Source organism: Periplaneta americana, unplaced genomic scaffold (assembly GCF_040183065.1).
Source record: "Periplaneta americana isolate PAMFEO1 unplaced genomic scaffold, P.americana_PAMFEO1_priV1 scaffold_23, whole genome shotgun sequence".
In the NCBI taxonomy this organism is placed as follows: domain Eukaryota; kingdom Metazoa; phylum Arthropoda; class Insecta; order Blattodea; family Blattidae; genus Periplaneta; species Periplaneta americana.
This window is the reverse complement of record NW_027185504.1, coordinates 725,173-869,351: the sequence shown is the minus strand read 5'-3', so window position 1 is coordinate 869,351 and position 144,179 is coordinate 725,173. Positions and strand designations below refer to the sequence as shown.

General features: G+C 36.0%; 1 protein-coding gene across 4 annotated transcripts; it reads right to left on the bottom strand.

Annotated features, from left to right (window-relative positions):
• Positions 1 to 33,079: 33,079 nt before the first annotated feature.
• Positions 33,080 to 95,719, bottom strand: LOC138693847 (zinc finger protein 664-like). Of its 4 annotated transcripts, XM_069817671.1 has the most exons (7): positions 95,390 to 95,716; positions 71,467 to 71,512; positions 66,112 to 66,206; positions 57,022 to 57,095; positions 50,331 to 50,465; positions 48,624 to 48,706; positions 33,080 to 34,326 (listed from the first exon to the last, which is right to left on the bottom strand). In XM_069817671.1, exons 4-7 carry the CDS (start codon positions 57,088 to 57,090, stop codon positions 33,711 to 33,713), a joined length of 903 nt encoding a protein of 300 aa, XP_069673772.1. In that variant the 5' UTR covers positions 57,091 to 57,095; positions 66,112 to 66,206; positions 71,467 to 71,512; positions 95,390 to 95,716; the 3' UTR covers positions 33,080 to 33,710. The 4 variants fall into 4 exon arrangements, with proteins under 4 accessions (XP_069673772.1, XP_069673771.1, XP_069673773.1 ...); XM_069817670.1 differs by lacking the exon at positions 71,467 to 71,512; XM_069817673.1 differs by lacking the exons at positions 33,080 to 34,326; positions 71,467 to 71,512 and adding an exon at positions 39,285 to 40,821 and having other exon boundaries at positions 95,390 to 95,719.
• Positions 95,720 to 144,179: the final 48,460 nt, after the last annotated feature.

The window sequence follows — 144,179 nt, the reverse complement described above, 5'->3', positions numbered from 1 at the left end:
GATAACCTATTGAGAGTATAGAAGCCTTGGTACTGTTTCACATTGTAGGCCTATGTGATGAGGCGACAGTAGCGATCCTGGTGGTTAGTAACTATCTATGGATGCATATTTCCTACGTATTGAGCTTCGTGACTGTATATACTACAGTAGACAGTGATAATTAGGGAACGGAATTTGGAGTAGTAAAAGCTAGTATTGGCATCTACACAGTCATTTGTTTACAACCCTTTATACCAAGTCCTCCCCTCCATGACATACTCGCAGATCTCTGCACGTCAACAGCAGGTGGACGGGACAGTTGTCGCATAAGGTCCAATTGTATAAAACTCCCTGACTAAAGATCAACTTTGATCGAAGATCGAAAAGTAAACCGAGTTCAGACACTTCTTCTATTGTATAAAACTTTTCTGCGATCAAATTACCTTGGTTAAAATGCAATCTAAGTTCACGTGAAATGGATTTGGCAACATCGCATAAACAGGTGAAATACGTGATGCGCGGACCATGTTATACTGGTTTGTTCAGTGTTGCCAATCTAGCGATTTTAACTCTTTTTCAACAAAAATTTCTTTTAACTTTTATATTACTTAAATAGGGATTTAGTGACCTTTTTAGCACACCATAGTGACAAAATTTAATCTTTCTTTGTTGATAATGAGAAATCTAGCGACTTTACAACTACTTTTTCGCGACTTTCCGTATTACACTCTGTTAGAAACACTGTTTTTTTTTTTTGCAATGTAAATAATGGCGGACAATAAGAAGAAGGTTGACTGTTCTCCAAGTTGTTATTATGTTATGGTGTTTGATACTGCTAAACATAATAAAGCTTTATAAAACGACAATTTTCGTTTAATAATACAGTTAATTGAACATTTATGAATGTACCTATCATATCCATTACTAATTAATGGTTGTTATGAACATAATATAATTATAGGTTATGTTATTTGATACTGCTGAACACGATAGAGCCTTATAAAAATATAAGAATGTTTGTTTATTAAGGCAAGAAATTGAAAGAAATATATATATATATATATATATATATATATATATATATATATATATATATATGTACCTAACATATCTATTAATATTAATAATAATGGATATTTTATTTGCACAATCTGTCACTCGTATATTTCAAATAGAAAAGAAATAACTGAATTTGGATCATCTAACTTAATCGGAGAAATTTCTTCAGTCAAAGTTGACTTTAGTTTGAGACAAATTAATCTCAGATTAGACTTTATGCAACACAAAATTCCAAGTTCAGCTGAAACAAGGATCAATTTAACCTCTGATCTAAGATTAAATGGTTCATACAATCGGGCTTCAACATGCAGGCTTGGAGTTCAGAGTAGTGAAGGGCAGGTACAATGCCGAAAGTGAAACCAACTAACAATACAAAATTGAAAGACTAGCCTATATTTGTAAAAGCTCCAGATCGAGTATCAAAATTCAGGAAACAATTCCCTAAATTGTCGCTTCCCCCATGTCCAGTTCTTAAGAGCTGGGGGTCATGGTTAGAAGTTTGCAATTATTACGCACATCACCTCAAATCTGTGAAGAAAGTGGTCCAGTCTTTCGATTTCGATGACGCCGCTGCGATTCAAATACGCCAGGAACTGCTTAATGATAGAAAAATCGAGAAAGAAGTCACGGATATTAAGACAAATTTTGGATATTTACCGGATGCCATTATTCAATTAGAAAAGTCAGGAGTGGAACCAGTTGAGCAAATAAATATGATGAGGACTATTGTAAATAAACTGAGTGCAGGAGAAGGTGAAATAGGAAAACGTGTTGGTGAAAAAATGAACAGAAGTTTGATTAAAAATGATGGGTACGGTATTCTTAGTCGGATTTCAGATGTACTAACAAGGACGTGTCCCAATGACATCATTCAACATGTGAATTTAATTGACGTATCTTGTTTCAAGTACTTTCCAATTGTCCCTCCTAGATGTAGAGCGGAGTTTTTCCATGCTAAAAAATTTCCTTCCTTGCAACAGAGCAAAGTTGTATTTTGAAAATTTGAAAATAATATTTACAATTTATTATAATAAGGCACTGCAGGAATAATTGTTTCATCAACAAAACATAGCATTAATTGAAAATGCCATTTCGTTTGGTTCTACATTTTGTTCAATATTTAATGATACTGTATTAGGCTATATTGTAAATATTGTAGTATATTGCATATATTTTAAATACTGTAGTATACGTTGTATACATATTATCATATTTCATGATATTGTAAATAAAGGTTTTAATAACACGCTCCTGACAGAAAAACATACATATTCAGAGTCGAGTTCCATACAGAAGACAACCGTGTATCAGCCATCAATATGTCCACTGACACGCGAGGACGCAAAGGTTGATATTTAATTATGTATATTTGTAATGTTGTTTATTGGTGTCTTGTGCGTTGTCAAGAAAAGCACATGTAGTTAAAAAAGGAATGCAGATTATGTATGTAGGTCACTATACGTCATTAAACTATTCCATTTGTTTATTCTGAAATACGTTTATAGGACGTTGCGTGTAAGTTTGTATGAAGTGTACTGTACTCGTCCATGCAGCTCGCTTGACAGTCACTGAGCTACGAATATCTACACTACGTTTCAGCATTCGTTATAATGCTCCAAATCCCTTTCCCTGGTGATAATATTATATACGTTATAAAATACGCAAATAACTTATTTTAGTTATATTACAAAGAAGAGGGTGTCCGCTAAGGAGACACCTATATACCCAATAGTATTTCCTAAACTTCGAACTCTCTGCAGCTCTATGTTATTTAACAACGCTGTATCAGCTACCGGGTTATTTAGCGCCGATGAAATTGGTGGTAGCTAGATGGTACGTAGTGAGGTGAGGCCGAGGATTCACCATAGATTAACTGACATTCATTTACAGTTGGGGAAAACTTCGGAAAAATTCCAAGTAGTGATGAGCCCAAGCGGAAATCGAACCCAGGTGCGATCGCAGGTCCGGAACAGCAGGTAAACGCACCTGTCGTCTGAGCTACGCTAGTGACAATACGTATTTTGTCCGGAGTTGTCTGCCCAAAATTATTCACTAACATCACTCAATTATGTTGAAAAGCAGGCGTGTACTGTATATTTTTCTAAGGTCCAATTGTATAAAACTCCCTGACTAAAGATCAACTTTGATCGAAGATCGAAAGTAAACCGAGTTCAGACACTTCTTCTAATGTATAAAACTTTTCTGCGATCAAATTACCTTGGTTCAAATGCAATCTAAGTTGACGTGAAAAGGATTTGGCAACATCGCATAAACAGGTGAAATATGTGATGCGCGGATCATGTTGTACAAGTTTGTTCAGTGTTGCCAATCTAGTGACTTTAACTCTTTTTCAATAACAATTATTTATTTTAACTTTTATATTGCTTAAATGGGGATTTAACGAACTTTTTAGCACTCCACAGTGACAAAATTTAATCTTTCTTTGTTGATAATGAGAAATGTAGCGAATTTACAACTACTTTTTGGCGACTTTCCGTACATTCTGTTGGAGACACTGGTTTGTTTTGTGCAATGTAAATAATGGCGGACAATAAGAAGAAGGTTGATTGTTCTCCAAATTGTTATCATGTTATGGTGTTTGATACTGCTAAACATAATAAAGCTTTATAAAACGACAAATTGAAAATTTATTAATGTACTGTACCTACCTATCATATCCATTACTAATTAATGGTTGTTAGAAACATAATATAATTATAGGTTATGTTATTTGATTCTGCTGAACACGATAGAGCCTTATAAAATATGAGACTATTTGTGTATTAAGGCAAGAAATTTAGATATATATATATATATATATATATATATATATATATATATATGTAACTACCATATCTAATAATATTAATAATAATGGATATTTTATTTGCACAATCTGCCATTCGTATATTTCAAACAGAAAAGAAATAACTGAACTTGGATCATCTAACTTAATCGGAGAAATTTCTTCAGTCAAAGTTGACTTTAGTTTGAGACAAATTAATCTGAGATTAGACTTTATACAATACAAAATTCCAAGTTCAGGTAGAACGAGGATCAATTTAACCTCTGTTCTAAGATTAAATGGTTTATACAATTGGCCCTAAAACTACACTCTTTGGTTTAAGGCAGCGGTAATACAAACTACACTAGGAATGTTAATGTTTTATTTTAAAGCTGTCACCGAATCATTCATTACAAACAAGAGATGGATCTGGTCAATTTTTGCAACAATACTTAGGAATTGTGTCAACAGAGACGTGCCTTACTTACTTACTTACTGGCTTTTAAGGAACCCGGAGGTCATTGCCGCCCTCACATAAGCCCGCCATCGGTCCCAATCCTGAGCAAGATTAATCCAGTCTCTACCATCGTATCCCACCTCCCTCAAATCCATTTTAATATTATCTTCCCATCTACGTCTCGGCTTCCCTAAAGGTCTTTTTCCCTCCGGCCTCCCAACTAACACTCTATATGCATTTCTGGATTCGCCCATACGTGCTACATGCCCTGCCCATCTCAAACGTCTGGATTGAATGTTCCTAATTATGTCAGGTGAATAGTACAATGCGTGCAGTTCTGTGTTGTGTAAGTTTCTCCATTCTCCTGTAACTTCATCCCTCTTAGCCCCAAATATTTTCCTAAGAACCTTATTCTCAAACACCCTTAACCTATGTTCCTCTCTCAAAGTTAGAGTCCAAGTTTCACAACCATAAAGAACAACCGGTATTATAACTGTTTTATAAATTATAACTTTCAGACTTTTTGACAGCAGACTGGATGATAAAAGCTTCTCAGCCGAATAATAAGAGGCATTTCCCACATTTATTCTGTGTTTAATTTCCTCCCGAGTGTCATTTATATTTGTTACTGTTGCTCCCAGATATTTGAATTTTTCCACCTCTTCAAAAGATAAATTTCCATTTCGTACAATATTCTCGTCACGAGACATAATCATATACTTTGTCTTTTCGGGATTTACTTCCAAATCTATCTCTTTACTTGCTTCAAGTAAAATTCCCGTATTTTCCCTAATCGTTTTTACATCTATTTCATTGTTAAAATATTGACATTTTTATTTTAACTGGATGTACCATGTGCAGATATATTTGAAGTGTTACACGTAACAAATGGTAGGCCTATATGTTATGTTAGGTTGTAACGCAGGTTCTTTTTCAATGAAATGCAAGAATACAGACTAAAGGGAGCCCACCTGTACTTTAGACAGTTAATATTAATTTTGAGCATTCTGAACTATCACGAATCCCGGTTCATAATTTTATCATATTTCAGTTTTGTCTAAATTATCATATACAGTACGATCAGGGGCGGCCCGTCCTTATGTGCTACACTGCTACAGCACAATGATAATTTTTGCTCAAATAATGTATTTGCAATACCACCATAGTATCTCATCTGCCATTTGACAATTTTCCGTGGTTATGTTCATGACGCGTTATAGAGTGTTTAGTCTTCGCTCTTAGCTCTTTGGTGCCTCAGGGGGTACAATGTGCTACTCAGAACTCTAAATGAGAATGTAGACAACTAATGCGCATGTGCGAAGCTGAAATCACTGCCCTGATTGGCTATTTTTACGCGGGGAAGTGCTGTAGTCAGCTTCAGCACAACACAGCTTGCAGATTGCAAAAGTAAAGCGTAACGAGAGAATGCTTGTTTGTGGAAGAACTCGGAACTATTTACAATGTAGGCCTATTTGGTAATTCAAGTGTCCGACTGCTGCTGCCGTCTACCTGGTTTTTGAGGTTCCTCCTGAACCAGTCAGCAAACGACGGAGAATGGAATCCCAGAAAACTGAAGCCAAGGAAGTATGTGACCGTATAATTCAGAAAACTACTCACCGTTTCCAATCTTTATGCTATCTAGATGCAACAAAATTGTTAAGCAGCAAATTGTCTGGCAATTTTTGGATAGCCTAATTTTCCTGAACGCGAACTTGAAGTTGCTGTCAACAGCTATACTGTACTAAACAAAAGAGTGTTAAAGACATATCTTTGAGTTCTATACGGAACACCTGCCTTCCGGAATATAGATGGAGCTGTTCAATTGTTACGATACATAGCCTCCAACAATTCACAGGATCCATTCTGTGAAGTAACATTGTCAATAGAAAAGAGTATGATATCCAAGTTGAAGGGTTTAACACCAGGGTAATTGACAGGTTCTGCAGTAGGAAGGAACGTCGTATGGATTTCATATTTCGTCACTAGGCGAGTCTCAAATTAAGATAAATACATATAAGTGTATACAGTAGGCAGATATAGAAATTGTAGCACACTCATTATTTTGACCACCAGCCGCTACTGAGTACGATCAACATCTCGATGTGGAAATGCGAACTAATTTCTACCGCGTACATCAGTAGAGAACACTTAGGCCTATGATTTGATATAGCTCGCGCAAGAAACGATTACCGAAAAGCAATGGTGGCGTTGCTGTCTGTTTTGACGTGAGCATGTAGGCACGGCAAGGGGGCGAGAGATGCGAGCCGATGGAAGTACTGTCTCTTCCAAAAAGATGAACAAATGAGGACATCGCTGTGGAAATAAAGAACGTAGCATGAGAAAAATTCCAAGCTAATTAAACTTACTTACTGGCTTTTAAGGAACCCGGAGGTTCATTGCCGCCCTCACATAAGCCCGCCATTGGTCCCTATCCTGAGCAAGATTAATCCAGTCTCTATCATCATATCCCACCTCCCTCAAATCCATTTTAATATTATCTTCCCATCTACGTCTCGGCTTCCCTAAAGGTCTTTTTCCCTCCGGCCTCCCAACTAACACTCTATATGCATTTCTGGATTCGCCCATATGTGCTACATGCCCTGCCTATTTCAAACGTCTGGATTTAATGTTCCTAATTATGTCAGGTGAAGAATACAATGCGTGCAGTTTTGTGTTCACGGAGAAAAACAGCCGTCAGTCACCGATGTTAATCGTCACACTATCAGACTGTGAAGCCCTGCGCCGTGGCGTAGTGGTCTAAGGCATCCTGCCTAGGACTCGAGTTACACAATGTGCGCTGATTCGAGTCCTCATGCGGGAATAAATTTTCTCAAGAAATTTCGGCCAGTGTATGGGACTGGTGCTCACCCAGCATCGTGATGCACTTGGGGAGCTACGATAGCTAACGAAGTCCGGTTGCGAAAGCCAGGTATAACAGCTGGGGGAATCACCGTGCTAACCACACGACACCTCCATTCTGGTTGGATGGTCTTCCACCGCTGTTTCGGCATGTGAGCATGAGGCCAGCAGCAGGCTAGTCGGTCTGAGCTTTCACGGATTATTATTATATTATGTAAACATAAATAATTAAATTTAAAAATGAACAAAGATAAGGGCATGAAGAATTACGATTGCTATTAATGCGGCACCATGTGATTAATCAGGATTTGACGGGATTTTTTTAACACTGCTATCATGTCTTCTCTCAGATATGTTGGCAGAGCAAATAGCCGTCGAAATTCTTCGAAATAAGCTGGTATAGTCCCTCGAGCACCTATGAGCAAGCCGAATATAATTATATTATAACGTAATTCAGGGTGTTTCAAAAATACGAGGCATAATTTCAGGTATGTATTTCCCACATGTAGACAATCAAAATAGTTCATTACAACATGTGTCCGGAAATGCTTCATTTCCGAGTTATGGCCTTCACAACATTGAAATTCACCGGAACATTTTTATTTCCGCAGGCCGTTGTCATTACAGAAGATGTTCAAAATGTCCACCTCCTGCTTGAATACAGACCTCACATCGATGTCTCATTGACCTGCCACCACGATCCCAAACTCCAGGAGTATTGTGTATGTCCTCAGAACATGCCACAATTCGATTCCGAAGGGATTCCAAATCAGGCACCGGAGACGAATAAACCAATGATTTTAAATGACCCCACAAGTAGAAATCGAGAGGGTTCAGATCAGGTGAGCGTGGAGGCCAAGCAACTGGGCCACCTCTACCTATCCATCGATCAGGAAACCTTCGATCCAAGTACCGGCGAGCCGTACGACTGAACTGTGCAGGAGCGCCATCATGCAAGAAGTGAATGTGTTGATGATTGATCAGTGGAGTGTCTTCTAAAACATGAGGTATGGTGTTTTCCAGGAAGTTTATGTACGCCTGCCCCGTAAGTCTGTTTACAAGTACATGGGGTCCAACTAATCGATCACCAATGATACCGGCCCACATGTTGAGGGAGAACCGCACCTGGTGATGAGATGGAACAGTTGCACGTGGGTTTTCATACGCCCATACATGCTGATACATTGTGGAAATTTGTTATGCCATCTCGTGTGAACTGTGCTTCATCTGTAAATAATACTAAGGCAGGAAAATTCGGATTTACACCACACTGCTGCAAAAACCACTGACAGAACCTAACTCGTGCAGGGTAATCTGCTGGTGACAGGGCCTGTACACGTTGCAAATGATAAGGATACAATTGATACTCTTTCAACAGTCTCCAGACAGTCGTATGAGGAACATTGACTTGCAACGCTACCCTTCGTGTGCTGATAGAAGGAGTCATGTTCACAGCCTCCAGAATCTCCTCCTGTACTTCTGGAGTTGTAGATCTTGGTCGTCCCCTTCCCAAACCAGGAGAGTTAAATTTTCCATACTCGCACAGTCGGTAATGGAGACGTACAAATGTCTTCCGATCTGGACATTGTCGCTGTGGATACCTCTCCTGGTACAAACGACGAGCCAGCGCAGCATTGCCGTCCGCCTTACCGTACATGAAGTGTATCTCTGCCGGCTCTTGATTTGAATACATGTCGCACAGTCTAACGCCTACTCAACACTGAATGTAACCTTCGCCTCGGAATGAACTGTCAGAGTGCCCTCTTAATATCTCCTTTGACGGCAACGACCCGCGGAAAGAAAAACGTTCCTGTGAATTTCAATGTTGTGAAGGCCATAACTCGGAAATAAAGCATTTCCGGACACATGTTGTAATGAACTATTTTGATTGTCTACATGTGGGAAATACATACCTGAAATTATGCCCCGTATTTTTGAAACACCCTGTATATATAATATATTACGAGTATATATATATATATATATATATATATTACGAGTATATATATATATATATATATATATATATATATATATATATATATACACAGGGACATCATTTTATTTTTACTTCAATTTTTATTGTACCTGAGTTTTGGAATGTACTTCACTCCCACCCCCCCCTACTAGTAAACTTCCAATCGTTCACGACACAGAGCCGAGGGCGCGTAAGCAGTACTGAGTTACTGAGTGTAGTACGTTTCAGAAATATGTTAGCGTTTTCCAGTGACGAAAGAGCTTTCAATATTGAATCATATTTTCGTACGGGTACTGTCGTCCGTTTCCCTACGTCGCATCCCGGTTTCCCCCACCTGCTTCTGTTCGCCCCTTTGTAAAGTCTAGTAGCTGGGCTATCTTAGCTCTTTTCTGAAAACATTAATTACTGTTAGGAATTGGACGTCTACGTAATATTATTCAAGTGTTTAAAATAACTTAAATAAAAGGGCCTCCTTAAGTAATTAACTGTCACGTGATTTCCCCCCCCCCTTTCTACAACCCTGCGACATAACCACTTGAACGGACAGTAGATAGCATTTCTGAGTGATTTTATCTTTTCGGATCGGGCAGAAGTGAAGATTCAATTTACAGTACGTAAGGTACTCTTTTATAGGGTAGGTACAGAATTATTTGAACATGAGTTACTCGTACGAAGGACGAAACTGGTAATTGGGATTAGGTACAATAGTCTATAGTGCGATAATATGCACAAAAGAACTGAAGCCTGTATCGAAATGAACGGCCACCATTTTCAAAAATGTGTTTAAATATCCATATTATGATTATTTTTCAATTTAACTTCATTCTCTATATCGTACGCTTATGTGCTGTAGACAGTATAATATACACTGCGTAATGAATACGTCCGAATGGATAGCTCAATTCGTGAGTAAAAACACTAAGTGTTAATACAGTACTGTATTTTGATTAAACAAAAACCTAATGAAAATTATCAAACTCAAAATTGCGATATTTCCTAGTTTACATAAATGGATGAACTACTTTTCTTCCCTCCTATACCTAGTAAAGTGATTTGTATTTTACGCCAGTATCATCGAACTCCGTCGTGGAAAGGGTAGCAAACTGTGTTTCCTGTTTCAATCGTTAATATCATTGTATTACAACCTGCTTATCGGATAAATCATACAACATGAAATTAGTTAATAGAAAGGTATAGCCAGGTTAATATTAAAAATGTTAGTAAAAATAAAATGATGTCCCTGTACATTCATAGCGTTCTGTCCAAGGGTAGGTCTTTCAATGCACACCCATCATTCTACAGTCTTTCCTATTTTCTGCTTTCCTCTTTGTCTCCTCTTATGATCCATATAATATATAACTTTCAAGAATGTAATAAATGGCATTTAACTGCTAATTCACACAATACTCAACTTGGATAGTCTGTGTCTATATTCGTAATTTACATATCCTCAACGTTCAAGAACGTCGTAAGGAATGAGTGCAGTACACAACACTTGGGAATGAGCTTATTATCATAAATAAAAACTTGCTACTACATCCATACAGTGAAATCTTGTTCTCCTTATCGGAATTATAATATAACTTGTGCTGCTTATGTATATAGAGCAAATGTTTTTTGTACGCTAGTACCAGCTTTTGTAGATGTTAATATAGCTCGCTTATCGCGATTACGTCATAATCAGGACTACGGAGTCCAGCTCGCTACTAAACGCGGCCCTACACGAGGTACTTTACAGGTGCACACAAATATGCTGCAGTATCTGTACCGCAGGCCACAATACAAAACTATGCCTTTCTAAGCGAGGGGAAAGTTATGTACAGTGAAAAGGTAAAGGTATCCCCGTAACATGCCATGAAGGCACTTGGGGGGGGGGGGCATGGAGGGAGAGCCACATGCTTTCCATGACCTCGGCACTAGAATGAAGTGGTGTGGTCGGCACCACGCTCTGACCACCTTTTACCCCACCTTTTAGGAGGCTGAGTGAAACTCGGGGCCGTTCTGAAAGTTTGGCAACGAGAAATAATTCTGTCACCACCTGGGATCGAATCCCGGACTTTCCAGTCCGTTGTCAGCTACTCTACCAACTGAGCTACATACAGAAATATTACATTGATAAGTGATATATATTGAAAGCAGTGTGCCGTAAAAAGTAGGGACTGCTCATATTAGAAACTCAATATTTAAAAAATCATTATAATGTCCAATAAATATAATGCATCATATTGAGTTCGTGTAAAATTAAATGATGAACGTGGTACGTAGACTGTAAAGTATGAGTTCGTGTAAAATTAAATGATGAACGTGGTACGTAGATTGTAGAGTATGAGTTCGTGTAAAATTAAATGATGAACGTGGTACGTAGACTGTAAAGTATGAGTTCGTGTAAAATTAAATGATGAACGTGGTACGTAGATTGTAAAGTATAAGTTCGTGTAAAATTAAATGATGAACGTGATACGTAGACTGTAAAGTATGAGTTCGTGTAAAATTAAATGATGAACGTGGTACGTAGATTGTAAAGTATAAGTTGGTGTAAAATTAAATGATGAACGTGGTACGTAGACTGTAAAGTATGAGTTCGTGTAAAATTAAATTATGAACGTGGTACGTAGACTGTAAAGTATGAGTTCGTGTAAAATTAAATGATGAACGTGGTACGTAGACTGTAAAGTATAAGTTCGTGTAAAATTAAATGATGAACGTGGTACGTAGACTGTAAAGTATGAGTTCGTGTAAAATTAAATGATGAACGTGGTACGTAGACTGTAAAGTATGAGTTCGTGTAAAATTAAATGATAAACGTGGTACGTAGACTGTAAAGTATAAGTTCGTGTAAAATTAAATGATGAACGTGGTACGTAGACTGTAAAGTATGAGTTCGTGTAAAATTAAATGATGAACGTGGTACGTAGACTGTAAAGTATGAGTTCGTGTGAAATTAAATGATGAACGTGGTACGTAGACTGTAAAGTATAAGTTCGTGTAAAATTAAATGATAAACGTGGTACGTAGACTGTAAAGTATAAGTTCGTGTAAAATTAAATGATGAACGTGGTACGTAGACTGTAAAGTATGAATTCGTGTAAAATTAAATGATGAACGTGGTACGTAGACTGTAAAGTATGAGTTCGTGTAAAATTAAATGATGAACGTGGTACGTAGACTGTAAAGTATAAGTTCGTGTAAAATTAAATGATGAACGTGGTACGTAGACTGTAAAGTATAAGTTCGTGTAAAATTAAAGGATGAACGTGGTACGTAGACTGTAAAGTATGAGTTCGTGTAAAATTAAATGATGAACGTGGCACGTAGACTGTAAAGTATGAGTGTAGTGATCATTGACTAATCACCCAAACATAACTTCGACCTTGTTGAGGCACGACACTGCACAGCCACGCAGAGCTTTCAATTACGTCAGGCTCAACAGTATGCAATATGTTGACTTACTGCAGCCTCCTCATATAAGAGACGCAGTGCAGATGGGGAAGCACCTTCAATTGCCCACGTGCAGGTGTTATACTATGGTTCAACATAGGTACAGTACTGATGCACGAAGGTCTCACTTATCGTATAGGCAAGGGTATTATAAGAAATCATTGATTTAGACATCGAAGCCCATGTCACGCCAAATAAAAACGGTAAGAAAACCGAAAGAAAAAGATAGGTTTGTTCCTACGTTAGGCAATTATATGGAAATACCCTCCTTTACAGTTTATGCTATTTCTTTATTTTTAATGTTTATATTGGTGTTGTAAAATAATTGTATTTGCACGTGTGCCGTAAAAATGTAGGGACACCCTCTGTACTCATATTCCACTCTCTGAACTCTCCGTCAACTCTATGACCTCACAGTCCACTGTCTGGCCTCTCAGTCCACTCTCTGTCCTCTGAGTCCACTCTCTGAATTCTCAGTCCTCTCTCTGTCATCTCAGTCCACTCTCTGTTCTCTCAGTCCACTCTATGTACTCTCAGTACACTCTATGTGCTCTCAGTCCACTCTATGTGCCCTTAGTTCAATCTCGGTCCTCTCAGTTCACTCTATGTGCACTTAGTCCACTCTCGGTCCTCTCAGACCACTCTATGTCCTCTCAGTCCACTCTATGTGCCCTTAGTCCACTCTCGGTCCTCTCAGTCCACTCTATGTGCTCTCAGTCCACTCTATGTCCTCTTAGTCCACTCTATGTCCTCTTAGTCAAATCTATGTGCTCTCAGAACAATCTATGTGCTTTCAGTCTACTCTATGTGCTCTCAGTCCACTCTATGTGCTCTCAGTCCACTCTATGTCCTCTTAGTCCACTCTATGTCCTCTTAGTCAAATCTATGTGCTCTCAGAACAATCTATGTGCTTTCAGTCCACTCTATGTGCTCTCAGTCCACTCTATGTGCTCTCAGTCCACTCTAAGTGCTCTCAGTCCACTCTATGTCCTCTCAGTCCACTCCATGTACTCTGAGTCCACTATCTGTCCTCTGAGTCCACTCTCTGAACTTTCAGTCCACTCTCTGTCCTCTGAGTCCACTCTCTGTCCACTGACTCCAGTCTCTGATCTCTCAGTCCACTCTCTGAACTCTCAGTCCAGTCTCTGACCTCTTAGTCCACTCTCTGTTCTTCCAGTCCACTCCCTCCTCTCAGTTCAATCTCTATCTTCTGAGACCAATCTCTGACCTCTCAGACCACTCTCTCTCCTCTGAGTCCACTCTCTGTACTCTGAGTCCTATCTCTGACCTCTCAGTCCACTCTACGTGCACCGAGTCCATTCTCTGTCCTCTAAGTCCACTCTCTGACCTCTCAGTCCACTCTATGTCTTGTCAGTACACTCTACGTTCTCTCAGTCCACTCTCTGTCCTCTCAGTCCACTCTATGTGCTCTCAGTCCACTCTCTGTCCTCTCAGTCCACTCTATGTCCTCACAGTCCACTCTATGAGCTCTCAGTTCACTCTATGTGCCCTCAGTCCACTCTATGTCCTCTCAGTCCACTCCGTGTGCTTTCATTCCACTCTGTGTGCTTTCAGTCCACTCTATGTGCTCTCAGTTCACTCTCTGTCCTCTCAGTCCACTCTGTGTGCTTTCATTCCACTCTGTGTGCTTTCAGTCCACTCTATGTCCTCTCAGTCCATTCTATGTCCTCACAGTCCACTCTATGAGCTCTCAGTTCACTCTATGTGCTCTCAGTCCACTCTCTGTCCTCTCAGTCCACTCCGTGTGCTTTCATTCCACTCTGTGTGCTTTCAGTTCACTCTATGTCCTCTTAGTCCACTCTATGTCCTCTGAGTCCACTCTATGTGCTCTCAGTACATTCTCTGTCCTCTTAGTCCACTCTATGTGCTCTCAGTCCACACTATGTCCTCTTAGTCCACTCTATGTCCTCTGAGTCCACTCTATGTCCTCTCAGTACATTCTCTGTCCTCTTAGTCCACTCTATGTGCTCTCAGTCCACACTATGTCCTCTTAGTCCACTCTATGTCCTCTGAGTCCACTCTATGTCCTCTCAGTACATTCTCTGTCCTCTTAGTCCACTCTATGTGCTCTCAGTCCACACTATGTCCTCTCAGTCCACTCTATGTCCTCTTAGTCCACTGTATGTTCTCTTATTCCATTGTCTGTCCTCTCAGTCCACTCTCTGTCCCCTCAGTCCACTCTATGTCCTCTTAGTCCACTCTATGTCCTCTCAGTCCATTCTATGTGCTCTCAGTCCACTCTGTGTCCTGTCAGTCCACTCTATGTTCTCTTACTCCACTTTATGTCCTCTTAGTCCATTCTCAGTCCACTCTCTGACCTCTCAGTCCACTCTATGTACTCTGTGTTTACTATCTGTCCTCTGAGTCCACTCTCTGACCTTTCAGTCCACTCTCTGTCCACTGAGTCCCGTCTCTGATCTCTCAGTCCACTCTCTGAACTCTCAGTCCAGTCTCTGACCTCTCAGTACACTCTCTGTTCTCTCAGTCCACTCTCTGTTCTCTCAGTCCACTCTCCGTCCTCTGAGTCCAATCTCTGACATCTCAGTCCACTCTATCTGCTCTGAGTCCACTATCTGATCTCTGAGTCCACTCTGTTTCCTCTGAGTCCAGTCCCTGATCTCTCAGTCCACTCTCTGAACTCTGAGTCCACTCTCTGACCTCTCAGTCTACTCTCTGTCCTCTCAGTCCACTCTCTGTCCTCTGAGTCCACTCTATGTCCTCTCAGTTCATTCTATGTGCTCTCAGTCCACTCTATGTCCTCTCAGTCCTCTCTCTGTCCTCTCAGTCTACTCTATGTCCTTTCAGTCCACTCTATGTCCTCTCAGTCAACTCCATGTGCTCTCAATCCACTGTATGTGCTCTCAGTCCACTCTATTTGCTCTCAGTCCACTCTATGTCCTCTCAGTCCACCCTCTGTCATCTCAGTCCACTCTATGTGCTCTCAGTCCTCTCTCTGTCCTCTCAGTCCACTCTATGTCCTCTGAGTCCCCTCTCTGACCTCTCAGTGCATTACCTGTCCTGTCATTGGGGATTAAATATTCTGGTTTTGCGACTATTTGCATATCTGTCGTACTGATACATGTTTGATGCAATTGCATTTATACGGGGCTCGAACCCGGGTAATAATTTGTTTGCTGTACAGTTTCTTTGCCGTACCGATATCTTGAGCTGGAAGCTTAGTGTCAATAAGACTCTGGTGTTCTGTCTGTAAACTACGTCCACGATTTCATACAGTTACAACATATTAGCTTTTCAAATACATGATCGCAGCTTTTCTCTCATCGCAAAGGAGTTTAATGTTGGCTCCCATGCATACATGCTTATTTTGATTTACGTAGTAGCCTTGCGCGCATCCGCCATGACAGTTCGCCTTGGCAACATAAAATTGGATTATACCATAATATTTTTTGCAAGCATTATTTAATGTACGTCTGGACATCCCTCACCCCATGAACACACCTTTTCCCATTGTCACAAATGTGAATTACTATTTATTGTTGACAGTGTATCATCAGTGTTGCCACTTGCCAATGTAGCGGTTTTCCCGCTAGGTCTGGCATTTTTCTCTGTTAGTTTAGCGGAAAATTTGTATTGCTGATGTAAGGATTTAGCAGGTATTTTTAGCACTTACAGCGGGAAAATAATCTCATTATACATTGACAATATAGAAATTTAGCGGTTTCTGCACTGTATGTTAGCGGGTTTTTTAAAACTTAGCTGGCAACACTGTGTACCATTGTTGTTTGTTTTAATGCATCTAGTTAGAAGTTAGTTATTTGTAGCAGTGGTTCTCATGCTTGTGTGTTGTCATGAAATTTTAGGTAGTTCTTTTTGCCTTTCTGAAGTTAAATAAAATTGATATAAGTTTTGAATCTGACTAGTGGCATTGGTATGAGAAGGGTTCTTACCAACGAGTTAGATACTATAGAGAGGCTGAAGACGCCAACAGTACTATGGATCGTTCCCTAAAAAACATGGCGGTCTATAGTACCGCCAGCCTCCGCAAGGAGTGCTTATCAAAGGTACACTGTAACGAGTTGGTACATGTATTATATTTTTCGGATACATCAATATTTAATTTAAACATTTCGCTATAGGTTTTGTAAAATGCTGATTTATAAATGAAAAAGTAATAATTAAGACTTCAAAATTTCCAAAAATGTCTCATTCCCTCGGATTTAAATGAAATGTGCCCTAAATCATAATATTCGTTGCTGGATAATTAAACCCTCTCAATACAGGTACCATTGCCTTAGAGAATTATAAGATAAGACGGACTGAGCATAAGCGGAATATCTGTATTAATAAGTTTGTACCATCAAGAGTTTAGTATTTATTGTGTTTATAGGGCCTACTCCAATTTTCTTTTTATTAATGCGTAGGGCTCTTTTTGTTAACAAAGAGGAAAGTTAGCACTTGCATCACACACAACTTGTCATTATTGTTCAAAATAATGTAAGAACAGTTTTATTCTGCAAAAGCCTCTACTCAGTTGCGAGACACGTGTGACATGAATGCTTGTTTCAAATTATATTAGACTACACGATGTCTCCATCACGCGAAAAGAAGTGTAGCTAGCTGTGGCTCCTGTTGTTTCTGATAACAATGTTAATCGTAAATATCTTATCGTTTCAATAAATGTGGTGAGTTATGATCATGAGTAACTTTCTATTAGTGTCATTCTTTAATTATTATGTTGCATGCTAAGAGGTTATTTGTAGTTTTAATAATTGCAGTTTTCAAAAGTTCTCTGTGTTAATTCCAATTTCAAATGAATTTTTCTCAATAACTTAATTACTGGATATTTTTTTAAAATTTCGCCACTACCTTTCCTATATGTTACTCCTATTAGTTACATACGTCGTCTCTCTTGAAATCACCTGGTGAGCACTGAATTACATAATTTCATATTAGGTTAGATTAGCTGTAAGGTAATTAAATTTGTGACGAAGTCAAAAAATTATTTATTTTTCTTCTGCCGATTAAATTCATCCGTCTTTAGGCGCTTTGCTTTGGTTGCATCGAGTATAGCTTGTCATTTAATATCTGGGCTATATTTAGTGAAACTAATAAAACTAGGCCTACAGCTGTTATAAAACGTAAAGTTTTGTGTGTATTTTACTTTTTACTTATTAACATAGTCTTAATATGTAACTCAATTCACAATAATACCAACTTCATCACAGTCATTTCCTACAACATCCGAGCCACGCCCCTTTGTTTTGACTAACCGAAACATGGCGGACCAATGTTCAATTGTCTTCAACTTTCTGAGGTCTTTGTCCTCTCTATAGTATCTAACTCGTTGGTTCTTACCATTCTGAAGTCCCCACCCCCCATTTACAAGAAATATTGTTAAAAATTATATTATAATATGTATAAACCATAAAGAAACAATCCGCCATTGACACTGGGAGTGCGATACTGAAAGAAAAACACTGTTTGACTCTTCCTACTGGCAATGGGCAATATTTATAGAATAACAAATCCTTTACACTTCTACTGATGGATTGTTAAAAAGGCACCTATGATTTTCGAAGAAATTATGGAACTAAATACGCCTAATTATATTTATTTATAATCGGGATCTTCTTATTCATTGTGCAATGACAAAGAATGGATTATGCTGTATAAAACCTATTTGAGAGTCTACTTAAATTGATATAAAATTTCATAGTATTACACATTAATTTTATGATTATTTTCGGCTAATCTTCGACATCGACACCTGTTGAGTAACGGTCAGTGCGTCTGGGCGCGAAACCAGGTGGCCCGGGTTCGATTCCCGGTCGGGGAAAGTTACCTGGTTGAGGTTTTTTCCGGGGTATTTCCTCAACCCAATATGAGCAAATGCTGGGTAACTTTCGGTGCTGGACCCCGGACTCATTTCACCGGCATTATCACCTTCATCTCATTCAGACGCTAAATAACCTAAGATGTCGATAAAACGTCATAAAATAACCCTCTAAAATAAAAAAAAAAAACATCTTCGACATCGTCGCACACCACACACGGGACTGACAACTGATTTAAATTTCTTTATGCTCGATCTTGCCGAAATGTACTAATTATACACCTGGTAGCAGTCCTTTAATGCATGTCATTAAAGCACACATAATCATTAAAGGTCAGGTCTTTCAGCCAATGACGACTCAGGTTACAACTGTTCAGCCAATGACAGGTCAGCTTTGTACCGTTATAAAACCGCAAGTATCGATTATTCTCGGATATGCAATCGAAAGAGAATTAGCGAAAAGTCACGGAGGCTGGAAATCCAATACTGTCGCAGAAGGTTATGTTCTGTTACTATAACAATTGTAAATAATATTCAAATAAACTCAATTTGTCATCTCGTTTTTCAATGTCGAATTCAATAATCAAGGTTATAATATTATAATATTATCAAGTTTAACGGGACTATGTCAAGGTCAATGACATTATTGTTCCTCGGAAAAAATCAATACTTTCGCGTCTGCGCACATCTCACAATTCACGACCTAGAACAAGGTCACTTCCGATCTTGCCAGATACAAATAAAATGTATACATCTGAATACCGGTAATTTCAAGTTAGAAATATGCTCGAGCATAAAAAGTCGTATGAAACTCGCCTATAATGGTAATTAAGAAGCTCGTATGAAAATTATGAAACTCGCTTGCACTCGTTTCATAAATATCCATACTCGATTCTTAATTACTATCATTATAGGCTCGTTGCATAATGTACTATTACAGTGTAGGTCACTAATTAAATTAATATTTATGATTTTCTCAGAGATAATTTAAATTAATGAGATATAAAATATATAATTACTAAAAAATGATTAATATATTATACGCATATTAATCCAGCAAAACAACCGCTCAATTTCGACACATATTATTAGTGACCATTCTGGTCATAAAGTCTAGTCTAGGCTACTTTAGTCCCTATTTACACTTGCTATTTGTCGCGCAACATCAAGCGCTTTCTGTCGGCTAAATGTAGCATCACCGTTCACTCTTGGCAGATTTCTCGTCTGCTACTCGAGGCTAGTTGTAGAGCTCGAGCAACGTGTGAATGATGTGGTGAGCCTTTTAAATGAACAGAATGGATTTTAACAATTAAAAGCAGCTGTTTTAGCTTCTGCAGCTTCAAGTGTTTTGTTAGCTTGCACTAATGAGGAGCAAGAAAAAAAAAAAAAAGAGAGAGAGACTGGGAAAGGAGATGGAGGTCCAGAAGGCAGGAGAAAGGGTTATCCCATGTTCTCAGTAAAGATTTAAAACTGGAACAAAATTGTCCAATAGATATTTATTATATTAAAATGAATTGAAAGTTTAATTTTTTTTTCTTGCATATTGACTTCTGATGTTCTTTATTTTTGTTTTGATGTCGGAGGGAATAGTAGTGGGACGAACAGACTCCAAATTTTTACAAATAAACTCCAGTGCATTTTCCCTCCGAATCCTATTGTGATAGTCCTTACTTCTGACTAGCCGTACCTGTGCGCTCCGCTGCACCCGTTAGAAATAAATATAAAGTAATTACATAATTAAAATAGGACATTTGATCCAGGGAACATTCGTGTTTGATAGAAGGATAAATCGTTTAATATGTTACTTAATTTAAATTGTATTTAAAATATTAAAATGCAATCATTTTGATCCAGAGACCACTCATTTGGCGCAATGACAATTCCTTTAACATGTTTCTTAATTGTTATTACCAATTATTTTTGGAAAAGCGAAAATTAACAGAAAAATTTTGGCTACAGATTTATTATTATGTTTATATTATATTATATTATGAATTAGAAAGTTTTTAATTTGTTGTGGGAGCTCTTGAATCTCAGGAGGAACAACTTTTACAACAGCGCAACATAATCTGCTCGGCTCATTACCCAAATTTTTTACATTGCATTTATTGCATATGTATTTTAACACGATTCAATTGAGCATAGTTAAAATTTGAATTATAAAATAATGGATTGCTAAGCTAACGTACTATTACTGCATACTAAATCAATACACTCTCGTTGTTCGTTAATTCTCTGAGATAAAAATGAATATTTTCATAAACATTATTATAAGAAATACAAGAAATGAATATACAGAATAACCTATCAAGTTTTCTGTTCATAAGAAGCTATTTTAATCTTACCTGTTCTCAATTCACTCACAAGTTACTGTAATAACATTATAGCATTAGCTTCTGATATTACTTCATACAAGCACAGAAACATTGTCTGTAGGCTATGTTTCATAGCTGTCGATTGTTGTGTCCAAGGCCCCTTATAGGCGAAGTCATTTGTTTTTTATTTCAATACACCGCCTTAGATGGCAGTTATTTTAATTTTAAAACTCATTTATCTCATTAAATATCAGTCCTATCAAAATTTTTCAGAGAATAAAACTTATCAGAAATCATTTTTAAAGAAGCTTTTGTTATGTAACATATTTCACAAAAATCAATAATAAGCGAGATGTTTCGATTTAATTCAGGCCCCCTTATAACCCCCTTTTAAATAACGTATTTTGAATGCCATGTAGCCTATAATCTAAGTTACAACGAACTTAATTTATATTCCAATTTTCATCGAAATCGGTTCAGCCATTATCGCGTGAAAAGGTAACAAACATACAGACAAACAGACAGACATACAAACAAAAATTTCAAAAAAGCGATTTTCGGTTTCAGGGTGGTTAATTATATATGTTAGGACCAATTATTTTTGGAAAATCGAAAATTACCAGAAAAATTTCGGCTACAGATTTATTATTAGTATAGATGTCATGGAAATTCCTCGTAAAGCTCGATTAATTTCATTACTTGGTTTTTGTTCCACTCTGACATGATGCTACAAAGCCCGCGGGAAGAGAGAAACAGCTGATTAAAAGTTGTCTGCTACTGCTTTTCCGAACCATGTTCGGGTCCTGCCGCGTCAATTCGGCTGGCCCACCTAGGAAATGTCGCACAGAAATAGAAACAGCTTCTACTCAGCAGATGTCGAAAGGAAAGAAATACGTACTGCGCATGCGCCCGCGCTGTAAGTCGAACGACAAATAGGGACTTAGCCTAATATATTGTGACGGCCACGTGAGGTTCGATCTCACGACGACACCAGTGTAAGTTTATTTCAACTCAACAATGTAAATTTTATTATCTCAACAATAATTATCACTCTCTACAATTTAATTTCACTCCCGTCAACAATGGGATTTGCTCTCCGCATAGCAACACAGCGTTCATTATTGCACTCCACAAACGACAATAACAATTTACTTGGACTATTACGAACAACAATGAACTGTTGCAGCCATACAGATGTCTGACAAGGACTTGTTTCAGTATATTTTAGTCTCATTGTTATAATATTTTCAACTGGCTAATAATAAAATTAACGAATGTTGGTTTGAATGTTGGGGAGCCACACAATGCAGATTGTCCCAGTGTAGCAACTAGCGGTGGAGAAAACATTTATCTTTTTGCCCTGAATGGTTTGAGATTTGTTTTCTTCCTTACAGTTTACTTCGTAGTGTTTTGTGAATATCGGTATAGGAAATAGTGTACATAGTGTAGTGTTAATTTCTTATATAAGTACATAGTTTTTTTTATTTAGGCTTAGGACTGTATTTTATCGTAGTTTGTAAATTATTTAACGAACATTATGGCTTCCAGCAGTGTTATAAAACATAAAAAAGGTAAACCAATGCGAAGTGGTCAGCAGAGATGTGTGTTGAATTTATTTCAAACGTTATGTGCTGAGAATCCAACTTACAGTTTACAAAAGGTGGCTGAGATGACGGAGAAACTGACGAGAGTGGGAAAAGCAAGTTTTTATCGCATCAGAAGAGAGGCGAAGAAGAATGACAATAAATTAAAGAGTCCGGTGAAATTTCGCAAAACTGTTCCACTATTAGAAAAATACGACGAATTCACAAAATCAGCAATAAGATCCAAAGTTCACCAATTCTTTTTTCGTCAAGAACTGCAAACTTTAGACAAAATATTACCTGCGGTGAACGGTGATGAAGATAATAGTGATAATAATGATATGATAAGACGTGAAGAGGTTAATTTAAATTAATTCTTAATTTCCGCACAAAACAGATTCTGAAAGTCTACAAAAATATTTCTAGTTCTAATTTTATTATAATGCATGTCATAATACAGGCTTTGTAATAAAAATAGAATTGACTTCTTGGTGTAGACTTTCGAAATATAGATTTTGACACTTTGTGTTGTAAGTCAATTAGTCGAACGTTTTTACGACGGACTGTAGCACCTTCCCCTTCACTGGCGGTAGAGAGTGTGAGTAGAGGGGAAAGCCTCTCAACCAAACTGAAATGGGGATTAATATTCACAAAGCACTATTTACAACACAGAACTGTCAGTTCTCAGTTCACAGCTCGTTTGTCTTGGCTAGTCATTCAGTCAGTCAGAGAGTAAGTCAGTGGACAGCAAGCCAGTCTTGTGTAGCAGTGAAGCCAGCTTCGAGACCAGAGCTCGACTTGAGTTGTGTCCGTAACTGTGGAGCCTGAAGCCCGGAGTTCGAACGTCAAGACGCCGAAGTTCGACGGAACGACGTCTTGGGCGATATTCCGTCGCCAGTTCGAGGCCATCGCAGAGCACAATGAGTGGACTGCAGCAGAGAAAACCACTCAGCTGCTGGCCGCGCTTCAGGAACAGGCGTCGGAGATTCTTCACAGCGTTCCAGAAGATGGGACAGCCGCTGAGATAATGGCGGCCCTGGAGGGACGTTATGGTGACCATCAACTTGCGGCAGCATTTAGGACCCAACTAAAAACGAGGATCCAACAGTCAGGCGAGACCCTGCAAGAATTTGCAATGGCGGTGGAACAACTGGCCCATAAGGCCCTCAGGGGCCTACCTACTGACTTCATCGCTGGAGAGGCGGCCTACACCTTCGGCAGCGGAGTTCGAGACCCCGAAATCAGACAACAGCTACTCTTGGCAGAGCATCGCACCATCAACGCAGCTCTGACGGCGGCCCTCAGGATGGAGGCAGCAAAGTTGACGGCGAACGTCTCGACGTCGCACCGGATTAGGAGCATCAACCGAAATCAGCCGAGCGACGAAGACGAGGAGCCCTTCCTCCGTCGGTCGTGAGATCGAACCTCACGTGACCGTCACATTATTCTTTCCCACTCAAATTTTACAAAGAGGAAGGACCCAAAGGCTTACACTACAGCCAGAGGCTTATTGTGCTTACTTCTGTGAATTATATTTGTTGTCCAATGGCTGCACTCTTGTACGAATACAGCACGCTGCAATGTGAACTTAACCAGGCAATGGTAGTGATGACAGTGACATGTAAATAGATGATGGTGAAATGAGCCGAATGTTACCAACAAGATAGACGAAAAGGTAGGCAGATAGGACGAAAATTGGACAATGTTTGGATCAAAGTTAAGGCAGAAAACTATGAATAAATGAATGTTCTTCTTTGTTTTTAAGGGAACTAGGTAGTGATTAGGAGTAAAAAATCCGATCTTTTATTTTGTGTTTAAAAAAGTTCAAAACATGCTCATTTAAACAATACTGTATAGTATATATTGTGGAGGTATCTCTGCAGGTAAGCTCATTGAATGTCCTCTTTAAATTTGGCGGCTCATGTAATTCACACATTCCTCTTTTTTTTTTAATGCAGTTTTCAGTAAGTTGATATATTTCAAACTTCAGTGCATTTTTCTCTGAAACTACTAAATCTATTTATATGAAATTTTTACAGTATTTTCTACAGCCTTTGTTGTACAAAGTAGACCTGCTGGTTTATGAATATCATGCACAGAACATGAGAAAAAAATTATATGCTTTGAAATAAATTACAAAAATTGTTAATCAAAGTTCAATATTTTTTTTTTGTTTCACTGAGGGTAAAATATTTCACTAAATTTTGCTTTATAATTTACTATATACATCACTTGATAACTTTAAAAAATACAAGGTATATAAGTGAAGATTGTAGCAAGTAATGTGCACCTGAAGATACAAGTACATTTAGCAAAACTGGAAAACATGTTATCAGTTAGGCCTTTCTTTCGCACTTATATCCGAAACTAATTAGTTCTATTTCGTACCACTGAATTCAGAATGATTTATTGTTTAATCATGGAAGTTTTTATTCTAATCTGAACACTAAAATCCTATAAATATTCAACTAAACTTCTATACTGAAATTCTTTATTCGTATTGGCATCACTACTCACTATCCTTAATTGTATGACTCAAGAATAAATATTATAAATTTGAAGATATGTCTGTCACTTAGGATATAGGCTATAAATTCTTTTACACATAAACACACTCGTAAGCAAGCGCTGCAGTTTGATGTCTGTGGGGCTTGTCTCACACAACAAAGTCACCCCAAATTTTAAGCACTGCTCCACTTAAGTGGAAGGACCTACACGAATAGCCAAATATGTGTCAAAATTAAGTTTTTATTTTTTGCCTAAAAATATTTCATAGTATTGACATAATTTGAGCGAAATTTCAAGATTGTTAAGAAGGAAATCATTTCTTATACTCCATTTTCAAATAGCCGCTACAGGCCAACCTTTTACTCTGCTTTAACTTCTCCGTTAATATCCGCAGTTTGATTACTTTACATTTTCCAACATTCAATATGTAATATCTCAGACTATAATTGAGATAATTGAATAAAATTTTCAGGGCATATTCTCGCGCTATACATGAATAATTCTATAAGAGGAAATTGTCAAATTGCAAATTAAAGAATAAGTTGGAATTAGACGTGCAATTTTTCTATCTCTTCTTAAAAATTTAAAATAAACACAGACATGGAAATACTGCACATCCAACCAAAAAGCCAGAAACTCAACACACTAGAACAATACGAAATATACAGACACACAAAAACACACCCCAACGATATTCTCAACACACAACTCAATTTCAAAACACATACACTCTTTGACTCTACACTACGAATGCACCCACACAGGAAACAACAAGAGGCGCCAAGACCAACAACGACTAGTTCTGAAGATGACCCATAAATAGGTCGAAACATGTAAACAAGGTACTGTACGTTAAAGTTTAACACAAGAAAGCCCTATCATACATATTCCGAAGTGATACAGTGTTAAAAGTTGTGTAATCAAGATGTATAAAATTTCTAAACATCATCAAACAAAATAGACTAGCAGTGTTTTAGCTTTCATTTAAGACAAAATTTGTGATCCTGTGATATTCTTGAGAACCGACATATAATTATCTTTATAATATCGCATCTTTTATGTTTGTGACTGTACAATAAAGGGGAAAAGTAAGATTGTTGTATTTAAAAGGCTTCATACATTGATATCAAACTATTTTAGGTAAATAGATGCTCTACTGAAAATAATATGAGAAAAGATTTTTGTTTTCCTGTAGGTCCTTCCCCTTAAGCGACAAAAAAGTGAGTTACAAAATACTGCATGTTTACATAATATTAATCGAATTCTTAAAGGCTACGCACGCCAGAATTCCGTTAAGCCATTCTGTCCCGATGTATATGGGAAATCATTTTGAAACTAATGAAATACTAACGTTCTAGCAAACTATTTTACATTGACTGCAAATAATGCAATTCAATGTGTGATGAGTACACCATGACCCTAATGAGACGATGTGTGCTCAGGAGGTCAGTATGACGTAAACCCTCACCTCTCGCTCTATTAGAGTACTGACAAGGGAACCTTGTAGCATGGTGAATTGAAAAGGCGGTAATGCCGTATATTTTTGGAAAGAGGAGGCAAAAGTAAGTCAGCAGGTGAAATTTTTCCGCCTGTAAATTTAACATGAAAGTCTGTGGGAAGTGACTCAATGTGCATACTTAAAGGTTAAAGTGAAGTTGTTTTTTAAGTCACTGCATTGCAAACGAGATATTACAGCTGTTGTGCGTTTTAACCCTCGGTCTATATCTGCTATGGAAAAACGTACTCTATACCTGGGGTCTTTTTTGACCCCGGATAGATTTCTTTCAACTAACTTGAAAATAGGAAGTTGTAAGGATAATTATTGGATAATTTATGTATTTTGGTATTTATTCAACTGTTTCCACATCAGACTATGGCATTATAGAGGAGTATTACTTCTCATTTTCTGTGTTCACATTCACTTATGTCAAAAGAATTATGCAGTGTTGACAACAACAAGACGGCTTTGAATCTTTTCAGAACGTAAGCGGCCACAAGAGTATTTTGTGTATAGCCAATATTTCTAGGAGTTGCTTACGCTGTGGTGATGGCTGAGTAGCATAGTTCAGTTGTCCATTTCTTGATGTAAGTAAATGTGTCACTAATGCATTGACGTTATCATCTGCATCAATAGAATCAATATCTATTTCGTCTTCAACTTGAATATCTTCCTGTCACATCTACTTCCGCAACACCGCTGTCGCTTTCGAATATGAAAACATTGTCACATTCACTATCACTGTGGTCTGCGTCTTTTAGAGCATGATTAAGGCTGTAACCTTTCTGAAAATCAATATTATAAATCATTATTTATAATAAAGAGAGAGACAAACCGACTTACTTCATCAGAAATCTACTGCAAACTGAAAACAGTTAATTAAAAATTTTCAAATATCTCACAACAGTGCATCCCAGTTCAAGAAATATCAATATTTGATCTGTATTTGTCCCACTGTAGTCATAAAATACACCAAGAGCGAGACCAAGTAACTAATTCATTATAAAAATTAGTATAGCGTACTCTATACCTGGGGTCTTTGCTGACCCCATGTGATAAAAATGAAAAATAATATTATACCGCTTATACTAGGATCATGACAATGTAACATAATTGTAGCCAAATGCTCACAAATAGCATATCTGGAACATGAAAGAGTTATGTCAACATTTGACATATGCATTTGTAAAAAATAAAGGAGTGGGGTCACAAAAGACCCCAGGTATAGACCGAGGGTTAAATAATACTGGGTATTATCGCTAGGATGCGATCACCTACTTTTATTATGGGAAGGTAAGTTTTCTCGAGCTAATTCTGGTGTTACAGTTACTCTTACGTTTCATTTGTGCCATATACAGAATGGATCCGAAAGTTGTGGTTCAGATGCTGGTGCGAGAGTTTGGCACCAGTCAGTCGTATTCATCCGGATGTTTCATCAGTTGAAGAATGAGTTAAAAGACGAACAGGAAGCCATGGAAACGTACACGTCGCTCTTATTGATGAGACACCAGATTTGGACGTCGAAGATGGGCAGAAAGATTATGGTGACATAGAAGACGAACTAATGACGAGACGCCAAAAAGACTGCCAGAAAGCGGAGGACGTTGAAGAGACGGAGACATCTCGTCGTCGAAAATCAGCACGTCTTCTTACGTCCCTCTCCTAAAAGAATTAGAACGTAGTGGACAACGATTACATGCAGAAATCGCTCGACTATACGAACGATACAGTCAGCGGAAAGAGACGATCCTTCACCTCTGTAAAAAAATTGATTCCTTCTCATGACACGGAAGACGTTTTACGATTACGATGCAAAAGTTAAGGAGAAGAAGAAGAAGAAGAAGAAGAAGAAGAAACCTGGAATGGCAGATATTAATGCCATGGTTCTGCAACATTTCAAAGAAATGTCAAGTACGAACGCTATCATACATGACGGAACTATCAGGCTTTGGGGCATACAAGTGAAGGCTCAAATTGATCTTGACGACCGTCTTAACTTCAGAGCTTCTGACTCGTGGGTATGGAGATTCAAGCAGCGGAATCGTACGGTTTCTCGTTCCGTGACGCATAAAGTGAGTAAGAACTTCGCATCAAAGAGACAGGGGTGAAGCAGAAATCAGACAGCTTCGTGTCGAAGATGAAGCAGTTGTTCGTCGATCGTGGCTTCACTCCTCGCTAGATCCTCAACACTGATCAAAGTCGATTTGAAAAAAAAAAGAGATTCACTCCAGACGAAACCAGCATTTCAAAAGGAGGGGGGGGGGGAGAAATTTTATGCCACAGTAGGATCAGAAGCTGCGGCGACGTACTCCTACGTGATTATGCCAGTCATTTCCATGGACGGACAAATCTCCTCTCCAATGTATTTTCTGTCAGCCGATTCACAGAAAATGTTCCCTAAAAATAAACCTGCTGACTCATAGAACATCAAATCGTATGCTTCTGATTCCGCGAATATGCGGAAGGCAGATATGAAGGATATGCTTTCGCAAATATTTTCGCCCAGAATTTCTTCATTGCATGAAGATCGATATTCATGTTTGCAATTAAGATGCACAACTTCTGAATATCTCGTTTGCAATGCAGTGACTTCAAAAACAACTCCATTTTAACCTTTAATTATGCACATTGAGTCACTTCGCACAGCCTGTCATCACAGTCTAGTATATACAGTCACGAAGCTCAATACGTAGTAAATATGCATACATTAGATAGTTGCTCACCACTAGGATCGCTACTATCGCCTCATTATCGCAGATCTCTCTCCTAGCAGACGAGAAAATATGTTACACTTTCGTTGTCGTATTCTTTTGGAAAAATTAACACCTTGCTTCCATTATTGACATATTAAATGCATAAAGTTAATTTATTATTATAATGAAGTATATTAAATTCCACCATAAACTCGAAGATACCTGCAAGAAATAGGTTAATATTATTTTTTTTTTTGTTGAAAACGAACTGAAATTTGCTATAATCGCTTCACTCATTCAAGATTATAGCGATGATTAACTATTAAACCAATAAATATTAATTTGCATTTCCCTTTACAACAATAATAATGTAAATATGAATTAATCGAGTAACTCACGTGTACCGGTACTTGTAGTGTAGGCTTACGTAGTTAACAAAGTGGTATGAGGTTAAGCAATAATAATCACACCAGAATTGGAAATAAAACGTGATCAATAAATTTTATTGTAACAGACTTTTTCTACGTCTCTAATAAAGTAACAAATAAAAATAACAACAAAATTAACAGCTATAATTAAAAACATATCCTTTGAAAAAAAAAAGTAGGCCTAAGCAATAATAATCCCACCAGAATTGAAAATAAAACGTGATCAATAAATTTCATTAAAACAAACTTAATTTTTCTACGTCTCTAGTAAAATATTATTATTCCAATTATTGTATTTTAGCCATTAACATTTTCATTACAACCAATAACGAACATTTCACAAGCATCAATGTGAAATACGCAACGAGCTAGCACTCGATGGAAATACGACACAGTCCAAAGTCGACCGTGGACAGTCTATTGTTTCTAGTTGCTAACCGCTTGGAGCGCTTTATCACGAGATTTGCAAAAAATCACCTCAAGCTTCGCGACTGTATATAGTAGACTGTGCTGTGCTGTCATGTTAAATTTAAAGTTCCATAACTTTTATCTCTATGGAGCTCAGGCGGAAAAATTTCACCTGCTGACATACTTTTGCCTCCTCTTTCAAAAAATATACGGCATAACCGCCTTTTCAATTCACCATGATAGAAGGTTCCCTTGTGAGGATCCAACTCAAGACATTCAGAGTAAGCTGCATTATATTATGCAGAACATTCCAATGAAGACACACAAGTCGTTCATGCATTAAATAGTGAATATTGAGCTGCATTTAACAACGGCAAAATCCCTGACTTCAGAAAATTGGTATGACAATCTGCAATTCATAAAGACCAGTTAAGGACATAGTTTCAACAAGGTTTCATAGGCCCTTTTTCCGGAGAATGCATAAATCGACTGTCCATAATTTGTTATACGCAGAAATTTTCGTTGTGAAATTTTGAACAGTAATGCTGGAAAACCTCCATTACTTATTGAACACGTTCATACATGAATAACTTCCCTCCAAGACTGGATTTTCAATCAGTGTCTCGAGTTCCACTGAAAAATAATAATGTTAAGAACGTCAGAAACTTATTTCCATATGCAAAAGAAGAAAGCCGCTCATTTTGTGAGTATCTTTTCCAAGCTTCTGAGACTATGGAAGATGAAGAGTAGAGTGAAAGTGATGACAGAGATGAGGAGGGAAATCGTCTCGAAAATGTGGATGTGTAATGAACGAAAATAATGTCCTAAATCGTTTGAAAAAAAAGTTGTTAATACTCAACATGTTCATGATGTGTTCCCTTGCTCGATAAACTTCTTTGCCTTATTTTGTTTTGAAAACATATTCAACTTTTAAAAAGTTCGTGGTTTATTATTTTGTGTGGAATAAATGTAACAAGTTCTAGATATTCATGATTCGTTATTTGCTATGTTATGTGTAGAATATCTCAAGTTCTAAATGTTCTGTATCTTATATAAAATATAAATAATAATAACAAATATTTACGAAGACTACACACGGCTTATATTTATTTCTGATTTGAAAGTACGTTATACATTATTAATTGACATACTGAATATTTCACTAATGTTAACTTCACGAAAACGTTTGAATGGAGCCGCCATTTTCAGTTGACTGCCTATGTTGTAAACAAATGACGACCGCAAAGCATACATTATATTACAGTAAAGAATTTCCAGTTTGATGTTGGCAAACAAATGGTAGGAAGGTGATAAAAACAGGAGAAAATATACAGAGATTAGAAGAAATAAAGTACTCTAATACAATATAATAGATATTAATTGACTTACTAAAATTCTATTTCACTAATGTTACTTTCACCAAAATGTTTGAACGGAGCCATCATTTTCAGTCGACTATCTATGCGGGAAACACATTACGATCGCAAAGCATGTTTTATAGTACAGTAAAGAATTTACAGTTTGAAATGTTGGCAAACAAGGAAACAAATGCTAGAGTAGTGATAAAAAAAAAAAACAAATGCTAGGAAAGCGATTAAATTGTGGGATAAGCAGCCATGATTGGTTGAAAGACGTCCTTTCGTACCGTTTTATTGGTCAAAAGTAGTGTGACGTAGTAAAAGTGTAATAATCACCATGAGCTAATGGTCTGTCAAATATTTTCCTACTGGGTACCGTGTGATGTTCCAAGGAAATTCTTCAACCAGGTAATAGCCAACATTAATACAGTCAGCTAGACAAAGGGACAAACTTGCAACCATTTCTGCTGGTCTAAAGCATAGCATTAATTTTGGCCCTCGGCTGTACAATGCTTTAAGTAAATTACACCCAGAACTTCCAACATGTAACTCACTAACATATAACAACAAAATTAGAAACGTGTTAATATCTTCAATTTGATTAAATAAATTTATAGCCTATGTGTATGAATTAATCAACTTATATTATATTTGTATTCTATAATTTGAAATATATATATATATATATATATATATATATATATATATATATATATATATATATATATTGTGAATTTTAATTGTACCAACAATGTAATTTATTCGTCACAACAATAATTCCTTTCTACAATTCACCTTAAACGCTCTCGTCAACAATTGGATCTTCACTCACACAGTATTCGTTATAGCACTCCACCGACGACAATGACAATTGACTTGGACTATTACGCACAACAATGAACTGTTAATCTTAACTAATATTTACAAAGCACTATTTACAAATCAGAACTACCAGTTCTCAGTTCACAGTTCTTCTACCTCAGTCACTCGAGTTCACGGTATCTCGAACCACAGACCTTCAGAGACAGTTCACTGTACTCGAACTCGGGTCCCTCCAACTGCGGTCCACTGCACTCGAACTCAGGTCCCTCCAACTGCGGTCCACTGCACTCGAACTCAGGCCTTCGGATGCTGACGCAGATGCGGACGCACACTCGAGTCGAACTCCGGCTGGCTTGCTTGCTCTGGCTTTCTCACTGACTGAATAACTGAAAACTCTGAAACTCTAGTTCGCTGGCGCCTGCTCTTTTATAGCAAAATCATAGTTGCGAGAACCTTCTACAGGTGTGTAGAGAATTATCTCGATATCTCTACATCGACAGACTTCTGGAATAGTCGAGAAGGTCGTTCCACATTCACTGCGTTAAGTAGCAGCTGCGCGCGCAGACTCGCTCCACTCTCTCGCATGGGCCCCTTTCCCCTTTCTCCGCCGCGCGCCGTCCCAAAGTGCTCCGCGCGATCTTCTCTCTTGCGGGACGCTGGTCGTGAGTTCGATTCTCACGTCGCTGTCACAATATATATATATATATATATATATATATATATATATAGTCCTACTTTTCACGTGCGATATTATTCTTCTCTAGTGTTAATATTATATTATATAATTCCATTGCCGCTGTAATTTAAATTTTAGTTCCTGTTTTATTTTACTTATTTATTTTTATTATTAATATTTTTTTATTTTCTATATTTCTCTTATATTAATATTGTATTATATAATTTCTGTAACTGTAATTTTAATTCTATTTGCTATTTTATTTTATTTTATATTCTCTTATAGGCCTATTAATATTATATCTGAACTGCGACCGAACACGAGCGCTGCTCATTCGGCCTCAAATTTTGTTAATACTACTGTATCTCCTGTTTTATATTGTTTGTATTGTATTATTTTATTTTATTTCCATTTCTCTTGTTTGTTTGCAATTATATTCTGTATTTTGTATATTTAAATTTAAATAAATAAAATAAATAAATTTCCATTTTGATATGACTGTCATTTGATCTTCACACTCAGCAAAATGCAGATATAGCAAACAAAAGAAGGTTGAACTATGTAGGGATTTACAACAGAAGTTAGTTATCACCTACGACAGGCCTGGACAATTTGTGTATCCCTCGGAATTAAGCAAGTACTACGACGGGGAAGAATGTGGATTCGGATGGCTTCCATCCGTGTGCTTACGTGAATGATATTTTAAACTTTTCGAATGTGAATAACATTTCTCGCAGAAGTCGCACTTGTATGGCTTTTCGACAGAGTGGGTACGAACATGATTTCTTAGAGTTCCCGACTGTGAGAAGCATTTCTTACAGATACCGCACTTGAATAACTTCTCGCCAGTATGACTTCGCATATGCACTTTCAGAGTTCCCGATTCAGAAAAACATTTCCCACAGACATCGCATCTGAACGGCTTCTGACCTGTGTGTTTGCGTACATGCGTTCTTAAATTCCCGGAACTTGAAAAACATTTCCCACAATATTCGCATTTGAATGGTCTCTCACCAGTGTGAATACGAATATGAGATTTCAAAGTCCCAGACTACGAAAAAGAGTTCAGACAGATGTTGCATTTGAATGGCTTTACACCTTCGTGCATGCGCACGTGAGCTTTCAAGTGATTAGATTGCGAGAAACATTTCTCACACATCCCGCATTTGAACGGCTTATTTCCCGTATGGGTGCGTTCGTGAGTTTTGAGAGTTCCAGCCTCAGAGTAACTCTTCCCGCAGATACTGCATTTGAATGGCTTTTCACCAGTGTGCGTGCGGATGTGACTTTTACGAGCTCCAGTTTCTGAGAAGCATTTCCCACAAATGTGACATTTGAACGGCTTTTCACCAGTGTGAGTACGTAAATGAGTTTTTAGATTTGCTGAATATGAAAAACACTTCCTACAGATGTCGCACTTGAACGTCCTGTTGCTTGTGTGTGCTCGGGAATGTATGCTGAATCTTTGGAGATCCCAGAAGACTTGGCCACAGATATCGCATATAAATGGGCCATGCGCTTTGTCATTGGGCTCTGATTGGAAGTTGTTATTCTTTCTCGGCACCTGGTGATCTGAATTTTCAGAGGCTGGATTCTCTGAAGAAGTATAATTATCAGGAATTTTCTCCTCTATATGCGGCGATTCATTCCCATCACCAGTGAAAATGCTGTAATCAAAAATCTACATTAACGAAAATTCTGACCCTCGTAACAGCAATACATTCACAAGTCTGTCTCCGTGAAGTTCACATTCTAATCATCCATTATTGATTAACGTTTTTTAAAATAGTTAGTCACCTGTGGGTGCCATACTTCAGCACTACTTATAAACTAGGATTAAACATTAATAAAACTAACATAATTCAATTTAAAATCACTTCAAATTTCATTTCTGAAACATTGGACACAACTATCAAAAATATACCTCTACTAGAAACATCAACAACCAAATTTATTGGTTTGCATATTAATAATACAATAATTTGGAAAAATCATATCAAAGAAATAACCCCCAAACTTAGCTCAGCAATGCTTCATAATTTGGTCGTTACAACAATTTTTAAACAGCAGTATCTTAAAGACAATATATGTTGCCTATTTTCATTCCATTATGTCCTACGGAATAATATTTTGGGGAAATTCTGCAGATAGTAAAAATATATTATTACAAAAAAGAGTCATTAGAATAATAGTTGGAGCAAAGGCTAGAGAATCATGGAGATTATTTTTAAAAAAATTAGAGATTCTAACCTTAACAAATCAATACATATGCTCTATAATAAATTTCCTCTTATGTAATAAAGAAAATTTTCCAACTAATTCAGCCATACATAGTATAAATACCCGCAGAAAGAATGATTTTCATACGCCATCATCAAATTTATCGTGCTATCAAAGGGAAGTACGTTACATGGCGATAAAAATGTTCAATAGTCTTCCTGAAGACATTAAGAATCATAGCCAAAACCCTGCATTATTTAAGGTAAAACTAAAAAATTACTTTATATCGCACACTTTCTATTCTGTAGATGAATTCTTGACATTTCACAGTACTGCGTAAATATTTTAATACTATTAAATGGTAAACATATTACATTGTATAAAATATTATTGTTATTAAGGTATTAATTCTGTACATATTTCATATTTGCATTTTATATGTATTGCATTTATATTTAAACGTAAGAATTGGACATGTTCTTTATTCTATGCTATAAAGCAAATGTAAGAATATTATGGAACGAATAAATCCATCGATCTATCTAGCACTACTTATACAGTTACGGTATTTTACAGCAGTGGTATTCAACCTCTTTTGCTAGCGTATCCCAAAATATATTTCTAATTACGAACTGTGTTATAATTATATAAGAGTCAACAAAAGACTATGATTATTGATGTACAAAAAATAAATTATTATTATTATTATCATCATCATCATCATTTAGTAGTTATTGATGCAATAGTAATAGTATTGACTTAGGTAAAATTATATGCAAGCAAGGAAAATCAGGAGTTGATATTGCAAAAGAAACTACAATATAATGCAATAATTATAAACGAGTAGCTATAATAAAATTAATATGTCAGAATTTTTACATTAGAAATCAGTGGGATGTGTACCCCTTGAGATAACCCTGTGTATCCCTAGGGGTACGTGCACCATAGATTGAAAACCACTTTTCTACAGAATATAGTTTTATATTACAGATTTGAGCTGGCTAAATGGGATCAGTATGCACAGTATTATATTTTAAGATGAAAGAATAGATAGAAGAAGAGCAGTTTGCCACACAATAAAAACAAACGAAATTTCAAGCTCTTTTTCAATAGAGTGAGAGAAAAGTGACCAGTTACGCAATACTGTATATTTACAAAATATTGATCAAATTCTTAAATGTTACGCACGACAGAATTTCGTTGAGTCATTCAGATGAGATGTTTATGAGAAAACATTTTGAATATAATAAAATTCCAAAGTCCTAGCAGATTGTTACCTTAACTGCAACTAATGAAATTTGATGTGTGTGATAATATTATTTTCTCATAGAGATAGTGACTGAAAATCTGTGTATTTCAGATAGACGAAAAGGCTTTCTAACATAGTATGTAAAAACATTTCACTGTGAATTTTCATGTTGTAGAGTCTATGCGTCCTATCATGCTGATATGCAGTGAATGAAATATCATATTTACGCGATTGTAAAGCTGGGTCCACACTATATAACAAAACATGTTATATAACTTGTTGTAGAAACGGGAAGAAAATGTTATATAACATGAGTTTTTTGTGTTATATAGCAAGTTATATCACAGTCTACTATATACAGTCGCGAAATTGAGGTGTTTTTTTGCAAATCTCGTGATAAAGCGCTCCAAGCGGTTAGCAACTAGAAACAATAGACTGTCCATGGTCGACTTTGGACTGTGTCGTATTTCTATCGAGTGATAGCTCGTTGCGTATTTCACATTGATGCTTGTGAAATGTTCGTTATTGGTTATAATGAAAATGTTAATGGCTAAAATATAATAATAGGAATAATAATATGGGACAAGGAGGAGACGTTTGTAGTGCTATAAATTGTAGCAACAGTAAGAGAAAGAGGCCAGAGTTATCCTTTTTCCGATTTCCGAAAGATTTAGAAAGGTTCCTGGGTTTCCACAAGAATGGTGTGCAGAAACAAAACTCTTAATTTGAAGTTCTTTGTGACTGTTAGAATACATTATATCCTTAAATTTCACAATGAAATGTTTCAGTCTAACCGAAAGGACATTAGATACCGGTCAAAGTTCTGTCACTTAGGCTGCTAAATTTCCAGAGAAATAAAGGTTAGGTCTACTTTTTTTTCAGAGGATATATTTTTAATTGTAGCTATTAATTTTGTTATTATTTTTATATGTTATTTTACTAAAGACGTAGAAAAATTAAATTTGTTTTAATGAACTTCACTGATCACGTTTTATTTTCAATTCTGGTGGGATTATTATTGCTTAGGCCTAATTTTTTCTTCAAAGGATATGTTTTTAATTATAGCTGTTAATTTTGTTGTTATTTTTATTTGTTGCTTTATTAGAGACGTAGAAAAAGTCTGTTACAATAAAATGTATTAATCACGTTTTATTTCCAATTCTGGTGTGATTATTATTGCTTAACCTCATCCCACTTTGTTAACTACGTAAGCCTACACTACAAGTACCGGTACACGTAAGTTAGTCCATTAATTCATATTTCCATTATTATTGTTGTAAAGAGAAATGCAAATTAATGTTTATTGGTTTCATAGTTAATTATCGCTATGATCTTGAATGAGTGAAGCTATTATAGTAAATTTCAGTTCGTTTTGCACAAACAAAAAATATATTAACTTATTTCTTGCAGGTATCTTCGAGTTTATGGTGGAATTTAATATACTTCATTAAAATAATAAATTAACTTTATGCATTTAATATTTCAATAATGGAAGGAAGGTGTTAATTTTTCCAAAAGAACACGACAACGAAAGTGTAACATATTTTGTCGGCTGCTAGGAGAGAGATCTGCGATGATGAGGCGATAGTAGCGATCCTAGTGGTGGGCAACTGCCCCTGTTTGCATTTTTACTACATATTGAGCTTCGCGACTGTATATAGTAGACTGTGGTTATATGTTTTCCATCGGGTGTCGGTAAAGATCAAAGGATGTTATATAACATATTTGCGCATCATGTAACTTGTTATAAAACACACCCGCTACACAAAAAAGTACGAGCTGAGTCTTGCTGAACTCGTGACGTCATGTGTTTTGCATACTGCGTAGTATCTTGTACGCATTGTCTGTGCGCTTGGCGTGATTATTCATTTGTGTTCCGAAGTCAACTGGCATAATGTAGTGAAACAAGACTGCAACTTATGATTTAATTGAGCTGTACAGAGAAAAACGGGCATTATGGGATCCGCGACTGATATGGGCTACAAAGACAAATAAAAAGCACGATGCATGGGCTGGATTGGGTGTTAATATGAAAATGGATGTGCAAGAGGTTGAAAAGAAAATGGGAATTCTTATTGGTCAGTGCCAGATAGAATTAAAGAAAGGGAAAAGTGGATATGGAGTAAATGCTCACTACAAATCAAAATGGGTGTACTTCAAGATGCTCTTGCTTTTAAGAAACAAAATGGGTCATTGATAGCTTCATATACTCTGGCACAATCTTGGATATGCTCTGCTTGGAGAATTTGAACAAACAGCTTAAAATTTTGTAGGAATCTCCACTTGGAAGAAATCTTAAAGTAACGGTTTCTCTCGCCAGTATTGCATCTCGAAATGAAGTGTCTTTCTTACTTATCTTATGTCCGATTACGTTTATAAGATATTCAAAATCAGAACTGATCATTCTGGCAAGTTTATGAAACTTCCATCACAACCAAGTTCTTCTGCCAAGGAATCACTAGCATCTCTCTCAAGATCTGCTAAAAGGCTACTTCTACTTTATTGTTTTATAGCTTGTAATGATTGTCTCACCCAACATTTTCGTTTACAAGGCCTACTACTTCCTGCCAGAATCACACAAGCAGCAGCAGCAAGAACTACATCACCTGCCGTCGACACCATTTTCAAACGTGACATTTATTTCATTTATCGAGTTATATAATTTGTTACAAGAATGCTATTTTGATACCAACACAAATATAACATATCGCAAGTTAAAGAAACATGTTGCATACAAAGTTTGTTATATGACGTGTTTTGTTATATAGTGTGGACCCAGCTTAACACACACTTATTTTTTAATTTTGTGTTGAAAACTGGGGTGCGTATTATATTCAGACTCATATTTTGACATTAGAACACTCAATTTATGCTGCGAGATATGAATTTTCCTGTCTCCTGTGCAATTAACACCGTTTCATGTCATTTTTGACACTTGGCTTAGTAACACTTCTTCCTTTCGTATGAATTGTTATATATATATATATATATATATATATATATATATATATATATATATATATATATATATATATACACAACTTTAAACAATCACGTTTCTTTAAATAAACAAACAATAAAATTATGAAATAGTGACATGACATTAGTCATTCTCAATCAATTTTATGACGTCTACCCAGACCTGTCGATTCGAATTTCCAATTCGTTACCTGCCTTGATAACGTAATTTCACTCACACAGTGTGTCACACTGGTCAGTGGTTTTTTGTCTGGATTTTTGCAAGTTGTGGGAATTATATTCCAGTAAATATAATTAAATATGGTATCAAAGATACGAATTGTGTATATTTATACGAACTAATTACGACTAGAATAGTCAGCGTTGGTTGAAACCAGAACTGCGGTGGAAAAACGTAATTGTGATTAATAATTTTAGTTTTCAAACTCAGTATTAAGGTAGGACAGGTTGAATACATATTGAAACTATATCGGTAATAAGTGTTTCTCAAGAGAGCGAAATATCAAGAACAATGCACGCCATCACACGAACTATTGAAATGAGATGTATAAAAAAATATTTTACATAACCTCAAGTGACAGAAAAGAAAAACACTAAACCGGAATATAGGTCTACCTAAGACAAACAAAATGTAATGTGTTAAAAATGTATTTAGTATTTATTTAACCTGGTAGAGATAAGGCCGTCAGGCCTTCTCTGCCCCTCTACCAGGAGATTCCAACTATAATATGAAGAATACAATTACAATTAGTATTAGATTTACAGTTACAAATAAAACTACAATTAGTATTAAATTTACAATTACAATAAAAATCAAAGTACGAAAAGATTACCTGACTAATTAAAGCTAGATAATTTATCATAGAAAAACAAAGAATATTTTATATTTACTGAATTACAAATTAAACCTAGAATAATAAAATTGTATAGTGGTGAAATTACTGGATATTGAAATATTTTGTGATAGATTAAGGAAACTATTTACAAGAAATCAATTACTGACCAAGTGCCTAGTAAGTTTGCGTTTGAATTCAATTTTATTTCGACAGTCCCTGATGCTAGCAGGTAGCGAATTCCAGAATCTTGGCAGGGCTATTGTGTCCCAGAAGGAGTAAAATTTAAGAATCAAGTCACCGTAAATTTAATAAAAAATTATTCTACCGCGCAGATTGTTTCTCCCCCGGTTTTGGCGCCGTAATTAGTCAAGTACTGAGGAGTACTATGTCTGAAAAGAATTTTCCCTTGACGGTGAATTCAAGCGGCTTTCAGCCCTGTGCTTACGTGCATGATATTTTAAACCTTTTGATTGTGTGTAACTTTTCTCACAAATATTGCATTTGAATAAGTTTTCTCCCGTGTGTCGGCGCATATGCACTTTCAAAGTTCCTGATTCCGCAAAACATTTTCCACAGACATCGCACTTGAATGGCTTATGACCCGTGTGCTTACGTACATGCGTTTTTAGATTTCCCGAACACGAAAAGGATTTCCCGCAATATTCGCATTTGAATGGCCTTTCACCAGTGTGAACACGAACGTGAGACTTCAATTGCATATAAATGAATCATGGTGTTTGTCACTCGGGGACTCCTTTTCTCTCGGCAACTCGACGTAAATCTGGTGATCTGTTGAATTTTCAGAGGCTGCGTTTTCTGTTGAAATACAAATATCTGACTGCACCTGCGACGATTCTGTCCCATCACTAGTGAAAATGCTGTAATCAGAATTCTACATTAACGAAAATTGTGACCCTCATAACAGCTAAAAGCTAAACATTAAATTCCAGAACTACGTAATAATTTCTCGCAGAGTAAGATTCCGAATTTGAATGCTTTTGCATAGGCAGGCATTACGCTGATCTCAGTTCACACAAAAGTCAAAGCAGTAAAATAAATAAACATCGTATATATTTGGATATAATTAGAAAGTCCAGTTTATATCACATTTTATTTAAGACTGAAAGATGAACAGGAAATACCAACACTTGTCTCAAGACAACTGAGAATGGAGATAATGAATGTTCTTTTTAATGCCCGTAACACACTTGAAGAGTTTTCGCTAGCGAGAAATGTGTTGCGAGAAAGAGGCGAAGAGCCTTCCTCCACACACTTGGCCAGTTCTCGCTATCACAGATCACATCTCGCTATGATCAGCTATGCACTGCCTTCATGCAGAAAGCATTTTTCTGATTATAGTAATCACTCGTTGGGGGAAATATTATAGGTTATGTATTTACGTATATTGTCGTACTTAAATATATAACCTGTAAGTATATTGTCGTACTTTACAAATTACGTACGAACGCTATGTTGAATCTGAGAATTCAGATGATAAGGAAATGGAGTTACATGAATATATTTTGTTCATGAAAAGAAGTAGGCCTAAAATTAAAGCCAGAAATATCTGAAAATCACATTGTATCTTACGAAAATACGGACGAGTTTTGGATACTGTTTTCGATTTGAATGATGATACGTTTAGGCGTTATTTTAGGTTGAATGGACTATAGTTTTTTTGCCATTCATGATATGATAGAGGATTCTTTGCTATATTCTTATTAAAATTACGTAAACTGTTAAGACATATAGATACATTATTTCAAATATTTAATCAATACTATTAAATCTCATCAAAATAAAACATAACCCTATTTATTTTCAGATAATCTGATATTTGTCTCCAGATTTCTTCTGTAAGTTTCGTGTTTTTATAGTTTTCATCCCGTGTATCATATAAATAGGCCTACGGGTGACATCGTACAAGTTCGATAAGTTTCTGACTGCAATTATCAGCCATCCTTCCTCATTTTCAAATAAAAACAATACAATTCATCGCCACCTGTGATATCTTTTTCTACATTCAATCGTCATAAAGAGTATAAATGTCAAACGTCTTTCATAAATGTGTCAAGAAAATTCGCTGAGCTACCGATTCCAGCGAGAAACTCGCGCGAGGTTTTTGCCTCGAACGAGAATCTCTTCCAGTGTGTGGACGTCCATTTGAATCCATGTTATCAATTTTTTTATTTTTTTCGCAACACATTTCTCGCTGGCGAAAACTCTGCAAGTGTGTAATACGGGCCTAACTAATGCAATGTTTCTGGCAATGAACCTCTTAACTCACTTGATCTCCAATATTTCTCCCAGAAAGAGCTGAACATCACTGAAATGGTTCTGATGGATTTTTTCCTAAAGACTGCGCAGGAATAAAAGTGATGAAGAAATAATTCTGAATGAATTGAAGTGTTATGACCAGGCCCCGGGTTTTGATGACAAAGATATACCTAACAAAATTATCTATAAAATGACCTAAAAATCAATAAAATGATCTAAAAAATGACTTAAAAAGTTTTGTGTTCAGTTTAGGGAATTGGCAGTACAACACAGTTCTTACTTCTGTAATGCCAGAATTGAAACTAAAAACTAATATTAATTTAAACTTGTGAATTTGTATTTTTATTTTTATTTTAGTATCAACATCTTACGTTATTTAGTGTCTGAATGAGATTAAGGTGATAATGCCAGTCAAATGAGTCCGGGTTTCAGCACCGAAAGTTACCCAGCATTTGCTCATATTAGGTTGAGGGAAAACCACTGAAAAAACCTCAACGAGGTGACTTGCCCCGACCGAGAATCGAACCCGGGCCACCTGATTTCGCGAGCAGACGCGCTAACCTTTACTCCACCGATGTAGACGTGAATTTGTATGTTCTAGGAAAGAGCATGTATAGAAAATATTACGTTATTGCTGTAGATAACCACCAGCATGCACTGGTTCTCGAAAGTTAGTAATCGTTATTTATCCATTTCGACTTCACAATGTCTGAATAGGTTAAGTATTCATAAATATACAATTATTAACATTTTCTGAGAGAATGTTAGGGATATATTATTTACATTTTTATTTTATTCACGAAATAGTCCTAATAAATGTCACTCGAGGTCTGAGATAACCCAAATAAATCCACTCGCTTCAATCGTGGATTTATTGGCAAGTCTCAGACATCTTGTGACATTACTATGGACAAATCCTCCTGATTTACTTCGAAATTATTTTATCACATTTCAAAAGTAAGTACAATTCGGGAATCCATTCTCAACAGATTTTAGGTGTATCCTTTTCTAACAATTGGGCCCGCAATAAGCATCATGCAAATAACTTGAACATTATTATTAACAAACAAATGCGACATAATGAATTAAAACAAAAACAAGGTTAATATTGAATAGTTAACTTTTCATACTACAAGATTTTAAAATTGGCCTATTCTATAATACTACAGAAATTAGTAAATAATATTTAAGCCTACATAGAACCATGTTTATATTTATTCTGCAGTTCACTTTATCCACTACACAAATCACTGGAATATTATTCTATCGACTGTGGAAGTCGTACGAACCTGCGCGTGTACGCCTTGTAAAAATTCTACACTATTTCTACCCTCTTCAATCATTCTCTCAACGCTTCGAATCTAATCTCAATTGGGATACGCATCTATACTAATAATAAATCTGTAGCCGAAATTTTTCTGGTAATTTTCGATTTTCCAAAAAAAAAAAAAAAAATTGGTCCTAACATATATAATTAACCATCCTGAAACCGAAAATCGCTTTTTTGAAATTTTTGTTTCTATGTCTGTCTGTCTGTCTGTCTGTCTGTCTGTATGTTTGTTACCTTTTCATGCGATAATGGCTGAACCGATTTCGATGAAAATTGGAATATAAATTAAGTTCGTTGTAACTTAGATTTTAGGCTATATGACATTCAAAATACTTTATTTAAAAGGGGGGTTATAAGGGGGTCTGAATTAAATAAATCGAAATATCTCGCTTATTATTGATTTTTCTGAAAAATGTTACATAACAAACATTTCTTTAAAAATCATTTCTGATAAGTTTTATTCTTTGAAAAATTTTGATTGGAATGATATTTAATGAGATAAATGAGTTTCAAAATTAAAATAACTGCCATCTAAGGCGGTGTAATGAAATAAACAAATGAATTCGTCTATAAGGGGCCTTGGTCAACAACAATCGAAAGCTATGAATCATAGCCTACAGAGAATGTTTCTGTGTTTGTATGAAGTTATATCGGAAGCTAAATTAACCGATTTGTGTAATTAGTTATTATTTCACCATTGGAAAGTGTAGTTTCTCTATATGGACATAATAATATAATGTTATTACAGTAACTTCGGAGTGAATTGAGGACAGGTAAGATTAAAATAGCATCTTATGCACAAACAACTTGATAGGAAAATAATGTTTATCTCAGAGAATTAACGAACCACAAGAGTGTATTGATTTAGTATGCAGTAATAATGTATTAGCTTAGCATTCCATTATTTTGTAATCCAAATTTTAACTATGCTCAATTGAATCGTGTTAAAATACATAAAATACATAAGCATTAAATGCAATGCAAAAAAATTGGGTAATGAGCCGAGCAGATTATGTTGCGCTGTTGTAAAATAAAATTTGTTCCATCTGAGATTCAAGAGCCCCCCCATAACAAATTAAAAACTTACTTATCAGTGTACATCCGTTATCAACACATTTTTTATATAATATAAAATAATATAATGTAATATAATATAATATAATATAATATAATATAATATAATATAACATAAAGCCCGGTTCAGACGGTGCGTGTTTCTGTGATGGATTCCAAGGTGACTGCGCGGATGGGTCGCCTGCGTGGTCACTCACCATTAATAATGCGCTCTGGTGGCTCCGTGGATGGCTAGCTTGCTGGATTTCGAGGGTAGGTTCCTTGCTATTTTTCCTGCGTGCTTCTGTGCTGGTTCAGTGTTACCAAAATAGTTGTTCTCCAACTAAATCTTTTTTTTTTATGTATTTCTTAGTTTCTAAGGATATAATAATCAAATATAGAACTTTAGTTGTTTTAAACTTCTTGTTTAATTGCTTTGTTGCAACATTTACTATTGTTAATGTAGAATTTTAGTTGTTTTCCACTTATGGTTAGTTTCTTATTTATCACGAGCGTTATCTAGACTGTTCTGGGACCTTGGGAGCGAGAAAACAACAGTGTGGATCAGCCTCGGGAAGGTTGTAGAAGCTACTACTTTAAGAGGAGAGGATGGTATTTTTGATGAAAAATTACTAGATATATATATATATATATATATATATATATATATATATATTCTTTAAAATGCTCTGTGATATGTGTGGATCGCCATTTTTAAACTTCCTGCATTATGGATTTTTAAATCACTCGCCCACTTTTATTGTTGTTTCCGGTAAATTAAATTTTCAAAAAATTGTTTTTTTCTTTAAAATACCCTTTGATATGTGTGGAATACATTGCATAACATTTCGTGGGTATTTGTGCCCTTATCGGATGTTGAGACGTCATTTTTAAACTTCCTGCGCTATGGATTTTTAAATCACACGCCCGCTTTTATTGGTTTCCAGTAACTTCATTTATTTTGCTACATTGCCAGACAAAATGAATATAATTTCTGAACTATTAAAGATACATGCATGATATTAGAACACACATTCTTTGGACTATTAGGAAACTTTTCTCTGTAACAGAATTTTGTTAATTGATTTCATTTTAAAAATACGTGCGTTTGTTTGCAAGAAAGGAAATCAGAAAATTGTTATTAAATTTTAATTGTTTATTTTACCAACGTAGGGACTAATATCAAAATTCCGTTACAGACAGTTTGTAGAACATACTTTTGCAAATACATTGCAAAAACTGTTTGAATCTATCTTTAAAAACGGTTTAGATATATCGGTTTAGTACAATCCTGCATTGGGTATAATATAATATAATATAATATAATATAATATAATATAATATAATATAATATAATATAATATAATATACGATAACATAACATAAGATAACATAACATAAGATAATATAATATAATATAGTATAACATAACATAACATAACATAATATAATATAATAAAAAATAATATAATATAATATAGTATAACATAACATAACATAACATAATATAATATAATAAAAAATAATATAATATAATATAATATAATAAAATATAAGATAACATAACATAAGATAATATAATATAATATAGTATAACATAACATAACATAATATAATAAAAAATAATATAATATAATATAATATAATATAATATAATATAATATAATATAATATAAGATAACATAACATAAGATAACATAACATAAGATAATATAATATAATATAGTATAACATAACATAACATAACATAACATAACATAACATAACATAACATAACATAACATAACATAACATAACATAACATAATATAATATAATATAATAAAAATAATATAATATAATAAAAAATAATATAATATAATATAATATAATATAATATAATATAATATAAATTAATTTAAGTTATTTGAAGGGTTCAGAACCATAGTGGCCCAAGCGCCATTTACTGAATACGTAGAAAACAAGGGTTAAAATTAAGTTATTATAATAATTCAATGGAAACATATAGCAAGTAAAATAAAGTATACACATTAAATCTAAATGATATGTCAGTCTTCATTAAAGTATGGATGTATGTAATAAAAATTAAGAAACATGTTGAAGGAATTGTCATTGCACCAAATGAGTGGTCTCTGAACCAAAATTATCGCATTTTAATTATTTAAATACAATTTAAATTAAGTAACATATTAAACGATTTATCCTTCTATCAAACACGAATCTTCCCTGGATCAAATGTCCTATTTTAATTATGTAATTACTTTATATTTATTTCTAACGGGTGCAGAGGAGCACGCGGGTACGGCTACTATTAAATATACATGTAAGAAGGTATTCTCTATTCTCCATTCACATTATCATTATCCATATAAATTAAAACAGACGCTGGTACAGACACTCATTCTACCTCACTTCGATTATTGCGACGTTTTGTTCAGTTATCTCAGGATTGATTCCGCTCAGAAACTACAGCGTGTTCATAACATGTGCGTCTGCTTCATTTGTAATGTTCGATAATATGATCATATCTCACCTTCTTTCGAGAAGTTATCATGGCTTAGGTTACATGAGAGGAGAAATCTGCACTCACTTTCTCTCTTACATCGAATTATGCACACTTCATCCCCCTATTATTTATTCGCTCGTTTTCATACTCTCTCTCGCTATCATAATATTAATACTCGATCACAACGCGATAACACTCTAGGAATTCCACTTCACACATCATCACTGTATTCCTAATCTTTCACTGTTGCTACCTCTCGTCACTGGAACTCTCTGCCGCCTGAAGTCAAGGGCTGCCGAACATTGAAATCTTTCAAATCAAAGTTAGAAAATTATCTTATGACGAGCTGCCAAACTAACTTCCTATTATGACAAGTGTTGTATTGCAGGTTTCCAAGTATTCACATTTTTTTATGTTCTAGTGATATTTGACTTATTTTATATTTTTGTTTTCATATTTTCCGATAATGGTATATCTGTAATGTGATAAGTTGAGCTATATATAATCATAATTTTCCTTACTGTGTGTACTTAAAAATATTGTATTCATTGTAGGCTTTGTACTGCACTATTTTATTACTACTACTACTACTACTATTATTATTATTATTATTATTATTATTATTATTATTATTATATATCATTATTATTATTATTATTATCAATAATTGTTTTATTTTTTTATACTTTGTACGTCTCATTTATTTTGACCTGCTGTTCACATTTTATTATGCTTTTTTCTTTCTTTCTGTATGTTATATATTAGGTCTGATTTCTTCTTACTTGTTGTTTACATTTTATTATTATTATCTTATTCACTTTTGTGTGTAAAATTGTAGTGTACTTTGTAAATTTGTAGTGTTTTTTGTAACGCAGTTTTACTCCTGGTTGAGTGTTAGAGAAGGCCGTATGGCCTTAACTCTGCCAGGTTAAATAAATCATTATTATTATTATTATTATTATTATTATTATTATTATTATTATTATTATTATTATTATTATTATTTATCAGATACTTCTTTTCGAACTTCAAAATATCATCCGTATATCCCTCCATGATTTTCAGTCAATCAACTGTTCCTGCATCATGGATAGCCTCGTAATGAGCGTAGTTCGTTTACCGATTTCAACAATGCATACGGGCCAATTCATTCTGAGCATATTTTAGAGGTGTCCTTTTCTACTAGTTGTTCGAAAAGTACATGTTAATTAAAAGTAATGGAATTCGACATAATATGAAATAAAACATCGTACGTTACGAGAATTGAAAGTATTTCACGAATTAATTTCGAAATTTCGACCTCAGCTAAGCTTCGGACGTAAACACCTCAACTTATCACTAAAACCTCACTTTCAATCATTGTAACATAAATAACTATTCTGTTCCATTACTAACTTACAAAAGCGGTAGTATAAAATTCGATGTGACGTCACGCTTCTGTTCCTGTAAGTTCCGTAACACAATTTGTATGAACTAATGAAGGCAATCACAGATTAAAGACATTACATTACTCACCTTTCTGATAAAACTTCGCAGTCCTCCGCGATCTCTTCCAGCTTAATCTCGTCTTTCACTTTAACAACGCCAAATGTCTCATCCTGAAACCAATAAATATACCGCTAACAGACAAGAATGACAATGATAGATTGAAGAGGTAAGGACTATTAAAAAAGAACATCGTAGTCAAACCATAAACAAATGCACTCCTTCACCTCAAGGGGTTGAGATTTGAGGCGCTAGATATTCATCCTCACGCTCTCCCTTTTGCTGTGGACCACAACGCCAAAGCTTTCGTGTGCATTGTTTGTAAACCTGATGATGTTACCATATTTACCCGAGCGACATGGCTCGTGTATTAAGCACGGGACTCGCATTGGGATGTCCACGGTTCAAATCCCCGGACCGACCAACCAACCTGACTGTGCTTTATCCGTGGTTATCCACAGTCATTTAGGCAAATGCCGGATTGGAAATGTCATTGCCACGGTCCATTTCTCTTCATGATCTTTTTTTTGGGGTTATTTTACGACGTTGTATCAACATCTACGTTATTTAGCATCTGAATGGTATGAAGGTGATAATGCCGGTGAAATGAGTCCGGGGTCCAGCACCGAAAATTACCTAGCATTTGCTCGTATTGGATTGAGGGAAAACCCCGGAAAAAAACTCAACCAGGTAACTTGCCCCGACGGGGATTCGAACCCGGGCCACCTGGTTTCGCGGCCAGACGCGCTGACCGTTACTCCACAGGTGTGAACAGTGCATAAGATATGGAGTTGTTAGCAGAAGAGGAGATGATACTAAGGGATATGCTACTGGAGCTAAATGACAGCTGTGAGCAGTATGGGTTGAAGATAAACGCCAATAATACAAAGACAATGGCCATAGGAAGAAAAGTAAAGAAGGTAGACTTGCAAATTCTAAAAGAGGCAGTAGAGCAAGTGGATAGCTTGAAATAGTTGGGGTGTACTATAAGCAGTAACATGAGCTGCTGCCAAGAAGTTAAAAGGAGAATAGCAATGGTAAAAGAAGCTTTTAATAAAAAAAGGAGCATCTTCTGTGGATCTGTGGAGAAATAACTAAGAAAGAGACTAGTGAAGTGCTCAGTGTGGAGTATAGCATTGAATGGCGCAGAAACATGGACATGAGGACGAAGTGAAGAGAAGTTGAGGGAAGCTCTGGAAGGAATGGTGAATGGGAGAAGAGCTCGGGGCAGAAGAAGATATCAGATGATAGACGACATTAAGATATATGGATCATATGATGAGACTAAGAGGAAGGTAGGAAATAGGCCTACTGGAGAATGCTGGGTTTGCAGTGAAATACCTGTTCTTGGGCACAACACTATGGATCAATGAATCAAAGTCAGGATAGGACTGTAAGAAGCTTTCCTCCCTGCAGGTGTTATCTGTCATCACTCATGACTTATAAAATAATAAAATACAATAAAGAAAAGAACTTTCGTACACCACACCGGTGAGATTATTGTGTGGGATGTCTAGTACCTCTGGTTTGTTGCTAAATATATTTTTCCTCAAACAAAATACACACTCTGAATTTTTGTTCCATTAGGGAAAAAAGTACGTCTATTATCCCAGTAAATTAGGAACTACAAAACCCTATGCTATGAATCTGTGAGGTGATGCCAAGCATCAGAAAGTAGTCTGTGTGAAATTGTGTGCAGTTGTTAGTGGTAAAAGCAGATGAACAAATTCGACTCACCTCAGATTCACGATTCAATGCAGGAAGCGTAACTCCCACCGAAGTTTCCTCTATTTTAACTTCCCGTTTGAGAATGTAGCTGGAGTCCATGTTGACCACAGTAGTCTGGGAATGACGCGGGGTCACATTTCCTTCCTGCAGAGTACAGAGCAATATCCTTTATTGTTCTTTGGAAGGTAACAGATTCTTGGAACACTTTACTCCAAGTCTGCATGTTAACTATATATTTTTTTTCCGCGCATAATTAGGAATATCCTCTTTACACTACCTCTGACTGAGGTTCTGGTTGATATGTACATCTACGGGGACATCAATTTATTTTTACTAACATTACTAATATTAACCTGGCTATACCTTTGAATTAACGAACCGGAAACACCGTTTGCTACCCCCTTCCACGACTGGAGTTCGATGATACTAGCGTAGTATACAAACAAATCACTTTACTAGGTATATGAGGAAAGAAAAGTAGTTCATCCTTTTACGCAAACTAGGAAATATCACGCTTTTGAGTTTGATAATTTTCATTAGGTTTTTGTTTAATCAAAATATAGTACAGTATTAACAATACTCACGAACTGAGCTGTCCATGTGGACGTATTCATTATGCAGTGTATATTATACTGTCTACAGCACATTAGCGTACAATATAGAGAATGAAGTTAAATTGAAAAATAATCATAATATGGATATTTAAACACATTTTTGAAAATGGTGGCCGTTCATTTCGATACAGGCTTCAGTTCTTTTGTGCATATTATCGCACTATAGATTATTGTACCTAATTCCAATTAGCAGGTTCGTCCTTCGTACTAGTAACTCATGTTGAAATAATTTTGTACCTACTCTATAAAACAGTACCTTACGTACTGTAAATTGAATCTTCACTTCTGCCCGACTCGCACAGATAATATTACTCAGACATGCTATCTACTGTCCGTCCAAGTGGTTACGTCGCAGGGTCGTAGAAAGGGAGGAAATCACGTGACAGTTAATTACTTAACGAGGCCCATTTAAGCTATTTTAAACAATTGTATGGCTATAATATTACGTAGACGTCAAATTCCTAACAGAAATTAAAGTTCTCAGAAAAGAGATAACACAGCCCAGCCACTAGCCTTTACAGAGAGGCGAACAGAAGCTGGTGGGGGAAACTGGGATGCGACGTTGGCAAACGGACGACAGTACCTGTGCGAAAATGATTCAATATTGAAAGCTCTTTCGTCACTGGAAAATGCAGACATATTTTTGGAATGTACTGTTCACTATGACCGTAAGGCTACTATGACTGTATATGCGATCTTGGATCTGTGTGGAGGACGGTTGAACTTCATTAGTAGAAGGGGTGGGAGTGAAGTACATTAAAAAAATCAGGTACAATAAAAATTGAAGTAAAAATAAAATGACGTCCCTGTATTATCAGGCAATATATCTCACATATAAACTAACATAATTCAATTTAAATCCTGTCCAAATTCAACCTCACAAATTTCTAGCGCAATAATTAACAATAGATCCCTATTAGAAACAACAACAACAACAACCAAATTTCTTGGCTTAAAAATCGATAATGTGTTAAATTGGAAAAATCATATTAAAGAAATTCCCCCAAACTAAATTCAGCATGTTTTGCTATTAGATCTATGCAAAAGATAGTAAATATCAATACCTTAAAAACAATATACTTTGCATACTTCCACTCGGTAATGAGTTTTGGAATAATATTCTGGGGAAATTCCACAGATAGTAACAGTATATTCCTATTACAAAAAAAGAGCAATTAGAATAATAGTAGGTGCCAAATCTAGGGAATCGTGTAGGACTATTAAAAAAAACTACAAATAATGCCCATGGCTTGTAGGTATATCTTTTCAATAATAATCATTAATAATAATCGTGAAAACTTTGTAACTAATTCAACAGTTCATAGCATAAATACACGTCAAAAAAATGACTTTCATACTCTATCAAAAAGGAGTGAGCTATAGGGCAGTAAAAATTTTTAATAGCCTCCCTATCGATATAAAAAATGACACTCAAAACATAAGATTACTTAGGGCCAAATTAAAGAAGTACCTAATTTCTCACGCCTTCTATTCTGTAGGTGAATTCATGACATTCAATAACGCTTCATGATTGATACTAAAACTTTGTGTTGTACTAGTAGACTATATTGTAAATCTCGTCTGTATATATTTCATCTAGACTGTGACTATAAATTAAGAGTTTATAATAGTATTAAGTTTTTTGACTTGTTCCATATTCTAGCTGTAAGCAATGTATGAATACCATGGAATGTTAATGAATACAATATAGCTAATAGACCATGTATGCAATGGAGGTGGAAAGGAACTCGCCACCTTATCCCGTTATCTCCTGGGTTAGTTATCTCCTGAGTGATATCTCATTGGTGTTGCTTATGAGGTTCCAACCTGCCTTCAGACAGTTGACTAAACAACAAACACCAACTCTTTACACCTGAGAAGTTATAAAATTATAGGGTGCAATATTAATGCCCGGGCAACAACTTCTTTTCTTAATTGCAGGAGGCACAATTGTCCTGACTAAGCAAAACTGCATGCATCACATTGAAATGGACCAGCACAGCCGCATTAAGGTGATGGGACAGGAATAAATGCTCCTGGTGTGAGTGTTTGGGCGGCAATTCTTTCTGATGAGCTCAACGACCCTATTTCTTTGACCACACTGAAAATTACCTCGAAATGCTTCATGAAATAGTACCGAAACTCTCAAAAGAGTCCATCAGAATTAGAGTCTGGCTGGGCGGAAAAGAAGGCCTACTGGCCTTAGCTCTGCCAGATTAAATAAATAAATTATTATTATTATTATTATTATTATTATTATTATTATTATTATTATTATTATTAGACGTACCCTTGCGCTCCGCTGCACCCGTTAGAAATAAATATAAAGTAATTACATAATTAAAATAGAACATTTGATCCCGGGAACATTCGTGTTTGATAGAAGGATAAATCGTTTAATATGTTACTTAATTTAAATTGCATCCAAATAATTAAAATGCGATCATTTTGGTCCAGAGACCACTCATTGGTGCAATGACAATTCCTTTAACATGTTTCTTAATTTTTATTACATGCAACCATAGTTTAATGAAGATTGACATCATTTAGATTTAATGTGTGTACTTTATTTTACTTGTTATAGGTTTCCACTGAATTATGGTAATAACTTAATTTTAACCATTGTTTTCTACGCATTCAGTAAATGGCGCTTGGGCCACTATGGTTCTGAAGCCTTCAAATAACTTAAATTATATTATATAATATTACATTACATATATTATATTATATTATATTATATTATATTATATTATATTATATTATATTATATTATATTATATTATATTATATTATATTATATTACATTATATTATATTATATTATATTACATTATATTATATCAGAAGTTACTGTAATAACATTATAGCATTATGTCTATCTAGAGAAACTACACTTTCCAATGGTGAAATAATAATTAATTATAGAAATCGGTTAATTTAGCTTCCGATATTACTTCATACAAACACAGAAACATTCTCTGTAGGCTATCTTTCATAGCTTTCGATTGTTGCTGTCCAAGGCCCCTTACAGACGAAGTCATTTGTTTTTTATTTCATTATACGGCCTTAGATGGCAGTTATTTTAATTTTAAAACTCATTTATCTCATTAAATATCAGTCCTATCAAACTTTTTCAAGGAATAAAACGTATCGCAAATTATTTTTAAAGAAACTTTTGTTATGTAACATTTTTCACAAAAATCAATAATAAGCGAGATATTTCGATTTATTTAATTCAGGCCCCCTTATAACCCCCCTTTTAAATAATGTATTTTGAATGCCATATAGCCTAAAATCTAAGTTACAACGAACATAATTTATATTCCAATTTTCATCGAAATCCGTTCATCCATTATCGCGTGAAAAGGTAACAAACATACATACAGACAGACATACAAACAAAAATTTCAAAAAAGCGATTTTCGGTTTCAGGGTGGTTAATTATATATGTTAGGACCAATTATTTTTGGAAAATCGTAAATTACCAGAAAAATTTCGGCTACAGATTTATTATTAGTATAGATTATTATTATTATTATTATTATTATTATTATTATTATTATTATTATTATTATTTGAACACCTACGACTTGTTCAGGAGAAAATAAAATGGCAACAAAATGATGAAGCCGTCACTGTGGACTGATTGTGAACAACTTATTTAATTGAAAAAACTGATCGGCAGATCTCTTGCCATAGAATATCCTCCTTGTTCACGATATCTCACTTTAGTACTACAGGACAGAGTTTATGCACTGAAAATTCGTGATGTGGAACATTTAAAGAAACATATTCAATTTGAATTAGGAAACTTACCCTCGTAAAAGATTTGTGGCAGCATTTGTTTTTGCAATAAACAGATATGTACAGTATATATATTTTTACTTGGTTATTTAACGACGCTGTATCAACTACGAGGTTCTTTAGCCTCAATGGAGTTGATAATAGCGAGATGGTATTTGACGAGATGAGGCCGAAGGTTCGCCATAGATTACCTGACATTCTCCTTACGGTTGGGGAAACCTCGGAAAAAACTCAACCAGGTAATCAGCCCGAGCGGGAATCGAACCCATGCCCAAGCGCAACTCCGGATCGGCAGGCAAGCAACTCAGCCATCTGAGCTAGGCTAGTGGCCTCTAATATTGGCTTCGCAATGAGAAAGATTTTTTATTTCAGTAGGTTATTTTACGACGCTTTATCAACATCTTAGGTTATTTAGCGTCTGAATGAGATGAAGGTGATAATGCCCGTGAAATGAGTCCGGGGTCCAGCACCGAAAGTTACCCAGCATTTGCTCATATTGGGTTGAGGGAAAACCCAATCAGAAAGAAGATGAACACTTTTTAGTAGGTATCGAAGTATCTAACATAGATTAAAAATCCTTTTTGTAATGTTATCTGTATGGGATTACGTTTGTGACAATATATTACGATACGGGTTGCGAGGAAAAGCTTGAAAAACGAAGTGAGCGAGTTTTTCATTTTCTGAGATATTGTAATGCACTTCAAAAAGGTGTACTGTACAGTACTTTTTGCACCACAGTCTATTTTTAAAATATTGATATTCAGTACATACGTACATTAGACTATGAACAGCTGACTGATTCTCAGCAAGAACTTTGTCATAGATGTCGGTAGATGGCAGGAGTAGTTGTAATTAGAACCCTAGGGCAGTTATTTGTAATATGTTAACTTACTTATCTAGGTTTGTAATCCTGAATTCAGTAAAATCAACTTCCGATAGTGACGGCCATTTGCTGTAACGACGAAAATCATACCATAGTGAGGAAATGAAAGTTTTGTAGAATATTAATAATATAATTTGTCAACTGACTAATGAAAGCTTATTATAGACATTTACTTTGCCTGCATACATTGCATAGGACAGGGTAGAAGATAATCTATTAATAAATTTCTTTATTTTCGGTGTATGTGTTGTGTACGTGTATGTATGTGTGATCACACGCACGAACGTAAATAAATCAATCACCTCTCACAGACGTCTTTATACGTGCTTAACAAAGTTTATAAAAAGAAACGCAATTGACAATACCGGTATTACCTTCACAAGCTAGATTCAAATTCATGAAGTTTATAAATTATAAACAAAGGATGAGAGAATTTAACTACTCATCATTGAAGTTTATGGACTCAAATAGCAGAGTAAATGCTGCATAAAGAAGAAATTAATTTATTTTTTAACCGCAAAGTTTTCATGGGAAATGAAATCTCAGTAACAAAGTGAGGCGTGAGTTTCAATAACATAAAATATGATAAATTAACAGTACATTATGCAACGAGCCTATAATGATAGTAATTAAGAATCGAATATGGATATTTATGAAACGAGCGCAAGCGAGTTTCATAATTTTCATACGAGCTTCTTAATTACCATTATAGGCGAGTTTCATACGACTTTTTATGCTCGACCATATTTTTAACTTGAAATTACCGGTATTCAGATGTATACATTTTATTTGTATCTGACAAGATCGGAAGTGACCTTGTTCCAAGTCATGAATTGTGAGATGTGCGCAGACGCGAAAGTATTGATTTTTTCCGAGGAACAATAATGTCATTGACCTTGACGTAGTCCCGTTAAACTTGATAATATTATAATATTATAACCTTGATTATTGAATTCGACATTGAAAAACGAGATGACAAATTGAATTTATTTGAATATTATTTACAATTAACGCTAATTATTATAGTAACAGAACATAACCTTCTGCGACAGTATTGGATTTCCAGCCTCCGTGACTTTTCGCTAATTCTCTTTCGATTGCATATCCGAGAATAATCGATACTTGCGGTTTTATAACGGTACAAAGCTGACTTGTCATTGGCTGAACACATGTAAGCTGAGTTATCATTGGCTGAAGACCTGTACTTTAATGAGTAGGTGTACTTTAATGACATGCATTAAAGGACTGCTACCAGGTGTATAATTACTACCTTTCGGCATGGTCGAGCATAAAGTATATTACTACAGTGGCTGTGTAACAATTAGTAAATGAAAATAAGTATAAAACAGAAACAAAGGTTGAAGTTGTTGGATTCGAATGAAAGGTCTATTCACACTTACACCTAGTGAAGTATTTGCCTCTTCTACAGCCAATGGGTCAACGTCAGGTTCCATTTTGATCACGTCCATTACAACTGAAAGAAAGTAAAAAAATCAGCTGTTTGCTATATCTGAGCTTTTCGAAATGCCTTTAATGAAACTGCAACTTACGACATGCTTATTCAAAAGGAAACATGTCATATGAAGGGTTTATTATATATGTAAAAAAAAACATTGCATACGCTATCAATACTATTGAAACTTTCTCATATTTATCTTATAAAACATTATATTAAAATTCCACTCTCACCATTAATAGTTCAGGTAACTGTTCACAAAATCAATATACGGTAATTATGTAGTAAGCATGGGCCAGGCTGTCTTCCCTCAATAGAGGTCCAGGGTACATACATTACCAAATATATAGGCTACATACCAGCAGAGTTTAAGCTAAAAAAAAAAAATAAATAATTGTCGCAGAAAACCACAAATGAAAAATTATATCTGTGCAAATTGCGAAAAGGTTGTGGAATATTATAAATAAAAGATAAAATTAATAAAGTACCGGTATACACAAACAAAAAGTTATGTAATTTGTTTCTTGGAGTTTTATTACCTACTTTCAATCCATCTTGCCACAATCTAGATATACTTATGTAAGTAAATATTAGACGCAGATATGCTTAGTATCAATTACTGCTGAATTTACATCACATTAATACGCGTTACTCTATGGACACTCGGAACATTTAAATTATTTACGTGTAGGCCCTTCAAGATGTATTGTTAGCAGAGTGCTAACTCTTCTTACTGAAAGGCAGTTTCTAATTCCAGTTTTTACAAGATTCACGCAACTAAATCCTCGCTCGCAATTCACAGTATGCGATGGAATACAATTCAATTACTTAGAAGAAATTCTTCACTTAACGTGTTAACTTACATGAACTGTACCACCCCTTAGAAATCCATTCCTGAACACCTACTGCTCAATATCTTTTTGAACATTGCCCATGCCATTAGCATTTAATTTAATTTCAGATCAGTTCAAACACATCTGTGATTTCATTTTCTTCATTACCTTCTTCGTTTCTGAAGTCCAATGTGGTTGTCGCATTTATGCACATTTACATTGAACGTTTGTTGCCAGTGGCGGCTCGTGAACTTGTGGATTGGGAGAGCTGCAGTAGATTTTGGTGCATACAAATTTTACTTCTCGACACCATTACTAATAAGTGTAGGACAAAAATAAATGCACTACATATCGAAAAACCAAAACTTTCACACTTAGTTGGGAGATGTCTGTGGTATCACTTGCTAATCGCTAAAAAAAAACTAATACCATCAATTTCAGTCTGAATTTCTGATCGGCAGAAAATAATTTTTGACAGGCTCGTTTAGATTACTCACGGACTTTAGCATCAGCATGTCCCCTAAGGGGAAGTTCAGATAGGCCACAAAACTTAATATAATCAATATTTTTAAAAATAATTTCACGATTTTTTTCTCACTTCTTGATTATGTTTGAGAATGTTTGTTCTGTTCGTTTCACTTAATTGCGCAGAAATATTAGTTTTTCCTAACATAGCCTATGAAACAACATTTTTCAAGTGAGATTGCGAAGATTCGTGCTTTTTAATTTTTAGAGGCGAATGTCCTAAGGGCCGTATTCATAAACGAGACTTTGGACGAAGTCTTCCCAAAGTCGACTTTCGTAGTAAAGTTTAACTTTGTTAAAAGTCCTATTCATAGACAATCCTTCTGAGACTTTGACTTTGTCGCCGGTAAGTTGAGATTTGACGATCTTGTTCTAATGTTGGCAATCACAATCACTGCCTTCTAAACGAATTAAATTAATAGATAGTTGAAATAAAGTAGGCACTGCCACAATCGAAGCCATCTTTTGAGTCACAAATCAATGAAACAATTGAACATCGGTACATGTTAAGCGATTTTTAACCGTTCTTGCTGCTTTACATAAGAATAATTATTCGTGGGCTTAGTATGAAACTAACGTAAGTAAAAAAATTGACATTTTTATATCTTTACACCAATAGATAATAATTCGTTCTTCTACTTGGTCACAAAAAATCGTAACTGTTTCGAACAGTCTTGTACTCGTATATAATACAATAAAATTCGTAACTACAAAACATGATGATATAGTTCATCTGAAATAGTATTGCCTGCTAAGAATTTTGTTGTGAACAAAACATCGATTGTAGTTAGGTTAGGTTCACATTAAGCCCTCGAATTATTTCATTATAAAATAATTTTTTTCTGAAAATAAGGAAGATAAGAAGATGCCACTAATGATAGATTACTTAAAAATTAATTGAAATAAATATTCAGAAAACATTATTATGACGACCGCAGGATTATAAACTAACTGCATATCCAACTGTATAACATAATTATCCTCTATAGAATTAAATAGTCAAATCATTATTAAGCCATGAATTACCTGTAGCGTAAAATCGCGATGAAATAAGAAATTCAAATATGGGTGGAACAGATAATCCTCTTTGATTTTTATTCATCAATGAATGTTGAAACATGACGAGGATATCTAATACTGTCTGTTTATTAAATCTGTACCTTGATTTAAATTTATTATCTGTATCTAATAATACGCTTAGGAACATGAACAGGTTTAGATGCCCTCAATATTCTCGGAAAATTCAACAATTTTCCAAATATCAGCCATTTTCCTTATGTCCACGAACGAAAGTCAAAGTCAAAGTCTAGATTTTCGGCGACTTCGAAGTAAAGTCACGATTGAAGTTTACTTTCGTTAAAGCGTCGACTGTGAATAGGAAAATGGTGACTTTGTACTTTCCAAAGTCTCGTCTATGAATACGACCCTAAATCTGTCACACCACTCCTAGTCTATGTAGTATCACCACCGAAGAGGAGTCAACCACAAATGTTCAACTTAAATTTCACTGTTACACTTCCTTACATATATGCACTATTTCGGCTGGATGAAGCTTGAGTAAGATTTAAGTCGGGTAACGAACGACCCTTTAATTTCACTTCATTACATGAATCTTCTCCGCAAGGGAAAGCTGAGAAAAATAAAATTAATATTCTGTAATTCACACACACTCATGCTTGCACATTTGCACTGGTTAAGTTACGGTACGGAAAAGAAGACTCTTTCGTATTTTACGTGCTATATCGAAAGGATTATACTCGTGCAATCGTTTTGAGTTAAGGCAGGTTCTGCTGGAGGCTAGATATATACGAAATAATAAGGCAAAAGAGACTATTAACTTCGTTATATTAACTCTATAAGTTTCTACAACAATAAGTATGTGAAGAGAAAATAAAAATTTTGCCATTTGGTTTCAAGGGAATAGAGAATCCATTTGACGTAGCATTACAATAATGGTGTGGGAGTTGGAGGAAAGATCTTCTTCCCTTGTCGCCTGGCTCTGCAAGCCACGGCAGCAAAATATGGGTTTTACAGTTTCCCTCTGCTTCCCTTCACCTCTCTACCCCCTGACCATGCAAGACACTCTCTGTGAGCTGTCCCACCCTGCAGATCCCAGGACGACTTTGAATGAAGTGTCAATTCCAATACAATCGACGCGCAAAAAGATTATGCATAAGATAATAGTGCATATTCCCGGCCAGATGAAATATAAAGCAATTTACCAATAAAAGCTGTAACAATTGTAATATATCTCTGTGTAATCAGTTATTCATAGATTTCAAAAAGGCATCTGACTCGGTTAAGAGAGAAATTTTATATAATATTCTTATTGAATTTGGTATTCCCAAGAAACTAGTTCGATTAATTCAAATGTGTCTCAGTGAAACGTACAGCAGAGTTCGTATAGGCCAGTTTCTGTTAGATGCGTTTCCAATTCACTGTGGGCTAAAGCAAGGAGATGCACTATCACCTTTACTTTTTAACTTTGCTCTAGAGTATGCCATTAGTAAAGTCCAGGATAACAGAGAGGGTTTGGAATTGAACGGGGTACATCAGCAGCTTGTCTATGCGGATGACGTGAGAAAATCCACAAACGATTAGGGAAAACACGGGAATTTTACTTGAAGCAACTACAGAGATAGGTTTGGAAGTAAGTCCCGAAAAGACAAAGTATATGATTATATCTTGTGACGAGAATATTGTACGAAATGGAAATATAAAAATTGGAAATTTATCTTTTGAAGAAGTGGAGAAGTTCAAATATCTTGGAGCAACAGTAAAAAAATATAAATGATATTCGGGAGGAAATTAAACACAGAATAAATATGGGAAATGCCTGTTATTATTCGGTTGAGAAGCTTTTATCATCTAGTCTGCTGTCAAAAAATCTGAAAGTTACAGTTTATAAAACAGTTATATTACCGGTTGTTCTTTATGGTTGTGAAACTTGGACTGTCACTCTGAGAGAGGAACATAGGTTAAGGGTGTTTGAGAATAAGGTTCTTAGGAAAATATTTGGGGCTAAGAGGGATGAAGTTACAGGAGAATGGAGACAGTTGCACAACACAGAACTGCACGCATTGTATTCTTCACCTGACATAATTAGGAACATTAAATCCAGACGTTCGAGATGGGCAGGGCATGTAGCACGTAAGGGCGAATCCAGAAATGCATATAGAGTGTTAGTTGGGAGACCAGAGGGAAAAAGACCTTTAGGGAGGCCGAGACGTAGATGGGAAGATAATATTAAAATGGATTTGAGGGAGGTGGGATATGATCTAGGGACTGGATTAGTCTTGCTCAGGATAGGGACTGATGGCGGGCTTATGGGAGGGCGGCAATGAACCTCCGGGTTCCTTAAAAGCCATAAGTAAGTATATCTCTGTGTACAATGTGCAGTGATGAAGCGTTTCCCTCATAACCCATAAACTTGTTAACTTTTTCATGTTCTCTCTCTTTTATTTTATTGCTGAAACTCATGTTTACAATATCATGCTCTTTCAACTACATTCCTTAATAAACAATATTTTTGTTTTAATTTGTGTTAAATGTTTGACCATTTTTTAAAATGAACTTATTTTTTGTCAGACAATCTATTAAAAGATAATAGAGAAGTGATTTTGCACCATATTGTAGACATGACATGCATAAATACACACAAAAAATTTTCATCACAGAATGTTGAATACCTTTTGAGTTATGAGGGAAACGCTTCATCACTGCACAGTGAACAGTGAATTTAAAAAAAAATATATATATATATATATATATATATATATATATATATATATATATATATATATATAACTACTGACGGAGTCGCCATGGGTTCTCCGCTTTCACCAGCCATCTCCAACTACTATATGGAGCATCTGGAGCATGAAATACTAGCTACAGCGCCATTAAAGCCTACACATTTCTTCAGATACGTAGACGATACGTTCGTCATCTGGCCTCATGGACAAGACACATTACCAGATTTTCTCAGGCATATAAACAGTCTACGACCCCAGATCCAGTTCACTATGGAGGTTGAAACGAACGGTGTAACTCCCATTTCTGGACATCCTTATCTCCAGAAATAACAACGGATCTCTGGGCCATGCGGTATACCGTAAACCCACACACACCAACTTGTACCTGAACGCGAATAGTTTCCATCACAAAGCGCAGCGGATGGGCATACTTAACACACTGGCCCATAGAGCAGTCTCTATATCGGACCCGGAGCAATTAGACACTGAATTTCAACACCTGAAGCTCACCCTCCAGCAGAATGGATATTTGGCTAAAGACATCGGGGCCTCTTTGAACAGAGCAAGACACGAGAAGCAGGAGCAGCAGCCCATCACGGACTCACTAGAAGCGGAAAAACCAGCCACAGCCTGTCTACCATTCACAGGGAAGTTGTCGGGAAAGATAAGCAGACTGCTCCACAAGCATGGAATAAAAACAATCCACAAACCTCCGCCAAAAATCAGGAACAAGGTCAGATCAGTAAAAGACGATCTAGGCCTCAGAGTACCAGGGATATACCGCATCCCGTGTGAATGTGATGCGGCTTACATTGGTCAGACTGGACGCACAATAGCGACGCGTCTTTCGGAACATCAAAGAAGCATCAGATTAATGCAGCCCGAAAAATCCGGATTGGCTGAACATTGCATTGAAAAAAGCCATAGGGCTAATTTCAATAACGCCGAGGTCCTGGTAAAATGTGCGGGCTATTGGGATAGAAGAGTAAAAGAAACCCTGGCCATAGCGGCGGAACGCGGTAACCTGAACCGGGACTCGGGTCTCCAACTAAGCGCGGCATGGTCACCGGCTATTAAATTTCTCACCGCCCGGACGACGGGCCGTCATCAGCGGAGAACTCGTCCGCCGAGCACACCGTGAGACCCAAGGTCATTCAGCCGGAAAGCACAAAGCAAGACGACACGTCGGCCGCGTTCTCGCCGCGGTCCGCACTAATAACAGCCAATCGGCGCACAGCTCCTCGGCTGACTCCCTCTGGCACTATAAATTAAGGAGCTAGGTACCCTCAGAGAACTCGATTCATAGAGTCATTCAACCTAAGAGCCAACTGGCTAGTCTCTGATATTGAGACAACTCATCCTGCCTAAGGTTTTTCCGTGGTTTTCCTAAGGCGCTAAGACAAATGTCGGGATGAGCCCTAAAAGAAATGGGCCACGGACCTGCACTCATAACCCCATGAATCTCCCTAATTAACAATTACATCTCTCCCCCCTCTTCGCAATTGAGCCATCATATAGCCAAATGGCTGGTCTCGAAATTGAGACAAATCAACAAGGCTCATGACCTCCTACATAATAGCCAAATTGGCTAGTCTCTTATATGAGACAACTCATCCTGCCTAAGGTATTCCGTGGTTTTCCTCAGGCGTAAGACAAATGTCGGGATGAGCCCTATAAGAAATGGGCCACGGACCTATATGCCCTTCCCCATATATACTCCACCTTTATTATAAATTATGTATGCCCTAGTTCAGATAATATTAATAGTCTATTAAACATACGAGGTCACTCAATAAGTCGCAAATTGAAAGGACAGGGACCTCTCAAATTGCAGCTTAGATTTCACGGCGCTTCTTCCGACGGCCTTCACCTGCTTTGTCATCGAACAACAGATGACGGCGTCTTGCCATCCTAACGGCAAACACCAGCCAACTCCACCTCGCCCCGTTCAGTGATCAATTGATCAATCTCAGCCCCCCTCGCGTATGTGGTACCTAAGAGGTTACGTCCAATTTCGGCTTCCCCTTCAAAATTTTCTAGAGCTCCTTCAGGGGAGCAGCGTAACCCGGAGTGAGACTAGTGGCCAACAGGCTTGGAGCTCACATATTTAGTTTTGAACAGCCCCCAACCCCTTGCAAGGACGCGTTTTGCGTACCTTTTAAATTTTCCTCCCAATTCTCCTTCGATTTTTTCGATTTTTTTCGATTTTCCCTCAGAGAAGTTCCACGATGAGCTAAACTTGCCAACCGTAGACGAGTTCATTGCTCGATTGGCTAGAAACCTGTATGAGGCCGCTCGTGCCAGCTCCAACTCGCTCATATCAGGCCTCGGCCGGTATGATCCTAGGTTACGGCGAAGACACCAGACAGGTCCACTAGCTATTCTCTTAAGACAGGAAAACAGGGAGGCAGGTGTCACTCCCAGATTTAGGTAGTAGATTATTAATTCATGACTTAATCTAATAAGCAACCGCTGTGAAATGGCCTGCTCTAACTCGGGCTATAAATCCATTCTATCCCTCTTACAGGTCTACGGAGTGAAGAGTCAATTGACTAGTCTCCGGATCTGACAGAAACCATCAAAAAGTCAATTGGCTAATACCGTTATGATAGTTAAATAACTTGAGCTAACATATCGTCCCCAATAAATCCGTTTTGCTGATCGATGGAGTTGTAATAGAGCCAATTGGCTAGTCTACATCCATCGAATCAAGTCATTTTATCTAAGAGCCAACTGGCTAGTCTCTAAAATTGAGACATCTCATCCTGCCTAAGGTTTTTCCGTGGTTTTCCTAAGGCGTTAAGACAAATGTCGGGATGAGCCCTAAAAGAAATGGGCCACGGACCTGCATTCACTTCCCCAGACATTGGTGACGGCTCAAGATAAATGATTGTTCACATCGAACTCGGGCCCTGGCAGGGTTCAATCGTCCCCTTGTACAGATCACTGGAGTCATCAAGGAGCCAATTGGCTGGTCTCCTGATCTGAGAAAAATCATCAAAGAGCCAATTGGCTATTGTAAGATTAATCCCTACGCGTTCGAATCTTCAAACAGCCAAACTGGCTATCACCGTTTCGTGCCTAGACTTCTCCTCCATCGCGTCTCTCCTCCGGATCAGGTCGCTGTACTTCTGCCCCTCCTCCCCCCCCCCGTATGTTGTAGCTAATCAGTTACGTCCATTTTCGGCTTACCCACTGGAAATTTCTAGCGCTCCTTCACTGGGGTGGCGAAACCCGAAGTGAGACAAGTGGCCAAGAGGCCTGGAGCTCACATATTCAGTTTTTCACAGCCCCAACTCCCCCCTTGCAAAAAGGACGTGTTTTCACGTATCTTTAAAGTTTCTCCTCCCCCCACTCATTCATTCATTCCCTCAGATATCACTTAACCCTGAAGATGAGGAAGATGAACATCCTCGAAATGTCGGTGGATCACCAACTTATGACCTGGCTGGAAGCCCGAGAAAATTTCGAATTATATATATATATATATATAATTATTTTTAAATAGTAAAATTATGTTTATCGTATAGCAGAAGGACAGCGCTTTACACATATTAATTTTCATTATTGTACAAGATAAAGTAATACAGGAAAAAAAAGTTGAATATTGCCAAAATTTCACTCCTTTAAGCAGTATCTAACCCCTTAAACAGGGGGCTTTCGTGCATATTACTACAGCAAAGCAATTATCACTGCCTATACATGGTTTTTAGTAACGTTTTCTGTGCCAACTGTGCATAAGTCTCGTATAAATATTTTACACGGTTTATGTGGTAAACATTAAGAATTTTACTGTAGATATTTCATTTCCTATTAAAAATATTTGATATAAATGTTTTTAGGTTTTTCTTTTCTACGGGTTTAACTGTTTGTTAACGTATGTCTATAGCAGAAAATATGTAGCAGTAACTTCCAATTTACCTCTGACAAAGGCTTCTTGTCTTCCACAACTGCCTTATTAACTTGTATTGCCAACGGATCACCTTCAGGTTCTGTCTTGATCACATCCATAGCAACTGAAAGAGAATTTAAAAGACTGACATTCATTGTACAAGGTAGAGCAGTGATAGTCAATCTTTTTTGCTAGCGTACCTCTAAAATACATTTTTTTATCTTCGTATCCCTAAACTGCATTACAATTACATAAGAGATAACAAAAGATTATGATTGATGATGTACGCAAAATAAATTATTATTAACTTCAGTTGTTTTTAGCTTTTCTGTATCATGTATTTTTGTAATTATCTATCCAATTTGTCATTATTGTTTATTTGTATTCGACTGTAATTTTAATAATTATTTGTATGCACTGTTTTTTATATCTATTCATTATGTCATTCATTATATTTAATTGCCATTATTTTTAATTATCTCACTGAACTAATTTTAATAACTATTTCTGCTATCTTACTTTGTTGCATTTGATCAATGATTAATGTAGACTATTATATTGTTTGTATTTTCATCTCATTCCCATTTTCTATCATTCATTCTCATCATCATTTGTTGTTTTGTTCTGTTCTGTATCGTGCTAAACTGTAATTGGCCTTGTGCTGTTGTTTTGTACGTTAATATTCTAAATAAATAAATAAAAATAAATAAATAAATAATAATTATTATTATTATTATTGTTGGTGTTATTATTATTATTGTTGTTGGTGTTATTATTATTATTATTATTATTATTATTATTATTATTATTATTAGCCATTTTCTTTTCATCATTCACAAAATAATAATTCTGAGTGGCCGGTCATAGAGTATCAAAATGAAACAATTCAATATTCTAACAGTACAAAATTTCTTGTTATATGGCTAGATGAACATTTAAAATGGTCCGTACACCTTCAGGAACTAGGGAAGAAATTAAGTAAAATTTGCTTTGCCTTGCGATTACTAATAACAGCATCATCTATTGAATCTGCTCGCACATTGTACTTTGCATACTTTCACTCTATCTTAACGTATGGTATAATCTTTTGGGGTAATTCACCTAATTCAATACAAATACTTAAACTACATAAGAGAGCAATTAGAGCCATAGTTCAAGTGTCTCAAACTACCAGCTGCAGACCATTCTTCAAAAAATTACACATCTTGCCATTACCCTGTATTTATATTTATGAAACCCTAAATTTTATCAAATATAATTTGTATAGCTTTCCTACAAATTCAGACACACACCAGCACAATACAAGAAACAAAGATAATTATTTTATTGAAAGTTTTAACACAACTCTATATAAAAACAGTTTCATTCATGCTGGTCTTCTTATGTACAATAGCCTACCAAATTATCTTAAAGAAATATCTGCACATCAGAAATTTAAGAAAGCACTTTATAAAATTTTAATCAAAAACTGCTTTTACAGTATGAACGAATTTATTGAAAATTGTCATAACTGAATAGGAAAAGAAAGCCTACTTCAAACAATTTTACTTCCTCTTTTCCAGATCCCGACTTCGAGAAGGATGTCTTCTCATGAAAGACGCGATGGTTGAAATTGACTCCTGACTTCAAGACATACTGCAAACGGGACTTATAGCCGAAATCGACTGACCTGTAGTTTTTTTCAATCAAGTTCCAAGTTTTGTATATTTGTATTTGTGTTGCATTTAATTATAGTTATTACTTTTATGTATATTATGTAATTAATTATTAGTTTGTAAATATGACATGTCCCATATCATGTATGTGATCAGTGGATGCAATAAATGATTATGATTATGATTATTACCATGTATACATTAGTTATTGATGCAAGGGAAAACAAGAGTTGATACTGTAAAACAATGGGTTGGGTTTTTCCGAGGTTTCCCCCACCGAAAAGGCAAATGCCGGGTAATATTTTGGCGAATCCTCGGACCTCATCTCATCTCACTACATCTCGCCAAAATGTAAAAAAATTGTACAAAATTGTAAAAATTGTAGAAAATTACTAAATTGTAAAACTATAAAAATTTGTAAAAATTGTAATTGTAATATTGTAAAATGTTGACATGTTCCACATCTTAAAGCTTCATTGCTCATGTAAGATCTATGGAATAAAATAAATGAATGAATGAATGAATGAATGTTCATATAACTGTAATAAATTTACTTCTATTGTACATAACTATTCATACCACACATTTTATAGGTTCTCTCAGACTTCAAACAAAGATCTCTGAGATGGGAAGATGATAGCCGAATTACCTACATTACGTCTGTGCCGTCGACGTCATAAAAGCAATCTTGATAGTCATTATTACGACCATCATAATTAACATGACTATTTCGTTTATGTGACGTCATTTCATTTTCGACCAATGAAGTGTAATGAAATTTTGAATTCCAACCGATCACAATCATACATCGCGATAATTTCTGCAGCTCGATTTGTCACTATCAATTTATCACATGATTGTTCTTCTATTTAGTCAGTCTCGCCAACTGTTTCCCCGTAAATCGATGAGCATGAATCCATTGTACTAAATAAAGTGCGAAATCCTACTTTCACACCTACATCTTAATCTTCTAATTCCATTTCCATCATATCTAAAGAAAATGACACTCTTTCATAACAACTGTTTATTTAATTAATGTAGATATTAATCAGGTTATTTGTAATTATATTATGAAATGTTTAATATAAATTATTATTTCAGCAGATAATGAAAATGTATTTCAGTACATGTAAATAACATTTTAAATCTGTATTTCGCTTTTCTCAATTGGCATTACTGAATAACATCCAATTTCTTCATTGCAGTAATCGATATTCATCTATTTCAACTTCACAATATCTGAATAGGTTAAGTATTCATAAGTGTACAATTATTAACATTTTATAAGCGAATTTGAGAGATAAGCTTATATTATTTACATTTTTATTTCATCACGAAATAGTCCTAATAAATGTCACTCGATGTCTGATCACCCAGATACACCCACTCGCTTCGCCCCTGGATTTATCGGGGATCTCAGACCTCTTGTGACATTACTATAAAAAATTTCTGCCCCTCTTCGTTCGTATAAAGTTCATGATATAGGCTATTCAACAATTTCATTGATGAAGTGATAATAGTGCACAAGGGTATAGATAGAAATCTGCTCCTTAAGCACTCTTCATCAATTACAAATCTTACTGGTCGTCCAGGGTTCGCATTTCGATGTCTTTGTTGAGAAATTATGTGACAGAGTTAATATGGTAAATTGATAGCTGGGGCAAGCGAGTACTAGAACTTTTATTGCGATCCAGTATGAGGCTGGTTCTGAATCACAGATGTGGCTGTCTTACTTCCGCACGCAGCAAGTCAGCTAATCCAGGGATTCGGAGACAAGCGAAGGTTCAGCAGACAGAACACAACACAATCAGCGGCGAGACGTAAAACACGGGAATGAAATCAAAACGTAGCAAAAAGCGAAGTTTTTATAGTGGAGAGAAGAGGACAGAGGAGAATGGAAGTATTGGCAAAGAGGGGGGCATTGAAGAGAAGTGTAGTGGACAGGAAAGAAAAGAGTAGTGGGCTTGCTAAGTGAAAAGAGCACGACTTCATAATAATCGAAGGAACCGACATCTGCTTTCCTTTCATTCTCTACACTATCAGACCTATATATTCAACCAGAGCTAGTAGCTCCGACAGCCACGATCCGCCACAGCTCCGAGATCGACTCTGACTATTTCTCCGAGAGGAAAAGCGTAGTCCGACGTCACAACTCGACCAGTTGGTAATGACTGCATTACAACGACCTTCTCTATTGCAGAGGCTATTCAGTGTCCAATTTCAATGTATATGCCCAAAGTACTCTGACAGGTACAGATTTCTTTTACGAGTCGGAAATCTTCTGCACGGACGTCTCAGCTTACTTCCCTCTCATCTGTATAGTCTGTATGTGTACCCATATCATCATCATCATCATCATCATCATCATCATCATCATCATCATCACAAAGTGATGGTGTGGTCAAGTCACTGTCATTTAATATTAAATGTAGGCGTCATTTAGAATGATGGGTGAACGGCTGTATCTTCGTAGTCAGTGCACTGTTTACTTGTATGTGTTTATTAGAACACGCGATGGCACTGAAGACATAATTACACAGAATAATTACATTTAATAATAATAATAATAATAATAATAATAATAATAATAATATTTTAAGTAACTAATTACTTAAAGTAAAAGTAATTTGCCATTACAACTTGCATACATACATACATACATACATACATACATACATACATACATACATACATACATACATACATACATACATACATACATTACATGATACATATTATAATTTACATTCATTCAATTATTTATTAATTCATAATTTCCTGCAAACCCAACTGTACAATCTTTCCTACACCCTGCCTTCCTCTTGCCCCCGCACATGATGCATATTATCTTGATGTCGTCTATCACCTGATAGTTTCTTCTTCTCCCAACTCTTCTCCCGTTCACAATTCCTTCCAGTGTATCCTTCAGTAGGCAGTTTCTTCTCAGCCAGTGACCCAACCAATTCCTTTCATTTCTCTTCCTGACAAGTTCAGCATTATTCTCTCTTCACTTACTCTTTCCAACATAGCTTCACTTCTTCTTCTGTCTGTCCATTTCGCACGCTCCATTCTTCTCTTTGGCACTGATACTCTTTCACCTCACTCACTGCACTGGCACTATGGCACACTTCACTGACGCTATACGAGTAGAACACATTTCACTGACACTATAAACTTTTCACTGATCACAAAATTTCACTATCACTATATATTGTGATCATAGCAATCACTTTAATGATTACAGACCAACTAACCAGATAAAAAGGCTATCCAGACGATTTTACGGAGGTATTTTAACATCTCTCAGATGGAAGTTTCAGTCACAACTGAATGCGGAAATTTCATACGAATTTCAATACCAGAATATAAACACTGTTGACTACAAAAATCCAGAAAAGGATTTTTTTTGAAGTAGGCTACTGCAACAGACAGATTGCGGCTCGATTTACGAGCTACGTCGTTCTATATAATAATAGTAGGCCTATGGTAAGTTCTAAGACGCTGTTTTTCTGAATGTCACGTGTTACGGTAATCAAGTGATACGTCAACACTTTTCTCATACGGTTCGTACTTTCTTCCATCGAAAAGAAAAAATTATACATCCCGTGATAATAGAGTATCTCGAAATACTTTTTTTAATTACTATGTTCGTTGTACTTGTTGAAAGACATTCATCTCTAAACAGATTTCCCACAGGAACGTACCCAGTCAATACTTAAAAAAACTTACCTTGCAGTCGACACCGACAGAGCTGTCTCATGAAGGGGACGCTTACCTGCAAAAACAAAACAAAACAAAACAAAACATCTCACATTAGTCTTATACGACAATATACTACCACTGCCACCACCACCACCATTATTATTATTATTATTATTATTATTATTATTATTATTTTCATTATTAATATTATTATTATTATCATCATCATTATTAATATTATTATTATTATTATTATTATTATTATTATTATTTTCATTATTAATATTATTATTATTATCATCATCATTATTAATATTATTATTATTATCATTATTAATATTACTATTATTATTATTATTATTATTATTATTATTATTATGTTTCTAATGCTTTGTTATTCGAGCTATAACGCATTTTTTGGTGTAATGACGCAATTATTATTATCAGCTACCCCATGTCGCCGAAATTACGCCAACTTGCACACACGTAGACAGCGTGCTCAACATCACGAATCGCTCATTGTATATATTTTAATATTTAATTGTATTGAATTGCAGAATTGACTGAACATGACTTGGAAATCATGAGTTTGATAGTGACGATAGCGTGAAAGATAAAGCATACGTACCTGGTGAAAACGACAATGGCATTTCCTCAGAAAATGATTCTGATGAGGTTTGTATTTCAAAATTATACATATTATGTATTAAAAATGAGTAGTTTTCATGGTCAAGTACTTATTACTGTTTTATACCTCCAATTGGTTATACTCTTATACCGTAGTTTCAAACACCATAAGACTCAATATGAAGTGGTGACATCCCAGAGAAACTGGCTGGTGGAAAATAGATAAAGCAACGTGGAAGAGGAGCATTAACAAGGAGCGAGTAGGGGTACAGTAAAAATGAACCTGGTAAGTGGAAATGTAACGAAGACAGTGGAAAACGACAAGTGAAGCCAAAATTTTAAATATTTCCACTCTACGACGAATAAAATCAGAGGATGTCCAGAGATACTACAACAGAAATACGCCATAGATCATACACGTTGCATTATCATTTTTTAATTAATGATAAAATGATTCATGTTCGTAAGACCATATTTCTTAACACACTCTGCATTGGAGAATGGCGTGTAAGGAGCTGGGTGAAAATTGGATACGGGATAAGTCCACTATCTGGTTCTCATAACTAGGCAGAGTGCAATTAATTATTACCGCTTTAAACTCCAGTTTTATTTTCGTTTCATATTTCATGTATTTTTTGTCTATATAGATGTTATAATTTGTTTTTACTTATTACATTATTATACGATTTTCAATAAACATAATGTTAATAAACAAGAGAATTGTGTTTAGAAATATTAGCAGTATAATAATGCTGCCACCAATTTCCTTTCAAAACCTAGTAAGTCCATTTTTGGTTGGGAAGTTAAGAAACAAAATCGCGCAGCCTAATTCCATTTATGGCTCAAAATGAAACAGCAATAGAAAATCAGATACCTCATCATCAAGAAGACTGATTTTATTGCAACATCGCAGTGTTTCGCTAAGAATGCGTAAAAGCCTCGTTATCTAGATAATTTCTTGCTTCCCTGTAAAATTTTGTTTCTAGGAGTTATGAAGTTCTGATCATCATGCGACATGCAAGACATTCAGTCTAAACTAACCGGCCTGTCGCACATTCGTAAATTCAAAGCATTCGAAAAGCTTAAGCTAACCTAACTTAACCTGTTTCAACTTCCTGCACTTCTCCGCCAGCCTCCACTTTCACAGCAATTTCCGACCCTCATTTTCAGTGTGAAATTGCCATCGGAACTTTTTTTATAATAGGTATGACTCGACTAGAAGCCAAGAATGTATATACAATTGCACCTTAACGTGATACGCAATAATTCAGAAAAACCTAAACTAACCAAACTTCATCTAATCTAATCTAATCTAACCTAATCTAAGCTGTAACCTAACAAAACATAACTTTAAAAAATCCAGTGTACACTGGCGTGAAACTTTCCTAATGTCACGCTTAGTTATGTTGGTAAGGCTGAAGAAGCAGCTGTACAACAATAGAGGTTTATTAACGGAGTACGATTGGAACCATCTCTGCGCTAGTTTAGCCAAAATTAATTGACCTGGAAACCTACTTGCCCTCAAATTATTATTGTTATTGTTTAGTCAATTGTCCGAAGACAGGTCTGAACCTCAAGTGATACCAGCAAGACACCACTTATGAGACAACTAGGCCAGGAGATAATGGGGTAGGATGGTCAGTTCCCTTCCCTCTCCATTACATATATCACCGATTAGCTACAAGTACACTAATCAGACTTGAGATGCATACAAACAATTTTTATTTCTCCGACAGAAATCGTCAAGTGAGATGTACTGCCTGTTAATAGATGTACATAGCCTATCAGCCAGAACCTCAATCAGAGGCAAAATTAGTATTGCTGGTATTAAAAGGAAAATGTAAAAAATTACATTATTGACCCTCCTATAGTTTATATACCTACCCCATTATCTCGTGGCTTAGTTTCCTCTTGAGTGATTCCTGATTGGTGTCACTCATGAGGTTCAGACCTGTCTTCGGAGAGTTGCCCAAGTAACTACAACTACTAAGCTGATAATGGAAACCCAAGCTTATGGTGTGTTTATACCCTTCGATAAATTACAGCAAGTTTTCTGTCGACAGACGCTGCGAATCGAATATTAATCAAAATTAGCCTAAGCTATGGAACCTACGTGCCTTAACATCACATTGAATGGATCATTAATAATAATTTGTTGCAATATTCTCAGACCGAAAAAGTTTCTTTGATTTTTTGTACTATGTTAATCTAACAATAAGTAAAACTTAGCATAGTGACAAAACATACTGAAAGCATATGGACATACTTAAATAAGAGTGTTCACTAGGAGGTAATAAAGGCGTTCCATTCTAAAGCTATAAATTGACATATAAACACACACATGCACCACAACCATTCATTTTTGCTATGCTGCTACCGAATTAAAGTTGGGAATCGAGTCTATGCCTTTTGTATCACACGATAGAATGATGCATTGCGTCTATACTTCGTTCCATAATGTCTGACAGGAGAAGTAAACATTGCCAACAGAGCAGGAGGGCCGTATATTGTTACACAACCAATGGAATGAGATCTATGCCATTGGTTGAATAGCAGTTATACTTCTCTCCACCTCTGCCGGTAACTTTCACATCTAGTGTCAGACATTATGGAACGGAGTATACTCAAAGAATAAAGTTCTATGCCGGCGCAGAGTGGAGAAGGTGAGTTACACAGTAGACTGCATGTGGTCACTGAAGCACTGGACATACCTGTTGAATTCCCAGCAGAGCTTCATGGCTGCAACACTTTTTTGGAGTTTTAGAAAATATTATGCATCACTGAAAGTATCTATCGGCAAACGACATTCAACACGCAACGCACTACTACACCGGTACACAACAAGTACATTGCTGTCCGCAGAGTCCCTAGCGCCGCCAGCAGCTGGCGAGTGAAGTGGAAGGTGCGAGAGGCCAACAATCGTAGTTACGTCATACGAAAATTCAAATTAATGCAATAATTCTGAAATTAAGTATATAATCTTGCTATTCTATTTACGTTATGAATATGTTATATCCATGTATTAATTTAGATAAATTCATACGTATTAAGGTTCGTTTAATGTATCTAGATTGTTATGCAGCTACAAACGGTTTGCTTCCTCTGTCCTGTGCACTCATAAGCCTAACACGGGCAGAGTGAACATGATTCCGATTATAATGTGAAATGGTCATTAATCCGCGTTGTTTTCATATAGAGTAGCTTACGTACATATTTACGTAACAAAAATGTTATAATTAGTGTGATAGCAGACAAAGTTGCTCTCTGTCAGCCCTTGACAGAATCTTGAATCATTCGTCGCTGGCGTTTGACAGTACATGGATCCATCACACTCCAAGGAAATAACGCTCTGTGTCAGCCCTGCACACAACGGAGAAGTGAAAAGTAACTCAGAAACTCCGTCCATGTGCCTTTCGATTACACTGCCTTATAAACAAACGGGCAGCAGGCACTGTGCACCAGTGATGGATTTCAGGCGACCAGCGAAAGCCGAAATTTCGTAAAAGCCTTATACAATCCGTCATTGAGCAATGCTTACTTTCCGGTGTACTCGTCTCAGCCGGGGAAGGTGGAGTGGAGACTTAAGGGGAAATGTGCAGCGTGTCAAATGAGTTACTAGTGCCAGGCCTGCTCTAGATGCTCTGTTATATGCAAATCAACAAGTCCTTTTCGACAATAACCAAGATGAATTCAATACTCTATTCACCACCTAAATCTTATGACAAAAACCTAAAATTTAGAAATTTCAACAAGAAAAAAAGTCTTTTAAGAGTAAACACCCGTGAGATGTAAGGTGTACATCGATAATTTCATACTGGAGCAGGTCAACCAACTCCTTCAGATATTTAGGTTTCACCCTAAGATACCTTGAAGAATGTGATATGTCTAATAAAATACAAACTTATAATAAATCTTTGAGAATCATTAACCAAGTCTTTTCAGTCACAAAAGTACAAAGACAAAGAAGACTTAAATCATATAAAATTTTGGCATAATCAGTTCTCAGCTATTCGACTCCAAGGTGACCAACGATTGCAGAAATAAGATTTCTACGAAGAACTGCTGGCTATAGTCTTCTAGATTACAGAAGAACACTGACACTGCAGAGAATTAGAAATAACACCAACTGTACAATATATATAAGAATGCGGACACAACTGGCTTCAACATGTACAAAAAATGGAGCGCCCAGACTACCTAGACAGATGCTTCACTACACATCATGAGGGATAAGACTTATTGGAAGACCTCACGAAAGATATTCCAGGCTAACAGGTCCTAGGCTTACTATTTGAGAAGATGATAATTTTATCATGCAAGCGGCAGCTTACTCAAGTGTTATAAATAATTTATTATTATTATTATTATTAATATTATTATTATTATTATCATTATTATATATACTTAGGATAATTTAGGTGCAAAATAACTTCTTTCCGTAGTCGTGTGGACTTGGCGCTGCCCAAAGTGGACTTGGACAAATTCACGCTATACGAGATCGTTGTGTGTGTGTGTGCGTGCGTGCGTGTGCGTGTGTGTGTCGAACACTGCACATGACCTACAAAACATAATTTTAAAAATTTAAAATAAATTTGAATATTAAATGGCACTCGCAAATCCTTCATTATCAATGTTGACTCTTTGTATTTTATTTATTTTTGTCTGTTCATTTTGTAATAACTACCGATTTAAGTTGGTTAAAATTTTAATCGGTAATTTTAAAGATATAATGGAAAGTTATGATTGGTGAAACTAGGGTTGAAGTACTTCCGGTGATTTAGGAAGTGAAAATTATTGTGAATTTGTGTTTTTTTTTTTTTTTTTTTTGAGTTGCAATTGATCATATGTGCACGGCATAACATTAACCTAAACTAACCAAACCTAAGCTCTTACAGATTCGTATATGCAAGGTGTTTCAATCATATCTTTAAAATTATCATTTATTCTTGTTAATTTTTATTTTTATATTATTTAAACAGTTTACTGAAAACATAAAAATGAAATAATGCAAACACATGGAAAGACTCGGTAATTTAATTATTACAAAAGATAATCCATCCAATAATAATAACATGGAAGTTCAATACGTAGGCCTACGTGTAATCACTCCAACAAACTGTGAAAGGCACTGTGGGACCTGTGTCCATGTGTCCACCTTTCCGACCAAATTATGTCCTTCCTTATAATTAAATGAAGAACAGACCAGCAGGGAGATTGTTACGCGGTAATAAAAATATTGTCTCATTCTGGGCTGTCTTTCCACAGCTAGTGCGTTAAAATAATCCGTGGCGCTACAGCCCGTGAGGGGCCTAGACCGACCAGCCGGCTGCTGGCCTCACGCCTACATGTCGAAGCAGAGGTGGACGATCATCCAAACAGAATGGAGGTATCGTGTGGTTAGCACGATGATCCCCCCCAGCCGTTATAGCTGGTATTCGCAACCGGATTTCGCTACCTATCGCAGCTCCCCAAGTGCATCACGATGCTGGGTGGGCACCGGTCCCATACACTGGCCGAAATTTCATGAGAAAATTTCTTCCCCCATGAGGACTCGAACCAGCGCGCATTCCGTAACGCGGGTCCTAGGCGGGACGCCAAGGCGCGGGACTACAGCTAGTGCGTTTTGCGTAATAATTCATGGCCACAATTTAGACAAAGCTAGCAAACATGTCACTGTGACCACGAAAAAGGCTTTTCTATTGCATGCAACACTGAAACTTCCATCTTGAATATTTGTAGGTTCTCCGGTGCAGGAATCTGTGACAGGTTAGCTTACATTAGCTTACTTTAGGCTTTTCGTATGCCTTGTGTAGGTTAGGTTGGGTTAGTTTATACCTTCTGTATGCCTTGCTTATACTAAGTGAAATATAATGTGCGTTTCACGTTTATTTTTAAATGTTCTTCCTCTTCATTGCACGTATTAAATAATCAGTTTTAGGTTATCTGTATCGATCAATTATTTCTACATTTTACCTACTTTCTAGTGTTTTCAAGTCAACTGACGTCCTATACGAATTCTTCACATTCCGAACCATCTTCCTACTAAAAATTAGACTATTTTGTTTCACAATTTTGCATCAATAAAATCTTCAGTGTCGAATGCTATAGAAAATTCTTTGACAAATGAAGACGAAATGCCTCTACATATAGGCCGTACAGAAATTTTGTGATTCCAAGCAAATATGATGGATCAATTTTTGGCAAAAAAAAAAAAAAAAAAGATTTTGCTGCATGTTTTGCATCCTAATGTTATCTTCATTGTGGCAAAATATGACTAGCATATTTTATTTCTATGATTTTCTCTCTAACCAATTGGTGTGAAACACGATACTATGATTTTATACACTCGTTAAAACTTTAAATTCTCGCTCCTGAAAGAATGAGAGAATTACATCATATTTGGCTTGGAGCAACAGGATTCGTGTCTAAGGAAATGTATTTGTAACATAACTTATTATATTCCCTGGCTGATATAAGACGTTTGTAGCCGGTTATTTAACGACGTTGTATTAGCTACAAGCTTATTTAACGTCGATGGGATTAGTCATAATGAGATGTTTTTTGAAGAGTATGAGGTCGAAGATTCGCCATGTGATTATCTGACATTCTGCTTACAGTTCGGGAAAACTTGAGAAAACAAAGCTAGTTGATCAGCCGAAGCGGGGATCAAAACCACGCTCAAGCCCAGCTCCACATCAGTAGGGAAGGGAACGTGTGCTTGAAGCAGTGTTATAGTAGTCTCTAAGATGGATGTAATACTCCTGCAGATCACAATGATGCAGTTCTACAATAAGAGTGTAACCACCTGACCAAGATCCCTACCTAAGGAAGTCAAAGATAGCCTAGACCTACAAGTTGTGTTAACGTTAAATTGCGTTATTTAATCGAACTATATCCTTGGCAATACCAAATTCAGTAAGAATATTATATAGAACTTCTCTCTTAACCGAGTCATATGCCTTTTTGAAATCTATGAATAACTGATGTACTGTATCCTTGTACTCCCATTTTTTCTCCAATACCTGTCGAATACAAAAAATCTGATCAATAGTCGATCTATTAACTCTGCCAGTTAAAATAAACCATCATCATCATCATCATTATTATTATTATTATTATTATTATTATTATTATTATTATTATTATACGTTCATGTTCTATAAGCGCAATAAAGACAAACAAAATTGAGAGACGTTGTGTGACATTTGGCTGTTCAGAAGACCAAAGAATGAGAAGTGGTATCCATTTCCATAGTTAGGCCTAAGTTTATTCTGCTTTTGTTACGAGAAAACCGAAGGTAAAACGAAGTGATACTGTAAGCCTAGGCTAGAATCTTGATATATATATATATATATATATATATATATATATATATATATACATTAATTTTGCATTCTTGTCCTGAAATCCTAAAACAATGGATCCAAGCAATACGAAGAGAGAATTAGTTTGTTGTCTTCCAACACAATTATGCTAGCAGACATTGCACAAATAAATGTTGTCACGTTCGCCCTGGAATGCAAGTAAAATTACTGTTTCCTGTTCCATGCTAACTTGCAGAAGAAAATTTCAGTAAGGGGGAAACTTGTACGTTGTTTTCCTCTGCTCTAGCAGGTTTCATTGTATTGTTTCTATTAATTATTTTTTGGTATTTCAGTGATTATTACTAGTACTTCTCTTATGTACTGATAAATTCTACTGCATGTATATGATCAATAGTGTAAGTAAATAAACTAAACTATGTAAGTTTGATTTATTATATGTTTTGTAAGTATTCAGTACGTGCATTGTATCTACCAATTACACTACTCAACAAATTTTGGAAAACAGACGTAGGAAAACTAGAATAACATCATTGTATAGAGCACATCTAGGTCAGAAAGCATGGGTAGACATAACGGCTCGGTTAGAAAAGCCAACGTACTATGGTAGGAACGATCATGATTTTAAAATCAAATGTAGGAAACAGAAAACGGATGTAGGTAAATTCTCATTTTTAAATAGAACTATAAATGATTGGAATGACCTACCTGCAGCGGTCTTTGAGGGCTGTCCTTCCTTAAGGAGATTCAAGAATAATTTAAAAAGTTGTATATAAAGTGAAAATTAAAATTAAGGTGACATTCAACATTTAATTTTTTAAGGTGACATGTATTTATCTAGGCTGACGAGTTTATTTCCTTGGTTTGAATTGTAAATTATTTAAAACTAGAGTGTAAGAGGGCCTTAGACTAGAAATGTTTAGTTTAAATGTAGTTCTGTTTATAATTATGCATAAGGATGTAATTATTTGACTTATTTGAACTGTTGTATCAGTGAAGCGAGGTGAGTCAGTGAAGTTATGGTTTTACAGTGCAGTGAACAGTTCCGATCAGTGATAATTTATAGCGTCAATGAAATGTGTTCTATAGTGTCAGTGAAATGTGTTACAGAGGTCAGTGAAATGTGTGCTAAAGTGTCAGTGAAATGCGTCATAGTGCCACTACAGGGAATGAGATGAGAGTAAAGTGAAAGACTATTGAAACTTATGTAGGACCTATAGATAATTATGTAGGTTGTATTTTATTTTATGTTTTATTATTATTGTGTTAAATTGTATTGTGTATTATTATTGTATTGTGTGTAAAATTGTATATGTGTTGTAAAATTGTATTGTGTATTGTAAATTTTATTGTGTATTGGTTATCATTTTATTGTGTATTGTTAATATTGTATATACCACTGCCACCGGGTGCTTGCCCACTTGCAGTGTAAATAAATACATACATACAAATTTGAACTTTTTTTCCATAACATTAATAAAATAGGCTGATTTTAACTAATTCGCATGCGCTGAACACGAAAATGATAGCGAAAGGTTCGTAACACGTCACATTCTTGTGTTATAGATACTTACTTGATACATTGAAAAATCAGGATTTTTGACCTATTACAAATTATTTTGTTCTCATTTCTTGTGTGAAAATTTCCAAGGGCAGCTTAGATATGATAAAACTGATACAGTAATAACGGAACAGCTATTACGACTTATAAAAGCCACTCTTCATGCAATAAAATAAAAAAAAGATAAAAAAACTACCTTAATTTTTTCTCTTATGAGAACTGGAATCTTCTCTTTTCAAAAACTAGCAATAATTGCCCATCATTGCTGGATCCCATCTTTCTTGATACCGTTGCTCCATTGTAGCAATGTCTTGGTGAAATCGCTCTCCGTGCTCATCACTTACAGTCCCCCAAGTTTTCAGGAAAGAAGTTCAAATGTGAATGTAAGAAGTGGATCTTCAGTAACATACTGCAGGCCATTTTTTTTAGTTTCATAGAAACGTCTCTATTAATTGGCGATACTTTTCTGCCTTATGATTCTCTAAAAACCTTTGATGCAAAATATTTCCATGCTGGTAATTCCTTGGGGTTAAGTCTTTTCTCAAAAATGCTGTCCTTCAAAAGTTTTCTAATTTATGGATCGACAAATATGCCTTCTTTTAATTTAGCATCACTGATTTTAGGGAACAGAGTCTTTAGCACTGAAAGGCTTCTCCACTCTTATCTAGAGCTTTCAAAAATTTTTTCATTAGCTCTAGTTTTATATGCAGTGGAGGAAGAAGCACTTTTTCACGTTGCACTAGCGGAGGATATTTAATATTACGCTCACCAGGAATATAACCTTGTCTGATAGGCCAGTTCTTCACCACATAATGTTGTGGTGTTGCTCGACTGTCCCACAAACATAAAAAACAACATAACCTAGTAAACCCTCCTTGTAATCCAAGCAAAAAAGCTATTACTTTCAAATCCCCACAAATTGCCCAGCGATGTTCATTACAATTTACTGCATTCAATATTAGTGGCATGTTTTCATAAGTTTCTTTCATAGTGACTGAATGAGCCACTGATGGAAGGTTCTGTATTGCCATTGTGCAATAAAACTGCTTTTAAGCTTAGTTTTTATGAATCGATGAACAGTCTCCATTCTTCTGGATTATATTCAATATCTAATTCATTCATAAGCCCGTTCACATTTTTGCAGCCACAAACAGAATTTTCCATTACAAAATAACTAGTCAGTTTATCGTTTCGTTTTCTGAACACGGACATCTTGATATCTTTTGCTAATAAATCCCATTTTTGTAATCTAGAACCTTATAGTTCAGCGTGTTGCTTGGAAAGACCTAAATCCCTAACTATATCATTACGTTCTGCCTGTCGTATCAGATGTGGTATTCTACGATGTTCAGGAATGTGGATGGCATCAGCGGAAGTTGAAGGGTAGTCTGAAGATTATGATAGTTCCTGTTCCTCTGAAATGACATAATCTTGCCCACTGGGTGGAGGGATAGGGACAAAGTTCAGGAGAATGTGGCACGGGTCTTATGGCTGGTGGGAGATTAGGATACACAATTCTATATTTAGTTTTCTTTGAAAATCCCTCTGTTTTGGTAATACAGAAGTAACAATCTTCCATAAGACTGGTAGGCTGTCGCCAAATCATTGGAATAGCAAAAGACATGTTATTTTCCCTCTGCAGCCACTCTGTTAACTTCACGTAACACGCTACACAACACACGTGTGGTGCCTAATTTTTGTCTTGTTCATCCACTTTACAGCCAAAATAAAAGTAATGTCTCTTTTACATGGTCTGTAATTGATCGATGTTGTGATTTCAAAGTTAATTCCCCATAAACAATGCACAAACTATTTGGAAAATTTTTACATGAACGACGACCGCGATCCATTTAATAATATTACAGAATAACTAGTACCGCTCACAACACTTCCACAATCAGAACTAATCGCTGAATTGTTCATTTCTTGTCTAACGATACAACAGCGACCGTATTTCCTCCTTTCCCTTAGTCAGTTATAGCCAGATGTGCAGCTGCATAATAAGGGTAATAAAACAATAAACCATCGCTAAGGGTAACACTCATTCAACCCACAAAAGTGAAAGTATGTTTCAGATGGTACCTTAAAAGAACGGAAATAATATATAATTGTGTAAAAGATCTATGTTAAAGAAAAGAACCTCTTTCAAAGTGGCTAGATTTTAACACATTATTATACGATTCACTAACTAAAAATGTACGTTTCTGAAAAAAATGTGACGTGTAGACACTTTTTCAATGCCATATTCGTAATCAGGACATACAAATTACGTAAAAATAATTATTCTTGTCCATGTTATACAAACCTTCTTGAGTAGTGTTATTTTTACCAACCAATCTTTTTAAGATGTTACAGTATTTATTGTATACATTTAAATTTTGATATGCTATATTGCAGCGTTTCTCAAACTATGGTCCGCGGACCACCTGTGGTCCTCTAGGTCTGCCCTTGTGGTCCTCAAAAAAAGATAGAAGAAACAATAAAATTCAAACGAACTGAGTATCACTCCATAGCTGAAAATCTCAGAGTTTGGAAATGACACATGGCAATCACCTTTCACTTTTTCTCCTATAATCTTTTCGCTGTAAGAAAAATCCTAATGTAAACAATAGCACGTGATTGAAGTGAGGCTTCATTGGCCACCGTTTGGCGCCATAGATTCTCAGTACGTGTTCCCGCCTACTGCTGTACATTCTGTTTCATGTTAAACATTTCCCGTTACTCATCAAGTAGGCCTAACCTCACTACTACGCATTCGTTTGCTGAGGAAACATTTACTTTATAATTACTACAATTAAATTATTTTCAAGTCTTATGTTTCACAATGGACAGTTGAGGATACAGAAGCCATACTTCGGTACTACGTGCTTACGTCTGCATCTACGAGCTCAAGTGACGCCAGCTTGTTACAAGAACAGACTACCTCGGCATTACTGTTGGTATTCATCCGCGTTCATAGTACATAACAAAATATAAAAGTAGCTTTTCTTTTACACAGCGTTTTACACATGACTGAAGTTAAATGTTTCATCATATTTAACAACTAGAATTCAATTTTTTATTTCCAAATAATACAAGATTATGGTTTCCAAATACGAACTATATTTTCCTGCGTCATGTAAGTGTTTCGACTGGGAGCCAATCACGGGTATGACAGCAACGTGCTTATGTTTACATTAGGATTTTTCTTACAGCGAAAACAGTATAGTACTGACATTTTATGAAATTTATTACCCTATCCGTCTACCGACTTCCCACTCTACTCTAAACAACAAAAGAGGGATTTAAAGCATTATGAACATGGTGTGTCTCGCCATCTGGCGCCGCCCCTGCAACCTAGCCAGGGACCACCCAAATTCGTAACAGAGGACCGAACCTTTTCATGTATTGATGGCTTTCTTAATAGTTCTGCCGACACCCGTCTGCACATTGAAATGGTCACGTACACCAATAATACAACTCTGAGGTCACAATTTGAAACTTATTTTCCAAGTAAATATGACGAATTTTCATAGGTTCTTGATCACTTTCATTGCGATATTGAAACTAAAAAACTTTCATTGAGTGAAAGAGAACAGTTAATTGAACTCTCGAATGAGCCCGGACTTAAAATTAAATTCCAAATGAAGGTATGGTCAATTTCTGGACCTCATCACAAGTGAAAAGAGAATATAGTGAACTGTACAATGGTGCTTTAGAGATTGTAATTCAGTTTGCTTCCACGTATCTGTGTGAGAAAGGGTTTTCATCACTAACTCTAATAAAAACAAAGTAGGGTACCGAAATCGAATTTTGTTATTTTTTCTTACAATTTTTATTATTATTATTATTATTATTATTATTATTATTATTATTATTATTATTATTATATACAGTATCAGTTCAATCACTCGACGTTGGCGTTTGACAGTATTAGGATCCATCACACTCCAAGGAAATAATATTCTAGATCAGCCCTGGGCACAAAGTAGAAGTAAAAAGGAACTCATAACTCCCAGTCCACCCCATGTGCTTTTCGATTACACTGCCTTATAAACAACGGACAGCAGGCACTGTGCACCAGTGAAAGATTTCAGGCAACCAGCAAAAGCCGAAAGTTGGTGAAATGCTTATACAGGGACACCATTTTATTTTTACTAACATTTTTAATATTAACTTGCCTATACCTCTGGATCAACGCCGTTTGCTACCCTGTTCCACGACTAAAGTTCGATGATACTGGCGTAATATACAAACAAATCACTTTACTAGGTATAGGAGGGAAGAAAAGTAGTTAATCCATTTACGTAAACTAGGAAATATTGCGCTTTTGCGTTTCATTATTTTCATTACGTTTTTGTTTAATCAAAATATAGTACAGCATTAACAATGAGTGTTTTTACTCACGAACTGAGCTGTCCATGTGGACGTATTCATTATGCAGTGTATATTATAGGTCTACAGCATATTAGCGTACAATATAGAGAATGAAGTTAAATTGAAAAATAATTATAATATGGATATTTAAACACATTTTTTAAAATGGTGGCCGTTCATTTCGATACAGGCTTCAGTTCTAATGTGCATATTATCGCACTATAGATTATTGTACCTAATCCCAATTACCAGTTTTTTCCTTCGTACTAGTAACTCATGTTGAAATAATTATGTACCTACTCTATAAAAGAGTATCTTACGTACTGTAAATTCAATCTTCACTTCTGCCCAATCCGAAAAGATAAAATTACTCAGACATACTATCTACTATCCGTCCAAGTGGTTATGTCGTAGGGTCGTAGAAAGGGAGGAATTCACGTGACAATTAATTACTTAACGAGGCCCCTTTATTTAAGTTATTTTAAACAGTTGTATAATATTACGTAGACGTCCACTTCGTAACAGAAATTAATGTTCTCAGAAAAGAGCTAAGACAGCCCAGCCACTAGCTGGCGAATAAAAGCTGGTGGGGGAAACCGGGATACGACGTAGGCAAATGGACGACAGTACCTATGCGAAAATGATTCAATATTAAAAGCTCTTTCGTCACTGGAAAACGTGAACATATTTTTGGAACGTACTGTTTACTGTGACCGTAAGGCTACTATGGATCTGTATGGAGGACGGTTGAACTTCATTAGTAGAAGGGGTGGGAGTGAAGTACATTCAAAAACTCAGGTACAATAAAAATTGAAGTAAAATAAAATGATGTCCCTGTACAATGCTTACTTTCCCTTGTGCTCGTCGGTGGAGTGGGGATCTGCAGGCTCAATCGAGTTGTGAGTGCCCGGGCCTGATCAAGTTCCTTTTGGCGATACCGAAGATACTATAACCACCATCTAAATCTTACAACTAAAACTTACAATTTAGAAAGTTCAACAAAAATAATGGCTTTTAAGGGTAGACAACCAGTGAGAAGTAAGATTTACATCGCAAATTAAGCTTTCAGGTATAACTCCCTATACAGTTGATTTGAATAATTTCGAGGGAAAAATTGTTCCGGAGCCGGGTATCGAATCCGGGACCTTTGGTTAAACGGACGATCCCTCTATATCCACAGACCTGAAAGTGAGCTGACAACCGTCAAGCAACCAACACTGAGTGCACATTAACTCTGTATGACTTAAATTGTGGCTTTCTGTTAACGAACAGTGACGTGTACTTATTATGCAAATCAAGCTTTCAGGTATAACTCCCTGTAAAGTTGATCTGATAATATAATTTGCATTATACACGTCTCTGTTCGTTAGCAGAAATCCACAATTAAGTCAGAGTTAGTGTGCACTCAATGTTGGTTGCTTGACGGTTGTCAGCCCACTTTGAGGTATGTGGATATAGAGGGGAAAATTGGATCGGTGTCTGGTAGAGTTCCCTGATAGAGCGTTGATACGTTTAACCAAAGGTCCAGGATTCGATACTCGGCCCCAGAACAATTTTTCCCTTGAAATTATTCAAGATTTACATCGATAATTTCATACTGGATCAGATCAACTCCTTCAGATATTTAGGTTACACCCTAACGTACAATGAAGAGTGACATTTCTAATAAAATCCAAAATTATAATAAATCTTAGAGAATCATTAACCAAGTCTTTACAGTCTCAAAAGTACAAAGACATACAGGGACATCATTTTATTTTTACTAACATTTTAAATATCAACCTGACTATACCTTTAGATTAACGCTTGAGAACAGGAAAAACCGTTTGCTATCCCCTTCCACGACTGGAGTTCGATGATACTGACGTAAAATGTAAACAAATTTACTAGGTATAGGAGGGAAGAAAAGTAATTCATGCATTTACGTAAAGTAGGAAATATCGCAATTTTGAATTTGATAATTTTCATTAGGTTTTTGTTTAATCAAAATACAGTACAGTATTAACAATAAGTGTTTTTACTCACGAACTGAGCTATCCATGCGAACGTATTCATTAAACAGTGTATATTATACTGTCTACAGCACATTAGCGTACAATATAGAAAAGTTAAATTAAAAAATAATCATAATACGAATATTTAAACACATTTTTGAAAATGGTGGCCGTTCATGTCGATACAGGCTTCAGTTCTTTTGTGCATATTATCGCACTGTAGACCATTGCATCTAATTCCAATTGCCAGTTTCGTCCTTCATACTTAGTAACTCATGTTGAAATAATTCTGTACCTACTCTATAAAAGAGTACCTTACGTACTGAAAATTCAATCTTCACTTCTGTCCGACCCGCACAGATAAAATTACTCAGACATGCTATCTACTGTCCGTCCAAATGGTTATGTCGCAGGATCGTAGAAAGGAGGGAAATCACGTGACAGTTAATTACTTAACGAGGCCCTTTTATTTCAGTTATTTTAAACAGTTGTATAATATTACGTAGACGTCCAATTCCTAGAAGAAATTAATGTTTTCAGAAAAGAGCTAAGACAGCCCAGCCACTAGCCTTTATAGAGGGGCGAGCAGAAGCGGGTGAGGGAAATCGCGATGCGATGTAGTCAAACGGACGACAGTACCTGTGCGAAAATATGTTTCAATATTAAAAGCTCTTTCGTCACTGAAAAACGCGAACATATTTCTGGAACGTACTATACTTACTAACTCAGTACTGTTTACTGAATGCGGCCTTGGTTCTGTGTGGAGGACAGTTGGAACTTCATTAGTAGAAGGGGTGGGAGTGAAGCATATTAAAAAAACTCAGGCACAATAAAAATTTAAGAAAAAATATCCCTGTACAAGACTTTAAATATAATTTTTTTTTTGTCAAGACCAGTTCTCTGCTATGGCAGTGAAGCCTGGACTATTCGACTCTAAGATGTCCGACGATTGACCGCTGCAGAAATGAGACTTGTACGAAAAACTGCTGGCTGTAGTCTTCTGGATCAGAAGAGGAACAATGACTGCAGACGAATTAGAAATATCATAACACCAACTGTACAATATCTAGCCTACAGCGATGCGGACAAAGCTGACTTCAGCACGTGGAGCTTCCCTGCACACACGAGGGAGAGACCGCACAACAGCACTGGTATAGGCTTACTGCTTCACGCATGAGGCAGCTTACTCTGCTTCGAATTTCTCGCGTCCTCTTGCTCCTTTGATTAGTACAATGATATAGAATACAACGTAGTTTTTAAAACTGCAGGATATTCAAAGGTTTTAAAGACATTTTCATTATCATCGACACCAAAGTTACTGAAATGGCATAGATAATAAGGACAACGATGATATTATTATTATTATTATTATTATTATTATTATTATTATTATTAACCGTGCCCGCGCGCTTCGCTGCACTTGTTATAAATAAATATCATTGACTTAAATGTGTTATACTCCCAAATACAGCTTTGTTATTGTTAGTTAACAAATAATTTGCTCCTAAATTACTTTCAAAGTTGTATTTAGAACTATGAATGTAACTGTTATTACCATGCAATGGGTTCTGGAGTTGTTCGATTAATTCTACTTTTAAGCTTGGTATTATGTTAGACCTAACAGCATCTGAAATAGAGTATATTTGTAAGAACTGAGGGTTGTTGGAAGAAGTTTTGTCACCGAACGATACCATTTGAAATAAGGTGTTGTACTGCCCTGTATTATTTAAAACGTGTGTTGATAACAGATGTTCTGCTGTAAGCACCTACCTAAGTTTCTAATTGGTTGCGAGGACTCTTGAATCTAAGGAAGAAAAACTTTTCCAGCAGCGCAACGTATTCAAAAATAATTTACAAACATGTTAAGCGAATTACTCTTGCAACGGAAACGGATGCTCCCTAGACCAAATAGCCGTATTTCAATTATGTAATTACTTCATAGTTTCATCTGGTATGATGTTATGACTGAGGCACCTATGTTGTTAATTGTTTTTATTGTAACATTCGCCCGTAACTGACCGAGTATATAAGATCTCGCGCTCAGAGGGGTGGAGTTCGAGGTTTGAGATGGCCTACAAACCACAAGTCATGCTAAAGATGTTGGTTTGTTGATTAGTCAAAATGGAGTATTGTGCACTACATAGAACAGTTACCTATTAAGTATACATTGCCATAGCTCACCCAAATACGTAATTAAGCAATATGTACGTTATGTTATTGAATAATTAATACTTAATATGTGCCACGTGTTTATTTGTAAAATTATTCCATCCCTGGCTTTCATTCTTTCATAAAAAACGCAACGCAAATCAGGCATCAAATTTCAGTACGGTACCTCCAAATAGCATTAACTTTAACTGCAGTAGAGAGAGAGAGAGAGAGAGAGAGAGAGAGAGAGAGAGAGAGAGAAGAGAGAGAGAGAAACTCATCTGGCCTTAATCAAGGATGACCACGAGGATCCGGAAATGAATAGCAAACAAATACAATTAATTAAATATGAATAGTGTTATAAAAATAAAGTGTAACAATTAAGCACCATTGATTATCAATTGCAAAATAAAATCTTAGAAGATGACTAAATTATACTGATAAAAAAAAGATTTTATTTAAAATGAGCATATCCTTAATTATGGCCTTCTGAGTGGTATAAATGAAATTGTATAATCTGCAGGGAATCTTTGAGAATTTGCGAGATGATTTTTTGAATTTCAAAAGATGATATTTATAATCGTTTTAAAAAATGATATGTAAATTTTGGTAAAGAACTCCGAGCACCAAAAAATAAACCTGTCACTGACCAATTGAAGAGAGGGATGTTATACTTGGCACTAAGGTAGGGAATACAAGGTTCATAAACGGCCCTCTTTTCCTGATCAACCTGATGAGCTTGGTTTAGATCTCTCTCCATGCGTATAGTTGGATCTATGATAATAGCCTTTTGTTGTTGCCTGTTTATTGCTATTATATCCGCTCTTCTGTGAGAGTCGTCTTCAGAAATACAGTGGACCTCTTCATGAATTATTAATTTCGACACTATACAAAATTTGCTGTGCCTAAGGTTCTGTTTAGTCCTACCTTATATGCATTTGTGCCCAGTCATCGATTCACACATGAGCTTCTGTAATGACATAAAGCCTACGTCCATCTAAAGGAACTACACTTTCCAATGATGAAAGAATTATTTAAATCTATTAAATAGTTTCCTGAGATTGCCTCATACAAACACACAATTTCTCTCTCTTTATAATATAATAACATTTATAGTCGCGACGCTGTTATTCCCGGCGTGACTCCTCCTCTTTGCTTACGTCTTAGGAAGTGAAGGCTCTATAAAGTCTAGGTAGGTAGTAATGTTCGCCATTTTTGTTCTTTCGTTGCCGAGCTACCAGACGAGGGATCTATTTGCCACACAGTTAAACATCATCATGTCGTAGCTCCTATGATAATAAATCAAACGCACTGTAATTCAGCAAACAATTGAGCGGCAAATAACGTTCTCGTGTGCTTTCTGCGGACGCCAACGAAAGAGCCAAAATGGCGGGCGATTATATTAAGTATTTATCCAGCCTTAGGAAATGCTTAACAACTTCATCAGCGAATCAGAAGGCGCACACGTTTAAATGTAGCCGACCTGCAACGTGATTGGCTGCCGGAAATTAGAGCGACGGGACTATAGTATATTATAAACACATATCATATCATCCGTATAATAATTCGATTGTTGTCCAAGAATTCCAAGGCCGCCTTAAATAAATGCAGACTCATTTGTTTCATCTTTATTACCCGTATTTTAATCTGACCTGGCCATGATATAAAAAGCATTGTTATTTCAAAACGGATATATCTCGCCATATGGTAATGCAGAATTCCTGCACAGAAATATTATGTACTTCAGTACATCATAGTAATATTAGTCCTATCAATATTTTGCATAGAATAAAACTTATGGCAAATCGTTTTTTTAAGAAACTTTTGTTATGTAATATTTTTCATAAAAATCAATAATAAGCGAGATATTTCGATTTATTCAATTAAGGCCCCCTTATAACCTCCCTTTTAAATGAAGTATGTTGAATGCTATATAGCCTATAACCTAAGTTACAACGAACTTAATTTATATTCTAATTTTAATATAAATCGGTTCAGCCATTATCGCGTGAAAAGGTAACAAACATCCAGACATACAAACAAATATTAAAAAAAAAAGCGATTATCCGGTTTCAGGATGATGTTGACACCAATTATTTTTGAAAAATCGAAAATTACCAGAAAAATTTCGGCTACAGATTTATTGTTAGTATAGATTATTATTATTATTATTATTATTATTATTATTATTATTATTATTTTTTATTATTTTTATTATTTTTATTATTATTATTATTATTATTATTATTATTATTATTATTATTTTAAATACAAGGCGGCCTTAGGAAATATTAGGCTACAAAATAAAAATACAATTATCAAAACATATGCATAACTACGAAATTGTATTTATGGCAGTCAGATGTAGCTACATGAATTGCCATTGTATGTCTTGAATATAACATTACGCAAATGACCTCCATCGGCATTGATGCATTGCTGCAAGCGGTATGGAAAGTTTCTCATGACAAGTTGAATCAATGTTAACGCGCTCTATGTTATTAATTTTTCTGTGTTCGTTTTGTAATAATTATCCACTGAAGTACAGTAGGTTAAAATTGTATTCGGCAATTTTAAATGTATGATCGAATGGTATGATTGGTGAAACCACAGTCTACTATATACAGTCGAGAAGCTTGGGGTGATTTTTTGCATTTCTTGCGATACTTGCTAGCCGCTTGGAGCGCTGTGTGTACTAGGAACAATAGACTGTGTCACTGCCATCGTGATCTAATACAAGCCGTAAGGCAGACCATGTGACTCACTTAACCCGGTCACGAAGGGCGGCGTTTCAACCATATAAATTAATTGGAATGCATCAAAAGTAACATATATTTCTCTAAAATGTAGTGTAATTCAATTAATATAATTTAAAACAATGATTTTTTTTATTTTAGTTGGTTATTTAACGACGCTGTATCAACTACTAGGTTATTTAGCGTCGATGAGATTGGTGATAGCGAGATGATATTTGGCGAGATGAGGCCGAGGATTCGCCATAGATTACCTTGCATTCACATTACGGTTGGGGAAAACCTCGGAAAAAACCCAACCAGGTAATCAGCCCAAGCGGGGATCGAACCCGCGCCCGAACGTAACTTCAGACCGGCAGGCAAGCGCCTTAACCGACTGAACCACGCCGGTGGCTTTAAAACAATGATTAGGAGACACTTCAGACATAATTCCTTGCGAGTTAAGGTGTAATATTATTTTTGGTGTGAAAATTACGTTGTTCGTATGTGTAATAGACCTACCTGCCTTTATTTCGATTAAATATTGCGAAATTATTGTACATTCATTTATGCACGATGCAATAATTTTCAGTTGCACCACACGAATATTTAGATATATTGAAATTATAGGTTATGTTTACTGTCCCAGTTGCCCCTTTCTGTCTAATTTTAGTGGTCTCCAATGCTCTGCCATTCATATGGAAATATTATAGGTTATGTTTACTATAGCTTATATTCCTAAATTCGCAATTATACATTATAATTAAGCATAATGTCATGTATAATACTCCGCACATTCAATTTGTCTGTATTTTAATACTACAATTGAGTATTGGATTACTGTATTTATCTACTACCTAAGAGACGAAGTAACAATCGTACGTACACTAATTTCATAAGGGTAGTATGATACATTTTCTGTCTTTATCAAGGAAGGTAGATGTGCTATATTAAAATCACAAAATAAATTCTTTTTTATTAAACTTCAAAATAGCTTCCATTCTAAACTTAAAATGTTGATGCGAAAAGATTATGTTAACATGTAAAATTCTCTCCACATTAAAATAACACAGTTATGTAATTATTTCTGCAACATATTATGCAACAAGAAGTAAAGGGAACTTATGGACACATTACACTAAATAAAACTTAGCTATGATACGCAATGAAGTCATAATATAATAATTCACTGAGCTCCATACAGTAAAATAGAAAGCCGAACATATATTATGGCCTTGTCTAGATCGAAAAGGCATTGACTGTGCCGTATTTCGCATTGTTGTGAAAAGTTGTGTAAACTGTGAAATGTTCATTATCGGTTGTAATATCTGTAAATGGCTAAAATACAATAATTTGAATAATAATATGGGACAAGGAGACGTTTGTGGTACTATAAATATTGTAAGAAAAAGAGGTCAGAGTTATCCTTCTTCCGAAAGATCCAGGAAGGTGAGTTTATAAAATATAATATATACTTCATGAAAATAATATATAAACCTCATGTATTTCGTATTTCAATAGTGGAAGGAAGGTGTTAATTTTTCAAAACAACATGATATCAAAAGTACAATACATTTTATCGTCTGCTAGGGAAAGAGTCTGTGACGAGGCGATAGTAGCGATCCTGGTGGCTAGCAACTATCTATGGATGCATATTTCAACTGTCTATATTTGCATATTTAGTAAGTATTGAGCTTCGCAACTGTATATACTAAATTGTGGTGAAACTAAGACTGAAGTACTTCCGGTGGTTTCGGAAATAAATATTCTTGAATTTATAAGGTATTTTTTGTGGAATTGCAATTGATATGTGCAAGGCATAACATTAGCCTAAACTAAACAAACCTAACCTGTTACAGATTCGTGTACGCAAGGTGTTTCCATCATATCTTTAAAATTACCTTTCATTCGTGTTCATTTTTATGTTTATATCGTTTAAACAGTTTACTGAAAACATAAATGAAAGACTCGGCAATTTAATTCTTAAAAGAGAGAATTCATTCAAAAATAATAATAAAAGTGGAATTGCAATAAGTAGGAATACTTGTAATCACCAACGCGTCACACGGGAAATGTCACGTGATCACTCCAACAAACTGTGAAAGGCACTGTGGGACCTGTGTCCACCTTTCCGACCAAATTCTGTCCTTCCTTATAATTAAATGAAGAACAGACCAGCAGTGGGATTGTTACGCGGTAATAAAATAAATATTCGCACATACTGGACTGCCTTTCCACAGCTGTAAATGTATAAAAGCATATTCCACAATGCGATTACGTATTGCGCAAAGCTAGTGCGTTTTGCTTAATAAGTCATGGCCGCAATTTCGACAAAGCTAGCGGACGTCACCGTGGACACGAAGAAGGCTTTTCTATAGCACGCAACACTCAAACTTGCAACTTGAATATTTGTAAGTTTTTCGGTGCAGGAATCTGTGATAGGTTAGGTTACATTAGCTTTGTTTATGCTCTTCTTATGCCTTGTGTATATGAATCTGTGACAGGTTAGGTTGGGTTAGGTTAGGCCTTTTGTATGCCTTGTATATACTAAGTGAAGTATAATGTGCGTTTCACGTTTATTTTGAAGATTCGCCATGTGATTATCTGACATTCTGCTTACAGTTCGGGAAAACTTGAGAAAACAAACCGAAGCGGTTATCGAAAACACAGATCCACATCAGTAGGGAAGGGAACGCGTGATTAAAGCAGTGTTAAAGTAGTCTTTAAGAATGGCTGCAATATCACAACGATGCAGTTCTACAATAAGAGTAATACCGGACCAAGAACCCTACCTTATACTAAAAAATATAAAACAAACACTCAACATTTACTTTGACATAAATTCTAAGGAAGAATTCTCTGGAGTAGTCCGAATTCACGTTAGAAATATGAACTAAATCAGTTATTTGTAACGCATGAATCGCACACATATAGTAAATATTTCTTACATAATGCGTAAGTATTTTTGCCCCTGTCGTAAATAAAAAATAGACCGAGGTCTGAGTATGACACTTTCCTTAAAATAACATAAAGGAACATAATACACAGCCAGTAGCTTGAAGTATTATAATGACAAACATACTACAATAAAAAATATATATTTTTGTAATTTGGAGGTTAAACGTGATAAAAAACAAAACTTCTTTATATGCATAACTTGTTTTAAGTATCTGAACTGCTTCTGCTGTAAATCATCAGTATGTAACTCACCGTTATGTTGCACCGTTCCCTTCGTAATCTGTTCCTTTATCTTCAGGTTTACACCGAACTTTAATTAAACTCAGTCCACAGAAACTATTTACGTGCACACAAACAGATTCCAACGAACGAACACTGTCAAGGAAAACCACGCACTACACAATAATACTGGGGAACTCGATCTTGAAGAGAGATCGTCTTGATTTCAGCGCTTCAGCGTAACTTCTTAAAGAAATTTAAAACTCTTCCTAATCTTGAAATAAACTCAGTAGGCCTAGCATAATATACGAAAATAAGGCTTATATTACGGCAGATACTTCAATCGAACGTAGGCAAGCACTGAAGTTGTGCGACAGATGAAATACTGTAAGCTAGAAAGTCTCTGTGTACAGATGGCGTTGATGTCAGTTTACCAATACACATACGAATTCACAGGATGTTTCAAAATACATTAAACTGAAAATAGTAACAAGGGAAATTTTATGTGAATTGCCTATCATTTGACCACAATAACGTCAATGTTGTTTTTCCATCTGTACGGATATCAGAGTGAATAAAGTAGTAGAGTGGTAACTACCAGCTGGTACCTGTCTGGTACAGGTTGGCAAATAAACAACCCGACTTCTGACTGACTGGCAAAATTATCTTACCGGAAACTTAAAATGTATCACAGTGAGTTGTCTAGCCAATCACTTGTGCCTACTTATCACAGGAATAATTCGCCTGCCTGCCAGGCACACCCATGTAACTGCAGCGGCTTACTGCGGACATTAACAATCAAACAATGAAGTTATAATTAACTTACCTTAACTTATCTGAAAAAAAAAAATTCGCCGCATTATTTTACATTATCCTCAAACAATAAGCTTAATTTTTGGCAGTAAGTTTGCAGGGATGCAGTTTGTAACAAGTTGCTTCAGGTGCAAGAGAAACATTTGGCTAACTGGCAGCGAACAAGAATTAAGAAATTTTTACTGGAGGTCTGACAGGATCGTCAAATAACACAAACTGAGATTAAAATTCAGACAGCAACAACAGAGTTCGCGAGCTTGGTTTGACAAGGTTCTAACTGACAAAATCGGTGAAATTGAGATTGTGTACTCATAACCTTTCATTCAATCAGATCTTTATAGGAAACTGACTTTTATCGTTATCTGTTGACAAACAAAGAAATTAGTACTGTGCCATAGTTCTATCTGCAATGAAATTGGTTATTTTTTTAATTTGACAAGGTTGTAACTACAAAACCATAGCTCATGCTTTTGTTCTGCTGTGTTGGCGGTTTAAAAGCGCATTCCTGTTACTGAAACGTTCTTTGTTATCTACTCATTGTTGGATACTCGTATAAATAATTTTTCCTGAAGTGACTCTATTTATGATCTGTTAGATTGAATCTTATAATACAGTCATGAGTGAAAATAAATCCGAGCAAGATATTTTCTCGAACAGTGATTCAGATGATTTCGTCCCTCCTACTTCTACCGAGACTAACCAGTAGTGATGAAAATACTGCTAAGTAATAAATTGAATTATTTCTGTAACTACAGTGTGTCCAAAAAGTCGAACCAGTTAACAATATTCGCAAGAATTAAATTTGTATGAGTGTCATAGTTATCCATTAGACATTGTTGTCACATACCACATTCCGGAATTAGTTTTCTTTTAGAGTAACCTTAATTATGAGCCCTTTTTGCCATATCACGTAATATTATAATTGTGTTATTTAAAATTTTGTATACACAGTGAGCTCAATAAATTATTTTTATTACTATTTTCTGTTACTGTTATAAATGTGTTACTTCTTGACTAACAGGAACATAAAACTCAGAAAGTCTGTGGGCCTATAAAGTAAGTAACTTATAATGTTGTTTTAAACATTAGAGGAAGAAAGTAAAAAAGACATCATGACGTAGAACAGCTAAAATTTCCTACATTATGTGAAGATCTATTCCTCAACCGTCGAACGTGAATATTTATTGTGCGACAGCAACAGCAGAATATAAAAGTAGCATTACAACAAACAGTTTTAAAACGGATGTTGATGAAAATGAAGTAGAAAGAAGGAGTACGGTTGGAATTGAAACTAATACAAATCGTGAACCACTTCAAAATACGCCAAAGAAGAAGAATGTACGGAATGTTATGGCCAAACTAGTATCGTGGAAATGTAATATGCGGAAGAAAGCACATCAGGAAGGTAAGGTGTAGACTGTGTGAATCGTAGAGGACAGGAAAATCTGTTTCATAAGAAACTGTAAATATACCAAAAATGTCAGAAAAAATGCAAACATAAACGTAGCCAAAAAATACTCACAAAGAATAAGTACAGTTTCATAGAACCTATTATTTTCTGCAGTTTGCTACTCTCCAATAGATCTAATAAGACTGTTAACGCAGGTGAACCGTCGTAACTCTTATCAGGTAATACAAATTATAGCAGAAGATATCAAGGATTTTTCAGTAACTGTGAAGCTATTAAATTAGGGCCTACAAGACTGTTCTATTCTCCCAACTAGATACTGTGAAGTTCAAAAACACATAAGCCTTACCATGAAATCAAATACAAATTAACCCATGAGACAGATGAACAAAAGAAGTTGCTAATGAGTCATTCCATGTCAAATCGACAAATTGGCTGTGGCGCAACTTTTTTGGATATTGGTCAAAATTGTTCCAGTTATTCATTAATATTGACTATGAGTACAGGCGAAGTATTTTGTGCAAAGTCCTACTCATTTCTGTTATATGCACGTGTTTGTACAGTACTTCAACCCTCGATATTGGTGTGCGCCTATTCGGAAAAAAATCCATAACTTAGAAATGAATGGAAATTTCTCTGTCAAAGTTAGTGACAATATATTAGAGAACATTTTGTACCATTTAGTGACAAAGTAGTACAAACTAAGTTTATATTATAATGGAAATAAAATAAAATATATAAAAATTGGGTGAATATTTTCATGCTGTATTGAAGATAAAGGCAAGGTGAAATAATAACGAAATTTTAATAGTAAAAACATTCAAGCATTCTGTATACATGGTCAAATTTTGAACTTGTATTTCGGCTCCCTTCCGTCTGGGCACGTAAGTACGTACATGCATGTTCAAACCTGCTCGGAGTTCGGAGCATAACTAAGCACGTCTTGGAGGTGACGACACTCCACTGCCAGTCTCAGAATAACCGAACTGCAGTATCTGCCATACCTGTTGTGTACAGTAACGTTCACTTTCGGACGTAATACATCAAACATGTGTCGGTATTAAGCGGTATCATCAGTAAATCTATCATTTGAAGAACTGTTAGGTTATAGGTCAGTGAATTAAAACTGTGCGCCGTTATTTGTAGAGTTGTGCATACTTTACAGTAGCTTGACGTTAAGACATTTTTATTTCAGTGTATTTCACGGGTGACGGTAGAAGTAGAATAGATAGTGTCCAAGAAAATGGATTCTTGTTCTGTACGACAATATTGACAGGGAATAGTTGTCACAAACTAACATAGACCCAATCTATTGCCTTGTTGGACGTGAAAACCTTGCCTGATCAAGATAGACAATTAATGTGATGCAGACTGAGAAAAACGAAGGGCTAGAGACTATTTATCATCATCTGAGGATATACTGCAGTAACAAATATACACATCTCTTTGGACAAAAATGTTGTGAGCCATATAGAAGATATAAGACGGTTATTAAGAAGAGTTTACGTCAGGTAACAGAAAACCTCGCCGACAGAAAGAAAAAATTCTCTCTCACCTGGCCAGTGTGTATGTACAAATTGCTATTATAATAATAATAATAATAATAATAATAATAATAATAATAATAATAATATATTTAATCTGACAGGATTAAGGCCATAAGGCCTTCTCTTCCATCCTACCAGATAGCACATATAAATACAAAAAATAAATACAAACACTGATGAAAATGATACAAATTAAGTTAAAGCCCTATAGAGGGTCAACAGAGTCAAAAGTACATTATAGTGCTCTCATCGAGCTAATACAACAAAAAGAAAGAAAACAGGGATAGCAATGATGATATTGATAACTGACAATAATAATAATAATAATAATAATAATAATAATAATAATAATAATAATATACAAGATTACAAAACAATAGTGATGATTCTTATGAATTAATGGACGATCAGCCATTCTCAGTACCGCCAGAAAAAGAGCGAGAGTCAATAAATTTATCATTTTCTCAAGTAGGAATATCACCCTTTAAGCAGAGGAGGTTCAACAATGAACAGAAACTTGCTCTTTGGAAGAGAGAGTTAGCACAAGCTTCATCAGCTATCTAAGGTAAAAACCCTTCAGGTTACATTGGATTCGAGTTAAAAAAAATTCAGAAAAAGATTTGGTTGCACTTGGTAGGGACTATAAGGACCTTCTTGACTGTCTTATAAGTTCCTTATAAACGGCATTGACAGTTCAAGAGAAAATACAACTAGTTTCAGTTGTGCCACGAAGCTGGTCATTAAAGAAAGTAGCTGAAGAATCTGAAGTAGCAGAGTGTATTGTAAGAAAGGCGAAATCACGTGGTTTGTTCTTTGACATCACAAAGAATACTGGCCATCCTATGCCTGAGAATGTTAAGACAGCAGTAGTTGAATTTTATGAAGATGATGGTTACAGTCGCGTATGTCCTGGGAAAAAGGACTTTGTGTCTGTAAAACAGACTACAGCAGATTCTATTGTACGACACTAGATGCAAAAGGGTTTAATATTGTGTAACTTGAAAGAATTGTACACATTATTATGCGAGAAAAACCCCTTAGTTTCTATTGGGTTTTCAAAATTTGCAGAGTTGCATCCAAAACACTGCATACTGGCAGGTGCAAAAGGAACACATACAGTATGCGTGTGTGCAATACACCAAAATGTAAGACTCATGGTGCAAAGTTTAAAATATATACTGATAGTTCATGGAATGGATGAAAAAAGTCTTCTTCAAATTATGGCTTGTTCTACACAAAATGAACCCTTACCTCGGTGTGAAAAATGTCCTGGTCCTGGAAAAGCACATGAATTCTCACTGGAAAGTGAGAAAAGCATGCAGGGCGGTGAATATTAGCAGTAGGTGACAGTAGACCGATCTACATTGAAAACACTTGTTACACCATTCGAAGAATTCGTCGAAAAGCTCATTGATAAGATATGGCTAATTTATCGTCCTCATAGCTTCATTGCTCATAATCAGGCCCAATATTTGAAGCAGTGCAAGGAAACACTAAAGATACACGAATGTGTAGTACTAGTTGATTATTTTTTCGAAAAATTATACATTCATAGATCAAGATGTGGTTCAAGGCTACCACTGGACAAATGACCAGGTGACTCTTCGCCTGGTAGTTATTTCTATGCACCAAGATGAAAGATCAACTGTTCCCAAGCCTATGTATAGTAAACGACTGTTTTTCCGTTTTCAGAAAATTTCAACACTTCAAAACATTAGACGAGAATGTGAAGAAATGTAAAAACATTTCTTCAGTGACGGAGCCGCATCTCAGTATAAAAACAGGAAGAATTTTGTTAATTTATTTCATCATGAAAATGATTTTGGAAGAGATGCAAAATGTAATTTTTTGCCACAAGCCATGGGAAAGCCCTTGTGATGCTATTGGTGCGACAACGAAAAGACTCGCAACAAAAGCCAGCTTTCAGCGTTCATATATGGACCAAATTTTGACAGTCAGAAATCTATTGAAATTTGCAAATGAACATATTGCTGGAGTGAAATATTTTTATGTCAATAAAGAAGATATTTGTCTCACGGAAGAGGAAATTATGGAACTATTTAATAATTCTGTACGAATTTCTGGTATAAGAAAAAACTACTCATATGTACCATTAGATGACGGACATTTGCGAGTTTCGAGAGTTTCATTGCCATGTAAATTCGTTGATATACCTGGAATAAAATAGGCATGAAGTATACTAAGGAAATAAGCCCAAATATGCAATAAAAATATCATGGATCAGAGTCAGTAAAATTCATTGTCAGTGATTCATGTCAATGATAAAAATGTTGTATCTCTTCCAAGAATGGAAAATACAAGACAGTTTTATTTGTACTGAAAGTACAGATAATGAATAATCTTCTGTAAAAATTTCATAATGTTTTCCATGTGCCCTTTCACACAATAAATTTAAGAAAATATACTTGAAAAAATACATTTTATTTTAATTTCAGCCAAGGTCAAACAGTAGATCAAGATGTCTCACATGTCAGAATGAGGCAATACAACACCACTATAACTGGAAGAAGTTTCATGAATTTCTCTGCAGTAGCCTATCTGTAATTAATTTTTTTCCTTCCAAACAGAGCGCCAAAGGTATGTACACCCCCGCATACTCAATTGAACATTTCTCGAAAACTACCGTTTCATAGAAAAAAATACTGTGTAGCCCTTCTTATGATACATCAATAATTGTTCAGACTAAGTTTCACTCAAATTTGGAATTTGACCGCCACAGGTTTTCGGCGAAATTTGTTGATTTGAGATGGAATGACTCTAATATCAATTTTAATGAACACAGATGAGTGTCGAACCCGGTTCCACAGCATCAATACGTATTTTGAATATCAAACCAAAAGTTCAAAATAATAATAAAATTGAACTCTCACATTTGAAAAAGGACATCAAAGCCGCTATCCCTTTCATGGCTCTGCAAGACAAGTTAGTACTCAGCGACCCACTTAGTATAGATTAAATACATTTTTGTTTGAAATAGTGTCACAATCCAATATTATTTTATAGTTGATACCATAATGTTCTTTTTTCAACATAGATTTACGGTATTTAAATTTTTTTGTCCCTATAATCTGGAGTTGTAACTAACACATTTTTTGAATAGTGATTAAAAAAGTTAGTTTGACAAGGTTCTATGTGCACTTACACCTTTGTAACTTTCCTGAGGCGTCAAATTTCAAGTGGCAAGGTTCTAACTGCATTTTCGCTACCTCAGATTCTACGATTTAAAAAGAATTTTTTTTTTAAGAGAACTCATTAAAACTACTTTCCATTGATATCTAAGAAGGTATATAAAATTATTTAGAAAAATATTCATAAATAAAAAAGTTATAGTATAATGAAACTTTAAACTCAATTTTCTCAGCATAATGGTTCTTGAAGTTAGAACCTTGTCAAACCAAGCTAGCGAGTTCATAAAGAGAGGCAACGTTAAGTATTAATTTTTATTCTAGTTTAGTGAATGTGAAAATATGGTTAATAATTGAAATTTGAGAATAGGAAGATGACGTCTATTTCAAGATCTCGTTAGACCTAAAAGTTTTCAAGTTATAAGAATAATTTGAAATTACAATTCGAATAACATATCCAATATAAATTACCAAACCAACTCTCACACATTTAGATACATACAAGTTCAAATGGGGCTGCCAATATAATCTAAACTCTGACCTCAATTTAACGAATGAAAGTGAAGACGAAAGAGTAATAAATTTAGATAATAAAACAGAATTAAATTAACCAAATAATAATCCAAATAGGGTCAGAATAAATAAGGAAATAATGAAACCATATCACTAAATCCCTAGGCCAGGCATGTCAAAACCCTGCACATTGTGCAGTCGCGCACATTGTGCAACTGTCTCTGTGCGATGTGTACTCTCTATTCCCCTACCTGGAGGGAGTGAATCGCCTTGGAGGGGAACGCGACAGGGCTATACAATACCTGCAGCAGCTTTTGTTTCAGTAACACAGTTTCAGTACGAGTGCCGATTTGGCTGTGTCTGTGAATGAGTTATGATAAATAAAGTGAGGAGTTCACAGATAACGGAGAAGAGAAATTACAAATCATATAACATAATTGTTATAATGTTTTCCTCAGCCAACAATAATAATTATTTTAAAATGAAAGGCTTTCATCAGCCTATGTCGAGGTTATAGTGTTGTGAGGTGGCAATTTAGATCAGATTAGTAAAGTTCTCAAAATATGATATTGCCAGCGCTTATTTCTTAATCAGTACTCTCACGGCAAAACGTACTTGACAATGGCGTTGTTTTGGAGTCTGTACTAACACAGCCATCAAAGGTTAGACGACTTACGACTTTCATTTCATAAACTGGTAAGTGATGAGAATATAGTGAGGAATTTCTGATTGAGGTTCTGGCTGATACGTATATATATATATATATATATATATATATATATATATATATATATATATAAACAGCAATACATCCCTTATATGTCAGAGGAAGAACAATTGTTTGTACACATCTGATTAGTGAAATATGTTACTAGTCATCGATGAATGCAATGGAGGGGGAAATGAGATGGCAACCGTATCCAGTTATCTCCTGGCTTAGTTGCTTCATGGTGATGCCTCATTGGTGTCACTTATGAGGTTCAAACCTGTCTTCGGACAGTTTACTAAATAACAATTTATGACAAGATTTATTGTCATATAAACATTTGTCCTAATCTCAATATTTTCAGAGTTACACTAGTTTGAAGTTGTTTGCAAAATCCCATTATTCTTATTCTTGAGTTTTAAGGGTAAAGTAATATTACAGATAAACAATGAACTATTCAGGAGTATCATTTCTTTAATTACCGGTAGCTAATATTCTGAAGCTAAAAGTGTATTGTGAATTCCATAGTTGCATCGTACAAATTTTTTGTTCGATTTTTAACTATAAAATTACACTTTTTTACGCATTTCTCACAAGAATTGTTACAAATCACGCCACTCTAGTAAATTCTTCAAGATTGTAGATTAGGATCCATAATTAAACTGTAAAGAATTAAGTTCCTAAAGTCGTATGATTTGTAACAGTTTTTGTGATAAGTGCGTAAGAATAATGTCATTTTTAGTTAAAAATTGAAAAACAAAATTTGTGCAAAGCAACTGAGAACACATTTTTGCTTCAGAACACTAGCCAATTAAATAATGATATTTCTGACTAGTTCATTCTCTATTTGTAATATTCTGTTAACCTTAAAACTAAAGAAAAAAGGTATTTTACAAAGAACTTCAAATACGTGTAATTTTGAAAGTATTGCGATTAGGGCAAATGTTTATATGCTATTTTTTGCTCAGAATGTCTTCGGAAATAGGCTCTGTAAGTGGCGGCAAGTCCTCGTGAATCACGCCGTGTGCCGCATCTGTGGACAATTCTCCTCACGAATGAAAACTGTGAAATCCAGATGTAGTCCCCTATAAAGGGCAGAGAACTTTGTGAACAGGCAGTGTGTAACGACTCCTGCTTTCAATTCATTATTACTTGAAAAAGTACGTGAAACTGAGGAGGTCTAGTTTCAGCAACTTTTGTTTTGTTGAAATTCAATTTACAGACGTAAAAAAATTGCATTGTTTTCATATCGGAGTAACAATGAATGTGTAAGCTATTTAATTTAAATTCACTGGAAATTCTAAACGATTCTTCTTTTTTCCTCTTGTACGGGGGAGGGACCCGAAGGCTTACACTGCAGCCTGAGTGTTATTGTGCTTACCACTCCTATTCTGTGATTGGTTGGGTAGCAGAAATGCCGCGCTCTTGTACAAGTACAGCGCGCCGCACCGTGAACTTAACCCGGGCTGTGGTATCGATGATGATGATGATGATGATTATTATTATTATTATTATTATTATTATTATTATTATTATTATTATTATTATTATTATAGTTGTTGTTATACTGTATGTGGATTAATGATGGCGAAATGAATCCGAAGTCCAACGCCAAAAGTTACCCAGCAATTCTGCTTGAGTTGGTTCAGGGAAAACCCCCGGAAAAACCCCGAGTGAATAAATACATTATATACATAAATGAATAAATGTCTACATGAATGAATAATTTAAAAATGAAGGTATGAATGTGAAAATGAATGAAAAATGTAATAATGAATGAATAAATAAGTATATAAATGTATATATGGAAGAATAAATTTATAATTTGATGAAATAAAATAGACCTATAAGTGGATGAATATGTATAAAAGTGGATGAATAAATATATAAGTAGATGGATAAATATATAAGTGGATGAATAAATACATAAATGGATGAATAAATTCGAGTATATAGGCGAAATGTAGGAGTAAATATAAAAATATGATTAAATATATAAATGAATGAGGAAATATTATTTAAATTTGTAAGTAAATATGTAAATTTCTTAATAAATATTTAAATGTCTAAATACATAAATGAGCAAATGAATACATTCATATATATATGGATACGTATATAAATGAATGTGTATATAAATGAGAAAAGAAATGATTGAATGAATGACTTATTAATAAATAAAGTAGTGGATGAGTAAATAAAAAAAAATAAATCGATATCCACAGAATTGAACAAGTCAGCTTCGCGGAGTAACAAACTGCTCATTAATGTGCGGCCTGCTGTGGGATCCAAGCCGTCACACGTTACAATATATTAATGGATTCATAACATTCAAGTTCTGTGATGCCTGCAGCACAGGCAAAACATAGGCCCATAAAAATATTATGGTTTATTTAACGACACTCGCAACTGCAAAGGTTACATCAGCGTTGCCGTTGTGCCGGAGGAGTTCTTTTACATGCCAGTAAATCTACTGACAGGAGCCTGTCGCATTTAAACACACTTAAATGCCATTCGACCTGGGTCGGGATTGAACCCGCAACCTCGAGCAGAGAAGGCCAGCGCTATACCAGGCCGACCATAGGACTGCATCAACACTAGTATGGATGTTATAAAAGGAGGAAGGGTTTACATTACATGAATGGTATCCAGGGAAACGACAACCGAAATGTCTAGGGAGAGAGAGAAAAGACATGCCAACAATAGCAATGCGTTGCTGTGTTACGTGAATTCTGAACTAGGAGCAAGAAAATGTTTGCTAGAGTGCGAGGGTTATTGAATCGAATTAGCGACCACCCCAGGGTGAGGGAGTCTGTGAGGCCAGGAAGGCTCCTCTCCAACGGCATGCGGGTGTTTGGGGTGGCGGGCTTGGCGGGCCTGGCCTACGCCGCCTACCGCTACAAGACCTACAGCGGCGACCTGGAGGGAGCAGAGCCGACGGCGTCACTCACCGAAGTTCTCCTCAAGAGAAGCAGAAAGTTCATGCACCCCAGGGAGGAGGAAAACCTCAGGTCACCATCAGAGGAGGTAATGGAGGTGACTGACTACACAGAGTGCGAGGAGCTGCCGCCGGCCGAAGTGCCCAACACCCCTGCGCTAGGGGGGGGAGACCCCGAACAACAGGGGCAGCGGCCGTCCCCGCCCCCTCCTCCCCCCCACCAAAATTAAGGTATGAGCTCACACATTCGACTTATGAATTCCTGTCTCCATCTCATCTCTGTTACTAGACCAGAGGCTCCAGCCTTTTTGAGTGTCACAGACACCCTGAGTTTCATATTTCATTTTGACGGACCGCCTAAAATGTTTTACATAATTTAGGCCCTCAAACGTGTTCCACTATAATGTGGTGAAGTAAGCAGCCTTAATAAATCTGTAGCGAAATTAAATTTTAGTTTTAGTTTTGAATGTGATGTGAAATTGAATAGGTAAATACAACTTACATATTTACAGTAGGGACGTTGTATGACGTTTCCTGAGAGAAATGGAATTGCACTCCATAAACCGAGAGAGACTGCGCAAGGCACGATTCAGTGCAGTCATTAATCCACAGCAATGCCAGTCTAACACATGTGGTCGCGCAATTTGGACACTTTTTTTTGCCAACTCGTGACTGCTGATGCGACAGTAGCGCTCCAATGGCAGGCAAGTTAAATATTGTAGAATATACATAACAGAGCAAAGAAATTATACTTGATACTTTTATCCCATACAGTAACTGTATATGGTTCTTATTAATTCTATTTTAGAACCCTAAAGACTTTTTCACCCAATTCATCAGAAACAAAGTTATAAGTTCGAGACAATGAGAATAAACTTAAATCCTTCTGCTTCTTACTTGCAAGTGAATCGTAGTTTGAGATATATAATTTTTCGATGGCAAATTCAGTTTATTTCTGAATATATATTTGAACTCTGTACGTATTTTCTGTGAAAAAATCAATATTAGTAGCCTCAAAAACAAGGACGTCATTTTAGTCTTAGCCGGTTGCAGCAATATTGCTTCGTTGCAGATCTTACCGAGTGGCGCACTCCACACTATTTCCTAGAAAATAATTATTTTCCATACCATAAATTGGGGTGACGTCGACAGCTGATTTAAACGTGATAACAAAAAACTATATTTAACGCATACGAGATGCACTGAATATATTTCGAAGTTCACTTTTTTATTTCCTTAAGCACCGGCATTTTTTATTATTTTATGTCATAATAGAGGTATTTTGGTTCTCTTATGGTGAGTTTACCGCAGTTTGCAACACATTTCCAGTTTCCACGCGTAGGCCTGCTTTCAACTTATCCTACTTATACGATATTTACCTGCACTTACTGCTAATATGACGTATGTGCGAACAAATGAGTACACAGGTTTCATGAAGAAATTTTAATTTCAATTAACCAATAAATTTTAACAATAGATCATAGGATTGCTAGCATAGACCAATATCGCTAATGCCAGCATGTTCTTGTGAAAAGGGCGTGAGTTGTTAATAACGTCTCTGAATAAAATAAAGGTGTGCAGTGCTGTAAACTGTAGTAACAAAAAACTAAAATCTCTCCGAGTCTGTAGTTATTCAGAATTCCTAATACCAGGACAGGTCATAAAGTTATAACGTAATCATAACCAACACGTTAGTATTATCATAGTCATGAAGCTCAACACGTAGTAAATATGCATCCATAGATAGTTGCTAACCACTAGGATCGCTACTATCGCCTCATTACACACAATGCGAAATAGTACCGACACAGTCTATTGTTCCTAGTACCCTCGCAACTCAAGCTTCGTGAGTGTATATACCAGACTGTGGTAATTATGCTCTATAAAACACTTATTGGTTATCAGTTACCTGTTCGTATGTCAGAAAGAATAGTTTAAATACATGTGGAAAATGACGTACAATCGATGTAATATTATTTTTAAAGTAATACAAGTTATTTGCCTTTAGGCCTACTTGCCCACCTTACGTCTTGCATTAATTTTTTTCTCTCAGGAGTAGAAAATACTGATAAGTTTTAGAAGATTAGATTTAATGAACAAAAGTTTCGATTAATTTTATGTGTACGTTAACAATAATAGCACATTGTGTTCACTGCATTTTGAAAAGTGTAGGTGCTGGCAGCACGCAACTTCTGTGGAATGTTACATCTACGTTACTTGGCATCCCCATTACTGCGTGAAATACGGTATTGTTTATCTTCTGTGTTATCATTTAACTTGCCTGCCGCTGGAGCGCTACTGTCACATGTAGGCATATGAGTTGTGTAGTAGACAGTGGTAATACGTACTTACACCAGGGGCGTATACTGGTTAAAGGGTTTGGGCTACCGCTGACCCTATTATTACACAAAATATATCTAACAATTACTTTAATTTTAATTACTATGGTAAAACTAATAATACAAAATTATTACATTATGTTATATTATAAACTTTTTCTTTTGCAATTTCCTTGGGCTACCGCCGGTAGCCCCGGTATCCCGCAAAATACGCCCCTGACTTACACAGAGTTACAGCCGGAGCTTTCTTACGTTTGGCAACGCTGAGCGGAGGTCAAAGCGGATGCGAAATAGAGCACGATGTTTGAAAACGGTATTGACAACTTGGCATAATAGTGCTTTGGTTTGGTTGTCACGTGTACTTTTTCGATATTAATTTGTACAAAAGTAAGTGGATATCAAAATTCAGAGTAGGCGTATTGATGTATGTAATTTATTACGGAATTCAAAGTTTTTTTATTTGAGTTTCAGACTTCCGTGTAGGCACTTATATACAATGACTGTGCCACTTAAAATAATTATAAAAGCATTTATGTTTTTATTACGGGATAAAAGTAAATAAATAAATACATAAAGCAGATGTCAATTGTAACAAAAATAAATAATCCATTAATCCAATAACAACGTACTTCAGCAGTATTCTGATGAGTTCAATTAGCCTATCTGTAGATAGCAATCGACAATGTTTTGCCGCTTTATGGTGTGAAAGATCTAGGATATCGCACACATTTTAATATCATGCGATTATCTTTTCTATAAATATTTCAGATGCATAGAAAGCCAGTTTTGGTTTCAAACTGCCGGTCACCATAACATTACTGTTCTCCTGAATTATTTGTTGTTAACATTTTTGAATATAATTTTAAATAAATATAACTGTAGAAGACAAGTTAAGAATGTAAACTGTGCAAAAAAAAATATAAACAAATAAAACTATAGACATATAACAAAGTATGAGGGTGTAAATACGGTTGGGCCAAGTATAAAGTTCTACGAAAAAGTACATAAACAATAATTTTTTGTAGTATGTAATAAAACACAACATCTATTAAGTATGTGCGCATTAGCCTAAACTCAGCGAACTTTAAATCTTGTAAATACGAAGTGAAAAACATTTTATACCTAATTAAGAGTGATAATAATAATAATAATAATAATAATAATAATAATAATAATAATAATAATAATAAACAAACTTTGAAAATCAGTAGAGTGAGTGTGTACGTCTACAAATTATAGATGGTTCTGACATATAGCAGGCTTTCCGAGTCTTCAACAGAACTGCAACATTGTTGGTGGTATCGCAATAATTGATACAGATAGCAGGCGAGATCATGGAACTTGGCTAGAACATTTTTGCTACATCCGAAGGGAGATGAGAAATTGAACTCAAAAACAAGTTTACAAAACATACAAATTTTATCTAGGACACAAAGTACCATACATTGCCAGGTTTTTAACATTCCATAGTGCAGTAGATTTAAAAATAAATTACACTTACAAACATAGATAATCACATTTAATAGCCTGCTGTATTATGCAAAGGAAATGAAATTTTAAATAATAAAAAGCACCAAAATGACAGAAATTAGTGCAAAATTAACTGAAAGAGATCACCGTACTAGTGTAAAACTATTACATGTACGAAAATCATTATTGAGAAATTGCTGTTTAAAGGTTTACCATTATTTATTATAGTTTACGAACTTGAAAATTACATAGAAAATTTTAGTTATTGGATATTCTTGAGTTATAATGAACAGTTTATTATTATTATTATTATTATTATTATTATTATTATTATTATTATTATTATTATTACCTTCCTTTCAAAAGTTTAAAATTTTGTTATTGCGAATTGTAAATGGAGTTCAATTTGAAATGACGTGATTCTGCACTGACAATTTTACCAAAATAATTTAAATGATATTTAGTTTTCGGTTTATATATAGTAGAGCTTATTTCAATGTTATATATAGGCAATTTACATGAATATTACAGATTTTAGATGAAAATGTCCAGCAGTCATTTCATTCCTTACTTCCATTTACTTAACAATGAACAAATAACCAAGTTGCATTTTACACTAAAAAAGTTAAACTACATACAAAGCTAGACTGTAAGCACATTTTAAATAAGTTGTATTAACTTCTGCGTGCAAGCCGTAATATAAGAAATGACGCCCATTCTGTATGAGATTCTTCAGCACAACATGACGTGAGGTCCTTTTTACTGGCTGAAAACTTGGGTAGACGAGCTTCAGTATAGGAGAGTCAGAAAGGCCTGTGAACACCTTTGATTCTCCCTAATGTGCACTTGTTTTTATTTATTTTCGTTGTAGGATGTTTTATAGAAGCAAATAGGAGGGGACGTCTTCTCTATCATTATTTCAATGAAGTCGTCCGCCGAGTTAACTCTGTGGAGCGCGTCTGCCTGGGTTGATTCCCGGCGGAGTAAAAAATTTCCATGTAAAATTTCTACCTCGGGACTAGGAGAGCCTACTTCGAGAAATTGCATAAACATATCTAGTTATCAAAACTGACCAAGCCAACATGAAAAATAAAACTATGTTGTACTCGCATCTTAAAAAATATTGCACTGAAGAATAATCCAAGCCTGTACCTTTTTTGAACAGACAGTACACAGCCCCCAGAATAAAGCTGAGGCACGTGCAAACACCTCTGCATCACTATTAGAAGAAATCTGGAGACCAAAGATTTACAACACTAGGAGTCTGTTGATCAAGGAATACAATAGATGCTTCTGTACAGAGCCGACCGGATTGCGTTTATAATTCTGACATTCGTAACATTATACAAACCCCAGACAGTATCCTATCAGTGACCATAATAATATAAAAGAACCTCAAATTGATAAACAATAAATATTAAAATATGTGTAATTTACTTGAACAGTAAAGTAACTAAATGTTTTCATTTGCTGTTCACCACGTTAATCATCAATTCATTAAAGGCGGTTCTAGTCTGGCGTGGTTTTAAAATAGAAATAGTAAGTAGTGTACATGCGTATAATGAATAAAGTAGCGAAAACAATTTTTTTTCTGGAACAGTTTCAAATTTATTGTCTAATAGAAATGTCGCATTATTATAAGAAAATCATACATAAAAAACCAAGTAGTCTATATAAAAATGTCCTCCCCAGCCCAGTTTGAAGCTCCGCTCTGATAGCAGTGGTGTCATAATAGTCTTCTTAACAATCCTTTCTCTTTGCATATTACCATAATTTTCAGAATTATTAAAATATAAAAATATTAAATCAGGTGCAAATTAGCGACTATAAATAAAGGAGAATTGCAATACGTGATAATTTCAGAGGCATGTGGAATGATGACTCGCATGCAGAAGAAGTATCAGACTCATAGTGCAGGATATTCACAATCCCAACTTTGACTAGTATCGAATATTGTTTGATACATCCGAAGATGCATCTGCCATGGAACTTATACCTCTACTGTTACATCAATTTAATGTTCGGATAATTCGCATAGACCAGTTTTACACTAAACCTAAACATCTTTAGCACGACTTGTGGCTTGTAGGTCATCCCGAACCCCTGCCTCTATTCCTTAGGGCGCCAATTTTTATACAAGGTGGCATTGAAATAATCCTGCAGATTGAAAGAGACGATAGGGTACACTGAAATGAAAAGAAAACACATATTACGTGTTGTGATTAAATGCACGGTTAATTAGGAAATCAATTTGGAAGTTTCGGCAACATCGCCGCTAACACGCTCTCCTTTCTTCTCGTACTACAGATGTAAGAGGTCAACGAGCTTAGATCTGTGTCCCGAGGGAGCTACCTCCCACCTCACTCTGACACAACATTGCAATCTGTTCGCATAGTCCAGTGGTTTTAAAACTAAACTTACATGAAAACCGTCCACGCTAATGAAATACGCTAGAGGAATAAATGATGTCCACACCTGTGGAGTAACGGTCAGCGCGTCTGGCCGCGAAACCAGGTGGCCCGGGTTCGAATCCCGGTCGGGGCAAGTTACTTGGTTGAGGTTTTTTCCGGGGTTTTCCCTCAACCCAATACCAGCAAATGCTGGGTAACTTTCGGTGTTGGACCTCGGACTCATTTCACCGGCATTATCACCTTCATTTCATTCAGACGCTAAATAACCTAGATGTTGATAAAGCGTCGTAAAATAACCCAATAAAATAAAAAAATAAATGACTATTTATCAGATTTTCTATCGATATGGATAAAAATCACTATCCTAGTCTCAATAGTTACCGAATAAGAAGGTGTTAAACATTTGGGAAAAACATTCTCTGAGAAAACTATGAACTCTCCACCAATACATTATTACACTTTTCTGTTACATACAACATGGGCTATTCGCAGGATTATTTCAATTCCACCGGGCATACCCGGCCAGTAAAGGCCTACTTACTGCTATGAATAAAAACAATTAACAATAGTGATGTCTCAATCCTTATAGTCATACAATACCCGATGAATTGACTCTTCGATCCTGCTACTCACAACATTTATTGCATCTGATTTTCTTTGTGTTTAACTCATCATATGAAACTTAGAAATGGAATAACTTTATGAATGTACACAAGTCACAAATTAAGTAAATATGTCACATTTAACACACTGCATTTACACAATTCCACTCAACAAACAATTCGCACATAAAAATCTATAGTTCTAAGCAAAAGGTTATATGACAATTTTTGGCGAAATTGAAATTTTCCGATGTGGTTAGGAGTTGTCGACTCTGGTAAATAAAAATACCGGTCATTTTACACCTGCAAGTTTCCATGAATAAAAGTATATGAATATACTAAATACAGTTTCAACTAATGAATAAATTTCTTTTAATTATCATGTTATGTGAGAAATCTTGCATCAGTGCTTCAAATTCACTTTTATAATTCCTATTTGAGCTCGCTGTCACACCTTTAAGAACTTATTTTTCTTCTGCTATAAAGCGATATAATTCTGCACAACTAAATTTAAGGTTTTCCATGTTACAATGCTCAGCTTTTAGTACAGGGATGCAGAACTGAGTAAGAGAGGGATGGAGCACAGACACTGAACATAGCCAAATCCCCTCTACCCTACCATGTTTATGACGAGTGGGGCGGAAGAAAGGGTGATTGACGAATTCCGGCTTGTGACGTCTGCCACAATTATCGCCAATTTCTGCAAGTCTGTTTTAGTATTTCCACAATTAAACGATTCCCTTCATCATTACATACTATGTTATTCATGACACTAAATACACGCTTCAGAAACACGATTATTATCCGTGGAGATTCCTCAGAGGCAATTTTATCCTGAACATATTTACACCGTTCCCCCAAATATTCATATTTCACAAAGGAGGAAGCCACTGCATTCAATGAGCACGGGGAGTATCTGCATCTAGTTGCAACCATCAAGTAAAACTGGAAATTCCCTTATCTTTAGCTGCTCTGAGTGGAAAATGTTACACGAAATACAGGAAAATCTCTTTCAGCCTATTCAATAAAAGCTCTTAATGTAAGTTCTTAAACTTACTGGATGAAATTACCGGCCGGCCACAAATTGAGTCTTTAAAGCTTGATACCGGCCAACGGCCTCGTGTTGAGACTCGCCAAACTTTCGGCTAGTTGGCAACCCTCAAATCTGGTGTATCCCTATAGTATCTTTATTGCCGTAACGTATGACATGCATATGTATTTCTATTAGTTTTTGTTATGAAACATGATAATTATTACCATTTTAAGCAGTCGTTCAATCTCTAACATTTCGCTCCTGAAAAACTACAAAAATGACGTCACATTTTGCCTTTTACTGACAGAAATGTCAATCCGTTACATATTGTGAGTTTTAATTAAGATAGATATCTATCAGAGGGCTTTAGAAATTAGTGTAGCAGTGCTGCCAATATTTTGACAGAAAAATAAACGATCAGTGACATGTTATGTTTGGTTTGTTGGGTTTCCGTAACCCTTGCAAATACGCTTTTTTAGGTGGACACTCAGCCAGATAGACAGAATGCCGAGTTTCCAGGAGGACGCTACATGGGCTGTCGCGCATAGATTACTATTAATGTCTTAATATATACAAATAGCTGTGCTACATAGTACATAGACAGTGATGTAGCAGCAGTACAGTGATTCAAAAGAAACAATTCAGATTATTAACTACTTTACTTATTGACTAGCTATACAATTCGAAGTCATTTTCTACACTAGTGATCAATTAATAATCATTGTAAACATATCATTTATTTATTTACGTGATGATGAGATCTTTTTTTTACGTATGCGTTTCTTAATTTCATCTTCAGCACGATTCGGATTCTGAAAAGTATTTCTAATTAGTGTTAGCCTATTTAAGTAGCTAGATCTTCGCCAAATACTTCTAATGCTTCAAAAGCAGGTATCAAAAACGAAAATTCAACAAAACGTAATATTTATATTATATTATGTGCCTGCATCTCTTACCTAGGCCTACTAGGTTTTAAGGAAATTGTTAATCATTTGACCCGCATTACAGATATTCAGTTCATTTCCTTATAGAACCGCAAGATGAGGTTATCATATCCAGATATAACACATAACACCTCAACAAAGATATACCACCTAATTAGTATTAGTTAATTATCTAATGACTAGAATTCTATTAGGCCTATATGTTGTCACTTTTTCCCTTTAGAACACTCAAAACAACGCATTTCCTGGACATTGCAAACAAATGCGTTAATTTCTTTCCCTGTTTCGAGTGCCGCATAGTTTGCAGATGGGGCTATCCACAATCAACTGAATCTGAAGAACTATCTCTATCGACTGAGCCGTACAGACAGCGTTGAAAGCGATTCGCTGGCGGGAATGGTTGGGGCTATTAAACACAGTCCAAATAAACGTTACAAATCGTGAAGATCGATTCACATTGATGCCTATTTAAAATTCAATGCTTTAATCATCACACAATTCCCGCAATTATACACGTCAATCCAATATTACAAACATTTCCTTTTCTTTCTATTATCTTTTCTTTTTTGTGAATGCATGAGCCCACTTCTCCTTCCTGCCCCCTGCGTGTGCCACTCTTTATTTGCAAAACACTCATTTTATTAAATGGAGCCCACTTCTCCTCCCTCCCCCCTCCGTGTGCCACTCTTTATTTGCAAAACACTCATTTTATTAAATGGAGCCCAATTCTCCTCCATCCCCCTGCGTGTGCCACTCTTTATTTGCAAAACACTCATTTTATTAAATGGAGCCCACTTCTCCTCCATCCCCCTGCGTGTGCCACTCTTTATTTGCAAACACTCATTTTATTAAATGGAGCCCACTTCTCCTCCATCCCCCTGCGTGTGCCACTCTTTATTTGCAAAACACTCATTGTATTAAATGGAGCCCACCTATCCTCCATCCCCCTGCGTGTGCCACTCTTTATTTGCAAAACACTCATTTTATTAAATGGAGCCCACTTCTCCTCCATCCCCCTGCGTGTGCCACTCTTTATTTGCAAAACACTCATTTTATTAAATGGAGCCCACTTCTCCTCCCTCCCCCCTGCGTGTGCCACTCTTTATTTGCAAAACACTCATTGTATTAAATGGAGCCCACCTATCCTCCATCCTCCTGCGTGTGCCACTCTTTATTTGCAAAACACTCATTTTATTAAATGGAGCCCACTTCTCCTCCATCCCCCTGCGTGTGCCACTCTTTATTTGAAAAACACTAATTTTATTAAATGGAGCCCACTTCTCCTCCAGCCCTCTGCGTGTGCCACTCTTTATTTGCAAAACACTCATTTTATTAAATGGAGCCCACTTCTCCTCCCTCCCCCCAGCGTGTGCCACTCTTTATTTGCAAAACACTCATTTTATTAAATGGAGCCCACTTCTCCTCCATCCCCCTGCATGTGCCACTCTTTATTTGCAAAACACTCATTTTATTAAATGGAGCCCACTTCTCCTCCATCCCCCTGCGTGTGCCACTCTTTATTTGCAAAACACTCATTTTATTAAATGGAGCCCACCTATCCTCCCTCCCCCTGCGTGTGCCACTCTTTATTTGCAAACACTCATTTCATTAATGTCGTTGCTGTTGTGTAGTCGTGGCCTCATGCTGTATACAGAGAGCGTCGTACTGTATTAGCAGAGAACACAATATTTATCATAGTGCTCAAAACTAATAAATTCCTTATTAAAAGTTGTGACCATATATCAGCTGATCTGGATTTCAGAAAATTACAGCTGAACGTAATGACGTAGGGGCGGATGTTGATGACAAGTCATCTTATACACTGGTAGTAGGCCTATGTCTGTTAATATAGAAATCCTTTCTATGTTAATATCAACGTAACAATTAATTTGTTATATTGCATTTTTTTTTTTTTTTGCATTTTGACATTTTTTAACTAATAGGTCATTTTTATATTTTTTTCGGTTTTTTTGTTAACTTTTAATAGTTCGAAGAACTTTTGGATCATTAGGAAAGCATTTTACTTTTGTCTAAGCAAACAGGTCAGTAGTAATTACCTACTGACTAAGTGAACAACAGTGAAGTTTGAGTTTTTTAGTTTGGAACAAATTCTAAGTCCACCCCTCATTCCCCTAAAGGCTTCATCTAACACAACAGAAGTAATATAACTGCTAGGCAGCAAGGACTTTGACCGCTATTGTTCTTGTGTCGGTACGCCGATGTCTTTAGAATTTATGTTTGAAAAGGGAGAAAATTTTATCGTTTCCTGCACAACAAGACGTTGTGTCCCAATTATGGTTCGGAAGGGATGTACTGTAGTAGACAGTATTTTTAACACAAAGATTGCAAGAATGCACGCTGCTCCCGCTTTTGTTATGTCATTCATACTCCCTCATCTAGAAGGATTGGTGACAAAAGTAAAGAGCGGGAGGAAGAGACTGAGAATGAAGGCACTGACATGGACCACCCCTGATTGTATAATATTTAAATGTCTTTGCTTTTCATTTTATGTCATTTTTACATTACTTTAAGGGCATCTTAATTATCACCAACATCCACCCTGACCGCTGTAAGGCGCTTGCCTGCCGGTCTGAAGTTGTGCTCGGGCTGATTACCTGGTTGGGTTTTCCCCAACCGTAAGGTGAATGCCAGGTAATCTGTGGCGAATCCTCGGCCTCATCTCGCCAAATACCATCTCGCTATCACCAATCTCATCGACGCAAGATAACCTAGCAGTTGATACAGCGTCGTTAAATAACCAACTTAAAAACATCCGCTCCCTTTATGAGATCGTTTGAGTTTCACAAAGTTATGGCCACATTTTTTTTTTTTTTTTACATTTAGAATATTAAACTCAATTTCACAATTAATATTTGTTCAAAGTAATGTTTAAGCTACAGTCGCATTTGTCACATTTTGTTTTGGAATTTCTTGATATTCAATGTGTAGGCTATGTGCAAAAATGCGACAACCACAATGAGCTTGAAAAAAATTGAGAGAAAAAAAATATTGTTATGAAGGAAATGAAATCAAAGAGATGTACGGTATGCAATAATTTTATTAATCCTGGACGTTCTAAATTTTAATGAAATGTTAATGGAATGCAATGTGTAATGTTCAAGAAAGTATATAAGTATGTAGATGTCGAGGAGTAGATTTCAGAGTTGGTACAATTCAAGTATACTTTGGAAATGTGATAATATTCTCGTAGGCCTGTATGTTAATGTTCAATGTTTCAAATAATTGGAAAGCAAATACGCGTGTATACTCGCGGAATTTGTAATCGATTGGTATTATCGAAGCTTTTCCAACATTTGTTCGTGTATATAAGCAAGTCATTTGTAGAGGAAGACAGTTCTGTATTGCATTGGATCACACGTTACTCCTGTACCTGATGGATGGTTGATCACGTCTGCCTGAAATGTGGCCGTGAGGTCAACAGTTCTGTATTGCATTGGATCACACGTTACTCCTGTACCTGATGGATGGTTGATCACGTCTGCCTGAAATGTGGCCGTGAGGTCAACAGTTCTGCATTGCATTGGATCACACGTTACTCCTGTACCTGATGGATGGTTGATCACGTCTGCCTGAAATGTGGCCGTGAGGTCAACAGTTCTGCATTGCATTGGATCACACGTTACTCCTGTACCTGATGGATGGTTGATCACGTCTGCCTGAAATGTGGCCGTGAGGTCAACAGTTCTGCATTGCATTGGATCACACGTTACTCCTGTACCTGATGGATGGTTGATCACGTCTGCCTGAAATGTGGCCGTGAGGTCAACAGTTCTGTATTGCATTGGATCACACGTTACTCCTGTACCTGATGGATGATTGATCACGTCTGCCTGAAATGTGGCCGTGAGGTCAACAGTTCTGCATTGCATTGAATCACACGTTACTCCTGTACCTGATGGATGGTTGATCACGTCTGTCTGACATCAACAGTTTCTGGGTTACGAATTCTTATTAATGTCTTAATTTATATTCAGCTATAAATAAGAAGAAGCCCAGTCTGCTACACAGTGCATTGTGTGGCAGCTGCTGAGGCTGAACCACCAGCACAGTGTGATGGATGGTAGGGGCAGTACGTGGTTTATAATAATTATGCTTATCTTAATGATAATTTAATTTATTGTTCATGGAAGTTTGATTTGGTAATTTTGATTTATTAATTGTAAAATTTATGCCAGCATCCGCGGTTATACAATGAATGGTTGATTCAAGAGAAATAACTCTAATTAATAAATATTTTATACATCTTGATTACACAATTTTTAACACTGTATCACTTCGGAATATGTATGATAAGACTTTATTGTGTTAAATTCTAACGCACATTCTTTACATGTTTCGACCTTTTTATGGGTTATCCTCAGAACTGGTCGTTGTTGGTCTTGGCGCCTCTTGTTTTGTTTCCTGTGAGGGTGTGTTCGTGTGGTATAATGTAGAGTCAAAGAGTGTGTGTGTGTGTTCTGAAATTGAGTTGTGTGTTGAGAATTTCGTTGGGGTGTGTTTTCGTGTGTCTGTATATACAGACAAACCAAGACCAACAGCGACCAATTCTGAGGATGACTCATAAATAGGTCGAAACATGTAAACAAGGTACTTTAGAATTTAACACAAGGAAGTCTTATCATACATATTCCGAAATATTTTATTTTGTATTGACTAGTTACACAAATTAGTGTATATTTCTAAACTCGTGATGATTTATTATTCATTGTAAATTTGCTATATATCCATCCATCTAATATATATACTAGCCATGCCCATGTGCTTCGACGCACTTGTTAGAAATAAATATAAAGTAACTACACAATTAAAATAGGATATTTGGTCCAGAGAGATGGATAAATCGTTTAATATGTCACTTCATTGAAATTGTATTTCAATAATTTAATACGATCATCTGGTCCAGAGAGCACTCATTTGATGCAAGGATAATATTCCTTTCACATGTTTCTTAATTATTATTATTATTATTATTATTATTATTATTATTATTATTATTATTATTTTAAAATAACTAAAATAGGATAATTTGGTTCAGAGAATATCCGCTTTTGATGAAGCATAATTGGTTTGACATTTTTCTAAATTAGTCTTCAATGCATCCTTTAATAAATCACTCCAAATTAATTTCAATATAGCGTGGATTGTGTATGAAGTTAATTTTTTATGTTGCCCGCAATGTGTATCTTTTATAATTTAAGTTTATTTATACACGCTTTGACATCAGCCATCTGTGGTCATGTCGCGTGTTTAGAATATGTGGGTATATCAGCAGGCAGTTTTTACTCTTGTTGAGTTCCTATTTGTATTGTGTGTTGTAGATGGCTTGTGTTCATGTAACTGATCATAGATTTTGATTAATGTGTTTATTAGGCCTATATTGATAATAATTGAGGCGGGGATGAATCACGGCAAGTAAATTTCCAATCTGGCATTTGCCTTTATAACTAAGAGAAACCATGAAAAACCGCAGTCAAATTGGTCGGAAACAGAGTTTGAACCCATGATCTCCCGAATGCGAGTCTCAAACTCTGCCGTCTGAACCAACTTGTTTGGTTGTGCATCATTGTTTACGTGAATTTAAAAATTGAAATGAATGTGGCACATACATATTATTTTAAGAAACACAGGAAACGAATATGGGTAAATTATTAGCGCAGGAATGCAATTTCGTGACACTTTTTAAAGTAACTCAGCTGCAGTGAGCTCAGCGGTAAAATACTAATTTTACTTCATATGTGCATATTTTTGGTTCAGTAAAATTATTCACCTTTGCGACAAAACTGTTTAAAAGTACCATTATGTTCTCTGGACAAAAAGAAACTGAAATGTATAAAATTAAGAGTAGGCCTATTTTACGTGAACTTAATGAAGTTTATATAGTCAAGCTATGCAATGTTTCGACAGAATATCAAGTTTTCTGTGCATAAGTATCTATGTTAACCTTAACTCAGTCCTCATATAGTATTATCTCCATCTAGAGAAATTACACTTTCAAATAGTGAAGGAATTATCCAAATCGGTTAAGTAGCTACTGAGATTACTTCATAAAAACACACAAACATACTCTATATATTAATATTGAAAAAACATTTATCATAGAATAAAAATGTATCCATATAAGAATAATGTTAAATGAATAATATTCCCCGCTTTTTGTATGCAAGTTCGACTTAAATAGACGGAGTCATTTGTTTTCATTTCATTATAGCCTATTTGTCTCAGGCGCCACTGATAAAACGTATTTTTATTTTAAAACTCATATCTCTTTAAATATCAGTTCTATCAAAATTTTGCATAGAATAAAACTTATCGGACATAGTTTTTAAAGAGACTTTTGTTGTGTAACATTTTTCATTCAGTAAAATTGGATATACTTATTTCGCTTTATATAATTCAGGCCACCTTATAACCCTCTTTTGAATAAAGTATTTTTAATGTCTTATAGCCTAAAATCTAAATTAGAACGAACTTAATTTATATTCCAATTTTCATATAAATCTGTTCAGCCATTATCGCGTGAAAAGGTAACAAACAACCAGCCAGACAGACATACACACAAAAATGTGAAAAATGCAATTTTTGGTCTCAGGGTAGTTAATTATACATGTTAATTTAGAACATTCAAAATTGACAATTTTAGGACTCTGTTCTTGCATATCAGTTCACTCATATCGAACACACACTGTTTCTAATAATACTTGTTACTAAAACATACTGCTCCATTGTCCAATATCTTCGTTATTATGTCTGTTTCTTGTGTACATTTCATTTTCAGATCTCACTCATTTTCTACATATTATACTTCGCTATCCTAGCTAGCCTCCTCCAATAAGGAAAATAGAATAGAATGTAGGGGCCATCACACCCCTCGTGACGTCATTTGCCGTCAAGGCTGGACTTTTAACATGCCTCGTAGTACTATGGAAAGCAATGCACCGAAGATATTTATGACACTCACAAAAATACCATTGTGAACGCAAACAATTTTTCAAGTATTGTGGACTCTTTAGACTTCGTTAAACACTTATGTGAGGATATGAAAATAATACAGAATGACTCTCTAAGAAGAATATTATGTTATTGTGTTCATATTACATACTTGACGATTTTCTTAATTTTCTTCGCTGTTTTATGGCTAGTTGTACTTTTCTGCCCTTGCCGGCGTTTGTTGAGGGCTTTCATGATGATCGAGTTGTGGAGTAACATTCAATAACGAATGGATCTATAGGGCTACTCGATATCTTTTCGTTCAGTATATTAGCAAATGTTTGTGCTAGGTTTTTGAACTTGTTTAATGTAGTCCCATGCTGCTCCTCAAAACACTTCTCAAATTTGTAAACTACACGAAACCAGTCAACAGAAGGACGAATATCTTAATGGCAATTATTTACTTCCACTGCAAGTACCTACATATAAAACTTATGAATTGAGATATTTCAAATCTTGTTCTACTTGATCATATCATTAAGTTTAAGCACCGAAAATATCATATTACTACATTGTTTATAAGTAATGGTAACATATTATGTTAAAACAAAGTAATACCAAATATGCTAATATGAAATATTTAATATAAACCACGTGATAATTTTAATGTGTTCTCACCATGGTGTTAACAGTATCTGGTATGTCAAAAGACTTCAAGCCTGTGCAATAATATCGCAATTGACCCTACTGCTTTATTTTCCAGATCCTCGTCCTCGCCGCCCTCCTGGTGCTGGTCAGTACCACCACGACCGGATTGGCACCGTCGTCCCCTTCTGAACATCCTACAGCGTGCACTCCATCAACCACGCCCTCGTCGCCCAACTGGTGCTGGTTAGTACCACCACGACTGGAGTGGCACCGTCGCCCCTTCTGAACATCCTACAGCGTGCGCTCCATCAACCACGCCCTCGCCGCCCACCTGGTGCTGGTCAGTACCACCACGACTGGAGTGGCCCGTCGCCCCTTTCTGAACATCCTACAGCGTGCACTCCATCAACCACGCCCTCGCCGCCCACCTGGTGCTGGTCAGTACCACCACGACTGTAGTGGCACCGTCGCCCCCTTCTGAACATCCTACAGCGTGCACTCCATCAACCACGCCCTCGCCGCCCACCTGCTGGTCAGTACCACCACGACTGTAGTGGCACCGTCGCCCCCTTCTGAACATCCTACAGCGTGCACTCCATCAACCACGCCCTCGCCGCCCACCTGGTGCTGGTCAGTACCACCACGACTGTAGTGGCACCGTCGCCCCCTTCTGAACATCCTACAGCGTGCACTCCATCAACCACGCCCTTCTAAACATCCTACAGCGTGCACTCCATCAACCACGCCCTTCTGAACATCCTACAGCGTGCACTACATCAACCACGCCCTTATGAACATCCTACAGCGTGCACTCCATCAGCCACGCCCTCATGAACATCCTACAGCGTGCACTCCATCAGCCACGCCCTTCTGAACATCCTATAGCGTGCACTCCATCAGCCACGCCCTTCTGAACATCCTATAGCGTGCACTCCATCAGCCACGCCCTTCTGAACATCATATAGCGTGCATTCCATCAGCCACGCCCTTCTGAACATCCTATGGCGTGCACTCCATCAACCACGCCCTCGCCGCCCACCTGGTGCTGGTCAGTACCACCACGACCAGAGTGGCACCGTCGCCCCCTTCTAAACATCCTACAGCGTGAACTCCATCAGCCACGCCCTCGCCGCCCACCTGGTGCTGGTCAGTACCACCACGACTGTAGTGGCACCGTCGCCCCCTTCTGAACATCCTACAGCGTGCACTCCATCAACCACGCCCTTCTAAACATCCTACAGCGTGCACTCCATCAACCACGCCCTTCTGAACATCCTACAGCGTGCACTACATCAGCCACGCCCTTATGAACATCCTACAGCGTGCACTCCATCAGCCACGCCCTCATGAACATCCTACAGCGTGCACTCCATCAGCCACGCCCTTCTGAACATCCTATAGCGTGCACTCCATCAGCCACGCCCTTCTGAACATCCTACAGCGTGCATTCCCATCAGCCACGCCCTCACCGCCCTCCTGGTGCTGGTCAGTACCACCACGACCGGAGTGGCACCGTCGCCCCCTTCTGAACATCCTACAGCGTGCACTCCATCAGCCACGCCCTCGCCGCCCCTGTTGCCGCCCTCTTGGTTGCCGCCGCTCCAGCCATCTACGCTCCTCACGCTGCCGCCTCTACATCTGTTAGAAAAGCACGCCACACGATGTGGCGACCAACTAGGCTATGCAAGGGCAATACCAGGACGAGAGTCGAGGCAGTCTGTCTCGTGGGCTAAGCCATAAAATTAAAGCGATTTTTTTATACAAAAGTGAAGTTCTGCCTATAAGTAAATGTAGAAACAAATCTTGTACTTTCATTTAAATCCTGGAAGCAATAAAATCTGAAAATGAGAAACAAGAAACTGTTTGAATGTTCCTAGATTTCACCCAATGTTGTATCGAAGTTCTGACTCTACTAATCTTTAGGATGCACTTATGCAATATGGAACCGAGTCCAAAATACAGCTTTTGAGCTACAGCTGTTTAGCAAATCGTTACAGATAAAATTCAACATCGATACTATTACGAAAGTAATGATTGCATTATTAACATTCTGAAATGCTCTTTCAGATCAGTGGTGTAGCTCGCATCAGTTTTTGACTCACACAGAGTAGAAGGCCAACATTGGAGTTAGTTCCATATTGCTTATTGCAAAAATGGGTATTGGCACTTTGTTCCTACTTGTGTGATTCAAATGAGAGAGAGATGAGGCAACATTCTACAGCTCCGGATCAGCAGGCTAGCGAGTCTGCCGACTGAGCTACGTTCGTGGCTCTAAAAAAAATAGACAGTACATAGCAAGCAAATGACTCAGTTTACAAACCTAAACAATTATTCATCTTTTGAGCTACACATGTATATATTAATGGGTAAACTTTCAGAAATTCGGTAGGCTTTTTAATGTACTAGAAACAGAATTAATTATTAAACTGTAACATCTGCTAATCTGCAAATATCAATTTAATATTTACTGTTAACTTGAAATATTTCTCTTTATTCTTACAAAGATACTGAAAGTTATTTATATCCTAACAAATTATTATATTTGCCTTATATGGGATATTTCTGCAGACAACGAAAAACTTATTCGCATCCCACGTGCGTCACTTTAGTAAATTAGTCAAAAAATAGACGCAATATTAAAATATCTACACAACTATATTGTCTATACCTGTTCCTATATTATCAAAAAACGTCACGGTGTTATCAAGTCACTGTCCTTTAATATTAAATGTAGGCGTCCATTAGAATAAGGGGTGAACGGCTATATCTTCGTAATCAATCTACTGTTTGTTTGTATGTGTTTATTCAAAGTGCAAAAGGGCAAACACTCGGTGGCACTGGCGGCATAACTACACAGAATAACTACAGCTGCTGCTGCTGCTACTTACTACCACTACCACCACCACCACCAATAATAATAATAATAATAATAATAATAATAATAATAATAATAATAATAATAATAATAATAATAATAATAATAATTTAAAATAACCTAATTAAAGTAAACCTAATTTGCCATTACATACATACATACATGCATGCATGCATGCATGCATACATACATACATACATACATACATACATACACATACAACAATACATATTATATTATATTATATTATATTATATTATATTATATTATATTATATTATATTATATTATATTATATTCATTCAAAATTTTCTGCAAACCCTGCTGTCTCTATTCTTTCCTACACCCTGCCTTCCTCTTAGTCCCGGCATATGATCCATATTATCTTACTGTCGTCTATCACCTGATAGTTTCTTCTTCTGCCGTTCAGCATTCCTTCCAGTACATCCTTCAGTAGGCAGTTTCTTCTCAGCCAGTGGCCAGACCAATCCTTTTATATCTTTTTTGGTAAGTTTCAGCATTATTTTCTCTCTTCACCCACCCTTTCCAACACAGCTTCATTTCTTGTTCTGTCTGTCCATTTCGCATGCTCCATTCTTCTCTTTGGCACTGATACTCTTTCACTTCACTCACTGCACTGGCACTATGGCACACTTCACTGACGCTATAAGAGTAGAACACATTTCACTGACACTATAAACTTTTCAGTGATTAAAACTTTTCACTATCACTATAATATTGCAATCACTCTAATGATTACAGACCAACTAACCAGTTAAAAAGGTTACACAGACGATTTTACGGCTGTATTTCTATATCTCTCCGACGGTAGTTTCGTTCACAACTGAATTTGGAAATTTCACACGAATTTTAATACCAGAATATAAACACTGTTGACTAAAAAAATTCACAAATAGATTTTCTGAAATTCTGCAACGTAAAGATTGCGGCTCGATTTACGAGATACGTCGTTCTATATAATACGAGTATAATAAAGTTAGACGCTGTTTTTCTGAATGTCACGTGTTACGGTAATCAAGTGATACGTCAGCAATTTTCTCATACGGTTCGTAGTTTCTTCCATCGAAAAGGAAGAATTAAATATCCCGTGATGATAGAGTATCCGAAATATATATTTTTTTAATTACTATGTTTATTGTACTCATTGAAAGACATTCATCAATAAAGAGATTTCCCACAGGAACGTACCCAGTCAATACTTAAAAAAAGTTACCTTACAGTCGACGTCGACAGAGCTGGACACATGGAGGGGTCGCTTACCTGCAACAAAACAAAACATCTTATATTAGCCTTACACGAGAATACATTATCACTGCATTATTATTATTATTATTATTATTATTATTATTATTACTATTATTATTATTATTATTATTATTATTATTATTATTATTATTATTATTATTACACTAAAAGAGAGGATGTGAAATACTAGGCGGTTTTGGAATACCAGCAAGTCATCACTATTTGGTTCTTCCATCTCGTGGATACTATAGTAACTCCTTCCTTATGTTTCAGTTAGCATCATAACGTGGCAGGTGCGCTTTGGAAAAATGGTCTGACAACAATAGAAGAAAATCTCTTGTGACTAGAAACATTTTTTACAGATTTGTACTGTATAAATTATATAACAAATGAGATGCGGAAAGGGAAAAGGAACCTACTGTCGGAAAAATTCAGTTGACTTTTTCAATTCTTCTTGTAAAGAATAACAGTGTAGCCATTAATACAAAATTGACCCAACAATCTAAAAATTCGACAGGGATGTAACATTCTGAATTCCAGTAGGAAAAACAGTGTTTTGAGAAAAGATGGTTAAAATTCAACTTACATAATCCAAACTATATTTGTCATTTGAACATATATTTAGTGAAATTTTATTATTGGTATATCTTTATGAAATAGTTGTAAGAAACTAAAATAGAAAACAAAATAATTTAATTTTGATTAACTTCGCTTTTCAGCTCTCTTGTAAAATTTACTTTGGCGACAAGAGGTCCCTTTTTCCATTCTAAATCACAAATAAGTTTTGAATTGTCTGACTGTTCATAGGTTGTCTTGATGGGCTTCAAATGTGCTTTCAAATAAAGCAGTTAAGGCGGATCACGTCATTGTGTCTTCCAGATATTTCAATTACCTATCTTCAAGAACAACATGCAGTGTGAACCTACAGCGCCCAGAAACCTGAAAGTACATTTTCTTTTGCTAAAAATTATGGTATATTCTTTCTTAAAACTCACATTCTATTTTCTTAGAAATGACATCTCAGTGAAATAATAATGTATATGTACTTACAGTAGTTAAAAAGCATTATATATGAATAACAATTTATTTTTAGTTATACATTTTCATTTTACTAATAAACTATGTACAGTATGAAGGTTACACAGGACTTACACACCGTTGGAACGTAAAACGTAAATAATAAACAACGTATAAACTATTCTATATATAAGAGGTGTACAATTACATATGATAATCGTTACACAACCTATCCCCCTAGTGTAAGGCTCGTACAGAAGGACAAGATGGCCGACTCCGTAAAAATGTTATGTTTTATTTAACGACGCTCGCAACTGCAGAGGTTATATCAGCGTCGCCGGATGTGCCGGAATTTTGTCCCGCAGGAGTTCTTTTACATGCCAGTAAATCTACTGACATGAGCCTGTCGCATTTAAGCATCGACCTGGCCCGGGATCGAACCCGCAACCTTGGGCCAGCGCTATACCAACTTGCCAACCAGGTCGACGCGACTCCGTAAACAGCTGATCGTGTGCTATATAGTAGATTTAAACGATTTTAATAAATCCAGGTATCATTGAAGGCTTTGATGGCATAAATAATTGTGGCTATAGAAAAATACAGCAGTAGAAAAATCCTTTTTATCCATTTAAATTCAACGATGAGAATTTTAAAGCAAAATATAGACTCTCCAAGAAATATATATGAATTATTACTGAAATTGTAAAAGAATAATTGAATCGGGTGGTTCTAAAAGTTCTGAACTACAAATTTTAATATCACGTCGAAGTCTTCGCACATGGGGAAGAAATGAAGTATTGACTTAATTTTAATTATACCTAGATCTATGAATACGGTGACCATATTAGGCATATATATTCTGTGTTCGAATTCGGGAAATGAATGTGTCATGCCTTTTTTTAAATATATCCTTCCCTGTCCTCTTGGGGTAGAGAATGGATTAAAGCACGCTTGAATTTCGTTACTAAATACACTTGCCTCTAACTTGAATAATTAAAAATAATGGTGACAGATACTTTGAATCAAATTTTCTTATAATTCTCTGCAAAAACTACACCAAAGAAGTTACAAAATGGCGTCAAGTATTCATGAACATAAGAAAGCAGGGCTCTGGTGCGAGTGGAAATCTAAGTGCTTGAATATTATAAGTGGTTAAATTATATTTTCTTCGGTATAAATAAAACATACTTTCTATTTGAAATAAATTTACAGAAAACTTGTCTCCTTCAATAACCATTATTTAGAAATTTTTGCTTCATATCTCAAGTTTGACTTGTGTAATATGTAGCTAGTCGGCAATGGATGCAATGGAGGGGGAGAAGAAACTGGCCACTCTACCCCATCATCACTTGACCTAGTTACTTTAAAAGTGGCGTCTTCTAGGCATCAGACCTGTCTTCGGACAGTTGACTATATAATCTACAATATCTTCTTTTTGCCCTTTTTGCCAGAATAAGTACCGCATATATCTCGTCCTACTTATGATCAAAACATACGTTTACGATATTGTAAAATATGAGCTGAGTATTCTTATGGCTGTCCCCGTGGAGTCGCGGTCTAAGGCATCCTGCTTAGGATTCGCGTTACGGAATGCGCGCTGGTTCGAATCCTCATGGGGGAATAAATTTTCTCATGAAATTTCGGCCAGTGTATGGGACCGGTGCCCACCCAGCATCGTGAGGCACTTGGAGAACTACGATAGGTGGCGAAAATCCGATTTCGCAAACCAGCTCTAACGGCTGGGGGGGATCATCGTGCTAACCACACGATTTTGGTTGGATGATCGTCCACATCTGCGTCGGCATGTGGGCGTGAGGCCAGCAGCCGGCTGGTCGGTCTCGACTCTTCAGGGCTGTATCGTTATGGATTTCTTTAAATTTTTATTCTTATGACATTAATATAATGCCTACCTATTATGCAAGACATTTATTAATATACACAATGACGTATTAAAGTACTGTAGACCTATATGGTACTTAATTTTTCTGTATTTTCGCAATTTGGAAATCGTATTTTTTTTCCCCCACTTCTCGTTTCTTTGTGTGTGAGATATGTGCTCTAATCCGTCCGCGATATGTTACGTGAACAGTAAGCACCTATGTAATATCGATTTTCGGGTAATACAAATCGAACGAGATTTAGTTGATATGTGACGAGAAAAAGTTACGACGTAATAAAATTATGGAGTTATGACATACTGTTTAACACTGGTATAATAAAACGCCAGCGTTTATTGGTAAGAAAAATGTGCATGGCTTATGCACGTCTTGTTCCATGTGAAACTATACTATTGTTTAACACATTTATAAGCAACTTCTAATCGTAAGACTCAAAGTTTAAAATACCTATAAACGATACTTATGAAGTTATTGCATGTTCAAAATAATAAAAGGATATGTGTTATATGTCGAATCAACTGTAGGAGTACTTTCAAACACATTTCTTCAGTAAGACAAAGTAAATTTCCTTCAGTTGTTATCCTGATTGTGTACTCGAAAAATGTCATTTTCTTATATGATTAAGTGACCTAGTGTTCTGTATAGTCTACAATACAGTCAGGGGTAACAGCTTGAAAATCAAATATTCGGTCGGTCGAATCTAAACCGGTTCTAAACCCCAATCTGCAGCTCTCTATTATGGAATACATCAGGAAGCAGAAAGCTACGGAGCCCTCGCAACAAATCCTAACCATCGTGAAGTGAAGCTGAAAGAATCTTGTGACGAAAAGTTTCGAAGCCTACATTCCAAACCACAAGATAGTAATACAAACTGTACATATATTTAGTGAGAGTTAATTGTTTGAAGATACCAGGGGAAAGGTTTGCATAATGAGGTATTCAATGTGAGCTGTGGCCTCCATGAACAGTGCGCAGAATAGGAATCATATCCATATATTTGTAATTTTGTAATAATATTTTTTACTTCATTCTTTGATAAATTCTTTTAACAATATAATCACCGATTAACGTTATAACTTCATTACTCTGTTAATATTATATAAAAAAAAATACTTGCTTAACTAGTTTTGACATGATGTCCGTCATTGCCCGAAGCCTGGTGACGGACACCACTTCGAAACCAGTCAATCAGGTAATTTTTATAATAATTAGCACAGTAAAGAAGTTGTAACGTTAACCTTCGGACTACCAAGCGGGGTCACAAGAGACCCCAAAGGATTTTTTTTATTATTTTCATATGAATACGGTATCTGTGCACATTGATACTACTTGTTATTGTCAGATTTATTTATCACGTCATGTCTGTCATGTTGGTTACATAAGTTTTCCATCTCTGAGAGAATAATATTTATTTTTATTCAGTGGGGTCTCTGTTGACCCCTCTTGGTAGTTTGTGTTGTACAAAACTTTTGTCACCAGTTTATTTTCTTTGCCCATTATTGTTGTTAGTAAGCCTTTCAGGCCTCTCAAATTGTTTGTCCCTTGCTGCTGGGAATTTGTCTTCACCTTTATTTCAGTAGATTATTGGTTTAGATTGAGCTGTACACAATTACCTCTTCTTGATACATAAAAATATCAGGAAGGAATATATAAAAACCATGGCGCTACAGCTCTTTGCAGAGCCAAGACCCAGTAGCCTGCTGCTGGCTTCACGTCCACATGCCGAAGCAGAGGTGGACGATCATCCAAGCAGAAGTCGACCTGGTTGGCGAGTTGGTATAGCGCTGGCCTTCTATGCCCAAGGTTGCGGGTTCGATCCCGGGCCAGGTCGATGGCATTTAAGTGTGCTTAAATGCGACAGGCTCATGTCAGTAGATTTACTGGCATGTAAAAGAACTCCTGCGGGACAAAATTCCGGCACACCCGGCGACGCTGATATAACCTCTGCAGTTGCGAGCGTCGTTAAATAAAACATAACAACATCCAAGCAGAATAGAGGTATCGTGTGGTTAGCATGATGATTTCCCCAGCCGTTACAGCTGGTTTGCGAAACTGGATTTTCACTACCTATCGTAGCTCCCGAAGTGTATCACGATGCTTGGTGGGAACAGGTCCCATACACTGGCCGAAATTTCATGAGAAAATTTCTTTCCCCATGAGAACTCGAACCAGCACGCATTCTGTAACGCGAGACCTTGGAGGGATGCCTTAGACCAAGACACCACGGCGCAGGACAGGAAAATATATGACATAGATAATCAGGAACATGTTGGTGAAGTAACTCATATGATAAGGAGTGAGAATGAGAGTGAAAATGAAGAAGTAGTTGATCTGTCAGAATTAGAAGAGACTAATAGAAGAGGTTGAAGAAGTAGCAGATGAAATAGAAAACAGTGATAATAATGATGATGTTGTGAATATGAAAATGATGATATACAAATTGATGAAAATGATACGAGTAAAAATGGAATGTCTTGGTCTAAAAGTCCACCAAAAGCCACGCGACGAACAGTTCAAAATATTGTTGGAGTGCCTCCGAGGCTTACATGTGCATCTCAGAGAATTCAGGCAATGAATTATGCTTTCAAGATATTTTTTGGTGATGGTATTTGAAAAATTATAGTAGACGGTACTAATAAAAAGGCACAGGATTTTCATGAAGAATGAAATACAGAGAATCCAGGAAAACAGAGACAATGGCTGCCAACAGATGGCAATGAAATGTATGCATTTTTAGTAACCATGAGTGTTTTGAAAGCTAAACGGGAGTCATAGAGTTCTTATGAATTACAGATCCCATGTACAAAAGAAACATATTTCTTGCTGCAATATCTCGAACTCTATTTCAGCATTTATCGACATTCATCGCATTTGATGACACCAGTACAAGAGACGAAATGATAAACTAGTTGATATCAGTCTTCAGTTTGTTTGTCGACCACTGTAAGTCCATCTGCTGTAAGATGTGAATTAGGATTGTAGCTGAACAACTTGTTTCTTCCGAAGACGCTCCCCTTTCATTGTTTGTGTGAAATCAAAAGCTGGTAAGTATGTAATTAAATTTTGGGCCCTGGTTGATGTAGAATCAAGTTACGCAATAAACTTATAGGTGTACACTGGAAAAGAAGGGGCTACTTATGAAAAAATCAATGTCAAAGAGTAGTGGTTGATCTAACCAGCTGCTTAAAAGGAGGATACGGCATTATGACAGATATTCTTTTTAAATCATCTATTCCACTTGCAAGTGAACTTTATAAGAAATATTTGACACTGTGTGAAACAATGACAAAGAATATGCAAGGCATACTCAAGGTATTGTTGCCCCTAGCCATAAAAGGGAGGGTGTCAATACTATGGACAAAATACATTCATACATTCAATGTCCTGCGTCTCCCTATGGGGAGCATAGGGCCGCAACAAAAGAGCGCCATTTTGACCTATTTGCGGCCAAGTCCTTCACTTCTCTCCAGTTCTTCCATAGATTTTGAGCTTCTTCTTGAACAAACCGCCGCCATGTTATCCCAAATCTCCCTCTTCTCTTACTTCCTTCAGGATTCCATTCGAGTGCTTCTTTAGCAATGTTTCCTTCTGGGCATCTCAGGGTGTGTCCAATCCAGCACCATTTTCTTCTTTTTATCTCCAGATCAATGGGCTTCTGTTGCATCTTCTTCCAAAGTAATGTATTGGAAATGACGTTCGCCACCATACCCCCAACATGTTGCGTAAACAACGATTCACAAATGTTTGGAGTTTATGAGTGAGATATTTTGTCACTTTCTATGTCTCACTGCCATAGAGAAGAATTGATTTTACGTTGCTCTCAAACAAGCGCAGTCTATGGACAAAATGGTAAATGAATATTCTGTGAAAACAACCACAAGACGATGACCTTATGTCTTATTTCTGAACATTGTCGACATTGGGTGTCTCAATACTTATATAGTATGGAAGGCAAAGAATCCACATCTTCAGTCAAGTTCTACGCACGGAAGAAGGAACTTTCTGCTCCAATTTGGGAAGGAGTCGATCATTCCGAAAGTGAAACGATGACTTCAGCATCCCACAGGATTTCACAAACCAGCAATAACTGCAATGAGATATCTTGTTCCAGAGCGAGAGCCCATGGGAAGAGAAAATGGTGAACCTCCAATCAAGCTATAAAAAAGCCGATGTCAGTTGTGCCTTAGAAAAACTGACAGAAATGCTAGTGAATCCTGTCAAATGTGTAAAAAAAATGCATGTGCGAAAGCCATATAAAGTAAATAACCAAAACACTGTGTCTTCCATGCAGTGAAAAAGTGAACTAGACTTCATATGTGAAATTTGTTACGTAACTTTCTTCTGTTCAGTTGTACACCCTATTTATTTTTTGTAAATATTTTTGCTTTTATTGTCAAAAGTATATTTGCCCTTAATTAGTTTGAAATTTTAATTTAAACTCACGGTAAAAATTGTGAAAAACTTGAATGCATGAATTCGAAATATGAAAAAGTGTACTAGAGAAGGAAATTTCAGTTAGATTAGGGTGCAAATGGACTTACATTGTTTCCGAACTCATTGATTAAATATGTTGTATTTTCAAAATGCACTATAATGATATATTTTTAAAGTATTTTATCAATTATTGTTTTCATTGTTCTTTATAAAGCAATTTCTCCTCGGGGTCTTGACTGACCCCGCTTGGTAGTTGGTGTTGGTCTTAGAGCTTGGTAGTCTGAAGGTTAATCAGTGATATTATTTTTAATGGTTTTGTCGTGGGTATTCCTATCTCTATGCCATAAACCCATCCTTTTTATATCTTTGGTCTTTTTAAAATTGTGTTTATTGCATGCATGATGTTCTTTCTATGTTTATGTCTAATAAATGTAATATGCATTATCATAAAAACTGTATTTTCATATAAATATTTTAGAAGATAGGATTAGAAAACAAAATGGTATTCCATATCCGTCTCATTTGCTCCACTATTATTATTATTATTATTATTATTATTATTATTATTATTATTATTATTATTATTATTATTAGCCTAAGTTAATAAAACTTTGAGTGCTAACCTAACAATGTAGTTCCGAGTCGGTTTGTTTCGAAAAACTGTTTCCAGTTACTACACCTTGCAAGGGAAAGCTGAACATCGATTCGAGTTAGCCTACTATGCATAAGAGTGTCTTGAGACAGGACAATATAAGATTTACAAGAGGATGAACCTCAAGTAATATCATTAATTTCAGTGTATTATTCTTTGAGATATTTCAAAGAAAAAAGTTTAATACAATTTTGTTCTCTTTGCTTTCTTTTAGAGACAAAAACTGTTTTATATAACACATTTCAATGGGAAATTCATTGATTTGCAGCAGTTTCCAATATTCTCAGTCAATTTAAGAGAACAGTGAATTGATATTGATATTGATATTGATATTGATATATATTTCTCAAAAAACTTCGGTCCTGCTGGCTCTTCACATTTCTGTATTCGGGCCAGCATTCCCTTACTTGCACTATTTACAATTTTAAACAAGACGTGTACTGATCCTTGAAGCCTGTTCTTGCCATGTCTTTGATGTCCCTTCATTTTCACTTGACCATCATTTTACTTTATCCACTATTATTCTACTTCCCTTCTCTTATTCTCAGTTCCCTTAAAAAATAATTCTAAAAAAAAAATAATTCTAAGATTAATTAATAATTCCTCCCTCCCCAACTAATTTCATACCTCAAATAACAATGCACATAACTTATTTAATATAAAAGACCTATCCCTTGTTGACTATTTCACTACAAACTTGACCTAATAATATATTCACTGACTAAATACTTCTCCACCACACATTAGCGCACGTATCCTAGCAACATTGCTTTCACTTCATTTATAACACAATTTAACACTGGAACAAAAGACTACAGTTCACCTCCATTTAACCATTACCTAGCTAACCTACTATTATTTCAACCCACTGATGCACCATTTCCTCAGATTATAGACAGGTTTTTCTCCACTATTGCCCCCTCTTTTCTCACTCCTGGCACGCTTTACACAATCACTACTTCCTCTTCTATTCCCCGCACTTGTTTCGCTTTCTCGTTCACCCGTCTCTTCTTTCGTCGATTCAGCCTTCCTCTCTCTCCCCTTCTGCCTTTCTCCACTTCTGTTGCCATCTGATACTATGCTTGTTCCGCTGGCTTGGCTGGCTTGGCCTTGGGGTGACGTCTTTGCTGGTCGTCTACCAGATGATGCAGTCGATGTCTTAGGGTTCACCGCCTGAGTGGAATTTGATGACGCTGGATACTTTCGACATTCTTCCCTCGCAATCTCTTGAGTCACTGACCTCCTGTCATCCGCAACTTTACCTTTTCTATTTCTTCCAATATTATTAACAATCTTTTCAACTCTCTCCTTTATCTCTAATCTTTTACTTTCGTCAATATTCTCTCCATTTTCCGACACATTCAAGTTTTCCAAACAAAATTCCACATCAAATAACTCCCCGTTAATTTTCAATCTGTCCTTAAATAATTTTGCATAGTGTCCATAACTCCTAGCTGCTTTCATAAACGGCACCAACACCTTCCTTCTACATCTCACCTCATATTCAAAATCTTCATCTATACTAATGTTCGAGTCTTTCAATGCTTTCTTACAATCTAAGATTTTCTCCTTAACCATCCGGTTTGCTAGTCGGACCAATATGGGCCTGTTTTCCCCATGCCCCACTCTATACACCTCTTTCACTTCACCATTCACGATGTCGATGCCTAACCATTCCCAGCACACGTTTACTAACACTTCATACGTGTCCATAGACTGTTCTTTCTCCTGTTCTTCAATACCAAAGAAAATTAAGTTATTCCTCCTTTTCTCTTCTTCTAAGTATTTCACCTTCTTTTTTAATATATTGTTTTCCTTTTGCAGCTCTTCTAATTTTTTGTTGATACTCTCGATGGTCTCCTTTAAACTTGTGGTATCCATTCTCCACCGCTCTTTCGCCTCACTTGTTAGCCGCTATGAAGCAGCTTCCGTATACTACAACTGTACTTTGCTAAGTTAGCAGGCTCGCGGTCACTCACGTCTTACTCGGTTGCTTGCTGAGAACAGTGAATTATGATAATAAATGAAGGAAATAATTTTTCGATGAATTTTCTCCCTTTCACTGGACACGCACTGCAATGTAATTTTTAAAGTCTGTAATATATGCCGAGTTATATGCAAAAAGAACTTCTGTCCTGGACTGAGGTCATTTCTGCACATTTCACTTAAACTAGGAACTCGTATTTTTGTATACACATATGCGACTGACTACCTTCCACCACAGATCGATGTAATCATGAGTAACATACCAATTTTCAACAATTACTCTGTAATGCTCGGGAAAACTGGCACAAATCAAAATAGTTAATTTTAAAGGAGAAGGAAAAAACTGTCTTCACACTGGTTTATGTCGATTTGATTTTCTTCTGTATGAATTATTCTAATGGGAGAAATACTTACAAGCGAGCAGATGTTCCGTAAGTTATCAATAAACTAATAAAAAATATTTCTGGCAAATTACTTATGCCACTTTTTCCAAGCATTGCAGAACTCATATTCGATAAAATGTGGACTGAAGCCCTTTTTTCATACAGCGATTCATTTACTATCAAAGTTTCCAGCGTAAATTCTACATAGAAATCAATGTTATACAGGGAAAAATGAGTATTTTGAAGTAGCTCCTCTATATATCGAACATCTGTCGTATTGTGTAATATTTGTGTGGTAATATGTCGACGGAAGATTTGACAATTTTTTAAAATAGGAGCCATATATGTTTTATAATAATTATAAACATTAAACTAACCTCTCAACTCGCGAAGAAATTCCTTGGAAGCTCTGTATTTTCCAATTTTTCACCACACACATATTACGATATATTTGTATGATATGTATTAAGTTAACACTTCACCATTCACTGAAATATCACCCACCGCACGTCCGCGCTTTGAATCACACGAGGAGACGAGGACGCTCAACACACTACTTTACAGTATTACCAAAATATCATAATGTCCAGTAAAATCATTGCATTTCCTTAGGATATGTCTACTGTATGTGAATGAAGTAAAAATAACTGATATCAACAGCACAGTACTTCTCATTTACCTATAGGTTACTTCTATTTATTTACTTTTAATGCTAATGTCACCGGAAGACAGAATCACACCAGTTTACTTTTTCGGCCTTGTGAAGTTGGCTATCCATTACCACCTTCCTCATCGCATCATGCAGTCAGGATTAATTCAAACTCATTGTTGCTATATATTTTTAATTCGTAACATACTGATCGCAGCCAATATTTTATGTGAAAATTTAGTATGTTATTAACTGTAAATATCCAACTTTTATATAAATTTCTATTAGTTGGACATTACTTATTTATTAAATTCTATATCGCAAGGCTCTATGCTACATAGAGATTCTAATATGTCCGCCACGAATACTGAAGCCGAACTGGCAGCAGCGAAAGGTGATGACGAATCAGCCATAGCGGTTTATAATGCCTATTTCAATTGTTGAGAATAATATGAAACTGCAATGTCTGATGCAGACAGACCAATAAAGTACAGAGTGATTTATATAGAACTGACACATTTCTTTCCTTGTTTCAAAACGAATTGTGCTAGCGATAACTTATTATACCTAAAATGTAGAGGAATTTTTGGAGATTATTTGTCTATATAGCAAATGTTGTCCGGCGTTGTCAAATCCGGAGATCTCGGTGGCCACAGGTTCCTGGAAATTATTCGGTCGTCACATAACCGGATAAATGGAACCATGCTTCATCTGTGAACTATGTGATGGACAATATGACAGGGTTTTGCACAATGAACGTCTGAAACCAACGACAATAATTCAATCTTTTATCCTTATCAGGTTCCTGTAGCTGATGAACAACCGTAACCCTATATGGCTTTAGGCTCTCTGACACATTGAGTAGGTGTACCCTGTCTCCTGTGACAAACGTCTTAATGATTTTTTGGGTGACTGCTCCAGTTGTGCTCCTACGTCAACAACAACAGTGGGAAGCCTAGATGAACGATGCTTGCCCTTTTCACTCACCAGAGATCCAGTTGTTTCCAATTTGTTTACCAGTCCCAGTATTGTGTTTCTTTTGGGAGGATTGCGAACACCAAATTCTCTCTGGTATGCCCTTTGAGTAGCTGTAATTGAATTCGTAATCCAGTGTTGCTTCACAAGGAAGAGTCGTTGATTTAATATGTACTGCATTTTCACGTTGACACAAAATGTCGAAAACAGCTGCCAACAATAGGAATAAAACATAAACATCTGCGCATCTAGTGACAAGGAATCGAAACTCCAGAAGATTCTGCTGTTGGTTTCAGACGTTCATTGTGCGAAATCCTGCCATATTGTCCATCACATGGTTCACAGATGAAGCATGGTTCCATTTATCCGGTTATGTGACGACCGAATAATTTCCAGGAACCTGTGGCCACCGAGATCTCCGGATTTGACAACGCCGGACAACATTTGCTATAGAGGTAAATAATCTCCCAAAATTCCTCTACATTTTAGGTATAATAAGTTGTCGCTAGCACAATTCGTTTTGAAACAATTAATGAAAGAAATGTGTCAGTTCTATATAAATCACTCTGTAAAATGCATAGTACATAGTAATATCACAGTCTAGTATATACAGTCACGAAACTTAGATGTTGAGGGTACTAGGAACAATAGACTGTGCCGGTACTATTTCGCATTGTATGTGATGAGGCGATAGTAGCGATCCTAATATCAACTATATTTATGGATGCATATTCCCTACGTATTGAGCTTCGTGACTGTATACTAGACTGTGGTAATACAATAAGTTGTATTTTCTAAGTTATTTTATTTTACAACAAGAAATATAAAAAAGGTGCAAATATGTTAATAATTAATCTATGTGGGCAATATAACTTACTGTCTTTTTTTGTAAACGTAAATATTAAACAATTAATTATCAGGTATTCCCACCCTTAATGAATTAGGATGACCCACATATCAAGTATGAAAAAAGACGAAAGTGATTGTGAGGAAAACACAGAAACGTCAATTTTTCATTTACATGTTAAAACATTAAGTCGTTTATTTATACTCATTTTTCAGTTAAAGCAGCTCATATTTTTTATACGTTCCGCAAAAAACGATCCCTCAGATGCACAAGCGTAACATCCTTCGGATCGAACCGAAACGTACGAATAGTACATAACTAAGGGTTCTGAATCGAAATGTAGTCGGAAAATTCGTATGCAGTGACAATATAATGTATTACAACATTTTGTAAACTTAGTATCACATCAACTGAAATAATTCCCCTAGCGCACACAAAAAATAAACATTTCTTCCTTCGAAGGCAGGTTTCAATTCTAACTCTGTTGAGTGCTCCATCAAATTCCAGAAATAATGTAATTTTTAAGTCAGTAATGTGATTAAAAACATGGAGAATAATATTGTCAGTGATTAAAATATATTCCCTCACTCGCATGTGTATACAGAAAGTTTTATGCAGACCGGTCCACAGTGCAGTGGGCCAGATGCTCAATCTAGCAGAAAAAACTTAATTTACCGATCCTCACAAAATCGACCATTTCTATGTTTATAGTTTGGATAAGCATCTATACGTCAACATCCTTCTTGGAAAGGGGGAGAGGAACTGGCCACTATATCCCATTATCTTCTGGCCCATTTGCCTCCTCGGTGGTGCCTTCTTGGTATCGCTTGTGAGGTTCAGACAGTTGACTAAACAATTTCAAGGAAATTAAGATTGCAGTAGGATACAGCGGCTTGGAGAGACCTCGAAGTGGGCTTACAGATAGCATGTGAAGTGTGGATACGTTGCGAAAGCTATCCAAGTGCTATATTGTATTATTTTGAAATAGATGTGTTACTCACAGGAATGTACTTTAGATTCATACAATTTTTGTTGAATTTATGGTAATATAAAATAGTTAAATCCGTCCATATACACAGACATGTTTACAGTATAAACGAAATCGAATGTACCGTATTGAAATATAATTTTAACTATCACACGTCTCAGCAAGTGGTACACTTTTCAGATGAAAATGTAGGTAAACTCTTGATGTTCACAGTGCTCATTTTCAGATTTGTCGATCTTTGCGCCTTTGAAGAAAAATCTATTTTACTTCTTACAAAGGTTTCTGCCGACAATGACGAGAATGGTCCAATTAGACATAATGTGCCAACGCTAAGACTTAGGTGATTTTGTACAAAATAAATTTAGCATACAGAAATGCTTACAGGACGTATTAATTTGTTTCAAGAAAGCAGTTTAGAATTTCAGGGTTCAGTTAATTAAGGAATGAAAAAAAAATGTATTGTAACTGGTTGCAGGAAAGTCTGAAGTTCCCTAAAAAGTTTATAAATTAATTGCAAAAAAACTTTGAGTTTAAAAATCTCATTTACTATCTTCTGGTATTGGAAGATCCAGAAAATCATAAGAAAAGGTAAGAAATTTGTTCGTTCTCTAACAGAGAAATTGTCTAGATAAGAATAATTATCATTCGCAACACAGGACTCTCTTCGATTGTCAGAAAAAAGGCTTGCAGCTATTGTTTTAAGCCAAGTAACAGAAACTGACCATCCTAGAGCTTCCAAACGTAAGAAAGCAAATGAATCACCGTCCCCCCCCCCTACACCTTGTACACCGGAGGAAGCTTTCTCTTATTTTCTGGAAAATAAGTTGATTAAGCGTTAATATATGAATACACGAATGGGTTCTAAAATCAGAAGCAGTAATATTTCCTATGACAAGCTGTAGGAAGCAAATAAGGTATGTGATCCACCTCAAGAAAAAGGTGAAATAACTGATATTCCAGCCGAAATAAAATTACAAGCCATTTTTGACCATACAATAAATAGGTTGGTGTTGGTACAAGAAGAAATACTTGAAAGGGTCATTACATGTGGAGATGAATTGAATATTGTATTGAAGTGGGGTTGTGACAGTAGTAGCGGGAAAGTCGTTATAAACAGAAATTCAATTTACTAGACGATTCAAGCCATCACGATAATCCAGATATGTTTCGATGCGTTTAGTACCTTTAGAAACATATGCCTACTGTAGTGATTTGGCAAAAATTTTATAAGAATTCAAGGCCTCTCCTATACGATTTTGTAAACCAGTAACACAGCTTCTTGAAAAAGATACAAAAGACACTCAAGGAATTAAATAAAATGGAGTAGCAAATTCAAGATCTTATACCAACAACGGAGATGATAGTTATAAAACAAGTAAATGTGTTTTCTAAATTATTACTGATGATGCTGGATGGCAAAATTTGCAGTGACATTACCAACATTTCATCAACATAGATATGCTACATACTGTATCTAGCTGCACACCAAAGAACCATAAAGAATGCAGCATCTGCAGAAACTCTTTGTGGCGTTTAATTTTGGTCTATCTCCTTCGCATAATATAGATGAAAGAAAACTGTTCAGTAATCTTTATATGAAAGAACGAGTGAAAGTCAGGATAGGAGAAGAAATGTCAGAAAGAAGTGAATTTGGGAGAGGAGTACGTCAAGGATGCGCTTTATCAGCTACCCTGTTCAACTTCTACTTGCAGGATTTAGTAAAGAACTGTTTTCAAAACATGGAAGGAGTGATAGTAGGAGGAAGAAGAATAAAGTGCCTAAGATTTGCTGAGGAAATGATACTAAAGGATATGCTGGATATGCTACTGGAGCTAAATGACAGCTGTGAGCAGTGTGGGATGAAAAAAATGCAAATAAGATGAAGGAAATGATCATAGGAAGAAAAATACAGAAGATATACTTGCGAATTCTAAATGAGGCAGTGGAGCAACTGAACAGCTTCAAATACTTGGGGTGTACTATAAACAGTTACATTAGTTGCTGCCAGGATGTCAAAAGGAGGATAGCAATGGCCAAGGAAGATTTTAATAGAAAAAGGAGCATCTTCTGCGGACCCCTGGAAAAAGCAACCAAGGAAGAGACTAGAAGTACTTTGAATGGAGTGTGGGATTGTATGGTGCAGAAACGTGGACATTACGACGAAGTGAAGAGAAGTGAACAGAAGCATTCGCAATGTGGATAGGCAGAAGAATAGGACGTGTGAAGTGAACAGACAGAATAAGAAATGAAGCGGGGTTGGAAAGAGTATGTGAAGAAAGAATGATGCTGAAACTGTTCAGAAAGAGGAAAAAGAATTGACTGGGTCACTGGCTCAGAAGAAACTGCCTAATGAAGGATGCACTGGAAGGAATGGTGAACGGGAAAAGAGTTCGGGGTAGAAGAAGATATTAGATGATAGATGGGGTTAAGATATATAGATTATATGAGGAAAAAATGAGGTAGGCAGAAAATAGGCAATACTGGAGAATGCTAGGTTTGCAGTGAGGGATCTGCTCTTGGGCAGGACACTAAATGAATGAATGCTTGTTGCACATTTCGTATCGACTGAAATTGAAAAAATGGCAAGTCCAAAACCAGGAAGAAAAGAGAATCTTAGCTGCCAAGAAAAGGCAATGACAGGTTAATTTAGACTGGAAATGGGATTATTGGTTGATTGTCTTGTACCGATGGGTAGCGGTAATGCAAATAAGGGCAATACCACATGCCAATTTTTATAATATCCAGAATTATTTTCGTCTATCACAGGTGTAAATAAAGAATTAAGAAGACTATTTTATGCCATTCTGCGCGCAATGTCTAACAACTTCCCCATTAATCTTGAGGTCTTTATTTCACTTACTTGTGATACAACAAACTTGTACTTAGCTACGGCTATATCCATGGTACTAGATGTCGGTCGGTGTACATAAAACTTTCATTCATGATAGGCACATAATAGAATTAGCCATCTTACGAATAGGAATGCTAATTCAAGAGGCACAAGAGGCTGGACATAAGGATGTGAAGAGGTTTCGTGAAGGATATCCACGAAAATACTCGCGCGAAAAAAAAAAAAAAAAAAAAACATATTCTTAACCTGTTTCTCGTAACTTCGAATCTTGTAATAACTTTTATTTTGTTTAATACTTCAAAAGCCTGTGGACGCCACGTTTCCAATTTTCTCGTTGGAAAACTATGTGAAGACGAGCCGAGAAAACCATTTTTGATCACATGTATAAATAGCTTAAAATAGAGTCTTACAGGGAAGTATTCACTTCTTGCTTTGTGACGATGATTTAAGAATATAATGGCCAGAGGGGTAATGAACATAAATGGGACCTCACTCAACTCTAACATCAATTTCTCCTCATGTAATACACGTTATGTT

What these genes read in the sequence shown, in the direction of transcription:
- LOC138693847 (XM_069817671.1), bottom strand. Translation starts at nt 57,090, where the DNA reads ATGGACGTGATCAAAATGGAACCTGACGTTGACCCATTGGCTGTAGAA. An exon ending in AGGCAAATACTTCACTAGGT is followed by an intron (nt 50,466 to 57,021) that starts GTAAGTGTGAAT and finishes TGTACTCTGCAG; the next exon opens with GAAGGAAATGTGACCCCGCG. An exon ending in TGCGAAGTTTTATCAGAAAG is followed by an intron (nt 34,327 to 48,623) that starts GTGAGTAATGTA and finishes TTTTGATTACAG; the next exon opens with CATTTTCACTGGTGATGGGA.